At 44.5% G+C, this 119641-nt stretch overlaps 4 protein-coding genes and 1 pseudogene across 6 annotated transcripts; 3 read left to right on the top strand and 2 right to left on the bottom strand.

Annotated features, from left to right (window-relative positions):
* The first annotated feature begins 21185 nt into the window (after window positions 1-21185).
* smyd1a (SET and MYND domain containing 1a) lies at window positions 21186-49285 on the top strand. Of its 2 annotated transcripts, XM_055874425.1 has the most exons (10): window positions 21187-21432; window positions 41709-41885; window positions 42190-42397; window positions 42620-42750; window positions 42834-42872; window positions 45058-45253; window positions 46646-46738; window positions 46880-47043; window positions 48474-48642; window positions 48901-49285. In XM_055874425.1, the coding sequence occupies exons 1-10, from the start codon at window positions 21299-21301 to the stop codon at window positions 49060-49062; spliced, it is 1473 nt and encodes a 490-aa protein (XP_055730400.1). In that variant the 5' UTR covers window positions 21187-21298; the 3' UTR covers window positions 49063-49285. The 2 variants fall into 2 exon arrangements, with proteins under 2 accessions (XP_055730401.1, XP_055730400.1); XM_055874426.1 differs by lacking the exon at window positions 42834-42872 and having other exon boundaries at window positions 21186-21432.
* Window positions 49286-52071: 2786 nt separating this feature from the next.
* On the top strand, window positions 52072-60359 carry thnsl2 (threonine synthase-like 2). Of its 2 annotated transcripts, none has more exons than XM_055874423.1 (9): window positions 52072-52177; window positions 52606-52837; window positions 53201-53395; window positions 53545-53697; window positions 53909-54148; window positions 54382-54530; window positions 54616-54741; window positions 59437-59591; window positions 59747-60359. In XM_055874423.1, exons 2-9 carry the CDS (start codon window positions 52615-52617, stop codon window positions 59985-59987), a joined length of 1482 nt encoding a protein of 493 aa, XP_055730398.1. In that variant the 5' UTR covers window positions 52072-52177; window positions 52606-52614; the 3' UTR covers window positions 59988-60359. The 2 variants fall into 2 exon arrangements, with proteins under 2 accessions (XP_055730398.1, XP_055730399.1); XM_055874424.1 differs by having other exon boundaries at window positions 52096-52181.
* A 4800-nt stretch (window positions 60360-65159) lies between these two features.
* LOC129818254 (isotocin-neurophysin IT 1-like) lies at window positions 65160-73746 on the bottom strand (annotated as a pseudogene).
* On the top strand, window positions 70613-87243 carry LOC129818481 (ATP-dependent RNA helicase DQX1-like). Its single transcript, XM_055874421.1, has 12 exons — window positions 70613-71222; window positions 75974-76373; window positions 76520-76713; window positions 77976-78396; window positions 82892-83191; window positions 83377-83476; window positions 83621-83779; window positions 83993-84184; window positions 84374-84499; window positions 84753-84943; window positions 85236-85426; window positions 85782-87243. The coding sequence occupies exons 2-12, from the start codon at window positions 76047-76049 to the stop codon at window positions 85996-85998; spliced, it is 2418 nt and encodes an 805-aa protein (XP_055730396.1). The 5' UTR covers window positions 70613-71222; window positions 75974-76046; the 3' UTR covers window positions 85999-87243.
* Window positions 87244-97042: 9799 nt separating this feature from the next.
* On the bottom strand, window positions 97043-115785 carry LOC129818482 (endothelial differentiation-related factor 1 homolog). Its single transcript, XM_055874422.1, has 5 exons — window positions 115517-115785; window positions 98836-98887; window positions 98537-98697; window positions 97755-97848; window positions 97043-97597 (listed from the first exon to the last, which is right to left on the bottom strand). Exons 1-5 carry the CDS (start codon window positions 115592-115594, stop codon window positions 97536-97538), a joined length of 447 nt encoding a protein of 148 aa, XP_055730397.1. The 5' UTR covers window positions 115595-115785; the 3' UTR covers window positions 97043-97535.
* Between the last annotated feature and the right edge of the window lie 3856 nt (window positions 115786-119641).

The raw sequence follows: 119641 nt of genomic DNA, 5'->3' as shown, positions 1-119641 counted from the left end.
GGGAACCATATTAAGGTAGGCTGTTTTCAATGTTTGTTTGTGGGTGATTGTTGCTGTGTCTGTGTTTGTTCGCCACACGGTACTGTTTCGTTAGTTTGTTCCTGTTCGTGCGTTCATGTTTTATATGTTCTCAAGTTCAGGTCTGTTCACGTCGTTTATTGTTTTGTAGTTTGTTTAAGTGTTTTTTCGTCTTCGTTTAATAAACGATAGTATGTATTCAAACCACGCTGCGCTTTGGTCCGATCCTTGCTCCTCCTCAGACGAGGATTACTACGTTAGCGTTACACATAAGTGACTTGATGATGTTGAAATAGTAGATGGAGCTCCTGTTAATTAATATATTCCATTTAGTGGACGTTTTTATCCTAAGCGACTTACAGTTATGCGTGCATACATTTTACGTATATATGGCCCCAGGAATTGAACCCACAACCCTGGCGGTGCAAGCGCCATGCTCTACCAACTGAGCAATACAGGTTTTCTTTGCAATGTGTAATAACTCTCTATGGTTCTAAATCATTAGTTGTTTAGTGGTCCGAAAATGTCTGAAATATTAACTTGCTTGATCATGTTGTAGGTCATGTAACTGTTTTTTGCATGCGATATGCTTTGTGGACTTCTGGATAAAGGTTGCTCTCCGGTTCTGTGATGAAACGAAGGTGTGGTTGAATTTATTCTGCCACTGTGTCTTCTTATTGTCTCTGCCTTTAGGCATATATCACAGTCACAAAGCATATGAATTTAGAGGTTATAGAGCAAACAGCTCAATTATCACAACACATAGGCTGTAATATGGTTTATTTTTCTGGCTTATCCTGTGATTTTACTCACGCACCGCTACTACAAAAGGCCCACATTTTTTTCAAAGACTCCAGCCTCCCAAGCCATAGACTTTTCTCTCTGCTACCACATGGCAAGCGGTACCAGTGCATAAAGTCTGGAACCAACAGGACCCTGAACAGCTTCTACCCCCAAGCCATAAGTCTGCTAAACAAGACAGTTAAATAGCTAATCAAATGGCTTCCCGCACTGACTCTCTTGCACTGACTCTGTGCACACACACATACTGTACTTACAATGACACTCCAACACACGCATACACACACACATACACACTACATACACCCACACAAACATAACATGCGCACACGTGCATATTGATGCCACACACACACACTTTCACACTCACCTATAGGCTGCTGCTATTGCCTATTCTCTATCCTGTTGTTCAGTCACCACTTTACCCCTACAATATGTACGGCTACCTCAATTACTTCGTAGCCCTGCACATTGGCTCGGTACTGGTACTCCCTGTATATAGTCATGTGTTCTTTTTTTACTGATTATTGTTATTTGTTATTCACTGTGTATTTATTCCTATTTCATGTTAACTCTGCATTGTTGGAAAATAACCCATAAGTAAGCATTTCATTGTTTAGAAATAATAATAATGAGTGGGTAGATCAGCTTTAATGTTGCAGATAGATTGTGGCTTCCATCATTTCCAATCCCCCATAAATGTTTTGTAAATATACACTACCAGTCAACATTTTTAGAACACCTACTCATTCAAGGGTTTTCCTTTATTTTTAATATTTTCTACATTGTAGAATAATAGTGAAGACATCAAAACTATGAAATAACACATATGGAATCATGTAGTAACCAAAAAAGTGTTAAACAGATCAAAATATATTTTATATTTCAGATTATTCAAATAGCTACCCTTTGCCTTGATAACAGCTTTGCGCACTCTTTTTTTCTTTTTTCGATTGACTATGACTTTTCAAATCACCCAGTATTGCTATCTGCAGTGTTAGTTCTTGGTAAATGTTGCAATTCTTCAGGCATTCCAAAATAAATGATCTAATGACTCTGCCTCCTCGCAGCAAAATCTGCAGAGCTGGGAAGATTGAATACCCGTATACAGTTGAAGTCGGAAGTTTACATACACTTTAGCACATGACATCATGCCTGGAGTTTGCAAAAAGGCATGGGAAAGCCTCAGAGCATTAGGCAAAGGATTATATAGACCAATAATGCAAATCAAACTCTTTGGCCTGAATGCAAAGTGCTGTGTGTGGAGAAAGATGGGTGTGAAGATGGGTGTGAGCTGTACCTCGGTAACACCATCCCTACCATGTTGGTGGCAGCATCATGCAATGGGATAGTTTTCAGCAGCAGGGACTGGGAGACTGATAAATATACAGGGAACACTGAATGAAGCCAAATACAGGCAAATTCGTAATGGGAACCTCCTTCAGTGTGCAAACAACCTTAGACTGGGGCGAAGGTTTCCATTCCAACAGGACAATGACCCCAAGCATACAGCCAAAGCAACACTGGAATGGCTTCAGAACAAGAATGTGAAATGTCCTTGAGTGGCCCAGGCAAAGCCCAGTCTTGAATCTCATTTAAAATCTGTGGAAAGTCTTGAAGATTGCTATTCATCGCCACTCCCCATCTAACTTGACAGAGCTTGAAAAAATCTGCGAGGAAAAATGGGAGAAAATCACCAAATCCAGATGTGCAAAGCTGATACATGCGCACCAAAGATGACTCAAAGCTGTAATCGGCGCCAAAGGTGCTTCTACAAAGTATTGACTCAGGGGTGTGAATACTTATATAAATGAGATATTTCTGTATTTTATGTTCTATAAATTTCTAAAAACATTGCATTTTTTATTTAACTAGTCAAGTCAATTAAGAACAAATTCTTATTTAGCAAGAGTCAAAAGGCCTCCTGCGGGGACCTGGGCTGGGATTAAAAATGTAGGACCAAACACACATCACAAGAGACACCACAAACCTACATAAAGAGAGACCTAAGACGTCAACTCAGCATGGTTGCAATACATGACATGTCACGATCGTCGTATAAGTGAGACCAAGGCGCAGAGTGCATAGAGTTCCACATAATTTTAATAAAGAGAAACTCACTAAACAAAACAATAAAGAGCAAATGAAACGTGAAGCTACTAGAGTGCACAAAGGCAACTTACTGTAGACAAGATCCCACAAACACAAAAGGGAAATGGCTGCCTAAATCTGATCCCCAATCAGAGACAACGATAAACAGCTGCCTCTGATTGGGAACCATATCAGGCCACCATAGACATACAAATACACCTAGATGACCCACCCAAGTCACCATTTTTTTAATTTTTTTTATTTAACCTTTATTTAACCAGGTAGGCAAATTGAGAACACGTTCTCATTTACAATTGCGACCTGGCCAAGACAAAGCAAAGCAGTTCGACACATACAACAACACATAGTTACACATGGAGTAAAAACAAACATATAGTCAATAATACAGTGAAAAAAAAAAATAAGTCTATATACAATGTGAGCAAGTGAGGTGAGATAAGGGAGGTGAAGGCAAACAGATATATTTTTTTAAATAAATAAAAATATAAAAAGGCCATGGAGGCGAAGTGAGTACAACACAGCAAGTAAAATAAAAACTAAAAAAACACTGGAATGGTTGGTTTGCATTGGAAGAAAGTGCAAAGTAGAGACAGAAATAATGGGGTGCAAAGGAGCAAAATAAATTAATAAATAAATACAGTAGGTAAAGAGGTAGTTGTTTGGGCTAAATTGTAGATGGGTTATGTACAGGTGCAGTAATCTATGAGCTGCTCTGACAGCTGGTGCTTAAAGCTAGTGAGGGAGATAGGTGTTTCCAGTTTCAGAGATTTTTGTAGTTCGTTCCAGTCATTGGCAGCAGAGAACTGGAAGGAGAGGCGTCCAAAGGAAGAATTGGTTTTGGGGGTGACTAGAGAGATATACCTGCTGGAGCGCGTGCTACAGGTAGGTGCTGCTATGGTGACCAGCGAGCTGAGATAAGGGGGGACTTTACCTAGCAGGGTCTTGTAGATGACCTGGAGCCAGTGGGTTTGGCGACGAGTATGAAGCGAGGGCCAGCCAACGAGAGTGTACAGGTCGCAGTGGTGGGTAGTATATGGGGCTTTGGTGACAAAACGGATGGCACTGTGATAGACTGCATCCAATTTATTGAGTAGGGTTTTGGAGGCTATTTTGTAAATGACATCACCGAAGTCGAGGATTGGTAGGATGGTCAGTTTTACAAGGGTATGTTTGGCAGCATGAGTAAAGGATGCTTTGTTGCGGAATAGGAAGCCAATTCTAGATTTGACTTTGGATTGGAGATGTTTGATGTGGGTCTGGAAGGAGAGTTTACAGTCTAACCAGACACCTAGGTATTTGTAGTTGTCCACATATTCTAAGTCAGAGCCGTCCAAAGTAGTGATGTTGGACAGGCGGGCAGGAGCAGGCAGCGATCGGTTGAAGAGCATGCATTTGGTTTTACTTGTATTTAAGAGCAGTTGGAGGCCACGGAAGGAGAGTTGTATGGCATTGAAGCTCGCCTGGAGGGTTGTTAACACAGTGTCAAAAGAAGGGCCAGAAGTATACAGAATAGTGTCGTCTGCGTAGAGGTGGATCAGAGAATCACCAGCAGCAAGAGCGACATCATTGATGTAAACAGAGAAGAGAGTCGGTCCAAGAATTGAACCCTGTGGCACCCCCATAGAGACTGCCAGGGGCCCGGACAACAGACCCTCCGATTTGACACACTGAACTCTATCAGAGAAGTAGTTGGTGAACCAGGCGAGGCAATCATTAGAGAAACCAAGGCTGTCGAGTCTGCCAATGAGGATGTGGTGATTGACAGAGTCAAAAGCCTTGGCCAGGTCAATGAATACGGCTGCACAGTATTGTTTCCTATCGATGGCGGTTACGATATCGTTTATGACCTTGAGCGTGGCTGAGGTGCACCCATGACCAGCTCTGAAACCAGATTGCATAGCGGAGAAGGTGTGGTGTGATTCGAAATGGTCTGTAATCTGTTTGTTGACTTGGCTTTCGAAGACCTTAGAAAGGCAGGGTAGGATAGATATAGGTCTGTAGCAGTTAGGGTCAAGGGTGTCCCCCCCTTTGAAGAGGGGGATAACCGCAGCTGCTTTCCAATCTTTGGGGATCTCAGACGACACGAAAGAGAGGTTGAAGAGGCTAGTAATAGGGGTGGCAACAATTTCAGCAGATAGTTTTAGAAAGAAAGGGTCCAGATTATCTAGCCCGGCTGATTTGTAAGGGTCCAGATTTTGCAGCTCATTAAGAACATCAGCTGACTGTATTTGGGAGAAAGAGAAATGGGGAAGGCTTGGGCGAGTAGCAGAGGGGAGGGCAGTGCTGTTGTCCGGGGTAGGGGTAGCCAGGTGGAAAGCATGGCCAGCCGTAGAAAAATGCTTATTGAAATTCTCAATTATAGTGGATTTGTCGGTGGTGACAGTGTTTCCTATCTTCAGAGCGGTTGGAAGCTGGGAGGAGGTGTTCTTATTCTCCATGGACTTTACGGTGTCCCAGAACTTTTTTGAATTTGTGTTGCAGGAAGCAAATTTCTGCTTGAAAAAGCTAGCCTTGGCTGTTCTAACTGCCTGTGTATATTGGTTTCTGGCTTCCCTGAAAAGTTGCATATCACGGGGGCTGTTCGATGCTAATGCAGAACGCCATAGGATGTTTTTCTGTTGGTTAAGGGCAGTCAGGTCAGGAGAGAACCAAGGGCTATATCTGTTCCTGGTTCTAAATTTCTTGAATGGGGCATGCTTATTCAAGATGGTGAGGAAGGCATTTTAAAAAAATGACCAGGCATCCTCTACTGACGGGATGAGATCAATATCCTTCCAGGATACCCCGGCCAGGTCGATTAGGAAGGCCTGCTCGCTGAAGTGTTTCAGGGAGCGTTTGACAGTGATGAGTGGAGGTCGTTTGACCGCTGACCCATTACGGATGCAGGCAATGAGGCAGTGATCGCTGAGATCTTGGTTGAAAACAGCAGAGGTGTATTTGGAGGGCAAGTTTGTTAGGATGATATCTATGAGGGTACCCGTGTTTACGGAATTGGGGTGGTACCTGGTAGGTTCATTGATAATTTGTGTGAGATTGAGGGCATCAAGCTTAGATTGTAGGGTGGCTGGGGTGTTGAGCATGTTCAAATTTAGGTCGCCTAGCAGCACGAGCTCTGAAGATAGATGGGGGGCAATCAGTTCACATATAGTGTCCAGAGCACAGCTGGGGGCAGAGGGTGGTCTATAGCAGGCGGCAACGGTGAGAGACTTGTTTTTAGAGAGGTGGATTTTTAAAAGTAGAAGTTCAAATTGTTTGGGAACAGACCTGGATAGTATAACAGAACTCTGCAGGCAGTCTTTGCAGTAGATTGCAACACCGCCCCCTTTGGCCGTTCTATCTTGTCTGAAAATATTGTAATTGGGGATAAAAATGTCTGAATTTTTGGTGGTCTTTCTAAGCCAGGATTCAGACACGGCTAAAACATCCGGGTTGGTAGAGTGTGCTAAAGCAGTGAACAAAACAAACTTAGGGAGGAGGCTTCTAATGTTAACATGCATGAAGCCAAGGCTATTACGGTTACAGAAGTCATCAAAAGAGAGCGCCTGGGGAATAGGAGTGGAGCCAGGTACTGCAGGGCCTGGATTCACCTCTACATCACCAGAGGAACAGAGGAGAAGTAGGATAATGGTACGGCTAAAAGCTATGAGAATTGGTCACCTAGAGCTACTCGAGCAGAGAGTAAAAGGAAGTTTCTGGGGGCGATAAAATAGTTTAAAGGAATAATGTACAGACAAAGGTATGGTAGGATGTGAGTACAGTGGAGGTAAACCTAGGTATTGAGTGATGATGAGAGAGATCTTGTCTCTAGAAACATCATTGAAACCAGGTGATGTCATCGCATATGTGGGTGGTGGAACTGAGAGGTTGGATATGGTATAGAGAGCAGGGCTAGAATCTCTACAGTGAAATAAGCCAATAAACACTAACCAGAACAGCAATGGACAAGGCATTATTACATTAAGGAGAGGCATGCTTAATCGAGTGATCAATAAGGGTCCAGTGAGTAGAGGTTGGTTGGGGTCGTGGCGATCCAGACAGCTGGCCGGGTATATGGCTATCGGTAGCAGCATAGGATGGAGGTCTGTTTGTAGATACCTCGTGCGTTTCCGTCGGTAGGTTCCGTGTAGTGGGGTTTTGTTCAGATAGCAGCCGATAAGACAGCTAACGATTAGCGGGCCTCAGATGAGCGTTCAGGTAACGTTGGGACGGAGGTGCCGGTTGGATAAATCCCTCGGGCAGATAACGTCGGCAGTCAGTCGTGAAGGCCCGGTGGGGTTCCGTATCTGCAGCAGCAACAAAAGAAACGGGTCCAGATGGTGATGGAACTCCTCAGCTGGCTAGCTCCAGCATGATTTGAGTTTGCTCCGGGGTCGACGTAAGCCAATAGTCACACGGTATGCAGCTAGCTAGCTGCGAAATCAAGGTGCAAGTGTCCAGAGCCTGCGGTTGGAATCCGGGGAAACTGAGAGAAAAAAAGTCCCGGAATGCTCCGGTCCGAGTCGCGTTGCACAAAAGTGCCGGTAGATTATCGAGCTAAAGGAATAGCTGATGACCGCAAAACGTGGGCAGCTGAAACACCAACGCTAGCCAGCAAACCGGCTAATTTCGGGGCAGCTACAGATTAGCTTCTTGCTAGCTATCGGAGTAGCTTCTGGTTAGCTTTCAGGCTAGCTTCTGAATTAGCCCCTGGGTATCTTCCACGATGGATTTTCAGATTGAGGTAAATAATACTTATTGTATTTGGTGATTGTAATTGGTGAAGCGGGTTGCAGGAAAGCTTTTGCAGGAAAGCTTTTGTAGTTGAGTTCTTGGATAATAAAATGAATAAAAGATATGTGAAGAAAAGGTGTAAATATATATATATACAGGACACGACACGACAATAGGGAAAAGACGTCTGAACTGCTAAGCAACCAACACAGAGAAAAAACAGCTGTCAGGAAGTGACAGTACTCCCCCCCCACGTCGGGGAGGGCGATCTCCGTTGCAGGGCGCATTGCCGGAGGCACCGGAACGTGGATCGTCGCCGGAGGCTACGGACCATAGACCGCCTCAGGAGGAACCGGACCGTAGATCATCGCAGGAGGCTCTGGACTGAGGACCCTGCTGAAGGTTCCGGACCGCGGACCATCTCCGAAGGCTCCGGAATGCGGACCGTCGCCGGAGGTTCCGGACCGCAGACCGTCTCCGAAGGTTCCGGACCGCGGACCGTCTCAGGAGGTTCCGAACCGTAGACCGCCTCAGGAGGTTCCGGACCGCGGACCGTCTCAGGAGGTTCCGGACCGCAGACCGTCTCCGAAGGTTCCGGACCGCGGACCGTCTCAGGAGGTTCCGGACCGTAGACCGCCTCAGGAGGTTCCGGACCGTGGACCGTCGTTGGACCGTGGCCCGTGAAACGTCGCCGGAAGCTCTGGACTGGGAACTGTCGCCGGAAGCTCTGGACTGGGAACTGTCGCCGGCAGCTCTGGACTGGGAACTGTCGCCGGCAGCTCTGAATGGGAACTGTCGCCGGAAGCTCTGGACTGGGAACTGTCGCCGGCAGCTCTGGACTGGGAACTGTCGCCGGCAGCTCTGAATGGGAACTGTCGCCGGAAGCTCTGGACTGTGGAGGCGCACTGGAGGCCTGATGCGTGGGACCGGTACAGGGGGCACCGGGCTGATGACACGCACCTCAGGGCGAGTGCGAGGAAGAGGCACAGGACGCATTGGACTGTGGAGGCGCACTGGAGACCTGATGCGTGGTACCGGTATAGGTGGCACCGGGCTGATGACACGCACCTCAGGGCGAGTGCGGAGAGGAGGCACAGGACGTACTGGGTTGTGAAGACGCACTGGAGACCTAATGCGTGGCACCGGGCTGATGACACGCATCTCAGCACGCCCGCTCTGTAGCACTCTCAATGCCAGCACCTCTCTCCGGAATCTTGCGTCGAGCTCCTCACTCGACTCCCTGACTGGCTCCATGTGCCCCCTCCCAAAAATGTCTTGGCCGTTCCGCTTTCGCTGCCTCTATCTCCTCCTTACGACAGCGATACTCCCTGGCCTGCGTCCAGGGTCCTTTTCCATCCAGGATCTCCTCCCAAGTCCACCTCTCCTATACATGCTGCTTGATCCATTTTTGGTGGGATCTTCTGTCACGATCGTCGTATGAGTGAGACCAAGGCGCAGCGTGCATAGAGTTCCACATAATTTTAATAAAGAGAAACTCACTAAACAAAACAATAAAGAACAAACGAAACGTGACCCTACTGGAGTGCACAAAGGCAACTTACTGTAGACAAGATCCCACAAACACAAAAGGGAAATGGCTGCCTAAATATGATCCCCAATCAGAGACAACGATAAACAGCTGCCTCTGATTGGGAACCATATCAGGCCACCATAGACATACAAATACACCTAGATGACCCACCCAAGTCACCATCACGCCCCAACCAACACAGAGAAAAAACAGCTGTCAGGAAGTGACAGTACTCCCCCCCCACGTCGGGGAGGGCGATCTCCGTTGCAGGGCGCATTGCCGGAGGCACCGGAACGTGGATCGTCGCCGGAGGCTACGGACCATAGACCGCCTCAGGAGGAACCGGACCGTAGATCATCGCAGGAGGCTCTGGACTGAGGACCCTGCTGAAGGTTCCGCACTGCGGACCGTCTCCGAAGGCTCCGGACCGCGGACCGTCTCAGGAGGTTCCGGACCGCAGACCGTCTCCGAAGGTTCCGGACCGCGGACCGTCTCAGGAGGTTCCGGACCGCGGACCGTCTCAGGAGGTTCCGGACCGCGGACCGTCTCAGGAGGTTCCGGACCGTAGACCGCCTCAGGAGGTTCCGGACCGTGGACCGTCGTTGGACCGTGGCCCGTGAAACGTAGCCGGAAGCTCTGGACTGGGAACTGTCGCCGGAAGCTCTGGACTGGGAACTGTCGCCGGCAGCTCTGGACTGGGAACTGTCGCCGGCAGCTCTGAATGGGAACTGTCGCCGGAAGCTCTGGACTGTGGAGGCGCACTGGAGGCCTGATGCGTGGGACCGGTACAGGGGGCACCGGGCTGATGACACGCACCTCAGGGCGAGTGCGGGGAAGAGGCACAGGACGCATTGGACTGTGGAGGCGCACTGGAGACCTGATGCGTGGTACCGGTATAGGTGGCACCGGGCTGATGACACGCACCTCAGGGCGAATGCGGAGAGGAGGCACAGGACGTACTGGGTTGTGAAGACGCACTGGAGACCTAATGCGTGGCACCGGGCTGATGACACGCACCTCAGCACGCCCGCTCTGTAGCACTCTCAATGCCAGCACCTCTCTCCGGAATCTTGCGTCGAGCTCCTCACTCGACTCCCTGACTGGCTCCATGTGCCTCCTCCCAAAAATGTCTTGGCCGTTCCGCTTTCGCTGCCTCTATCTCCTCCTTACGACAGCGATACTCCCTGGCCTGCGTCCAGGGTCCTTTTCCATCCAGGATCTCCTCCCAAGTCCACCTCTCCTGTACATGCTGCTTGATCCATTTTTGGTGGGATCTTCTGTCACGATCGTCGTATGAGTGAGACCAAGGCGCAGCGTGCATAGAGTTCCACATAATTTTAATAAAGAGAAACTCACTAAACAAAACAATAAAGAACAAACGAAACGTGACGCTACTGGAGTGCACAAAGGCAACTTACTGTAGACAAGATCCCACAAACACAAAAGGGAAATGGCTGCCTAAATATGATCCCCAATCAGAGACAACGATAAACAGCTGCCTCTGATTGGGAACCATATCAGGCCACCATAGACATACAAATACATCTAGATAACCCACCCAAGTCACCAACACGCCCCAACCAACACAGAGAAAAAACAGCTTACTATGTTCAGGGCGTGACATGACAACACAGCAGGGTAGGAACACAATATGAGTAAACATGATCAGCTAACAGTATATTGGCAGTTGTGCCCTTCTTGACATGCAGAGTCCACAAAGTATGGGAAATGATCCTAAACCATTCACACTATCAGGTATAGTTAACTTCACTTGTATTTTAGATCACCCAAATGTCAACTTAATGGTAGCCAATATTAAGAAAGATCGTGAGGCTATTGTCATGTACAGTTGAAGTCAGAAGTTTACATACATCTTAGCCAAATACATTTAAACTCAGTTTTTCAAAATTCCTGACATTTAATCCTAGTACAAATTCCCTGTCTTAGGTCAGTTAGGATCACCACTTTATTTGAACTTCTTATGGCTGAAGGGGCAGTATTGAGTAGCTTGGATGAAAGGTGCCCATATCAAACGGCATGCTCCTCAGTCATAGTTCCTAATACTTGCATATTATTATTAGTATTGGATAGAAAACACTCTAAAGTTTCTAAAACGGTTTGAATTATGTCTGTGAGATTAACAGAACTCATATTGGCAGGCAAAATCCTGAGTTGAAATCAAAACAGGAAGTGAGAAATCTGAGCCTGTGTGTATTCACCAGAGTCCCTAAAGAAATCCACTTGAGCTATTAATGATGTTGCACCGCCTAGGGGTTCTACTAGATGTCAACCATCAATAGAAATTTCAATGAGACTTCTATGATGTTGTGGGAGAGAATGAGAGCAGAATCAGTCAGGTGTCCATCAAGCACCCATTTCCTGATCATGCTTTTTCTTCATGTAAGCCACTGACGTTCCATTGCTCACGCAGACAAGAACGAATACTCCGGATGGAACTTTATTGAAGCTATATGTTAAAAACATCCTAATGATTGAGTCAGTACTTAGTTTGAAATGTTTCTTTGACCGGTAATATCACATTTTGACGTTTTTGTCCGATATAACGCTGACCAGAATTAGCGCTTGGATATGTAAACCAGACGCGCTAACAAAAGAAGGTATTTAGACATAAATAACGGATTTTTTCGAACAAAACAAACATTTATTGTGGACCTGGGATTCCTGGTGTGCTTTCTGATCTAGATCATCAAAGGTGGAATGGAATATTTATCATGATAATATTTATCATATATTTTTGTGTTTATGGTGACGCCATCTTTGCAGCTGTGGTATGCTACTTTTGAGCACCGTCTCAGATTATAGCGTGCATTTCTTTTTCCGTAAAGTTTTTTTTAAATCTGACATAGCGGTTGCATTAAGGAGAGGTATATCTATAATTCAATGTGTATAACTTGTATTATCATCTATATTTATGATGAGTATTTCTGTTGAAACGATGGGCTATGCAAAGTCACTTGTTGTTTTTGCATTTAGTGAATCTTGTCGCCTCAATGTAAACTCAGATTTTTTTATATAAATATGAATTTAATCAAACAAACATGCATGTATTGTGTAACATGAAGTCCTATGAGTGTCATCTGATGAAAATAATCGAAGGTTAGTGATTCATTTTATCTCTATTCTGGTTTTTGTGAAGCTATATTTAGCTGGGAAAAATGGCTATGCTTATTGTGGTTTTGTGGTGACCTAACATAATCGTTTGTAGTGCTTTCGCTGAAAAGCCTATTTGAAATCGGACACTTTGGTGGGATTAACAACAAGATTACCTTTAAAATGATATAAGACACATGAATGTCTGAGGAATTTTAATTATGAGATTTCTGGTTTTTGAATTTGGCGCCCTGCACTTGGACTGGCTGTTGTCATATCGGTCCCGTTACCGGGACTGCAGCCATTTAAGAATGTGAAATGTCAGAATAATAGTAGAGTGATTTATTTCAGCTTTTTTCTTTCATCACATTCCCAGTGGGTCAGAAGTTTACATACACTCAATTAGTATTTGGTAGCATTGCCTTGAAATTGCTTAACTTGGGGCAAACGTTTCGGGTAGCATTCCACAAGCTTCCCACAATAAGTTGGTTGAATTGTGGGCAATTCCTTCTGACAGAGCTTGTGTAACTGAGTCAGGTTTTGTAGGCCTTCTTGCTCGCACATGCTTTTTCAGTTCTGCCCACACATTTTCTATGGGATTGAGGTCAGGGCTTTGTGATGGCCACTCCAATACCTTGACTTTGTTGTCCTTAAGCCATTTTGCCACAACTTTGGAAGTATGCTTGGGGTCATTGTCCATTTGGAAGACCCATTTGCGACCAAGCTTAAACTTCCTGACTGATGTCTTGAGATGTTGCTTCAATATATACACACAATTTTATTCCTCATGATGCCATCTATTTTGTAAAGTGCACCAGTCCCTCCTGCAGCAAAGCACCCCCACAACATGATGCTGCCAGCCCTGTGCTTCACGGTTGGGATGTAGTTTGTCGGCTTGCAAGCCTCCCCCTTTTCCCTCCAAACATAATGGTCATTATAGCCAAACAGTTCTATTTTTGTTTCATCAGACCAGAGGACATTTCTCCAAAAAGTACAATCTTTGTCCCCAAGTGCAGTTGCAAACCGTAGTCTGGCTTTTTTATGGCGGTTTTGGAGCAGTGGCTTCTTCATGGCTGAGCGGCCTTTCAGGGTATGTCGATTTAGGACTCGTTTTACTGTGAATATAGATACTTTTGTACCTGTTTCCTCCAGCATCTTCACAAGGTCCTTTGCTGTTGTTCTGGGATTGATTTGCACTTTTCGCACCAAAGTACGTTCATCTCTAGGAGACAGAACGCGTCTCCTTCCTGAGCGGTATGACGGCTGCGTGGCCTCATGGTGTTTATACTTGCGTACTATTGTTTGTACAGATGAACGTGGTACCTTCAGGCGTTTCGAAATTGCTCCCAAGGATGAACCAGACTTTTGGAGGTCTACAATTTTTTTTCGGGGGTCTTGGATGATTTCTTTTGATTTCCCCATGATGTCAAGCAAAGAGGCACTGAGTTTGAAGGTAGGCCTTGAAATAAATCCACAGGTACACCTCCAATTGGCTCAAATGATGTCAATTCGCCTATCAGAAGCTTCTAAAGCCATGACATAATTTTCTGGAATTTTCCAAGCTGTTTAAAGGCACAGTCAACTTAGTGTATGTAAACTTCTGACCCACTGGAATTGTGATACAGTGATTTATAAGTGAAATAATAAATCTGTAAATTGTTGGAAAAATTACTTGTGTCATGCACAAATTAGATGTCCTACCGACTTGCCAAAACTGCAGTTTGTTAACAAGAAATTTGTGGAGTGGTTGAAAAATGAGTTTTAATGACTCCAACCTAAGTGTATGTAAACTTCTGACTTCAACTGTATATAACATTCTATTGGTTGCAAGAATTTTGCATAATAATTTAAATAGAAAAATCCATTGTTGTTTTGTGTATCAGTTCATAAACCATGTGCCATGGAATTGGTACATCGAAAATCTCTTCCCAACTATTTTGCAATCTACATGGCGCAGCTATCAATTTCTTGGTACTTAAATGGAACTGGTATAGTTTTTTATTTATCACAATTGTCTTTTGCCAATTTTGGTCTTTAATGCAAGTTCTTTACTTTCTCACCCTTCCACTTGCCTCTTCCATTTTTGCAGTAATGCTGAAATTAGTTGGTTGTAATTTTGAGTAGAGCAGACATTTCCATATATTTTTGTTAGCTGCATGCGTGACATAGCTCCACCAGTCCTATTAATGATATAATTTACAAAGATTAGACCATTTATTTTATTGGTATATATACTTCATATAATTTTTTTTAATCAATTAGTATATTTGTTTGGTCTTTTCTGGTGGATTAAACTGAAATTGCAACCAACTTTACATGGCTTGTTTTAAAAATAGTGATATTTTGGAGATTATTTCATTTTCAAATAACCGAAAGTGAGAGGTTGTAATCTGAATAAAGGGAAAAATACCATTCTTGAACATGGGGTGAGACATTCTCACTAATCTGCTAGAGAACCACTTCGGATTTAAGTGTAACTTTTATATGACTGAAGCCTTTAGTGAGAGGTAATGGTTTAATATTTAATAATTTCTGCCCTTCAAATTCATATTCATTATATAAATAGGCCCATTTAATTTTGTCTGGCTTGCCATTCCAAATATAATAGAATTATTTTTGCTCATATAATTTAAAAAACTAGTCGCTAGGTGTAGGCAAGGCCATAAGCTAAGAGGTAAACTGGGATATGACTAAAGAGTTAATCAGGGTGATTTCTTCACAAATAGACAGGTATTTTCCTTTCCAAGGTAGCAAGATATTATCTTTTTTTGTTCACTTTCTATTAAAATTGATTGTAGTGAGATCATTTCTTTCTTTTGGGATATGAATACCGAGTATGTCCACTTCCCCGTCAGACAGTTTTCTTGGTAAACTACACAGTAATGTAAAAGTTGTATTTTTTTGTGATCCAAAATGTAATATAGTACATTTATCATAATTTGGTTGTAATCCAGAGAGATTTGAAAGATTATCTAGATCCTCTATGAGGCTGTAGAGGGATCCAAATTGTGCATTTAAAAGAAAACATGAATCATCAGCGTACAATGACACCTTTGTTTTTAAGCCCTGGATTTCTAGGCCCTTGATATTATTGTTGGATCTGATTTTAATAGATAACATTTTGATGCCATAATAAATAGATATGCCAATTTTAGACAACCTTGTTGTACTCCTCTTAATAGTTTCATAACTTTCTGAGAAGTAACCATTATTTATTATTTTACACCTAGGGTTACTATACATAACTTTAACCCATTGTATAAGAGATTCTCCAAAATTGAAATATTCCAGGCATATATAAATTCCAGTTGTTCCAAAAGCCTTTTCAAAGTCAGCTTTGAATTCGAGGCCCGGTAAAAAAATTATATTTTATTTGATTAGTCATATAAGAGAGAACTATTCAAACATACCAAACAATTAAAACAAGATCATACGTTATACTGAGTCAAGTCATTGGATTTAATAAAAAATGTGTTATCTTTTCACTTTTCATGTGCTTGAATAAAATATATGAATCGATGTTGTTGCCTGGGAGATCTGTTTGAAGTCTCTATTAAAATTGTGGATGCGTTGGATGAGGTGGTGTCAATGAACAGAAGGAGTGTGCTCTGCTCCTCAAGATGTCAGATTGGAATGTGTCATGTGGATCTTCGAAACAGGGAGCATATCAAGGGTGTTATCTCTGGGGTGGCACTAGAAGTAAATGCAAAGGACTGGTTAAAAAGAAAATGTTTTATAAAATAAGCTACTTCTATGAAAAGGTTGTTTATCAGTACAATAAAATAATTCCCAAATGGAAGGGAAACATATTGTTTGTCATCTGTAGACCCATGAAATAAGCCAAAACAAGCTCAATAACTCAATACATGCACAGACTCCTGTTAAATATGCATTTACCTGTTTTGTGGATAGGCCTAGGCTACATCTTGATTTACCAAGTTTATTAATAGAGATTTAGCATTCAAATAAATGATTACCAATATGTAGTTGGATTGGTAAAAACAAAGTCAAATTGATTGTATGATTGTATAATTGATCCATTAATGCATACATGGGTGTCTCTGTAAAATGTTGATGTAAAAAAAATCGAATGTAGTGATATTGAACTCAAAAGATGCCCACTGATTGAACAGAGCAGTTGCTCATTTTATCTGGCTGCATCAAGTGCCATTCTGTGTCTGGCTAATATGCCTTCTTTTTTTGCAGTGGTATTGTTTTGGTATCGTTTTGTTATAGAGCATAGGTCACCAACCTTTTCTGAGTCAAGATCACTTCCTGAGTCAAAATGCAAGCCGAGGTCTACCGCTCAGATTTTTTTTTAAATATTACTTAAAAAACACAAGCCTATGCAAAATTAACCAATTAAAAACAGTTCTGTAGCATACCATGCGATTATCTGAGGACAGCGCCCCGCATACAAAAGCATTAAAAACATTTTCCAAACCAGCAGAGGCGTCACAAAATAGCCAGAAATAGCGATAAAATAAATCACTTACCTTTGAAGATCTTCCTCTGTTTGCAATCCCAAGGGTCCCAGCTACACAACAAATTGTCGTTTTGCTCGATAAAGTCCTTCTTTATATCCCAAAAAAGTCAGTTTATTTGGCACGTTTGATTCAGTAATCCACCCGTTCCACTCGTTCAACATGCAGACAAAGGAATCACAAAAGTTACCAATAAACTTCGTCCAAACAAGTGAAAAAACGTTTCTAATCAATCCTCAGGTACCCTAATATGTAAATAAACAATAAAATGTAAGACGTAGAATAGTATGTTCATTCTCGGAGATAAATAACGAAGTGCGCAACCTCATCCACGCACGCCACAAGACTACAGTCCAAAATGAGAGCCACCTTGAAAAACTACAATTACTAAGTAATTTTTCAAAAAACAAGCCTGAAACCCTTTCTTAAGACTATTGACATCTAGTGGAAGCCATAGGAACTGCAATCTGGGAGGATTTCCTTTGAATATCCCATAGACAAGCATTTCAATGGGTGGTGACGTCAATTCTTTTTTTTACAGATGGATTCTCCTCGGGTTTTTGCCTGCCATATCAGTTCTGTTATACTCACAGACATTATTTTAACAGTTTTAGAAACTTCAGAGTGTTTTCTATCCAATGCTCTTCTATCCAATTATGCATATCCTAGCTTCTGAGCCTGAGTAACAGGCAGTTTACTTTGGGCACGTCAGTCAACCGAACTTCCGAATACTGCCCCCTATCCTTGAGAAGTTTTAAGTGGCATTTCATGGAGGCATTCCATATGTTTATCAGTGTTTTATTTGCAAATCTATTCTGTGAGTTTTCCTAAAGACCTCTTTGTACTCGATTTGAAGATATTTTAAAAATTTCTTCAGAAAGTGTATGACTTTTTTTGTAATGTGTGTATCAAAATATTTGTATTTATTATTTTGTATGATTAATCAAAAATAATTGTACAAAGAATTATCAATGCACTATACTGTAACTGTACAGTTGAAAATCATATTAAATAATTGAGTATTATTCCATTCAAATTTCTGCAGTTAATGGAAACTAATATTGTACTTATTTGACTGTATACAGTGGCTTGCGAAAGTATTCACCCCCCTTGGCATTTTTCCTATGTTGTTGCCTTACAACCTGGAATTAAAATAGATTTTTGGGGGGTTTGTATCATTTGATTTACACAGCATGACTACCACTTTGAAGATGCAAAAGATTTTTTATTGTGGAACAAACAAGAAATAAGACAAAAAAACTGAAAACTTGAGCGTGCATAACTATTTACCCCCCTAAAGTCAATACTTGTAGAGCCACCTTTTGCAGCAATTACAGCTGCAAGTCTTTTGTGGTATGTCTCTATAAGCTTGGCAAATCTAGCCACTGGGATTTTTGCCCATTCTTCAAGGCAAAACTGCTCCGGCTCCTTCAAGTTGGATGGGTTCCGCTGGTGTACAGCAATCTTTAAGTCGCACCACAGATTCTCAATTGGATTTTGGTCTGGGCATTGACTGGGCCATTCCAAGACATTTAAATGTTTTCCTGTAAACCACCCGAGTGTTGCTTGAGCAGTATGCTTTGGATCATTGTCCTGCTGGAAGGTGAACCTCCATCCCAGTCTCAAATCTCTGGAAGATTGAAACAGGTTTCCATCAAGAATTTTCCTGTATTTAGCGCCATCCATCATTCCTTCAATTCTGGCAAGTTTCCCAGTCCCTGCCAATGAAAAACATCCCCACAGCATGATGCTGCCACCACCATGCTTCACTGTGGGGATCGTGTTCTCGGGGTGATGAGAGGGGTTGGGCTTGCGCCAGACATAGCGTTTTCCTTGATGGTCAAAAATCTCAATTTTAGTCTCATCTGACCAGAGTACCTTCTTCCATATGTTTAGGGAGTCTCCCACATGCCTTTTGGCGAACACCAAACGTGTTTGCTTATTTCTTTCTTTAAGCAATGGCTTTTTTCTGGCCCCTCTTCCTTAAAGCCCAGCTCTGTGGAGTGTATGGCTTAAAGTAGTCCTATGGACAGATACTCCAATCTCCGCTGTGGAGCTTTGCAGCTCCAGGGTTATCTTTGGTCTCTTTGTTGCCTCTCTAATTAATGCCCTCCTTGCCTCGCCCATTAGTTTTGGTGGGCGGCACTCTCTTGGCAGGTTTGTTGTGGTGCCATATTCTTTCCATTTTTTTAATAATGGATTTAATGGTGCTCTGTGGGATGTCAAAGTTTCTGATATTCTTTTATAACCCAACCCTGATCTGTACTTCTCCACAACTTTGTCCCTGACCTGTTTGGAGAGCTCCTTCGTCTTCATGGTGCCACTTGCTTGGTGGTGCCCCTTGCTTAGTGCTGTTGCAGACTCTGGGGCCTTTCAGAACAGGTGTATATATACTGAGATCATGTGACAGTTCATGTGAAACTTAGATTGCACACAGGTGGACTTTATTTGACTAATTATGTGACTTTTGAAGGTAATTGGTTGCACCAGATCTTATTTAGGGGCTTCATAGCAAAGGGGATGAATGCATATGCACGCACCACTTTTCCATTTTTTTGTGTTTCTGTCACGGCTGTTGGAAGGAGAGGACCAAGGTGCAGCGTGGTACGTGTCCATATGTATTAAATGAACACTGAAATAACAAAAATAACAAAGATAACGACCAAAACAGTTCTGGCTGGTGCAGACACACAACAGAAAACAACAACCCACCAACACAGGTGGGAAAAGGCTACCTAAGTATGGTTCTCAATCAGAGACAAAGATTGAGAACCATTCTCTCTGATTGAGAAGCACACCCGGCCAAACACATAGAACTAGACAACATAGAACACAACATAAAATGCCCACCCCAACACACGCCCTGACCAACCAAAATAGAGACATAAAAAGGATCTCTAAGGTCAGGGCGGGACAGTTTCAAATTTTTTGAAACAAGTAATTTTTCATTTCACTTCACCAATTTGGAATATTTTGTGTATGTCCATTACATGAAATCCAAATATAAATCTATTTAAACTACAGGTTGTAATGCAACAAAATAGGAAAAACACCAAGGGGGGTGAATACTTTTGCAAGGCACTGTACATTACCAAGTAATTCAAAGTAATTCTGCTGTTATGAAGTCAAATATTTTGTGGTCGGTTCTTCAATTCACAGATGGTATTGCATAGTTTCTTACTCAGCTGAACAGTGTTTAGTTTCTGCAGCACCATACCACAGTCAGACCTTTGATTAGAACAGGACAAATAGGGTAAATTCTCTGAGCCTCTGTCTCTGCAATCTCTCCCATCTTCATCTTCCAAAGAACATCTGCCAAGTACTACATGACACACACACACACACACACACACACACACACACACACACACACACACACACACACACACACACACACACACACACACACACACACACACACACACACACACACACACAAATCTTATCCTCCTCCCTTCATCCTCTCCTCCCACCCCTTCTTTTTTCCCTTATCCTTCTCCTCTTCCACCTCACCCCTTACTTCTCTCCCACACTCCCTACTGTAAACAGTTTGTCTCCACAAGGGTGTGTAATTCCAGAAGCATCCTCACGTGTTTTGGTGGTGTTTTTTCCAAGTATTAATTACCCTGTGAAGTGAAAGGGAAAATGTGACCCATCCAGCCCTGTTTCCTATAATAAAAATGGAGTTATGTATCTGTCAACTCCTGTTTTTTTACAGGATATTACAGCATTCTATAACTCATGACATTCAATGAGGTTTTATTGCTTGGTATTAAATGGGGCTATCCTATATAACTACAAATAACAACACAACAATGTCTTCTAATTGAACGCGACCATTCTTCAGAGACAGTATGTGACAGTCTTGCTGTCCTTTAGATTTATATATTTTGACAAAAGATAGGAAGGAACACTGGATGAGAGGAACGTGTGAACAGCCAATGTGAATGAGCCAGATACAGGAAGCAGAAAGGAGAAAAAGAGAACTGGTGACTTGTGCAGAATGTGGTAATGATATAATGACTGTGGTATTGATATAATGACTGTGGTAATGACAGATACAGTAGCTAGAGTGATAGCAAAATCAACAGAGATAACTGTTTGAACAGGCCTCCTCCCAGTCAGCTGCTTCCTACTCCCTTCCTCAAACAGACTGACAGACAGACAGACACAGCTGCCAGACCAAAATACCCCTGCCTGGCCTGAACCAACCCCAAAGATGGGAGGACACCCAGGCAGACCTGGGCAAGTCCCCCCTATGGAGCATGCCTCCCCAGTACTTCCACTCCCAAACCCCTTGGCTCCCCCTCCCACCCAATCCACACACCCCTGCCCCGTCATGGTACAGTCCCACAGTCCCAGGAAGGCCAGTCTATTTATGGAGGGCGGGGTCTGGCTGAGGAGAGGGGCAGGTGCTAAAAGTTTTGGGAGACTGTGAGAGTCAGTGAATGCACTTCAGCCAGCACTTTCTCCCTCTCCCACTCTTTTTACCTCTGTCTGTGAGGTGTTCCAGTCTTCTATCCACTTGGTAATGACCCTGGATATGGACAATGTGGAGGTGTTTGATACTGGGGTAAAGGGCAGAGGCCTCAGGACCACCAAGAACCTCTGTGCTGGGGAGGTTGTACTCGCTGAGCCCAGCTTCGCTGCAGTGGTCTTCGACAGGTAGGGACCAATGCATGGAGATTTTGGTCATAATGACAAAATCTCTCAGTGGCATGCACACACACATAAATTATTTCTTAGTAAGAAAGACAAATTGAATGCAAAAAGGATACCTTCATGGTTCCTGTATCAATGCATATCATTAACCATTTGATATTGTGGTTCTATTTATTAAAAAATACTTACATTCTGCTATGTCTTTGATGGGTAGGGCCTGATTCATGGTTTGTATCGTGGTGGCCAAAAGGCCATGTATAGTATTGGTATTTCACAGTGGAGTGAGCATATCCGTTACTCCTCAGGTGCCAGCCTGGTCTCATAGACCAGGCGTAACATAGTATACGTAAATCTGGGATGTTTCGTATGGTTATACACTGAGTATATAAAACATTAAGAACACGTGCTCTTTCCATGACCTAGACTAACCAGGTGAATCCATGTGAAATATATGATCCCGTATTGATGTCACTTGTTACATTTGAGACATGGATTGTGTATGTGTGCCATTCAGAAGGTGAATGGGCAAGACAAACAATGTAAATGCCTTTGAACGGGGTATGGTAGTAGATGCCAGGCGCACTGGTTTGTGTCAAGAACTGCAACCGGGTTGCTGGGTTTTTCACATTCAACAGTTTCCCGTGTAAATCAAGAATGGCCCACCATCCAAAGGATAACCAAACAACTTGACATGACTGTGGGAAGCATTGGAGTCAACATGGGTCAGCATCCCTGTGGAACCCTTTCGACACCTTGTAGAGTCCATTCCCAACAAATTTTGGCTGTTCTAATGGCAAAAGGGGAGACAACTCAATATTAGGAAGGTGTTCCTAATGTTTGGTATACTCAATGTATAAGACAGAAGGTTATTTAAGGCAAAAACAAAAGGAGGGTGTTTGGTCGGGTGGATGGGCAGGAATATAACGCAAACATATTCGAACCCAAAAGTTCAGTGTTTAAATCTCATCATGGACAACTTTAGCATTTTAGCTAATTAGCAACTTTGTAACTAATTACTACTTTTTAGCTACTGCACAACTACATAGCATGTTAGCCAACCCTTCCCCTAACCTTAACCCTTTAACCTAACTCCTAATCTTAACCCTAACCTTAACACTTAACCATAACCCCAAGCCGAGCTAACGTTAGAGTTAGCCACCTAGCCACCTAGCTAACGTTAGCCACATCAAATTGCAATTCTGTCAGGATTTGGCCAGGATTCTTTTGTTCACTAGATGCCCCCATTGCGCCTTTTTGAACCTTTTGTTTTTCCCTTGTTATAGTTATTAATTGCACCTGTGCCTCATTTTCTTGTGGGTATTTAAACCCTTAGTGTTCCTCAGTTCTTTGCTCTGTGTTTGTATGTTAGCACCCAGCCCCAGCCATGCTGTGAAACTTTATTTCTCTAGTTGGATTTCCTGAGGTACTCTGGTTTTGTTCTTGTTTATTTTTGATTATTCTTTTTAAGGTTTGTTTTTCCCTGCTGTTCTTACCACTTTGTGGATTTTCATTGTATCTTGTAGGATACTCATTTTTTCTCTTGGCATTACTTTTGACGTTGTGGATTTATATTTCTTGCCTGAAGATCTTTTCCCTTTATTAAACCACCATCTCTAGTACTGCTGTGTCTGCCTCATCTTCTGGGTTCTGCCGACTATTAGTGACTGTTTCTCACACCGGGTCCTGACAAATTCGTAACGTGTCATACGAATTGTACTTCGTAACATACAGTATCATACGAAATGGATGATGGACATCCACAAATTAACACATATCATTTTGAAACAACATATTATACTAAATGGAGGGAGACATTTTTACATTTACTATGACGTTATGTCTACCCCTGAGTCCAGATTGCAGGTGCTGGGTAGAAAACGATACCTGCTGTTTATGTATCAATGTAAACATAATCATTGTAATATCTGTTTAATATTACAATCTTACAGATTCTTGAAAGAAATGTCAGTTAAGTTTGTCTAAAATTCATTCAAAATTCAAACATCTTGTTGTTTGAGTGCTTTATAAATTCTATAGAATTCTGTAGTAAACTGTAGTATACTGTAGAATCCAATACTCCAAACTGTTGTATCCCTCGATCGTGTAGTGCATACTATAGACTTTTGTAGTATACTGTAGAATACTATACTACACACTGTAGTATCCCCTTGATCGTGTAGTGCTTACTATGTAATGTTGTAGTATACTGTAGAATATTATACTACACACTGTAGTATCCCTTGATCACGTAGTACTTACTTTAGAATTTTTTTATCGATTGCACCGCTAGCTAGCTTTGTCGATGCTGTTTTTGTGAGGACAGACACTGGGAGACGAAAAGCAAGTACAAGGAGGGAATATTTAATAAATAACAGACATGAAACAAAACAAGGACAGCATAACGACAAGCGGAACAAAAGAACATTAATGCAGACACGGGGATCAAACAGAGGAACAGACAGATATAGGAGGGGCACTCAACAAAATAATGGAGTCCATGTGAGTCCAAAGATGCGCTGGTGCACGTAACGATGGTGACAGGTGTGCGTAAGGATGGGTAGCCTGGCGCCCTCGAGAGCCAGGGAGGGGTAACCCCCGCAGTAACCCCCGATCTTAGGGGTGCCACCCAGCGTCCCACCTGGGCGAGCCTGACAGGCCGGCAGTGACATGGGAGTCGGACAAGCCGGCTGAGGCACGGAAGCCTGATGAGCCGGCTGAGGCACGGAAGCCTGATGAGCCGGCTGAGGCACGGGAGCCCGACGAGTCGGCTGAGGCGTGGGAGCCCGACGAGCCGGCTGAGGCATGACGTGGGATGTGAGCCTGATGAGCCGGCTGAGGCGTGGATGCCCGACGAGCCAGCTGAGGCACCCCCGGTTCCTACGGCAGCGGCACCCTGACCCGATGTCACCAGCAAAAACATAAAACTCCCTGATGCTTAAAATATTGGTGTCTGCATTCCGTAAGGACAGACGCTGGGAGACGAAAAGCAAGTACATGGGGTGAACATTTAATAAATACCGGACATGAAACAGAACACGGACAGCGTCTGGACAGGGGAAACAAAACGTCATTCATGCAGACCCGGGGATCAAACAGAGGAACAGACAGATATAGGAGGGGCAATAAACAAAGTAATGGAGTCCAGGTGAGTTCAAAGATGCGCTGGTGCGCGTAACGATGGTGACAGGTGTGCGTAATGATGGGCAGCCTGGCACCCTCTAGAGCCAGGGAGGGGTAACCCCCGCAGTAACCCCCGATCTTAGGGGTGCCACCCAGCGTCCCACCTGGGCGAGCCTGACAGGCCGGCAGTGACATGGAAGTCGGACAAGCCGGCTGAGGCACGGAAGCCTGATGAGCCGGCTGAGGCACGGAAGCCTGATGAGCCGGCTGAGGCACGGGAGCCCGACGAGTCGGCTGAGGCGTGGGAGCCCGACGAGCCGGCTGAGGCATGACGTGGGATGTGAGCCTGATGAGCCGGCTGAGGCGTGGATGCCCGACGAGCCAGCTGAGGCACCCCCGGTTCCTACGGCAGCGGCACCCTGACCCGATGTCACCAGCAAAAACATAAAACTCCCTGATGCTTAAAATATTGGTGTCTGCATTCCGTAAGGACAGACGCTGGGAGACGAAAAGCAAGTACATGGGGTGAACATTTAATAAATACCGGACATGAAACAGAACATGGACAACGTCTGGACAGGTGAAACAAAACGTCATTCATGCAGACCCGGGGATCAAACCGAGGAACAGACAGATATAGGAGGGGCAATAAACAAAGTAATGGAGTCCAGGTGAGTTCAAAGACGCACTGGTGCGCGTAACGATGGTGACAGGTGTGCGTAATGATGGGCAGCCTGGCACCCTCTAGAGCCAGGGAGGGGGAGCGGGGGCAAGCGTGACAGTTTTAATTTGAACGTGCTGTCTTTGGGGAGCTCATGCCGGAGGATTTCCTCTGAGGTTCCCCCCTCTAACATTTTTGTGGACATAACATTCTATAGTAATCACTGTAGTGTTTTGCAGACTTGACTGTAGTATACTGCAGTATTTACTGTAGTACTTTTTCGGACATGACTGTAGTATACTATAGTAATCACTATAGTGTTTTGCAGACATGACTGTAGTATACTGCAGTATTTACTGTAGGGTCTTTGCGGACATGACTGTAGTATGCTATAGTATTCACTGTAGTGTTTTTGCAGACTTTACTGTAGTATTCACTATAGTGTTTTGCGGATATGACTCTAATATACTGTAGTGTTTTTGCGGACAAGACTGTAGTCATTGATTATTGTCATTGATAATTGCCATTAACAGCCAATTAATTATGTAGGTTCATTGCTGTTGTGGAGCCTACGGAATTGTGTCACGCTGAGGATTATTTCTGTCTGTAATAAAGCCCTTTTGTGGGGAAAATCTCCTTCTGATTGGCTAGGCCTGGCTGCCAAGTGTGTGGGGCTATGCCCTCCAAGGCCCACCCATGGCTGCACCCCTGCCCAGTCATGTGAAGTCCATAGATTAGGGCCTTATTCATTTATTTAATTTGACTGATTTCCTTATATGAACTTTAACTCAGAAAAATCTTTTAAATTGTTACGTGTTGTGTTTATATTTTTGTTCAGTATAGATTGGAATGTACTTTGTATAGTGTAGATAAGCGACACACACACAAACACATATTACAATACAGTGTATCAATCTCTCCATCTACTGTACATGTGGATGGCCCATGAATAAGACCACACTTTCAGTTCTGTGCACTGTACTCTGTTTCTAAATGTGTATGAGTATGTGTTTGAGAGTGTGTGTGCATTGAGGGGTCTCAGTCTCTATATCTGCTGGAATGCTGGTCACAGATATGCCTGCTTACTGCGGAACAGTGTGGAACCATATAAGAGCTAGCATCGGGATGACAGCAGACATAGCAGGTATGCAATGAAAGGATCACACTGTTTGGAAAGAGGGGTGTGTGAGCTTTCCAAAACTATAGAGGAAGAATAGTGCAGGGGCTGTGTGTGTGTGTGTCTTGTCCCCTGGCAGCTATCTGCTTACAGAAGATTTGTTGAAGCTTTACAGCATGCCAACAATCATTGCAGGCATTAAGCTAGTTCCATTTCCTTTTAGACACACTCCCAGACACTCATAGGATAAACTGTTTACACACACAAGCCCATAGCCTGTCTTCAAGGTGTGGCAGTTATTTTATGGCTGTTTAGTATTGTGTTTTTGGCATAGCCATGTCACTTACATACGTTTTTAGTCCTACGCTGAAGCTTTTTGCACAATCAATGCACACCTAGGAAAATATTGTGTTGTAGTCCACTTGGTCGTTCTTTTTTTTATATACAATCAATCAATCAATCAATTTTATTTTATATAGCCCTTCGTACATCAGATAATATCTCGAAGTGCTGTACAGAAACCCAGCCTAAAACCCCAAACAGATAGAATGCAGGTGTAGAAGCACGGTGGCTAGGAAAAACTCCCTAGAAAGGCCAAAACCTAGGAAGAAACCTAGAGAGGAACCAGGCTATGAGGGGTGGCCAGTCCTCTTCTGGCTGTGCCGGGTGGAGATTATAACAGAACTATGCCAAGATGTTCAAAAATGTTCATAAGTGACAAGCATGGTCAAATAATAATCATGAATAATTTTCAGTTGGCTTTTCATAGCTGATCATTAAGAGTTGAAAAACAACAGGTCTGGGACAGGTGGCGGTTCCATAACCGCAGGCAGAACAGCTGAAACTGGAATAGCAGCAAGGCCAGGCGGACTGGGGACAGCAAGGAGTCACCACGGGCGGCAGTCCCGACGCATGGTCCTAGGGCCCATGTCCTCCGAGGGAAAGAAAGAGAGAAGGAGAAAATTAGAGAGAGCCAAGATTTTCAAAATGTTCATAAATGACAAGCATGGTCAAATAATAATCAGGAATAAATCTCAGTTGGCTTTTCATAGCCGATCAATAAGAGTTGAAAACAGCAGGTCTGGGACAGGTAGGGGTTCCATAACCGCAGGCAGAAGAGTTGAAACTGGAATAGCAGCAAGGCCAGGCGGACTGGGGGCAGCAAGGAGTCACCACGGCCGGTAGTCCCGACGTATGGTCCTAGGGCTCAGGTCCTCCGAGAGAAAGAGAGAAGGAGAAAATTAGATTTTCAAAATGTTCATAAATGACAAGCATGGTCAAATAATAATCAGGAATAAATCTCAGTTGGCTTTTCATAGCCGATCATTAAGAGTTGAAAACAGCAGGTCTGGGACAGGTAGGGGTTTCGTAACCGCAGGCAGAAACAGTTGAAACTGGAATAGCAGCAAGGCCGGGCGGACTGGGGACAGCAAGGTGTCAGCATGCCCGGTAGTCCTGACGTATGGTCCTAGGGCTCAGGTTCTCAGAGAGAAAGAGAGAACGAGAGAATTAGAGAGAGCATACTTAAATTCACACAGGACACTGGATAAGACAGGAGAAGTACTCCAGGTATAACCAACTGACCATAGCCCCCCGACACATAAACTACTGCAGCATAAATACTGGAGGCTGAGACAGGAGCGGTCAGGAGACACTGTGGCCCCATCCGAAGAAACCCCCGGACAGGGCCAAACAGGAAGGACATAACCCCACCCACTCTGCCAAAGCACAGCCCCCACACCACTAGAGGGAAATCCTCAACCACCAACTTACAATCCTGAGACAAGGCCGAGTATAGCCCACAAAGGTCTCCACCACAGCACAACCAAGGGGGGGCGCCAACCCAGACAGGAAGTTCACGTCAGTAACTCAACCCACTCAAGTGACGCACCCCTCCTAGGGACGGCATGAAAGAGCACCAGCAAGCCAGTGACTCAGCCCCAGTAACAGGGTTAGAGGCAGAGAATCCCAGTGGAGAGAGGGGAACCGGCCCTGGAGAGACAGCAAGGGCGGTTCGTTGCTCCAGAGCCTTTCCGTTCACCTTCACACTCCTGGGCCAGACTACACTCAATCATATGACCTACTGAAGAGATAAGTCTTCAGTAAAGACTTAAAGGTTGAGACCGAGTCTGCGTCTCTCACATGGGTAGGCAGACTGTTCCATAAAAATGGAGATCTATAGGAGAAAGCCCTGCCTCCAGCTGTTTGCTTAGAAATTTTAGGGACAATTAGGAGGCCTGCGTCTTGTGACCGTAGCGTACGTGTAGGTATGTACGGCAGGACCAACTCGGAAAGATAGGTAGGAGCAAGCCCATGTAACGCTTTATAGGTTAACAGTAAAACCTTGAAATCAGCCCTTGCCTTAACGGGAAGCCAGTGTAGGGAAGCTAGCACTGGAGTAATATGATCAAATTTCTTGGTTCTAGTCAGGATTCTAGCAGCCGTATTTAGCACTAACTGAAGTTTATTTAGTGCTTTATCCGGGTAGCCGGAAAGTAGAGCATTGCAGTAGTCTAACCTAGAAGTAACAAATGCATGGATTAATTTTTCTGCATCATTTTTGGACAGAAAATTTCTGATTTTTGCAATGTTACGTAGATGGAAAAAAGCTGTCCTTGAAACAGTCTTAATATGTTCGTCAAAAGAGAGATCAGGGTCAAGAGTAACGCCGAGGTCCTTCACAGTTTTATTTGAGACGACTTTACAACCATCAAGATGAATTGTCAGATTTAACAGAAGATCTCTTTGTTTCTTGGGACCTAGAACAAGCATCTCTGTTTTGTCCGAGTTTAAAAGTAGAAAGTTTTCAGCCATCCACTTCCTTATGTCTGAAACACAGGCTTCTAGCGAGGGCAATTTTGGGGCTTCACCATGTTTCATTGAAATGTACAGCTGTGTGTCATCCGCATAGCAGTGAAAGTTAACATTATGTTTTCGAATAACATCCCCAAGAGGTAAAATATATAGTGAAAACAATAGTGGTCCTAAAACGGAACCTTGAGGAACACTGAAATGTACAGTTGATTTGTCAGAGGACAGACCATTCACAGAGACAAACTGATATCTTTCCGACAGGTAAGATCTAAACCAGGCCAGAACTTGTCCGTGTAGACCAATTTGGGTTTCCAGTCTCTCCAAAAGAATGTGGTGATCGATGGTGTCAAAGGCAGCACTAAGATCTAGTAGCACGAGGACAGATGCAGAGCCTCGGTCTGACGCCATTAAAAGGTCATTTACCACCTTCACAAGTGCAGTCTCAGTGCTATGATGGGGTCTAAAACCAGACTGAAGCATTTCGTATACATTGTTTGTCTTCAGAAAGGCAGTGAGTTGCTGCGCAACAGCTTTTTCTAAAATTTTTGAGAGGAATGGAAGATTCGATATAGGCCGATAGTTTTTTATATTTTCCTGGTCAAGGTTTGGCTTTTTCAAGAGAGGCTTTATCACTGCCACTTTTAGTGAGTTTGGTACACATCCGGTGGATAGAGAGCTGTTTATTATGTTCAACATAGGAGGGCCAAGCACAGGAAGCAGCTCCTTCAGCAGTTTAGTAGGAATAGGATCCAGTATGCAGCTTGAAGGTTTAGAGGCCATGATTATTTTCATCATTGTGTCAAGAGATATAGTACTAAAACACTTAAGTGTCTCTCCCGATCCCAGGCCCTCGCAGAGCTGTGCAGATCCAGGACAGCTAAGCCCTGGAGGAATACGCAGATTCAAAGAGGAGTCCGTAATTTGCTTTCTAATGGTCATGATCTTTTCCTCAAAGAAGTTCATGAATTTATTACTGCTGAAGTGAAAGCCATCCTCTCTTGGGGAATGCTGCTTTTTAGTTAGCTTTGCAACAGTATCAAAAAGAAATTTTGGATTGTTCTTATTTTCCTCGATTAAGTTGGAAAAGTAGGATGATCGAGCAGCAGTGAGGGCTCTTCGGTACTGCACGGTACTGTCTTTCCAAGCTAGTCGGAAGACTTCCAGTTTTGTGTGGCGCCATTTCCGTTCCAATTTCCTGGAAGCTTGCTTCAAAGCTCGGGTATTTTCTGTATACCAGGGAGCTAGTTTCTTATGACAATTGTTTTTCGTTTTTAGGGGTGCAACTGCATCTAGGGTATTGCGCAAGGTTAAATTGAGTTCCTCAGTTAAGTGGTTAACTGATTTTTGTCCTCTGACGTCCTTGGGTAGGCAGAAGGAGTCTGGAAGGGCATCAAGGAATTTTTGTGTTGTCTGAGAATTTATAGCACGACTTTTGATGCTCCTTGGTTGGGGTCTGAGCAGATTATTTGTTGCGATTGCAAACGTAATAAAATGGTGGTCCGATAGTCCAGGATTATGTGGAAAAACATTAAGATCTACAACATTTATTCCATGGGACAAAACTAGGTCCAGAGTATGACTGTGGCAGTGAGTAGGTCCAGAGACATGTTGGACAAAACCCACTGAGTCGATGATGGCTCCGAAAGACTTTTGGAGTGGGTCTGTGGACTTCTCCATGTGAATATTAAAATCACCAAAAATTAGAATATGATCTGCTATGACTACAAGGTCTGATAGGAATTCAGGAAACCCAGAGAGGAACGCTGTATATGGCCCAGGAGGCCTGTAAACAGTAGCTATAAAAAGTGATTGAGTAGGCTGCATAGATTTCATGACTAGAAGCTCAAAAGATGAAAACGACATTTTTTTTTTTGTAAATTGAAATTTGCTATCGTAGATGTTAGCAACACCTCCGCCTTTGTGGGATGCACGGGGGATATGGTCACTAGTGTAACCAGGAGGTGAGGCCTCATTTAACACAGTAAATTCATCAGGCTTAAGCCATGTTTCAGTCAGGCCAATCACATCAAGATTATAATCAGTGATTAGTTCATTGACTATGACTGCCTTTGAAGTGAGGGATCTAACATTAAGTAACCCTATTTTGAGATGTGAGGTATCACGATCTCTTTCAATAATGGCAGGAATGGAGGAGGTCTTTATCCTAATAAGATTGCTAAGGCGAACACCGCCCTGTTTAGTTTTGCCCAACCTAGGTCGAGGCACAGACACAGTCTCAATGGGTATGGCTGAGCTGACTACACTGACTGTGCTATTGGCAGACTCCACTAAGCTGGCAGGTTGGCTAACAGCCTGCTGCCTGGCCTGCACCCTATTTCATTGTGGGGCTAAAGGAGTTAGAGCCCTATCTATGTTGGTAGATAAGATGAGAGCACCCCTCCAGGTAGGATGGAGTCCGTCACTCCTTAGCAGGTCAGGCTTGGTCCTGTTTGTGGGTGAGTCCCAGAAAGAGGGCCAATTATCTACAAATTCTATCTTTTGGGAGGGGCAGAAAACAGTTTTCAACCAGCGATTGAGTGCTGAGACTCTGCTGTAGAGCTCGTCACTCCCCCTAACTGGGAGGGGGCCAGAGACAATTACTCGATGCCGACACATCTTTCTAGCTGATTTACACGCTGAAGCTATGTTGCACTTGGTGACCTCTGACTGTTTCATCCTAACATCGTTGGTGCCGACGTGGATAACAATATCTCTATACTCTCTACACTCGCCAGATTTAGCTTTAGCCAGCACCATCTTAAGATTAGCCTTAACGTCGGTAGCCCTGCCCCCTGGTAAACAGTGTATGATCGCTGGGTGATTCGTTTTAAGTCTAATACTGCGGGTAATGGAGTCGCCAATGACTAGGGTTTTCAATTTGTCAGAGCTAACGGTGGGAGCCTTCGGCGTCTCAGACCCCGTAACGGGAGGAGTAGAGACAAGAGAAGACTCAGACTCAGACTCCGACTCGCTACATAATGGGGAAAACCGGTTGAAAGTTTCTGTTGGCTGAATGAGCGACACCGGTTGAGCATTCCAACAGCATTTCCCTCCAGAAGCCATGAGAAAGTTGTCCGGCTGCGGGGACTGTGCGGGGGGATTTATACTAACGTTACTATCTGTACTTACTGGTGGCACAGACGCTGTTTCTTCCTTTCCTACACTGAAATTACCCTTGCCTAACGATTGCGTCTGAAGCTGGGCTTGCAGCACAGCTATTTTCGCCGTAAGGCGATCGTTCTCCTGTATATTATGAGTACAGCGACTGCAATTAGAAGACATCATGTTAATGTTACTACTTAGCTTCGGCTGTTGAAGGTGTTGACGAACCATGTCCAGATAAAGCGTCCGGAGTGAAAAAGTTGAATGAGGGAAAAAAGTTGCGATGGAAAAACTAAAAATATAAACGGTAATTAAAAACAGAAACAAAACAAAAAACGTAAAGTTGTCAGCTAGCAAAGTAAAGTAAAGTTGGCAGCAAAACGCACAGCAACAAAACGCACAGCAACACGTCTGCAGAAACACCCCTGGCCTGCATGAATCATTACAAAACCATACTGTAGTCACCAGCCTTCACCTTAAGGCAAAGTTCAGAGATCGGGGAAGTTGTGTACAACATGCATGTCGAGAAAGCAGGTTTGAATGCTGCTAGATGAAAAACGTTTAGAAAGTCTGGCCTCGTGTATTGCGTAATTGTCTATTATAGAAATGGGATCTCAGGTACCTGTTTATTGGCACATCAGGGGAATGATAGCTGGGACCAGTCGGGTGCCTGTCCACCGGGGTGTATTTAGTGATTTGGGGCCCTCCCCTACCTTTCCACAGACATTAATTGCTATGATTATGTTTATCCCACAACTGAATATATTTATTTCAAATGCTTTTTTCATTTCAGGAATTTATTCAATATATAGGCTGCATAAAGTTGTTAACAATCAGTCAGTGGGGACCACCTGGGCAGCTGGGGCTCATTTAAATTGAAAACTATGAAACATAAGGTAGCAAGGTTTGTCTCTGCCTGTCTAAGTCATAAGCATATACATACAAGTGTAACAGTATAACTTTAGACCGTCCCCTCGACACGGGCGCGAACCAGGGACCCTCTGCACACATCAACAACAGTCACCCACAAAGCATCGTTACTCATCACTCCACAAATGCCGCAGCCCTTGCAGAGCAAGGGGAACCACTACTTCAAGGTCTCAAAGCGAGTGACATAACCGATTGAAACGCTATTAGCGCGCACTACCGCTAACTAGCTAGCCATTTCACATCCGTTACACAAGCATACAAGCGCAATCACACAAACATGATTAAACATTGTTTTATGGTAACTTTTTGTTATTTTCCTCATTGTTGAAATGATTGAGATGTTTGCTTCATGTTCAAGTGTCACAGGTAAAGTAAATAATGTCCTTATTTGTTCAGTTTGGGCATTACTTTTTAAATAATAAGCTCACATAAAAGAAATACTACAGTTTACTATAGAATGCAATAGTACTTACTATAGAATTCTATAGTATTCTGCAGAGGTAGGACCAAGTCATTATTTTACAAGTCACAAGTAAGTCTCAAGTCTTAGCACTCAAGTCCCAAGTCAAGTCTCAAGTCAAGATAGGCAAGTCCGAGGCAAGTCTCAAGTCAAGACCGTCAAGTATCAAGTGAAGTCTCAAGTCCTAAACTTTGAGTTTCGAGTCCTAAACAAGTCATAATGTGCTCTTCACCAAATGTAATACCATTTCATATTTTTAACAAGAGTAAGTTAGTATATTACATTTACGCAAATCATGAACGCTTTTAGAAATATCTATATATTTATTACTTTCCAAATAAATGTTATATTTCCATAGAAATACATGGGTAGCCATGAGAAAGACACATCTCCCCAATAGTGATCGACTATCGAGGATTGCTATGGGGCGCAATCGGGCGATGTAGGCTTCTACACAATCGCCCAACCTTAACACACACACACACACACATACACTCTCTCTGTGTGGTTACAGTAGGCTACCGTATGTCAATGGTTTTAGGAACAGCAGTAACATCAGGCAGGATTTAGGCTACCAACTGCCTAGCCAGTTGTAGCTCAATCTTGGGTGCAATGATCACGTTCCCGCACTGACTGACTAATGTGGAGGCTCATTGATTTAACATTATGTTAGCCTACACTAGGAAAGTAATAAAATATATAGCTGTCGGCTATATTAGCCACAACTTACCCTTCTTTGTGCAGCTTCAAATGTCGAACAAAGTTGGAAATTGTTGCGCCTCCGTCTGTAAATTTCTTCCCTCATGTTTTGCAAGTTGCAATCTGTTTTTTATTGATACAATGTCATCTTTATATCCGAAAATAAAAATGTTGGGTATCATCTTTCCAAGGGCTCCATCTGAATTCACCCGCCGACGTTCCTCTGCACTGCCACGTACAACTTTTTTTCAGATGACACAATTTGATTGGCTGCTGTCCGATTCAAACTGTAATCTGTTAAATGAAGAGTTGATGCTCTGCACACTTTTTTAATAGTATCATTTTTAATATTCGGGCTTGGGGAGGGTATCAAGTCAGGTCGAGTCATAAGGCTCAAGTCCAAGTCAAGTCACATCAAGTCACAAGTCATTGGTGTTAAAGTCAAAGTCGAGTTACAATTCATCATATTTGTGACTCGAGTCCAAGTCATGTGACTCGAGTCCACACCTCTGGTATTCTGTAGTAAACTGTAGTACACTGTAGAATACTATATTACACTCTGTAGTATCCCTCAAGCATGTGTAGTGCTTACTATAGAATGTTGTAGTATACTGTAGAATATTATACTACAACACCGTAATATCCCTCAATCGTGTAGCGCTTACCTCATTTTGTATTATGCTGTAGAATATTATACTATACACTGTAGTATCCCTCGATAGTGTAGTGCTTAATATATACAGTAATTTTGTAGTATACTGCCAAATATTATACTACACACTTTAGTATCCCTTGATCATGTAGTGCTTACTATAGAATGCTGTAGTATACTGTAGAATAATATATACTACATACTGTATTGATATGCTAATACTAAATTAGCATATGTCCCTTCCATTCCCCTCCCCCATAACCCAATGTCTGCCACCCATGACTGAAAAACATTCATGCCAAGGAGAGACCATATATTGTTTATTAAACTATTCTCCATACCTAATTAATTCAATGTAAACACAAACGACATTGGAAGAGCAGGAGGAGGCGAGTTCGATAACGACTCACCCCGCTCCTGTACAAAGGACCGAAGACAGCTTTTTAACATATTCCATGTCTTAAAAATGTTTTACTTTTGTTAAATCATTTATACATATTGTAAATGGCTTTTACAGAATTGGAAGTTTTACATAGAAAAGTACTTTTAATTATGGCTTGTTTTTATTGGTTTTAACAACATGTACTTTTTAACAAATTTACATGTAATATCCAAATGCTGTTTTTATGCGTTTATGCCATTTTTACGTGTAAAAAAAATGACGTACAAAAATATATATGAGCTGTTTTAAAGGAAATGCGATAAAACTTTTCCAAAAGAAAAAATCAACAATAAGCACAACCATTCATCACACTATTCAAAAATCACAAAACTCCCCTCCCAGTATCTTGAAGAAGAAATTTCCATCCCCTACGTTACATTTTTAATAAAGTTATTTCCCCTTTCCTCCAACTCAAATCCCCTTCCCGTAAACCGGGTTTATTCCCAACCTTTACCCTAAACCAGCTTCGTATCCTCTCGTATTTTTTACTTTTTTACTTTTTAAAATGTGTTTTAATCAAGTTGAGAAAAAAAGGAGAACTCCTCCATCCCCTCCCCCTTGTACCTTGCCAAACCTGAACTTCACCAGACAGAAGGTCAACCTAACCGGTCAGACCAGTGTCCTACCTACAGTACATACAGGTTATTGTAATGTAGTCTGTGTGTAGCTGGTGTAGAGGAGTCAGGCGCAGGACAGCAGATATGAGTAAATAAATGTATTTTACTCAAAAATAGACAAATACAATACAAAATAAGCGAGCCCACATAAACTGACCGTATTACATAAAAACAATCACTCACAAACAAACATGGGGGAACAGAGGGTTAAATAATGAACAAGTAATTGGGGAATTGAAACCAGGTGTGTAAAGACAAAGACAAAACAAATGGAAAATGAAAAGTGGATCGGCGATGGCAAGAAGGCCGGTGACGTCGACCACCTAACACCGTTGACGTCGACCGTCAAACGCCGCCCAAGGAGAGGGACCGACTTCGGCGGAAGTCGTGACAGTTATGGACAATTTGCTTTTTTTGTTTGTCCAGTAAGTTTCCTCAAGGAGAAAACCCCCTAAAAGTTTTTTTCAAGATGATTAAAAAGATAATCAAACAAAAGACAATTAAACAAAAGCACTATAGTAAATACTACATCTACTACAGTAATGTCTGCAAAAACAGTACAGTAAACACTACATTCATGTCCACAAAAACACTGCAGTAAATACTACAGTATTCACTCTAGTGTCTAGTGTTTTTGCCCAAAAACCCTGCGCAAAAACACTACAGTGAATACTATAGTAAAGTCCGCAAAAAAGGTACTGTGAATACTATAGTATATACTGTACATCAGTTGGGGTCTCTATAAGCTTGAATATGAGTTCCTAAACATAGCATGAAAGTGTATCCTTGTAGCTGTGTGGGCTAATATAGTCAAAATATTTGTCTTCGGGTAAGTTGAGCCAATGGCCATGGGGTAAGTTGAGCCAATGGCCATGGGGTAAGTTGAGCCAATGGCCATGGGGTAAGTTGAGCCAATGTTTGAGCCAAAGGCAAGTTGAGCAAATCTAAGTGTTTTCTTCCTAGGCGTGATGCAAGGCAACAGTGCTGGCCTATCTTAAAGGTATAAAAAATAATGTACAAAGTGTTTGTTAGGTTTAAAGCCTGTTAAAAGACGCTTAAAATTATTAACAGATAAAAAAGCGATTGTATTGAATTTTGATTGGGAAATAAAGATAGACCTGGTTTTAAAAAGGTAGTGGTAATATTTCATTCAGTACAGACATTTGTACACTGCTTAACTTAACCCGGGGGAGGGTCGTGCCAAATGACCACTTTTTTTGGACAAGCTATGTTTTCAAAACTGTAATATTTACATGAATTCTGATTATTTCCAGGTATGCACAACATCCTGAAATATATGCAGATATCTTTGCTATAAAGAAAATTAGATTTCCTTTCACGGAATGATGCTGATTGTAAAAAATGGCTCAACTTACCAACTCTCCCCTACATATAGTAAACCAGAACAGATATAGTGGTGGAGCTCAACAAGTACACGGAATGACAGTGGAAACATTCTCAGATGAAGTGCAAACAGAGTTTTAGAGAGAGAGAGAAGTTTGGAAGGTGTGTGGGGAATACCATCATATTTCTGTAAAGTCATCTCAGAATAGCCCATTACATAAATACAGTGCATTCGGAAAGTATTCAGACCCTTTCACTTTTCCCACATTGTTACTTTACAGCCGTATTGTAAAATTGATTAAATCGTTTTTCCCCCCTCATCAATCTACACACAATACCCCATAATGACAAAGCAAAAACAGGTTTAACATTCTTTTTGCAAATGTATTAAAATAAAAAAACGGAAATATCACATTTACATAAGTATTCAGATCATTTATCCTCAGTACTTTGTTGAAGCACCTTTGGCATCAATTACAGCCTCAAGTCTTCTTGGGTATGATGCTACAAGCTTGGCACACCTGTATTTGGGGAGTTTCTCCCATTCTTCTCTGCTGATCCTCTCAAGCTCTGTCAGGTTGGATGGGGAGCATCGCTGCACAGCTATTTTCAGGTCTCTCCAGAGATGTTCGATTGGGTTCAAGTCCGGGATTTGGCTGGGCCACTCAAGGACATTCAGGGACTTGTCCCGAAGCCACTCCTGCATTGCCTTGGCTGTGTGTTTAGGGTCGTTGTCCTGTTGGAAGGCAAACCTTCACCCCAGGCTGAGGTTCTGAGCGCTCTGGAGCAGGTTTTCATCAAGGATCTCTCTGTACTTTGCTCCGTTCAACTTTCCTTTTGATCCTGAGGTGTCTCCCAGTCCCTGCCACTGAAAAACATCCCCACAACATGATGCTGCCACCACCATGCTTCACAGTAGGGATGGTGACAGGTTTCCTCCAGACGTGACGCTTAGCATTCAGGCCAAAGAGTTCAGTCTTGGTTTCATCAGACCAGAGAATATTGTTTCTCATGGTCTGAGAGTATTCAGGTGCCTTTTGGTAAACTCCAAGCAGGCTGTCATGTGCCTTTTACTGAGGAGTGGCTTCTGTCTGGCCATTGTACCATAAAGGCCTGATTGGTGGAGTGCTGCAGAGCTGGTTGAATTCTGGAAGGTTCTCCCATCTCCACAGAGGAACTCTAGAGCTCTGTCAGAGTGACCATTGGGTTCTTGGTCACCTCCCTATTGCTCAGTTTGGCTGGGCGGCCACCTCTAGGAAAAGTCTTGGTGGTTCCAAACTTATTCCATTTAAGAATGATGGAGGCCACTGTATTCTTGAGGACCTTCAATGCTGCAGACATTTTTTAGTACTCTTCTCTAGATCTGTGCTCTGACACAATCCTGTCTTGGAGCTCTACGGACAATCCCTTCGACCTCATGGCTTGGTTTTTGTTCTGACATGCACTGTCAACTGTGGGACCTAATATAGACAGGTGTGTGTGCCTTTCCAAATCATTTTCCAATTAAGTTGTAGAAACATCTCATGGATGATCAATGGAAACAGGATGCATCTGAGCTCAATTTCGAGTCTCATAGAAAAGGGTCTGAATACTTATGTAAAGAAGATATTTCTGTTTTAATTTTTTATAAATGTATACATTTGCAAAAGAATTACAAACCTGTTTTCGCTTTGTCATTATGGGGTATTGTATAGATTGATGAGGATTTTTTATTTATTTAATCCATCTTAGAATAAGGTTTAATGTAACAAAATGTGGAAAAAGTCAAGGAGTCTGAATACGAGGCAATATTTATTGGGTCTGTATGAAAAAGGGCGAGGGAAAAGGGCGATGCACTGAAAAAAGGGCGAGGGAAAGGGAAGAGGATAGCCAGGAAAGACATAGAAAAAAGGAGAGAGGAAATATGAGGTAAGTAGTTAAGGGACTGAGAGATTTAAATGCTGACACAGAACAGGTCTTTCTCTTCACTGATAAGGTACAGAAATGGCTCCCCACTCAGTTTGCTGTGAGAGCGTATTATCATTCATTCCTGAACCTACACTCTCCAGCACACCAACATATCCCTGTTTTGTCACGTCTGCTCCCGCTCTTCCCTCCCTCCTGGCGCTTGAGGGCGCCAGAATGCCTTGCATCACTCACTCCTGCCATCCGTCACGTACACCTGCCTTTCCTCGTCACGCGCATCAGCGTTATTGGACTCACCTGGACTCTCTTATCACCTGTTCATTTTCTCCCCTATATGTGTCAGTTCCCCAGCTCTGTTCCCCGCTTCTGCATTGATTGTTTTCTGTTTGCTAACGCTGTTTATGTCTCGTTCCATGTCCGTTATTTATGAAATGTTACTCCCCGTACCTGCTTCGTCTCTCCAGTGTCATCATTGTGACAGAATGCAGAAGCCATCACACGAAGCATCGGGGAGTACTGGCGTTCTGGTTGGTTTAGTGGCATCGGCTCTGGGTCACCACCGATGGAACCGGGGGTGCCTAGCCTGCTCGTCGGGCTTCCACGCCCTAGCAGGCTCGAGAGGTTTCCTTGCCCCGGTTGGCTCGGATGGCGGCCATCCCACGTCGGGCCTCAGCTGGATCGTCAGTTCTTGTCTGCTCAACCGGTCCAGGAGTTTTTTGTTTGTTTGTTTTTTGTTTTGTCGGTGACGTCGGGGGTGGATTCTGCCGCCGATGGAACCGGGGGTGCCTAAGCCAGCTCGTCGAGCTTTCATGCCCTGGCTGGCTCGAGAGGTTTCATTGCCTCGGTTGGCTCGGTGGCTTCCCATCCCACGTCACACTTCACCGGATCATCGGGTTTCCTCAGCGGGATCGACAGGCGTCTTGACTCAGCCGGATCGTCAGGCTCCCATGCCTCAGCCGGCTCGCCAGGCTCTCACGCTCCTGCCGGTTCGTCGGGCTTCCACGCCTCAACCGGCTTGCCCAGCGCCCATGTCTCGGCCGGTTCGCCCAGGTGGGACGCCGGGTGGCGCCCCTAGAGGGGGGGTACTGACACGTCTGCGCCCGCTCTTCCCTCTCCCCCTGGCGCTTGAGGGCGCCAGAATGCCTTGCATCACTCACTCCTGCCATCCGTCACGTACACCTGCCTTTCCTCGTCACGCGCATCAGCGTTATTGGACTCACCTGGACTCTCTTATCACCTGTTCATTTTCTCCCCTATATGTGTCAGTCCCCAGCTCTGTTCCCCGCTTCTGCATTGATTGTTTTCTGTTTGCTAACGCTGTTTATGTCTCGTTCCATGTCCGTTATTTATTAAATGTTACTCCCCGTACCTGCTTCGTCTCTCCAGCGTCATCATTGTGACATGTTTTTTTATCTATTTAATGTCTTCTCCAACCTGCTGGCTTCTCACACTACCATGGCCATCGAATCACCCCCAGCTTCAAATAGGCGCAATCACTCGTTTTAAGACCCACCAGAGTGAAAATTGCTAGTGAAATAAATCCACTCCATTATCAGTCCATGATGTCATCCACTGGTCATTGCCTTGCGTTGTTATTCTCTACCCCATATATACTAATTATACTAAACATTAGGAACAACTTCCTAATATTGAGTTGCACCCCCCCATTTTGCCCTCATAACAGCCTCAATTCGTTGGGGCATGGACTCTACAAGGTGTCGAAAGCATTCCACAGGGATGCTGGCCCATGTTGACTCCAATGCTTCCCACAATTGTGTTAAGTTGGCTGGATATCCTTTGGATGGTGGACCATTCTTGATACACACGGGAAATTGTTGAGCGTGAAAAACCCAGCAGCTTTGCAGTTCTTGACACAAACCGGTGTGCCTGGCACTTACTACCATACCCCGTTCAAAGGCACTTCAATCTTTTGTCTTGCACATTCATCCTCTGAATGGCACACATACACAATCCATATCTAAATTGTCTCAAGGCTTAAACATCCTTCTTTAGCCTGCCTCCTCCCCTTCATCTACACTGATGGAAGTGGATTTAAAAAGTGACATCAATAAGGGCTCATAGCTTTCACCTGGATTCACCTGGTCAGTCTGTCATGGAAAGAGCATGTTCTTAATGTTTTGTATACTCCGTGTATAGGCTATGTTCCCAGGACAGTTTGAAACTTCAATTCCCACAGGGCCTATGTAGTAGTTCGGACTGATTTCTCTAGGGCCTGCCATCCCTGCCATTAGGTTTTATGGTAACAGGTTTCCACTAAATCTGATAGTTACCAAGGACAGAAGGGAGGATGAGAGCGCAGCAGGGTTTGATTTTCAATAGTTTCAGGGGGCTGGTAAACCCCTGAACCCCATAAGAAATCCTGACCTCTAACCCTTGACCTCCCCACTTTTCCCAGTCTGTCTCAGCAGGTGTGTCACAGCTGCTTCCGTCGCCAGGCCAACCTCCACCGCTGCGCCCAGTGTAAGTTTGCCCATTACTGTGACCGCACCTGTCAGACTGCATGCTGGGACGAGCACAAGCAGGAGTGTGGTGCCATCAAGAAGAACGGAAAGGCCCCCAATGAGAATGTCCGGTAAGAAGAAGGGAGGAGAGAGAGTGGAGGAGGGAGAAAATAGAGAAGGAGAGAGAGCTAGCGGAGAGAGGTGGTGGAGGAAGGAGAGAGAGGGGAGGAGGGAGAAAAATAGAGGAGAAGGAGAGAGCTAGCGGAGAGAGGTGGTGGAGGAAGGAGAGAGAGGGGAGTAGGAAGAGAATGGATGGACAGGGGAAGGTGAGTGGTTGTCAATGCCTTGCCAAGTTGCATAAAAAAGAAACCAGGCTATGTCAGCCACTCATATAAAACTATAATGCTAATGCTAAATCTCCCTGTCCCTCTCCAGTCTTGCTGCCCGTGTGCTGTGGCGCATACAGAAGGACACAGGCATTGTGTCGGACAGCCAGCTGACCTCAGTGGACCAGCTGGAGGACCACGTGGCCGACATGCCCACCGACAACCTCGAAGAGCTCAAGATCGACGTGCACAACTTCCTGAACTACTGTCCCAACATCAGGCACGGCGTGGAGTACATCTCACACATCTTTGGCATAGTACGTATCAATGAGTTAGTCATCTTACCATCCAGATATCTCAAACTTTGGCACAGTACGTACAAGATCACTGGTTGATCTATTTCGACTATAGTATGTGTTCTTTTACTCTCTATGGACTGTGAGGTACTGTCATTAACCATTCATATCTTTATTCCTCTCTCTCTGTCTTCCTCCACTGTTTTTCTCTCTCCATCCCCCCTTTTCTCCATCCATCTGTAGATAAACTGTAATGGTTTTACTCTGAGTGACCAGAGGGGTCTGCAGGCAGTGGGAGTAGGTCTGTTCCCTAACCTGTGTCTGGTCAACCATGACTGCTGGCCCAACTGTACTGTCATCCTCAACCATGGCAAGTATGTATCCCCCAAGAGAGGGAGAGGGAGAGATAAAACTTTTGTATGTGATTTGTAAACTCTTTGACTGCCATCTCTTCCAGTCAGTCAGCTCTGAATGCAACCTTCCACTCTAAGAGGAGGTGGGTCTCTCTGCCTGCTTCAAACTAACATCTAACCTTTGAACCTTGAGCATCCGATCCTCAAAGATCTCATTAGCACCTGTTATTAACCCTCAACCCTCTATCATTGGACGTTAGTGAGGAAGTCAACAGAACAACAGTACCAAATGACAGTCAGGCATTCTAATCTTGACCCTGACATTGAATAGTGTGATTTCCCATATTTTTCCTTTTTTACCACGGGACCGTTTCCTCATTGAGCATGATCAAATTACTCATTATCATAAAAGTACTATCAAATCTGACCCCTAAAGTTAATAACTGAGGGGAAAACAGAATATTACGAAACTCAACAAATTGTGTCTGTCCGACTATAACTTACTTATAGCATGGTTTGTTTAGCTCTCAGTAGGACTGAGTTGCTATTCTGCTTGAGGCTTTGTTGTGTGAAGTGTGTCTATTGTTAGATTTTGCTCAGTTTTCAGTCAACTACCTGATAAGATTACTTCAAACATCACATCATAACGTGAATGTATTTTTAGACTTTTAGACTGCCTGCACTGTGTTGGTGATGATGGCTGTTTTTGGTTGTCTGTCAGTGCAAAATCCCCAAACTGCTTTGTTAGAATGTTGTTTCAAGTTGAGTGAAATGAAAACCCCCACACTGAGCTTGCAGCTGGGCTATGGATGTTCCTCCAAACCATATTTATTATTCATCAGGAGCCAACAGTCCAAGATGTTGAGCTCTGAACGATCAATATAACTTTCTCTGAACCACGAGCTGCAAGGATTATCCAACCAGTGATGTTTATGTTTGCTGACTGGTCAATGAAGGTTTCCTATCTCCATAAAAAACAAAAATGCTGTCAGCTCCCTGGACAACTATGTCACTGCAATAACTTTCCTGCCCTTTCGCTATTGTAGCAATTGAGAGAGAACATTCGTAGCAGGGCTTGAACTTGCAGACCCGTCCTTGCAGTGGTCTAATGCACTGCATCTTAGTGCAAGATGCCCATGGTTCAAATCCAGGCTGTATCACATCTGGCTGTGATTGGGAATCCCATCAAGTGTTGCACAATTGGCCCAGTGTCGTACAGGTTTGGCCAGGGTAGGCCGTCATTGTAAATAAGAATTTGTTCTTAACTGACTTGCCTAGTTAAATAAATAAAAAAACAGGTAAAGGTCTAGGGGCTACACTACCCCCTTTACCTTCCCTTATGGTTACTACCGTCACACTACACTACCCCCTTTACCCTCCCTTATGGTTACTACCGTCACACTACACTACCCCCTTTACCCTCCCTTATGGTTACTACCATCACACTACACTACCCCCTTTACCTTCCCTTATGGTTACTACCATCACACTACACTACCCCCTTTACCTTCCCTTATGGTTACTACCATCACACTACACTACCCCCTTTACCCTCCCTTATGGTTACTACCATCACACTACACTACCCCCTTTACCCTCCCTTATGGTTACTACCATCACACTACACTACCCCCTTTACCCTCCCTTATGGTTACTACCATCACACTACACTACCCCCTTTACCCTCCCTTATGGTTACTACCATCACACTACACTACCCCCTTTACCCTCCCTTATGGTTACTACCATCACACTACACTACCCCCTTTACCCTCCCTTATGGTTACTACCATCACACTACACTACCCCCTTTACCCTCCCTTATGGTTACTACCATCACACTACACTACCCCCTTTACCCTCCCTTATGGTTACTACCATCACACTACACTACCCCCTTTACCCTCCCTTATGGTTACTACCATCACACTACACTACCCCCTTTACCCTCCCTTATGGTTACTGCCATCACACTACACTACCCCCTTTACCTTCCCTTATGGTTACTACCATCACACTACACTACCCCCTTTACCCTCCCTTATGGTTACTACCATCACACTACACTACCCCCTTTACCCTCCCTTATGGTTACTACCATCACACTACACTACCCCCTTTACCCTCCCTTATGGTTACTACCATCACACTACACTACCCCCTTTACCCTCCCTTATGGTTACTACCATCACATCACACTACATCACCCCCTTATCCCTTATGCTCCAGGGCCTGTTCTTTCAGCATGTGACATGCAGAGCTCACAAGCTGATCCTAGAGCAGCTGTTACTCTGGCACTAGGCTAACCATGCCGCCCTGCTCCCTCAGGATTGAGCTGCGTGCGCTTGGTAAGATTGCTGAGAATGAGGAGCTGACGGTGGGCTACGTGGACTTCCTGAACGTGTCAACGGACCGCCAGAGAGCCCTGAAGCACCAGTACCACTTTGACTGCACCTGCAAAAGCTGCAGCAAGAACCTCAAAGATGACCTAATGATGGCTGCCAAGGAGACCGAAGGCAACAAGGTGGGGGAAGTAGTGACATGTTGAGGGCAGAGTTGGGGTCAATTCATTCCATTCCAAACAGTGGGGTCCTGGGTCCTGGGTCCTTGGCCCCATGCCGTTGATGGCCCCATCACACAGATGGGCATCTCACAGCTGATGCATCAGAATCATGTAGTTAAATGCACAAATTAAACACCTGATCATACCTCTGAGGGCCCAGGGGCCAACAACACATCACCCTAATTACTTTTCAGTTCAATAAAGTTCCATGCTTCCCCTCTCCCTTAATGCATCTCAACTCTCACTGTACTCGTGCCTCACATGAGATCCCAACCTGAAATATCAGCTACCATAGATAGAACAAAATACATGTAGCAGTTGATATGAAATCAAGTTTTTCTGATTTCATCTGAGATATGGTAACCTAATGCTGAATTCCAATTGATTGTCTGAGACATTGCAAAATAATATGACTAACTATCTTAGCACATGACCATATCTTTAGTCAATGCCATGGACCTGGATATGTGTTATATCAGTATCTATGTATGGGAATTGACTTGGCGCAAATTATGATTAATCACAAGGTGTGTAACACAAGTATAAGTCTGTGTCCTACACTAGTCCATTTTTGTAGTTGCTGAACCATTAGTCTCCTCACACAGCTGCTGTGTCTGTGAGAAGAGACTACTGGACCTTTAGTCTCCTCACACAGCTGCTGTGTCTGTGAGAAGAGACTACTGGACCTTTAGTCTCCTCACACAGCTGCTGTGTCTGTGAGAAGAGACTACTGGACCTTTAGTCTCCTCACACAGCTGCTGTGTCTGTGAGAAGAGACTACTGGACCTTTAGTCTCCTCACACAGCTGCTGTGTCTGTGAGAAGAGACTACTGGACCTTTAGTCTCCTCACACAGCTGCTGTGTCTGTGAGAAGAGACTACTGGACCTTTAGTCTCCTCACACAGCTGCTGTGTCTGTGAGAAGAGACTACTGGACCATTAGTCTCCTCACACAGCTGCTGTGTCTGTGAGAAGAGACTACTGGACCATTAGTCTCCTCACACAGCTGCTGTGTCTGTGAGAAGAGACTACTGGACCATTAGTCTCCTCACACAGCTGCTGTGTCTGTGAGAAGAGACTACTGGACCATTAGTCTCCTCACACAGCTGCTGTGTCTGTGAGAAGAGACTACTGGACCATGAACACATTATACAACATTTCCTCCAATGGAACAGTTTTCAGATTTGCTGGATATGTCACTCTCTTGTGGTTGTCGGCAGTAGTGCATTTTGGTCACCAGGCATTTTCCTTTACTGTCAATGATCAGGAGTGAATGATGGTGGGATGTGCAATGTGCATACTCCCAAATGTTAATACACTGACGCTGTTGTGTTTACTGTATTCTCTCTCTCAGCCCTCTGATGAGCTTGTGAAAGAGGTAGAGGAGTTAAGTTTGGAGTGCCTGGCCAAGGTTGAGGCAGCTCGTACTGCAGGTGACTTTCATGAGGTAACAACAACCCCCTCCTATACCTTTAGGGATGGCTTTGGAGTTTGGTAAATACCTCTCTGTCACTGTCCCATATAATTCACTCTGCCTCTTTTGTTAAACCCGCAAATTCCCTCTCCATCCCTCCCTTTCCCTCCACAGGTGGTGAAGCTGTGTCGTGAGTGTCTGGACAAACAGGAGCCCGTGTTGGCTGATACACACCTGTACCAACTGCGTATGCTGAGTGCAGCCAGCGAGGTGCTGTCCTACCTGAAGTTCTTCTCTGAGGCTGCAGAATACTCACGCAGGATGGTGGAGGGATACATGTGAGTGTTTGTAATGGGGACAGAGAGGTGGAGACTAATCTAATGGACCATATGAAGATTTGCATTTCTACAGCTTTAAAATCCCATTTCTACGTTTACATTTTAGTCATTTAGCAGACGCTCTCATCCAGAGCGACTTACAGTTAGTGTATTCATCTTAAGATAGCTAGATAGGACAACAACATACACTACATGCTCGTCGAACATCTCATTCCAAAATCATGGGCATTAATATGCAGTTAGTCTCCCCTTTGCTGCTATAACAGCCTCCACTCTTCTGAGAAGGCTTTCCACTAAATGTTGGAACATTGCTGCGGGGACTTGCTTCCATTCACCCGGACACTGATGTTGGGCAATTAGGTCGGGCTCACAGTCTGTTCCAATTCATCCCAAAGGTGTTCGATGAGGTTGTGGTCAGGGCTCTGTGCAGGCCAGTCAAGTTCTTCCACACCGATCTCGACAAACCATTTCTGTATGGACCTCGCTTTGTGCACGGGGGCATTGTCATGCTGAAACAGGAAAGGGCCTTCCCCAAACTGTTGCCACAAATTTGGAAGCACAGAATAGTCTAGAATGTCATTGTATGCTGTAGCTTTAAGATTTCCCTTCACTGGAACTAAGGGGCCTAGCCCAAACCATGAAAAACAGCCCCAGACCATTATTCCTCCTCCACCAAACTTTACAGTTGGCACTATGCATCTGGGGCAGGTAGCATTCTCCTGGCATACGCAAACCCAGATTTGTCCATCGGACTGCTAAATGGTGAAGCGTGATTCATCACCCTAGAGAACGCGTTTCCACTGCTCCAGAGTCCAATGGCGGCAAGCTTTACACCACTCCAGCCGCGCTTGGCATTGCACATTGGTGATTTTAGGCTTGTGTGCAGCTGCTGGCTCCCAACAAACAGTTATTGTGCTGACGTTGCTTCCAGGGGCAGTTTGGAACTTGGTAGTGAGTGTTGCAACCGAGGACAGATGATCTGTACGCTCTACGCGCTTCAGCCCTCAGCGGTCCCGGTCTGTGAGCTTGTGTGGCCTACCACTTTGCAGCTGAGACGTTGTTGCTCCTAGAAGTTTCCACTTCACAATAACAGCACTTACAGTGGACCGGGGCAACTCTAGCAGGGCAGACATTTGACAAACTAACTTGTTGGGAAGGTGGCATCCTATGACGCTACGACGTTGAAAGTCACTGAGCTCTTCAGTAAGGCCATGCTACTGCCAGTGTTTGTCTATGGAGATTGCATAGCTGTGTGCTCGATTGTACACACCTGTCAGCAACGGTGTGCCTGAAATAGCCGAATCCACTAATTTGAAGGCGTGTCCACATACTTTTGTATATTTAGTGCACGAATTACTTAATCCTAAACATGTTCTCTTTTCCTCCTCTTCCCTTTGCACCAACCCTCTTCTATCCCTTCTCCTGAGCAGGAAGTTGTACCACCCCAATAACGCCCAGTTGGGCATGGCCACCATGCGGGCTGGCGTGACTCACTGGCACGCAGGGCTCATCGAGGTGGGCCATGGCATGATCTGCAAGGCCTACGCCATTCTCATGATCACACATGGACCCAACCACCCAATCACCAAGGACTTGGAGGTACACTAGACTACAGGCTGCCTCATTAGGTTGATTAACCTATGCCATTAGAAAAAGATAGCATGGGGCCAGTTCAGTAGGGTACAATGTTACAAAACATTCAATAGAAATGTGTGGAAGGGAGATATGATTGTCTGGTCGAATAGTGAAGTGTAAGCTCTATTGGTTACATATCTATAATTTCACCTCACTGAATACTAATTTCCCAGATTACACCAGACCAGTCTACCTTTTGACCCCTGACCCCTTGTTTCCTAGTCAATGCGTATGCAGACCGAGATGGAGCAGAGGATTTTCAAGCAGAATGACTGCGTCTACCACAGCATGAGAGAGGCTGCCCTGCAGAACAAGCCCATGGGCATGATGGCTGAGGCAGTCAGTGTTGAGGACAACGTCAAGGCCCTCTTCCACAAGCAATGAGCTTCTGTACACACCACTTTCATACCATTGAAATGCAGTGGTTACCAAATCTGCCCCCTAAAATAATTATTGGCTGGCCCTCAACTACAGCTGTAAGGCTCAAAGTTCCTATGAACGTCTTACCTTTTTTGTGCTAGTAAACATTGCATCAGTATACCCACCATGTGCCATATTACCATGTGAAATATTGAATGTAAAAGGCAATAAAAGCGAACACTGGATAGTCTGGAGTCTGTTTTGCTATACATTGCAGCTCAACTAATCAAAGCTAAGGATCAACTCTTTATAGACAAACCATAGAAGTCAATACATTTTCTTGGTTTATTCAAAAAGGGTTGAGAGATCACTACATGCGCTTACTTATCCTCTTGCAGACGATGGGGTGAAGCGTCATGGTCTGGAAAGATAAAGGGTGCACATAGATTAGGTTTTACAGCCCAGTTACATTTGAAGGAGGGAAATTCCACCCCTTGTTGATAATTCAAACTAATTCTAGTCCCCACCCATAATACTCACAACGATGATGTTCCGTGACTGACTCAATGCCCTTCAGTGAGACGTTTAGCGCGTTCCCAACCAGATTCACCGTAGCCTGGGAAAGGGTAGAGGAGTCAGTGCATGACATACCATGAAAGAGTAACAAACTAGATAGTTCCAAGTTAGCACACTACGGCTTGTTATAAGTAGGTTTAGCACCACTCATAGAATGGGTCATGGAAACATGCTAAAAAAATAACACATTAAAAGTAGGGAGAGCAACTGTTCATTGATCGCTACATGTGTAGACATTTGCTCCAGCTCTAAGGAAACTGATAAACATTTTATCAGGTGTAAAAGCTGAACTGAAACAAATGCCTGCACACTTTGGCCCTCCAGGACTGGAATTCCCCATCTATGTAATTTACAACTTAAGTACAAGTTAGCCAATGTGCAGGTGTGCCCATGAGGCCCCAAGTAAGTGTGGGTGTGTCTGGTTGAGCAACTCACCTTGTTCTTCTCTCCAGTCATCGTCTCCAGCTTAGCCTCCTGGCCAACTGTGAACGAGTTGACCATGACTTTGGTGTCTCAAATCAAATTGTATTGATCACATACACATGGTTAGCAGATGTTCATGCGAGTGTAGCGAAATGCTTGTGCTCGTTCTAGTTCCGACAGTGCAGTAATACCTAACAAGTAATCGAACAATTCCCCAACAGCTACCTACTACACACAAATCTAAAGGGATGGAATAAGAATACATACAAATAAATATTTGGATGAGCAATGGCCGAGCGGCATAGGCAAGATGCAATAGATGGTATAAGATACAGTATATACATATGAGATGAGTAATGTAAGATCTGTAAACATTATTAAAGTGGCATTGTTTAAAGTGACTAGTGAGTCTCTATGTAGGCAGCAGCCTCTCTGAGTTAGTGATTGCTGTTTAGCAGTCTGATGGCCTTGAAGCTGTTTGTAGTTTACCCCCGGTGATGCATTGTGCAGACCTCTGGAGAGCCTTGCGGTTGAGGGCGGTGCAGTTGCCGTACCAGGTGGTAATACAGCCCGACAGGATGCTCCCAATTGTGCATCTGTAAAAGTTTGTCAGGGTTTTAGGTGACAAACCAAATTTCTTCAGCCTCCTGAGGTTGAAGAGGTGCTGTTGCGCCTTCTTCACCACACTGTCTGTGTGGTTGGATCATTTCAGTTTGTCTGTGGTGTGTACTGTACGCCGAGAAACTTAAAACTTTCCACCTTCTCCACTACTGTCCCTTCAATGTGGATAGGGGGGTGCTCCCTCTGCTGTTTCATGAAGTCCACAATCATCTCCTTTGTTTTGTTGACCTTGAGTGAGAGGTTGTTTTCCTGACACCACACTCCGAGTGCCCTCACCTCCTCCCTGTAGGCTGTCTCGTCGTTGTTGGTAATCAAGCCCACTACTGTTGTGTCGTCTGCAAACTTGATGATTGAGATGGAGGCGTGCATGGCCACGCAGTCATGGGTGAACAGGGAGTATAGGAGGGGACTGAGCACGCTCCCTTGTGGGGCCCCTGTGTTGAGGGTCAGCGAAGTGGAGATGTTGTTTCCTACCTTGACCACCTGGGGGCGGCCCGTCAGAAAGTCCAGGACCCAATTGCATAGGGCGGGGTTGAGAACCAGGGACTCCAGCTTAAGGATGAGCTTGGATGGAACTATGGTGTTGAATGCTGAGCTGTAGTCAATGAACAGCATTCTTACATAGGTATTCCTCTTGTCCAGATGGGTTAGGGCTAGTTTGGATTTGTAGTGAAGACATCTTTAGATTTATGAATAACCTTAGCTAAGGAGCACCATAGTTCGATTATGAATAAGACAGAAAAACTCAACTGACCTAGCAGTAATTTTTGGTGCAGGCATTAAGCCATTGGATACAATAACCATGGCTGACTGTTGTATCCAATGTTTAAGACCACAAATAACAATAGCAACCCTGTGTTAATAAACGCATGCTTTTGTGACACAGTCGATGCAACGCAGCGATACCGGCCAGGAAGGTTGAGGGTTCGCCGAATACCATGGACGAGTTCACTCTGTTTCACTAGGCCTACACTACGATCAAACCCGGCTGCAGACAATGATCAGCTCGGGGGAAATCAGATTTTCAACATTTTGATACCATATTAAATATATGCAACGAATTTTCAATTCAATATCATGGTTTGCGTTTTCAACATCACAATAAATAGAATATGTAAATCTCAACAAACAGTAAATACATCCCTTCCTACCTTGTAGGCCTACCCAATAACAAATGCTTGACAATCTCCGAATGTCATTAAACTTTTTGGTGTTTTGTAACAGATGTCTCTTTCCATTCATCAAATGGCCGCTTCATAGTTTGGATTGATTGATTAATTGATTGAATTTATTTGTCAGATAATATCAAAATGTGGTTGTGTCTCTTATTAAACTCCTTTGAATGCAGTTTGCTATAATGACCAGCAGGTAACGCTTTAGAGTAGATATTTTGAAACGTTTGGCACCAGATTGACCTCTTTACTTCGAAATTCGAACTCTGGTGTTGCACCAATACAGTTCCCCAGGTCATCTCGTAGCTACAGTACGCTACTTCGGAGCTATTTTTTTATAGCAAGCGGTCGGTAAATAATCATAATTTTAAATTTTATGGACTAGATGCGATAGTCAGCAGCATTGAATTTACCTAACCACAATTGATTTAAAATAAATAAGCTATAATATGTTTTTTCAACAGTAGCTTACAGTTATGTTTTCTATTATGCTATGTATTAATAATGTAATTTCCCATAATTAAAAAATTAACATGAACACATGTTTTTGAAACTGCAGTGGGCTGACTGTTATGCATTATAATAATGTTATTACATTATAGTCCAATAGTCACTTGTGAACTGTTGATCCGTGTGCCCAGATAGATATGTCTGCCCTTGTATCCTTATTGTAAATTATTCTGTCAAATTGCTACAACAAGGAAGCGAACGTAACCCAAAGGCTTATCATCATACTATTTTTCATCATACTTCTCTCTGTTTTGACTACTGACAGGTGTCAGATATGCAGTACTGCAGCACGCGTGGCGGTGTCCAGGGTTGGAACTTTCAGGATGTTTTGTTATCGGGATATGCGCCAGACGGGGGGATGTTCATGCCTGAGACCCTCCCCACCCTGACCCCTGATACCTTGAGGTCCTGGAGCTCTCTGTCCTACCCCCAGCTAGTGACGGAGGTCTGCTCCCTGTTCATCCCTACAGAGCTGATCCCTCGAGCAGACCTGGACGGTGAGACCTGGAGGGTTTGGGTAGCTGAGTGACACGTTGATGGATTGATTGATGGTTGGAAAATATGGTACAGTTAGGTGTAAAGTGAAGAGGGTTTGGCACTTGTTTTTTTTCACATCTAGGTATATATCAAAATGAAGCAACTCTGTTCATGCCCCTTCCTCACCGCTTTTCCTTCACTCTCTCTCTTTTGCGTGATCCTTCTGCCCATCTCACTCTCTCAATCTCACTCAATCTCACTCTTTTACACCCCTCTCCACTCTCTCTCTCTCTCTCTCTCTCTCTCTCTCTCTCTCTCTCTCTCTCTCTCTCTCTCTCTCTCTCTCTCTCTCTCTCTCTCTCTCTCTCCCTCCCTTGCCCCAGGCCTGGTGAGTGCGGCCCTGTCTGGGTTCGCCGTGCCGGGGGTGGTGAGCTTGGCCAGGCTGAAGGGTGGGCTGTGTGTGCTGGAACTCTTCCACGGTGAGACCCTGGCCTTCAAGGACCTGGCCATGACCTGCACCGTGCGCTTCCTCGACTACTTCCTGCGCAAGGAAAGCCGGCGCGCCATCGTATTAGTGGGTGAGAAGGGGCACTTTGGGCAGCATTTGGAGTGTTTACATGTTTAGTTACATGCTAGGTCTATTATGTTGATGTATATTACATCTTACGTGTCTTAATAGTGTCCTCCTATCCTCTTCCCTCTCCCACGCTGCGGCCTACCTTCCTAGGCACATCTGGGGACACGGGTGGTTCAGCCATCCACAGTGCGAGAGGCCTTGGTGGGGTAGACGTGGTAGTGGTGTACCCCCGGGGCCGCATAACTCTTGTGCAGGAGAAACAGATGATCACCTGCCTGGAGGACAATATCCATGTGTTTGCAGGTTAGAGAGAGGGCCAGATAGTATGAGGGAGCAATATTCTAAAGTGGCTTCCTCTTCTTGCCCCCTTCTTTGATAGTGAGAGATGATGGCCATATCATGGGAAAATATAGGAGTTTTAGCCTTCAGTAATAATGATCTTACCTTATCCTGTGATAAGATGGTATCCTTGGTATGATAACACAACCCTCATTTATCTCCCCTGCACCACTAGCGGATGGCAGTTCTGATGACATCGACGTGCCCATCCGTCGACTGTTTTCAGACCAGGAGCTGGTGAAACAACACAGCCTGATGAGTCTCAACTCAGTCAACTGGTCTCGTGTCATGGTGCAGCTGGCACACTTCCTTTATGCCTACCTGCATGTGAGTGGGCTGGAGCAGGCAGAGACGGGGGCACCCCTACCCGCCTTGGAGATGGTAGTGCCCACAGGGGGGGCGGGGAATATCGCCGGTGAGAAGTTTTACAATTACACAGTGTTTCCACTACTTTTTCCCATTTGTGCCCCTTTTTGGATATATTTTTTGGATTAGAGATATATTTATATTTCTTCCCTACTTTTTTGCTCAAAGAGGAAAGGAAACTAAGCCGTTTGAGAGTATTGGAACATAGCTCATGTTTTTCTCTGGTTTTCCTTAATCTCTCCTCACTTCATTCTTTGTCTGTCTCTCTGTCCCCTCTCTCAGCCGGCTGCATTGTGAAGCAGATGGGGATACCGCTGTGCCTCGTTGCCATGACGAACGCTAATGACATAGTGCACAGGACTGTGCAAAGTGGGGACTTTTCCATGGCAACCAATGTCACGCAGACCATGGCCCCGGCTATAGACATTCAGGTGCTGTGCGTGATGGCTCGTCACTTTGTTTAAGGTTTAAGAAGTGTGTGTGTGTACTGTGGCTAACACTGTGCTCTCACCCCAGGACCCCTATAATATGGAGCGTGTGTTCTGGCTGCTGTCTGGTAGAGATGGAGCCCTGGTAAAGGGCATGATGGAGGAGTTTCAGCACTCTCACAGACACACTCTGCCTGAAGCTCTCCACAAACAGGTCAGATGCATGAATACATAATTTACATGTTCTTGTAGAAAGATAAGTGCCCAGTACCGTTGGTTGTTGAATGTTCTCTCTCAAATCACCACACATACTTATCCCCCCCCCCCCCCCCCTGACATCTCAGTCAACCAGACAGGTTCTACAGGCCTTAGTTTTGTCACACCTGGACTACTGCCCAGTTGTGTGGTAAAGAAGGTGCGGCAAAGAACGACATAGGCAAATTGCAGTTGGTCCAGAACAGAGCAGCACTTATTGTACTTAGATGTACAGTACCTGTCAAAAGTTTGGACACACATACTCATTCAAGGGTTTTTCTTTATTTTTACTATTTTCTACATTGTAGAATAATAGTGAAGACATAAAAACTATAAAATAACACAAATGTTATCATTTAGTAACCAAAAAAGTGTAAATCGAATCAAAATGTATTAAATATTGTAGATTATCAAAGTAGCCACCCTTTGCTTGATGACAGTTTGCAAACACTTGGCATTCTCTCAACCAGCTTCACCTGGAATGCTTTTCCAACAGTCTTGAAGGAGTTCCCACATATTCTGAGCACTTGTTTGCTGCTTTTCCTTCACTCTGAGGTCTAACTCATCCCAAACCTTCTCATTTGGGTTGAGGTTGGGTGATTGTGGAGGCCAGGTGATCTAATGCAGCACTCCATCACTCTCCTTCTTGGTCAAATAGCCCTTACACAACCTGGAGGTGTGTTGGGTCATTGTCTTGTTGAAAAACAAATGATAGTCCCACTAAGCGCAAACCAGATGGGATGGTGTATCGCTGCAGAATGCTGTGGTAGATATGCTGGTTAAGTGTGCCTGGAATTCTAAATAAATCCCTGACAGTGTCACCAGCAAAGCACCCCCACACCATCACACCTTCTCCTCCATGCTTCACGATGGGAACCACACATGCAGAGATCATCCTTTCACCTACTCTGCATCTCAAAAAGACACTGCGGTTAGAACCAAAAATCTCAAATTTGGAACCATCAGACCAAAAGACAGATTTCCACCGGTCTAATGTACATTGCTCGTGTTTCTTGGCCCAATCAAGTCTTTTCTTCTTACTGGTGTCCTTTAGTAGTGGTTTCTTTGCAGCAATTTGACCATGAAGGCCTGATTCATGCAGTCTCCTCTGAACAGTTCATGTTGAGATGTGTCTGTTACTTGAATTCTGTGAAGCATTTATTTGGGCTGCAACTTCTGAGGCTGGTAACTCTAATGAACTTATCCTCTGCTGCAGAGGTAACTCTGGGTCTTGCTTTCCTGTGACGGTCCTCATGAGAGCCGGTTTCATCATAGTGCTTGATGGTTTTTGCGACTGCACTTGAAGAAACTTTCAAAGTTCTTAAAATGTTCTGGAATGACTGACCTTCATGTCTTAAAGTAATGATGGACTGCTGTTTCTCTTTGCTTATTTGAGCTGTTCTTGCCATAACATGGACTTGGTCTTTTACCAAATAGGGCTATCTTCTGTACACTACCCCTACCTTGTCACAACACAACTGATTAGCTCAAACACATTAAGTTAGGTCACCACCAAACCACAATAAGCACAGCCATTTTTCCAGCGAAATATAGCAGTCAGAAAAAGCAGAAATAGAGATAAAATTAATCACTAACCTTTGATGATCTTCATCAGATGACACTCATAGGACTTCATGTTACACAATACATGCATGTTTTGTTTGATAAAGTTCATATTTATATACAAAAAATCGAGTTTACATTGGCGCTTTACATTCACTAGTTCCAAAAACATCAAGTGATTTTGCATAGCCACATCGTTTCAACAGAAATACTCATCATAAATGTAGATGATAATACAAGTTATACACATGTAGTTATAGATATACCTCTCCTTAATGCAACCGCTGTGTCAGATTTAAATAAAAAATTACGGAAAAAGCAAACCATGCAATAATCTGAGACGGCGCTCAGAACAATAGCAAAATTAGCCGCCATGTTGGAGTCAACCAGAAAATACATGATAAATGTTTCCTTACCTTTGATGAACTTCATCAGAATGCAGTCCTAGGAATCCCAGGTCCACAATAAATGCTTGATTTGTTCGATAATGTCCGTTATTTATGTCCAATTAGCTACTTTGGTTAGCGCGTTTGGTAAACAATTCCAAAGTCACAAAGCGTTATATGTCCACTATAACGTGACGAAATGTCCAAAAGTTCCATAACAGTCAGTAGAAACATGTCAAACGATGTACTGAATAAATCTTTAGAATGTTGTTAACATACATCTTGAATAACGTTCCAATCAGAGAATTACATTGACTTCAGTTGAGCGATGGAACGGAGCTGCCTATCACGCGAACGAGCGTGGTCAGCTCGTGGCAGTGGTGACTAATTCCTGTCTCCTTCGGCTCCCCTTCACATTAGAGTCATCAGACAAAGTTCTATTGACTGTTGATATCTAGTGGAAGCCGTAGGAAGTGAAAACTCATCAATATCTTGCTGTAATTTCAATGAGAGCTTAGTTGAAAATCTGCCACCCTCAGAAAAAATCCAAACAGGAAGTGGAACTTCTCAGGTTTTTGCCTGCCATATGAGTTCTGTTATACTCAGAGACATAATTCAAACAGTTCTAGAAACTTCAGAGTGTTTTAAATCCAACACTAATAATAATATGCAAATATTAGCAACTATGACTGAGGAGCAGGCCGTTTACTCTGGGCACCTCTGTGCACCTTTCATCTAAGCTACTCAATACTGCCCCTGCAGCCATAAGAAGTTTTAAGGAAAGAAATTCCACAAATTAACTTTTAAGAAGGCACACCTGTTAATTGAAATGTATTCAATGTGACTACCTCATGAAGCTGGTTGAGAGAATGTCAAGAGTGTGCAAAACTGTCATCAAGGCAAAGGATGGCTACTTTGAAGAATCTCAAATATAAAATATATTTTGATTTGTTTAACACTTTTTTGGTTACAACATGATTCCATATGTGTTATTTCATGGTTTTTATGTCTTCACTATTATTCTACAATGCATAAAATAGTAAAAAATAAATAAAACCCTTGAATGAGTAGGTACGTCCAAACTTTTGACTGCTACTGTACATGGAGGGCGAATGCCAGTAACACACATGTCAATATCTCCTGGCTCAAAGTTGAGGAGAGATTGACTGCATCACTATTGGTCTTTGTACCAGGTGTTGAAGGTACCAAACTGTCTGTTCAAGCGGTTGGCACACAGTTCGGACACTCATTGGTACCACACAAGACATGCAACCAGAGGTCTCTTCACAGTGCCCAGGTCCAAAACAGACACTGGGAAACACACAGTATTAAATAGAGCCATGACTACATAGAACTCTCTGCCACCCTAGGTAACTCAAACTAGCAATAAAATCGGATGTAAAAAAAAATCGGACTGCACGACGGGGACTGGGAAGAGAAAAACAGACATTTTTATGTATTTCTTGTATTGTATTTTTCATTGATATGTGATGAATGGTTGTCTCGCCAGGCTATCTTAAGATAAATGCACTAGCAGTGGGTCGCTCTGGATAGGAACATATGCTCAATGACTAAATTGTGATGTAATTGTAGTGCTATGTACACTGAGTGTACAAAACATTAAGGACACCTGCTCTTTCCATGGCAAAGACTGACCAGGCCAATTCAGGTGAAAGCTATGATCCCTTATTGATGTCACTTGTTAAATCCACTTCAATAAGTGTAGATAAAGGGGAGGAGACAGGTTAAAGAAGGATTTTTAAGCATTGAGACAATTGACACATTGGATTGTGTGCCATTCAGAGGGTGAATGGGCAAGACAAAATATTTAAGTGCCTTTTAACAGGGTATGATAGTAGGTTCCAGGTGCACTGGTGCGTGTCAAGAACTACAATGCTGCTGGGTTTTTCATGCTCAACAGTGTATCAAGAATGGTCCACCATCCAAAGGACATCCAGCCAACTTTTATAATTATGTATTTTTTTTATTTAACCTTTATTTAACTTGACACAACTGTGGAAAGCATTGGAGTCAACATGGGCTAGCATCCCTGTGTACCATAGGCTTTAGCATTCACTTCAGAAGACATAGGACCCTAGGTTTATATGGGTCACATGGGTTTCTATCACAAGCCGTCGGTTTGTATCTTTGGATAAGACCTTTTACAGCCAGAACTCCTGATCTATTGTACTGTTAGGCAGCTGAGAGAGAATTTGGTCTCATAAAGATGATGTCAGAGGTTGTATGACTCAGCTCTGTTCCTGCTCTGTTCATGCATCGTAAGGTAAGACACATATACAGTACACACATAAACACAAAAACTCATCCATAACGTTTATATATTTCAGCAACATCTCATGGTGAGTTTTAGCGTGTGTGTTTTGGTATTGGAAATACTTGAGACCCGAGTTGACTTGAAACATGCAACAATGTGTGTGTGTCTGTGTCTGTGTCTCTTACCTGTTACCTGTGTAGAGTCCATTCCCTGACGAATTGAGGCTGTTCTGAGGGCAAAGGGAGGTGTGGGGGGTGCAACTCAATATTAGGAAGGTGTTTTTAATGTTTTGTACACTTGGTGTATATTATGTATTTTATTTGTTGTTGTGATTTGTGTTTGGACACCAGGAAGAGTAGCCGCTGCCTCGGCAGCAGCTAATTGGGGATCTTAATAAATACTACTCCTCCCCTCCTCTCTCTGTCTCCAGTTGTCTCAGGTCCTCACAGCAGGTGCAGTAAGAGATGAGGGGATAGTGGAGACCATGCAGAGATGCTGGAAGGAGAACCAGTATCTACTATGTCCGCACACTGCAGTGGCTGTGTGGCATCACTACCACTGTCCCCCCACTGCAGGGGTCAACAGGTAAGAGACACAGACACACACACACACACACTTTTAGTATTTTACTAAATAAACACATTTCTTAGTTGCAGGCTCAATCATTTACATAATGCATCATGGCTGCATACCGAATACCGCCGTCTAGCTCACAATTTTAAACCCATTCCCCTGTCTAGGTGTTGCATAGCAACGGCCTCTCCGGCCAAGTTCCAGGAAGCGGTGCAGAAGGCAGGGCTGACCCTTGACCTCCCTGAGGCAGTGCGGGCTCTGGACAAGATGTCCACTCGCTACCTGGCCCTGGAGCGGGGCCAGGACTGGGGCAAGGACTGGGAGGGCAGGCTGAAGCAACACATCCAGGCTATAGGCTCAGCCAGGCAACGTGGAGTGTCCTACTACTCAACTGTGGAGTGTAACTAGTTATATAAGAAATTAGGCTTATGGATGCACACTGATAATTCAGATGGAACTGTTAACAGGCATTTGCCATGGATTATCAGAAATAACGAACACTTATTAACCAATGAGATTGTTTCATAAAGTGGATAATAGACCACTTACTGCTAATACCAGCAATAACTATGTCTACAGTTAGATGTTTTATTTACTGTCTTGAAGAGATCAGTTTTATATGATCAGATATTGTTACAGTATAAGAAGATTGTTTATTGTATACGTTTGATCAGAATTCAGATCAAATGGTGTAATTGTCAAATGGTGTGTTTTGCAATCAAACTTCTGCACAATTTATTCCCTGACCATAAATGCTGACAATAAAAGTTGCAGAGGCAATCATGTGTGCAGGAGTAATTACAGTAAATGATTAGAACGGAGCTCTGATTAGGTTTTTATTCCCATCACTACATGTAAGAGAGACAGTGTGGTGGTGTGCATGATGCCCGTCAATATTGCCTTAAGAAATTTCCTGTGTACCATAGGCTTTAGCATTCACTTCAGAAGACATAGGACCGTGGGTTTATATGGGTCACATGGGTTTCTCTCACAAGCTGTCGGTTTGTATCTTTGGATAAGACCTTTTACAGCCAGAACTCCTGATCTATTGTACTGTCAGGCAGCTGAGTGGGACTTTGGTCTCATAAAGATGATGTCAGAGGTTGTATGACTCAGCTCTGTTCCTGCTCTGTTCATGCATCGTAAGGTAAGACAGAATCACAAAACACGGGACGAGATGTTAAAACTGTCCATTGTGCCAATAGATGGTATGCACTCACATGAGATTTGCCGTGATGTTGACAGAGTGGCATGGGAGGTTTATTTCTTAGACTGGGTTAAGATGTCAATTTTGGGACACATCCTCAGTAGTGTGCCTTCGAATCAGAGGGTGTTTCGGCCTTTAATCACTAAACACCCTCATCAAAGGTGGCCAGCTAAAGGGTGATCAAGCCTTAGCTTGTGTCCCATGCCCAATTAAGATTTCCCACGGGACTATGCAAGGCAGGGGCGTCCTCTTCCCTGAGCCAGCCCTACAGCTGACCGCATACCTCATATGCCCTCCTCAAGTTGGAGGGATCTGAATTGGGTTCTCAGGTGGGGGTGGGGGGGGGGGGGGGGTCATGAAGTTATAGCCCAGCAAGGGTCCTTCCGTTTGATCCAGATCCACTGGCTGCCTCTTTCAGCTGCTTGAGAAACTGCTCTGACGGTCTGCCGCAGAGCCTGTCCATGGATTCCAAGTTCTTTCAGCAACCTGATGGTGGAAAAAGCCACGAATCCTCTGCATCCTACTTCAACTGGCCAGACTTTTGCATTCCAGCCACGCTGAGTTGCGTCTGCTGCCAACTCTGTGTAACGCAGTTTCTTACGCTCGTAGGCATCTTCAACAGAGTTTTCCCACGGGACTGTGAGCTCTATGATGTACACAGCCTTTCGTGAAGGGGACCAGAGTACCATGTCTGGCCTAAGGTTGGTAGAAGCAATCTCAGGGGGAAAAATGAGTTGTTGGCCAATATCGACAAGCATCTTCCAGTCCCGGGCCATGCCTAGGTGTCCAGTTTCTGGCTTTGTAGTAGGATGCTTGGGCCTTTTCTGTCCCTCCCGGATGAATGTTGTTGTTTTGACGGGATTGCTTGTTTTTGGAGGTAATGAATTGGTTGCACTCCTCTTGGTCTCAAGTGCTGCAGCCAGGCTCTTGAGGACCTGATTGTGCCTCCAGGTGTAGCGGCCTTGTGAGAGGCTGGTCTTGCAACCTGTCATTATATGCCTGAGAGTCGCTGGAGCTGGGCAGAGGGGGCAGGTCGGGTCCTCGCCATACCATTGATGTAGGTTTTTTGGTGATGGAAGCACATCATAAACAGCTCTTATGATGAAGCTGATGTTGCTTGCCTCCATTTGCCAAAGCTCACTCCAGTTGATCTTTCTCCTCTCCAGGCCTTCCCATCGCGTCCATTGCCCTTGTTTAGCAAGAGAGACAGCCTTTGCACTTCTTGCAGTCTCCTCCTGTCTGCGCACCTCCTCGACCACCAGCTTCCTGCGTTCAGATGTTGTTGCATTATGGAACGTTGGTTTGCTTGCTGCCAGGCCAAAGCCTCCTCTTCCATGCTGGATATTCCCCACAATGTCTTGGTGTCTCAGGGCGGATGTTGCTTGCTGCACAGCCTTGGATGATGTCCATTTCCGTCCAGTTTGTAGGGGAGGTGCAGCCTTGCTAATGGTCTGGTCTTTGGAGTCCTTCAATGTCATCTGAAGTCTTACTTTAGAGCACTTGTACTCCTCCGTTAGACTTGTAAGAGGTAGTTCAAGGACCCATTTGCCATAGAGGCCGATGTTACTCAGGCATCGTGGGACACCCAGCCATTTCTTCACGTATGAGGTAATGGTTCGCTCCATCTTCTCCACTGTTGTTATTGGGACCTCATAGACGGTGAGTGGCCACATTACCCGGGGGAGAAGTCCAAACTGTAGGCACCAAAGCTTGAGCTTCCCAGGCAGTAGGGTCTTGTTGATGTTCTCAAGACCGTCGGCGATGTCCTGTCTTACTTGCTGCACTTGATCTTTATCCCGGAGGCTTTCGTTGTACCATATACCCAGGCTCTTGACGGGTTGCTCAGACACCGTTGGTATCGGGTCATCTCCAATGCAGAACCTCACATCTTTAAGCTGTCCCTTGACTATGGAGATGCTTCGAGATTTGCTTGGCTTGATTTTCATCCGGGCCCACTTGATGTTATCCTGCAGTTTTGCAAGTAGCCGCCTGGTGCATGCTGCAGTGGTGGTCAGTGTAGTCATGTCATCCATGTATGCTCGGATAGGTGGGAGACGGAGCCCTTCCTTAGTTCTCTCACCGCCGACCACCCATCTCGATGCCCTGATGATGAGTTTCATGGCCATAGTGAAGGCCAGAGGTGCAATTGTACAGCCTGCCATCATGCCCACTTCCAAGCGCTGCCATGTTGTTGTGAAGTCCGGTGTTGTGAAACACAATTGCAGGTCTTGGAAATAGGCCTTTACCAGTGTAGTGATGGGTTCTGGTACAAGGAAAAAGTTGAAGGATTCCCAGAGGAGTTCATGGGGAACTGAGCCAAAGGCATTGGCCAGGTCGAGGAAGATGACATAGAGGTCTCTCTTGTCCTTCTTAGCTGTTTGGATCTGGTGCCAAATCATACTAGTATGTTCCAGGCAACCAGAGAAACCAGGAATGCCTGCTTTCTGTACAGATGTATCAATGTACTTGTTCCTTTCCAGGTAAGTGGACAGCCTCTGTGCTATTATACTGAAAAAGATCTTCCCTTCGACGTTGAGAAGGGAGATTGGTCGGAATTGACTGATGTCTGTCGCATCCTTCTCTTTTGGGATTAGCACACCACCAGCCCTTCGCCATGCCTTTGGTATTATTTCCTTCTGCCACACTATCCTCATGAGCCTCCAAAGAAAGCGTAGAACATCCAGGGCGTTCTTGTAGAGCTTATATGGTACTCCATTAGGCCCAGGAGCCGAGGCCGCTCTTGCTCGTCGGACAACGTTCTCTACTTCCTTCCATTTTGGAGGGTCAGTGTCCAGATTGAATTCTGGTGGTTGAATAGGTGGGATGTCATGTGGGATGATTATCTGCTCATGCCTTTTCGTGTCCTGGTGGACCTTTTCCAAATGTTCTTCCAGTTCTGGCTTTGGAGTTTTTAGGATTCCGCACTTTTCCTTTGCGAAGAGGTCTTTGACAAACTTAAAGGGTTTTTTATAGAACCGTGTTCTTGAGTGTTCCTTCTTCCTACGAAGTTTCCTTATGTTTTCCGCTCTTCGCAAGGTTGCCAGCCGACATTTGATGTCTGCTTGGAGTAGCATGAGACCTTCTCTCTCTGCATCAGAGGCCTTCTTCCACTGCTTTCTCAGCTGCCTTCTCTCTCTGACAAGTATCTCGATCTCTTGCTGCCTCCTAGATTTGGCTGGCGCGGGTGGTGTCTTGCCACTTCTCCTTTCGTTTACTCCAAAGCGCTCTTCTCCGTAGTGGTAGATAATGTCTCCCATCCTTTCAAGCTTTTTCTCTGCTGTTCCTACCTGTTGTTCCAAGATTTTTGTCAGGTCGTTTTTGATTGTTTCCCACTCTCTCTTTTCAACAGCTTTGGGCCACTTCACACTCGGTCTGTGCCCTTTGACCTTTTCCTCTTTTAGAGGTCTCTGTGGTTGAGTGAGTTCATCCACCGGCATTTCTGTGCTTGTGTTATCCTCCTCCGTTACAGGGGTGCTGATGCTCTGCGAACTTTGGTTTGCGTCCCGTCGCTGTGCTTCATTCGACTGATTTGACTGGCTGCTTCGTAAGAAGTACTGGTCAATGCGAAGTCCCTGTCTCTGCTCTCCCAAGCACCTTTTCCTCCCTTGATGGATCCTTAACCCCCTTGCCGATGTTACTCTCTCCCAACCACAGCTGCACACCTGAAGTGTGTGTCCTGCTGCTGTTATGGTTGTCTCATGTGCTGTGGTCCTACTCGTAGTCGTTTCCATTCCTGGGTCCGTAACCGTGTGATCAGTCGTTGAGCCATCTTGCGCCCCAGCTCTCGCAGGCTCTAGGGGTATGTTCCTTTGTTGACTTTCAGTAGCACTTAGCGGGTGTCTCCAACATACTGAAGCAGCGTCGGAGACTGCCAACATGGGTAGCTAGCCCATTACAGCCCCATTGGGGTCTATTCCCTCCGGTCAGCTGTCTCTCCAAGCTGTCACACAGACTTTCCTATGTTGTCAGCTGTCCTTTCACAGCAGTCACTGGACTAGTCCAGATAATCAGAATCATAAAACACGGGACGAGATGTTAAAACTGTCCATTGTGCCAATAGATGGTATGCACTCACATGAGATTTGCCGTGATGTTGACAGAGTGGCATGGGAGGTTTATTTCTTAGACTGGGTTAAGATGTCAATTTTGGGACACATCCTCAGTAGTGTGTCTTCGAATCAGTGGGTGTTTCGGCCTTTAATCACTAAACACCCTCATCAAAGGTGGCCAGCTAAAGGGTGATCAAGCCTTAGCTTGTGTCCCATGCCCAATTAAGATTTCCCACGGGACTATGCAAGGCAGGGGCGTCCTCTTCCCTGAGCCAGAACTCCTGATCTATTGTACTGTCAGGCAGCTGAGAGGGACTTTGGTCTCATAAAGATGATGTCAGAGGTTGTATGACTCAGCTCTGTTCCTGCTCTGTTCATGCATCGTAAGGTAAGACACATATACAGTACACACATAAACACAAAAACTCATCCATAACGTTTATATATTTCAGCAACATCTCATGGTGAGTTTTAGCGTGTGTGTTTTGGTATTGAAATACTTGAGACCCGAGTTGACTTGAAACATGCAACATTGACTAACCAGAAAGTTATGTTTTTGTACAGTAAGCTTTATTTGTCTCATAGAGCACACGCCATTACACAAGCAGTTACAAGCAAAAACTCATATTTTACGTCTATATCTATCTGCTGTAGAAAATGTATGTACATACTGCAGGTATGCCTCTGACATTGAAACATGCAACAGATTTTTTTTACACCGTCCTTCAACTCAGGACTGTCCCTGAAAACACCTAGAGGCTGTTTTATTGGTGGACTCTGTGGGGAGGGGTGTGGCTAATCATGTGCAGTAGCTTCATCAGCAGATCGTGGTCATGGCTACTGCTCTCTGATTGGCTTATGTATTCGGCAGCTTCGTCCTCAAAACAGGATTGGTCAATGCTACAACCCTCTAAAAGAGAAAAGGTACAAATAGACAATCTGTCACACAACTGTAACCTAAAATATCAAACTGAATCCAGGTGAACTCACAAGCAATACATTTCATTAGTACAGTATTACCATTGACTGTGGCCAATGGCTATACGACACTTCATTTCTTCCTGAACTCTTAATAAGTGATCTTGGAACAAATAGCTAGCTAGCTGACAATGAGAATGCATTCAATACCACGAGACCTTGGCACATACTATTAACAATTAAATAGTCTATTGAAATTGCCACAACCAGCTATAAATAGAAAAACAAACCCTACTGCATGCAAGGCTTTTTGCTATTTTGCTAAATCATTCCGTGTGGATAGAAACAGTTTCTATACAGGAACACAGCAGGGTAGTCTTGATCTTACCCACGTCACAACAGATCCCTGGCGCAGCACAACGTCGCTCTTCAGAGCCACACACTCTTCCTCCGGCCTCACAGGGAGAGAGCAGGTAGTTCTCCTCCGCACAACTAGCTGCCTCTGGGGAGCCCACGTAGCAGCCCCTCCCCACAGCAGATACTGGGGCCCAAGCAGCGGCCCCTGTTGCCCGGGCCACAAGACATGCACTGGAAAGATAATAGGAAACAGAAAGTTATAGTTACATTGTTATTATAGATAAAAGTGATATACACTGCTCAAAAAAATAAAGGGAACACTTAAACAACACAATGTAACTCCAAGTCAATCACACTTCTGTGAAATCAAACTGTCCACTTAGGAAGAAACACTGATTAACAATAAATTTCACATGCTGTTTTGCAAAATTAATAGACAACAGGTGGAAAGTATAGGCAATTAGCAAGACACCCCCAATAAAGGAGTGGATCCCGCTACCACCGCCTTTGTGCAAGGAGGAGCAGGAGCCCTGCAAAATGAGCCCTGCAAAATGACCTCCAGCAGGCCAAAAATGTGCATGTGTCTGCTCAAACGGTCAGAAACAGACTCCATGAGGGTGGTATGAGGGCCCAACGTCCACAGGTGGGGGTTGTGCTTACATCCCAACACCGTGCAGGACGTTTGGCATTTGCCAGAGAACACCAAGATTGGCAAATTCGCCACTGGCGCCCTGTGCTCTTCACAGATGAAAGCAGGTTCACACTGAGCACGTGACAGACGTGACAGAGTCTGGAGATGCCGTGGAGAATGTTCTGCTGCCTGCAACATCCTCCAGCATGACCGGTTTGGCGGTGGGTCAGTCATGGTGTGGTGTGGCATTTCTTTGGGGGGCCGCACAGCCCTCCATGTGCTCGCCAGAGGTAGCCTGACTGCCATTAGGTACCGAGATGAGATCCTCAGACTCCTGGTGAGACCATATGCTGATGCGGTTGGCCCTGGGTTCCTCCTAATGCAAGACAATGCTAGACCTCATGTGGCTGGAGTGTGTCAGCAGTTCCTGCAAGAGGAAGGCATTGATGCTATGGACTAGCCCGCCAGTTCCCCAGACCTGAATCCAATTGAGCACATCTGGGACATCATGTCTCGCTCCATCCACCAACGCCACGTTGCACCACAGACTGTCCAGGAGTTGGCGGATGCTTTAGTCCAGGTCTGGGAGGAGATCCCTCAGGAGACCATCCGCCACCTCATCAGGAGCATGCCCAGGCATTGTAGGGAGGTCATACAGGCACGTGGAGGCCACACACTACTGAGCCTAATTTTGACTTGTTTTAAGGACATTACATCAAAGTTGGATCAGCCTGTAGTGTGGTTTTCCACTTTAATTCAAATCAAATTCAAATTGAGATGGACAAGAAAAGGGCATATCAGTCGTGACCATGCATAAGAGGTATGGGTGGTCTGGTTAGTCTTACTTTGCCCTCAAACACTAAAATGAGTTCAGCTTTCCACAGTTCTACGCTACATTCTTAAACATTATTGTATGAACAACAACAGTAGGAGGGAGGGGGGGGGGGGGTGTTAAGGGTAAGACAGGAGCTATGACTTCAGAGTTGCTTGTGTGTGTGTGTGTGTGTGTGTGTGTGTGTGTGTGTGTGTGTGTGTGTGTGTGTGTGTGTGTGTGTGTGTGTGTGTGTGTGTGTGTGTGTGTGTGTGTGTGTGAGGGACATTTTTGAGTGTGTGTGTGTGTGTGTGACACTTAACTCAGCCTGTATAGGCTATGTAACAACTAATAGGAGAAAAGGAGAACTTTAGATAAATAAAGAAATGACTCAAAAGATGATTAAAAGGTTTATTGTCCTCAGAGGGTGTCACGTTCTGACCTTTATTTTCCTTTGTTTTGTCTTTAGTTAGTTGGTCAAGGTGTGAGTTGGGGTGGGCAGTCTATGTTATGTGTTTCTATGTTTAGGTTTGTCAATTGGCCTGATATGGTTCTCAATCAGAGACAGGTGTTTTGCATTGTCTCTGATTGGGAACCATATTTAGGTTGCCTGTTTTCACTGTTGGTTTGTGGGTGTTTGTTTCCTGTGTCTGTGTTCGTGCCACACGGGACTGTTTCGGTTAGGTTACTTTGTTATTTTGTATATTTTGTCGTGTTCAGTTAATTATATTAAAACATGGACACTTACCACTCTGCGTCTTGGTCCGATCCCTGCTATACCTCTTCAGACGAAGAGGAGGAAATCAGCCGTTACAGAGGGTCCTGCATTAATAATAAGAGCACATTTGACCTTGACCTCACTATGTCAATCATGTATTTCTCAATATGTTTTATCCTAGACAGATCCTATACATTTAACTCAAGCCATTATCTGAACACTTATTTCCACCCCAAATTAATTTTTCGAATTACACTCATTATTACTCAGTCCACCTAATGGAAAAACGTCAATTGACGTCATAGGCCTACATGATAATGCTGAAAACTAACATTGAGGAAGGCACATTTGGAAAGTCCTAGTGGCTATCTAATAATAATAAAAATAGCTCATATTATATTTGTGCGAAAATATGCGACGGACTAGGAAGAACAATTCATTTATGAATTTGTAAAATGTTACAATGTATCCGTGTATGAAATTGCTTTGATGAAAGGGTAAATCACAGTTGAGATTTGGCGTGTCAAAAATACATTTCATTTCTGACCGGCGACAGAGCCATGCTCCTCCCCCGTTGACTGTCGACTCCACCTGCCCTCTAGTGATGGGCATTCCGTATTTTCGGCTCATTTAGCTCCGTTCACTTAAAAGAGCCGGCTCATTTCTCTCCCAAACGGATCTTAGTGTAAAATGCTTAAAAATCGACCTAGAACCTACAAATATCAAATCTCAAATGTAAAGCCCAAAAGGTAGGCTACCAGTATATCAGATCGTGAAATGCGCGTTCAAATACATTTTTACCTGGCCAAATTATTACATGGTCTCAATGGTTTCGTGGAGGGTATACGCCGCATACCCACGTATTTCTTAATCCCCATTGATACATAACAATTTAGTGTAGTGGATGTATACGCCACTTCTATTAATAAGGCTGATGGAACAGATCAGAATGTTTAGCTTAAAATGTTGATAAACTATTATTTCTTTACATTTTAGTCGCAGCCATGTACAGATGACGGTAGGGCTTTGGGTGAATGTTCCAAAATGCAATTTGCGGGAAGACGCCGTTCTAAAATGTGCACCGCACTTGCGAGCGGTTTCATGAACAGAGATGGAAATATCCGTTAGAAATGTTGAAAGAATGGGGGTTTAAATATGCAACAACTATCATGGGTTGCTAATATGACTAGGATAATACATTTGGCTGCTAGACAATGAAAGAACGTTTAAAGAAAACGCATACGAGTAGGCCTAAGTCTTTATAAAAAATTATTGCCTCCACGTTTCTATGGTGGGGTTTTGGCTATAGGCTACTTCCAAGTAAGGTAAGACATGCCTCATAATATGAAGTAAAACGTCCAGGTTTCAAACAGTTAAGGAATAGAAAAAAATATAGCGATACTAATGATAGGCCTTTCCCCAAAACCATCTCTATTAAATTGTAACGACCCTGGGTCCCACTTCTGACACCAATGTAATAAATCAGGCAGGGAGCAGGTCTCGAACCCTCGACCTTCTAGCCCGAGGTCCGGTGCCCTATCGACTGTGCATGCAAAAGCATGCTCATGCGGCAGAGTCGATTTCCGCTCTTATAAACCCAGGGTCGTTACAAAATGTTAATCACAGTACCTACAAAGTAGCCTATGCCTACCTGTCAGAATGATATCATGACTATTTGTGTCAATCCAGTAGGCATTTATTTAGCAAACTTCAACTCATGTGCTACAGAAACACTGCTAACCAAACAACAGTGCTAGGTGCCTGCACAGTTGAATTAAACTACACTCAAAAAACAAAATTTCTTATATTTTTCCCAGACCTCAAAAGTGGACTTAGAACAGCGATTCCCAACCCTGGTCCTCGAGTACCCCCAACAGTACACTTTTTGTTGGAGCCCTGAACAACCACACCTCATTCAGCTCATTGAGGGCTTGATGATTAGTTGACAAGTTGAAACAGGTGTGCTTGTCCAGGGTTACAATACAAAATGGCACTGTTGGGGGTACTCCAGAACCAGGGTTGGGAAACACTGATTTAGAACATAAAATGGTGTTGTTTTTCTGTAAAAAAAAAAAAAGGTGTGACTTTGAGAGTGAAACCCTGAAAAATGTAGGGAAAATATGAAACCTGTGATAAAAAAAACTACATGTATCTATTTCAATGGTAGGCCTACTATTAGCATAGTTGTACAGTACAGATTGGGTTGGCCTGACTTTGAAAAAACAATATGGGATTTATCGTTTTAGGTCATTCTGAGTGTAGGCTATGTCACTGTTTTTCATATTTTTCAGACGGGGCGCCATTCCTTCGCCGGGCGCTGCGTCTGGAAAAAAAATGAGTATACCTACTTCTCCAGGCACCACTACACCATTGGATGGCCTGTTGTTTTTGGGGCACTCAAAAGATCAGCTTGGATGGGCTCTCCCCACTATTTGTGGTTTCTGCAGTGAGGATTCACCCTCATTAGTTAATAATTTTGTAACTTATCTGCAGAAAACGTTGTTTTGAGCTCATAAAGCAGTAGTAGCAGTATGCAAATTAGGGAGCCAAATTAACGTCTCTTTCACCAATGCGATTCGGCTCCATACGTTCACCAAAAAGATCCGTTCAAAAAGAGCCGTTCGTTCGCGAACGACCCATCACTACTGTGAGTCGGACAAACATGGCGGCGGTTCGGTAGATCAAGACCGGACGACGAGCTTCATTTTATTAATGTCAACAGTCACGGATAAACCAGAGCCCGAGAAGAACCGAATAGAGACTCCGTGTATAGTGGCAAACGGAAAAATTGTATCAGCATATTATTATTTTTCATCCAAGAAACGTCATACAGGTTTGTGTGACAACAGTGAACAGTAGAACGCTTCACTTACAGCGCAATGGATAATTATTTTGCTGTACATCCTGAACCTTGTTTGGGATTTTAGGAGACTTCAGAGAAATGTGTGGGAGGTAAGATGTCAATGGCTTTTGACTACGTGGTTCTATGGTTGTTTTCGTCCCAGTTGGCTTAATTCTATTTCTTTACTATCGTGCGTGTGTGTCACTGTCAGCTGACACGTAGTTCCAGACAGGTCGATACTCGACTCGGGAGATGGGCAGTAAACTAAGGGAGATAAGGAGAAAAGAGAATGAATACACACAGCAGAGGTTATTGTTGGACGACTGATACAGGTGTTGTCAGCCCTAGTTTCTAATTATCAAAAGCCTTATCAATATCAGTCTATTGTCATGGCCATACAGTTCTCAAATATGGTCTCACATTCACATCATTGTTTTGTGTGATGCATAATGCCAAATTGTTATATACCAATATAACAATGCATTTGTTTGCATGATAGTAAACAATAGATGTACAAATAATACTAGTCATTGTTGACTATAACATAGTTATAACATGTGATGTCCTCCATCCAGTACTATTAGTTATTTTCCACTGTAAGCCCCAGGCTGACACTAGACCCCTCCCACATGTGATTCATATATGATTTTGAACATTACTCTTCAACTCCCCATTCAACCTCCCCTCCTCAACCCATATTTCCCCATGGATGGACTCCCTTCATGCGATGAGCTCTAATGTTTTCCCCATAGCTCATACTAGCCCTCTGTGTATTCTTTGTTTTTGTATGCAGTTATATGTCAGTGTACTCAATAAACATAAGTAAGTGTCAAGCAGGTCAGGCTACTAGTAACCATGGACCATCAGAAGACACTATATATACAAAAGTACAGTTGAAGTCAGACGTTTACATACACCTTAGCCAAATACATTTAAACTCAGTTTTTCACAATTCCTGACATTTAATCCTAGTAAAAATTCCATGTCTTAGGTCAGTTAGCATCACCACTTTATTTTAAGAATGTGAAATGTCAGAATAATAGTAGAGAGAATTATTTATTTCAGCTTTTATTTATTTCATCACATTCCCAGTGGGTCAGAAGTTTACATACACTCAATTAGTATTTGGTAGCATTGCCTTTAAATTGTTTAACTTGGGTCAAACGTTTCAGGTAGCCTTCCACAAGCTTCCCACAATAAATTGGGTGAATTTTGGCCCATTCCTCCTGACAGAAGTTGTGTATCTGAGTCAGGTTTGTTGGTCTCCTTGCTCGCACACACTTTTTCAGTTCTGCCCACAAAATGTTGATAGGTTTGAGGTCAGGGCTTTGTGATGGCCACTCCAATACCTTGACTTTGTTATCCTTAAGCCATTTTGCCACAACTTAGGAAGTATGCTTGGGGTCATTGTCCATTTGGAAGACCCATTTGCGACCAAGCTTAAACTTCCTGACTGATGTCTTGAGATGTTGCTTCAATATATACATATAATTTTATTCCTCATGATGCCATCTATTTTGTGAAGTGCACCAGTCCCTCCTGCAGCAAAGCACCCCCACAACATGATGCTTCCACCCCCGTGCTTCAAGGTTGGGATGGTGTTCTTCGGCTTGCAAGCCTCCCCCTTTTTCCTCCAAACATAACGATGGTCATTATGGCCAAACAGTTATATTTTTGTTTCATCAGACCAGAAGACATCTCTCCAAAAAGTGCCATCTTTGTCCCCATGTGCAGTTGCAAACCGTAGTCTGGCTTTTTTATGGCGGTTTTGGAGCAGTGGCTTCTTCCATGCTGAGCAGCCTTTCAGGGTATGTCGATATAGGACTCGTTTTACTGTGGATATAGATACTTTTGTACCTGTTTCCTCCAGCATCTTCACAAGGTGCTTTGCTGTTGTTCTGTGATTGATTTGCACTTTTCGCACCAAAGTACGTTCATCTCTAGGAAACAGAACAGGTATCCTTCCTGAGTGGTATGACGGCTGTGTGGTCCCATGTTGTTTTTTACTTGCGTACTATTGTTTGTACAGATGAACGTGGTACCTTCAGGAGTTTGGAAATTGCTCCCAAGGATGAACCAGACTTGTGGAGGTCTACAATTTTTTTTCTGAGGTCTTGACTGATTTGTTTTGATTTTCCCATGATGTCAAGCAAAGAGGCACTGAGTTTGAAGGTAGGCCCTGAAATACATCCACGGTACACCTCCAATTGACTCAAATGATGTCAATTAGCCTATCAGAAACTTCTAAATCCATGACATAATTTTCTGGAATTTCCAAGCTGTTTAAAGGCACAGTCAACTAGTATGTAAACTTCTGACCCACTGGAATTGTGATACAGTGAATTATAAGTGAAATAATCTGTCTGTAAACAATTGTTTATTGTTTATTGAAAAATTACTTGTGTCATACGCAAAGTAGATGTCCAAACCGACTTGCCAAAACTATAGTTTGTTAACAAGAAATTTGTGGAGCGGTTGAAAAACGAGTTTTAATGACTCCAACCTAAGTGTATGTAAACCTCCGACTTCAACTATAAATACAGTCGTGGCCAAAAGTTTTGAGAATGACACAAATATTAATTTTCACAAAGTTTGCTGACTTCAACTGTATTTAACCAATCACAACTTACCCATTTTAAAGTCATACATTATTTTATCCAGCCTAGTAGTGAAGTTAATCTAGGTCTTATACTATTTTTATCTGAGGTTTCTAGTGAATGTACAAAGGCAGCTTCAGTCTAGAGTGTAAACTTTGCATTATGGACAAATTTTATGCATTGACTCGGTCCGCATTGTTTGCATATCAGTGTTGCTGATGGTTTTAACAAAGAGAAGTGGGTGTTAACCATGACTGATTACATGTGTAAGTCTGTGTGTGTCTGTGTCTTTCTGTGTTGTGTGTGTGTGAGAGAGAGAGAGTGCTCTTGTGTGGATTGCTCCATGCACATGCAGCAAATGCAGACATTCCTGGAGTGAGTGGAATATCACAGGCCCACAGCTGCTGTACAGAGCTAGAGCTGCTCTGTGCTGTCTGTCACTGAAGCTGTCTGACTTCCTAGGCCTTCAATGACTAGACTAGCAACTATGCACTCAGCATAGCACAACTGTTACTGTATACTTAGCTAGTCAAGGTTGAAAATGGCCTTACCCCTGTGAAAAGTTTGAGGTTTCTTACACAACATCAAACGTTCTCTCTCCGGTTATAAATCATAACATGTGATATACAGTACCAGTCAAAAGTTTGGACACACCTACTCACTCAATGTTTTTTCTTTATTTGTACTATTTTCTACATTGTAGAATAATAGTGAAGACATAAAAACTATGAAATAAGTTGGAATCATGTAGTAACCAAAAAAGGGTTAAACAAATCAAAATATATTTTAGATTAATCAAAGTTGCCACCCTTTGCCTTCATGACAGCTTTGCACACTCTTGGCAGTCTCTCTACCAGCTTCACCTGGAAGGCTTTTCCAACAGTCTTGAAAGAGTTCCCACATATTCTGAGCACTTGTTGGGTGCTTTTCCTTCACGCTGCAGTCCAACTCATCCCAATCCATCTCAATTGGGTTGATGTCGGGTGATTGTGGAGGCCAGGTCATCTGATGCAGCACTCCATCACTCTCCTTCTTGGTCAAATAGCCCTTACACAGCCTGGAGGTGTGTTGGGTCATTGTCCTGTTGAAAAACAAATGATAGCGTAAACCAGATGGGATGGCGTATCGCTGCAGAATGCTGTGGTAGCCATGCTGGTTAAGTGTGCCTAAAATATGGACTTGGTCTTTTACCAAATAGGACTATCTTCTGTATACATTGTCACAACACAACTGATTGGCTCAAATGCATTAAGAAGGAAAGAAATTCCACAAATTTACTTTATTTTTATTTATTTTTTAAATAAATTTTATCCCCTTTTCTCCCCAATTTTCGTGGTATCCAATCGCTAGTAATTACTATCTTGTCTCATCGCTACAACTCCCGTACGGGCTCGGGAGAGACGAAGGTCGAAAGCCATGCGTCCTCCGAGGCACAACCCAACCAAGCCGCACTGCTTCTTTAACACAGCGCGCCTCCAACCCGGAAGCCAGCCGCACCAATGTGTCGGAGGAAACACCGTGCACCTGGCCCCCTTGGCTAGCGCGCACTGCGCCCAGCCCGCCACAGGAGTCGCTGGGGCGCGATGAGACAAGGAAATCCCTACCGGCCAAACCCTCCCTAACCCGGACGACGCTAGCCCAATTGTGCGTCGCCCCACGGACCTCCCGGTCGCGGCCGGCTGCGACAGAGCCTGGGGGCGAACCCAGAGACTCTGGTGGCGCAGTTAGCACTGTGATGCAGTGCCCTAGACCACTGCGCCACCCGGGAGGCCCCTCACAAATTTACTTTTAAGAAGGCACACCTGTTAATTGAAATGCATTCCAGGCGACTACCTCATGAAGCTGGTTGAGAGAATGCCAAGAGTGTGCAAAGCTGTCATCAAGGCAAAGGGTGGCTACTTTGAAGAATGTCAAATATAAAATAGATTTTGATTTGTTTAACAGTTTTTTGGTTGCAACATGATTCCATATGTGTTTTTTCATAGTTGTGACGTCTTCACTATTATTCTACAATGTAGAAAATAGTAAAAATAAAGAAAACTCTGGAATGAGAAGGTGTGTCCAAACTTTTGACTGGTACTGTATATATATTACATTTCCTTCAGTGACTCAAGTTTAACACGAGGTCCCAAGCCTCAAGCAAATGAATCCCTTTGTCTCAAGACAGGGGTCAACTAGGTTGACTTTAAAACTTGCTCTACAAGCTCTAACACAACAGCATCCAGATAACCAATGTCTCTTTTCCTCTTTGGTCCTTTCCCCAGGTAATCTCCAGTCACTCAGTTACCACCCCTTTCCCTTTCTCCCCTTCCGTCTCCCCCCCCCCACCCTGCAATTATGGCGTCATCCCCTCCTGCAGCCCCCTTGACAACGTCCCCCTCCACCCTCCGCCCTCCCTCGGCTCTGGACTCTCTCTCCATGTCCTCTCTCCTGTCTGGGGACCTGGAGGACGAGGCGGGAGACAGAGGGGGCGATGAGGGTGGCCTGGGTGACCTGGAGGTGAACCCATACGACGGCTTGCCCTTCTCGTCACGCTACTACTCCCTGCTGGAGGAGAGGATGAAGCTTCCTGTTTGGAGCCTTAAGTACCGCCTGCTGGAACACCTGGAGACAAACAGCATGGTCGTGGTCAGCGCCCCCAGTGGCACGGGAAAGAGCACACAGGTAAGAGGCATGCATAATACGTACAAACATGCACGCACACACAGAGGCATGGGCACACACATGAGCGCTGGTGGTGAAGAGCACTCTCACTCTGTCTCCCTCCATCTCTTTGTCTCCATATTTGTCCCTCACCTTCTCCCTCCAAGGTGCCCCAGTGGTGTGTGGAGTATGCCCAGTTCCATGAGTTCTCCCATGGCTTGGTGTGCTGTTCCCAACCCTATGCTGTGGCTGCAGCGAGTCTGGCCCTCAGAGTGGCTGATGAGATGGACCTGAGTATGGGCCTGGAGGTCGGCTACTGTGTCCCCCACGATGATGGCTGTACCACCGATACGCTACTCAGGTGAGGAGGGAGGTAGACACACAGGTGTGCATGAAGATTGGGCTATGTGTATGTACACAGACATACACATAGGTACAAGCTTGGGTACACACCCATCACACTATATGACGGCACCGTCCTTACTTCCTCCTTATCTTCTTCTAACTCAAATCAAATGTATTTCTAAAGTGCTTTTTACTTCAGAAACCCAGCCTAAAACCCCAAACAGCAAGCAATGCAAATGTAGAAGCATGGTGGTTTGTCTAACTGGTTTGTCCACCCTCTTTTCTGCTCTTCCCGGCCTGGATTAAAATATTGTTGTCCTTGTATTCTTATCTCTTATCTCTCTTTCTCTCTCTGTCTCCCCCTGAGGTGTATACAAGTGCAATACAATCGGATTAAAAGTGCAATATGCAGAAATCGCTCCCCCATTTCCTGGTTGCTAAAATTCTAATAGTTTCCCCTTTTTCAGTTTATGTGACAAAACAAGTGTAGAGACATTGTACCATCTAAACCGCTGTGAAATATATTTTCCATAACCAAAATATTGTATTTTCAGCTGTTAGAAGCTGGTATACAAAACTGAAGCTAAAAGATGCAGAAAACTAAGCTTAAATCTGAAATATGTAACTTTTTGGGCGAACTGACCAAATTCACATAGAAATATTTGCTATAGATCTGTCACTCATTGAAAGCAGGTCTAAGAAGCGGTATATATGTTCTATAGGATCTGTGCTGGAATTGATTAATATCTAATATCTATTTCTATGCTTCCCATTCTAAAGTTTCATTTTTGCGTCTTTTACTTTCGGTTTTGTACACCAGCTTCAACAGCTGAAAATACAATATTTTTGGTTATGGAAAATATATTTCACAGCGGTTTAGATGGTACAATGATTCTCTGCATGTGAGTTTCCCAAACTCGGTCCTGGTGCTCCCCCCTAGGTGCATGTTTTGGTTTTTGGGCAAAAACCAATATGTGCACTCGGGGGGCAGGACCGATTTTGGGAAACCCTGCTCTACACTATACTTGCTTGTTTTGTCACATAAACTGAAATTAAGCGAACTATTGGAATTTTAGCAACCAGGAAATGATGGGGATTTCTGCATAGTGCATCTTTAAGACCGGGAAGCATAGAAATAGCACACACAGAACAGATCTACCGCTTCTGTGTAAGAATGAGAATGTAATGAGAATGGCAGATCTATAACTACATTTTTTTTTAAAGTTACATATTGCAGCTTTAAGGGGTGAGTTTGTTTCTCTCCATGATCTCTCTCAGGTTTGTCAGTGACTCTCTGCTCCTGGGAGAGATGATGTCGGACCCCCTGCTGCGTCAGTACGGGGTGCTGGTGGTGGACGAGGTGCAGGAGCGCACGGTGCCCACCGACGTCCTCCTGGGCCTGCTGCGGGACGTGTGCAACCAGCGCTCCGACAACCTCCGCGTGGTCCTGCTCACCGACCCCTCCCTCGCCCCCAGCCTTGCCACCTTCCTGGGTGAAAGAGTTCCGCTTCTAACACTGGATGAGCCTGTCGGAGGTACACCCGACACAGAGATGTGGAGGAGACCACTGGTTGTCATGGAAACGGTGTACAGGGATCCTGGCGGGAGGGAGTCGGCGGCGGCAGCGTGTCACATGGTGTTGGATCTTCACCGCAGGGGGGAGGAGGGGGATGTAATGGTCTTTCTCCCCAGCGCCCAGGTAGATGCACGCACACACACAACACAGTATACTAAATATATCCAGCTAATCTCATTAACTACTGGGGCTGTTTTTATCAGATCAGTAGACGGTAGATGCCCAGTAGGCCTACTGCTGTTACAGAGAGATGGCTCAGTGGGTTACGTTTGTTCGGGTTAGTTAGGGTAGTTAGGGCTAGTTGGTGTTAGTTAGTGTAGTTGGGGTTAGTCAGGTGCATGCAACAGTAGAGTTGTGGTATTACTCCCCACACGATGTAAGTCGTTTTGGATCAAAGTGACTGCTAAATCAACTTATTTTGTATCCGATTTTTCTTGTCCGTTTCTGATCGACTTTCTTCCATCTGAAAATCCTTATTGAACTGAGTCTTATTTCTTAATGCTTTGTTGTGCGGTGTTTTGTAATATGCCATCCTCTTTCTTGTCTGTTGTTGTCTCTCACGCTGGGGACAGAGAAATGGGGGCACTGTAACCTTAGACTGCTGAATGGCATCAGTGTGTATCCGGTGTCCTGGTTAATGCATCCAGAACACACACACACAGATTGATTGATAAATAGATACATACACTTCACCCAGATATGCACATATTTTAGGATATTAATCAATTCCAGCACAGATCCCTATCATATTCACATCCACCTCTCACATACACACTCCCACTATGTCAACATCACCACACCCTAGCACCTCGCCGCATTCCCGGCTATGGTTTCAAATCCAGAGGCATACCTGGACTTAAGTACGGTAGTTGACGCCATGGCTGCAAAACACAGGGCTAGCTAGCCAGGAGAACTGATCTGTATTAGAAGAGTCACAGTAAACAGAGTACTGTTTGCCAAGTCTCAACTCAGATCAACCTAAACCATGCGTATAGGGAGAGGGAGGGAGCAAGAGAGGGGGTGAAACATGAGAAAGGAGCAGGAGCAGGAGAATGGGAACAGGGGATATATATATCAAATATATTATTTATTCATTTAGATCATTTTTTACTTTTTAAAACAATAAAAACTCATTGGTTTAGATAGCTTAATGTGAGAACGCCATTAAAAAGTATGAAGACTTTGCCAGGGCAAGGGGTGGGGCAGTGGCAAAGATGAGGAGTTGCTTCCACTCTACCGCTTTAATTGCCCTCAGTCTGTACCCTATGGTCAATACCTTTAACTGGTTAGCATAACTACTCCCACACAGCTGCAGAAAGGAGGGAGAAAATGATAGCCTTCAAATAAAATTTTATTGGTCACATGCACATCTTTAGCAGATGTTATTGCGGGTGTAGTGAAATGCTTGTGTTCCTAGCTCCAACAGTGCAGTAATATCTAACAATTCACAACAATACACAAATCTAAAAGTAAAATAATGGAATTAAGAAATATATACAAATTAGGACGAACAATGTCGGAGTGGCATTGACTAAATATAGTAGATTTATATGAGATGAGTAAAGCAGTATGTAAACATGATTAAAGTGACTAGTGTTCCATTATTTAAAGTGGCCAGTGATTCCATGTCTATGTATATAGGGCAGCAGCCTCTAAGGTACAGGGTTGAGTAGCCGGTTGGTACCCGACTAGTGATGGCTTTTTAACAGTCTGATGGCCATGAGATAGAAGCTTTTTTTCAGTCTCTCAGTCCCAGCTTTGATGCACCTGTATTGACCTTGCCTTCTGCGGGGTGAACAGGCTGTGGCTCAGGTGGTTGATGATCTTTTTGGCCTTCCTGTGACATCAGATGCTGTAGGTGACCTGGAGGGCAGACAGTGTGCCCCCGGGGATGCGTTGGGCAGACCGTACCACCCTCTGGAGAGCCCTGCGGTTGCGGGCGGTGCAGTTGCAGTACCAGGAGGTGCTACAGCCCGACAGAATGCTCTCAATTGTGCATCTGTGGGGCCTCCCGGGTGGCGCAGTGGTCTAGGGCACTGCATCGCAGTGCTAACTGCGCCACCAGAGTCTCTGGGTTCGCGCCCAGGCTCTGTCGCAGCCGGCCGCGACCGGGAGGTCCGTGGGGCGACGCACAATTGGCATAGCGTCGTCCGGGGTAGGGAGGGTTTGGCCGGTAGGGATATCCTTGTCTCATCGCGCTCCAGCGACTCCTGTGGCGGGCCGGGCGCAGTGCGCGCCAACCAAGGGGGCCAGGTACACGGTGTTTCCTCCGACACATTGGTGCGGCTGGCTTCCGGGTTGGAGGCGCGCTGTGTTAAGAAGCAGTACGGCTGGTTGGGTTGTACTTCGGAGGACGCATGGCTTTCGACCTTCGTCTCTCCCGAGCCCGTACGGGAGTTGTAGCGATGAGACAAGGTAGTAATTACTAGCGATTGGATACCACGAAAAATTGGGGAGAAAATGGGATCAAATTTTTAAAAAATAAATAAAAAATTGTGCATCTGTAAAAGTTTGTGTGGGTCTTAGGGGCCAAGACAAATTTCTTCAGCCTCCTGAGGTTGAAGAGGCGCTGTTGTGCCTTCCTCACCACAGTGTCTGTGTGGGTGGACTATTTCAGTGATGTGTACACCGAGAGACTTGAAGCTTTCCACATTATCCACTGCGGTCCCGTCAATGTGGATAAGGGCGTGCTCCCTCTGCTGTTTCCTGAATTCCACGATCAGCTCCTTTGTTTTTTTGATGTTTGAGGGGTAGAGTGGAGGTTGGCGGGGTAGAGTGGAGAGCGGAGGGGTAGAGTGGAGAGCGGAAAGAGTGGATGCATTTGGGACACTAAACTCTACATTGCAGTCATGCACTGCATTTAGGGAGCTTAAATAGCATGTCCTCCTTTCATTGAAATGACAGTGTCTCTACTTGTCCACTCATTCACTTGTCTTTAGAATGTCAGGAAATAAATTTCTCAAGAGCGTGTCAAAGTGCCCAGGATAAAACAGTATACAGTGCATTCGGAAAGTATTCAGAACCCTTGACTTTTTCCAAATGTTGTTACGTTACAGCCTTATTCTAAAATGTATTAAAAATGTTTTATCTACACACAATACCCCATAATGACAAAGCAAAAACAGGTTTTTAGAAATTATTGAAAATGTGTAATATATATATATATATAAATATGGAAATATTACATTTACATAAGTATTCAGACCCTTTACTCAGTAATTTGTTGAAACACCTTTTGCATCGATTACCAGCCTCGAGACACTACAAGCTTGGCACACCTGTATTTGGGGAGTTTCTCCCATTCTTCTCTGCAGATCCTGTCAGGTTGGATGGGGAGCGTCGCTGCACAGCTATTTTCAGGTCTCTCCAAAGAAGTTTGATCGGGTTCAAGTCCAGGCTCTGGCTGGGCCACTCAAGGACATTCAGAGACTTGTCCCGAAGCCACTCCTGTGTTGTCTTGGCTGTGTGCTTAGGGTCGTTGTCCTGTTGGAAGGTGAATCTTCACCCCAGTCTGAGGTCTTGAGCACTCTGGAGCAGGTTGTCATCAAGGATCTCTCTGTACTTTGCTCTGTTCATCTTTCCCTCGTCTCCCAGTCCCTGCTGCTGAAAAACATTCCCACAGCATGATGCTGCCACCACCATGCTTCACTCTAGGAATGGTGCAAGGTTTCCTCCAGACGTGGCGCTTGGCATTCAGGCCAAAGAGTTCAATCTTAGTTTCATCAGACCAGAGAATCTTGTTTCTCATGGGCTGAGAGTCCTTTAGGTGCCTTTTGGCAAACTCTAAGCGGGCTGCCATGCCTTTTACTGAGGAGTGTCTTCCGTCTGGCCACTCTACCATGAAGACCTGATTGGAAAGGAAAGGAAAGGGGGATACCTAGTCAGTTGTACAACTGAATGCCTTCAACTGAAATGTGTCTTCCGGATTTAACACAACCCCTCTAAATCAGAGAGGTGCAGGGAGCTGCCTTAATCGACATCCACGTCTTCGGCGCCCGGGGAACAGTGGGTTAACTTCCTTGCTGAGGGGCAGAACGACATATTTTTACCTTGTCAGCTCGAGGTGGAATGCTGCAGAGATGGTTGTCTTTCTGGAAGCTCTGTCAGTGACCATCGGGTTCTTGGTCACCACCCTGATAAAAGCACTTCTCCCCCGATTGCTCAGTTTGGCCAGACGGCCAGCTCTAGGAAGAGTCTTGGTGGTTCCAAACTTCTTCCATTTAAGAAGGATGGACGCCACTGTGTTCTTGGGGACCTTCAATGCTGCAGACATTTTTTGGAACCCTTCCCCAGATCTGTGCCTCGAAACAATCCTGTCTCGGAGCTCTACAGACAATTGGCTTGGTTTTTGCTCATGCAATGTCAACTGTGGGACCTTATATAGACAGGTGTGTGCCTTTCCAAATCATGTCCAATCAATAGAATTTACCACAGGTGGACTCCAATCAAGTTGTAGAAAAATCTCAAGGATGATCAATGGAAACAAGATGCACCTGAGCTCATAGCATTTAAAAAAAATAAGGCTGTAATATAACAAAATGTGGGGAAAGGGAAGGGGTCTGAATACTTTCCGAATGCACTCTATATTATCAACCATTTCTCTCTCTCTGTTTCTCAGGAGATAGATGAGTGTGGCTTTCTGCTGCAGAAGGAGTCTGTGGCCCTGAGTCCTCAGCTGGGGCCCCTCAGAGTTCTACACCTCCATACGGGCCTCGGGGGGGACATCCAGCGCGTCTACGAACCTGAGCCAGAAAGGCCTTCTGGTGACACGGAGGGGTCTGAAGGACTGGAAGGGCCAGGGATAGGGGTGGGGATGGGAGTGAGGCGCAGGGTTATCCTCACAGACACCCTGGGGGAGGCCTCCTTCTCTCAATCTTCAGTGCGCTACGTCATAGACACAGGCATGCAACTCAAGACAGTGAGTATTCATTTATCAGAGGTGGGAGGGAGAAGGAGTGTGTGTGGTACTATCCTACACAGTGGGCTCATCCCTGTTGTCAAATGTGGCAATGCTACAATGCCGCATAACCTCAACAAACTATTGAGGTGTACCGAGTTGCAGTGCCATGCATAACCTCTCACTCTTCTGCCTCTGTGTCATAGGTTTACAACCCTCAAATCAGAGCAGACTCACAGGTCCTGCGTCCAATCAGCCGGCACCAAGCAGACATGCGGACGCAGAGGGTAAACGGTGACCTACCAGGTAGGTTAGGGTCAATCAATCCGTTTTAAAAAATCAACATGGAATGTGGTGTTTTTCTAATTTAAGAGAAGGGACATAGATAGCTGTTACAGGCCAACTATCCTCTCTATGTGTTCTTCTGACCCCTCTCTCCTGTCCCTCCAGGTCTGTGTTTCCGTCTGTACCCCCAGGCTCTTTATGAGGAGGGCATGGCAGAGGCCCGCAGCCCGGGGGTGATGGAAGAGAACCTCAGCCACCTGGTGCTGCTCCTCAAGAGGCTGGACATCGCTGACATGGGCCAGTGCAAGTTCCTGGACAGGCCTGGTAAGGAGGGCCACGCATCATCTAGCTAGTTGAGCCTTACTCTCTCCTTTGAATGAATAAAGTGCCCTTTTTTTCATGGGAGTTTGTGTTTACTAGGTACCTTCTATTTTGTGATATCAGACAAAATATAAATATAATATCTTCCAATATCCCTCAATTTCTTCAATTCATCCCTTTCTATTTTATTCTCTCTTTTATTCCCCTCCCCCCCAGCTCCCGAGGCTCTGATGCAGGCTCTGGAGGACCTGGACTACCTTGCAGCGTTGGATGATGATGGGAACCTGTCTGAAGTGGGCATCATTATGTCAGAGCTGCCTCTGGAGCCTTCGCTGGCTAAGGCCCTCATCGCTGCCTGTGAGTTTGACTGTGTCAATGAGCTGCTCACCATCGCCGCCATGCTCACAGGTACACACGACAGACACACACACACTACACTCACTACACTGACCAATGGGATTATTACTGGCTATAAAATGTGCCTTTACTCATTGCTCCTCTTTTTTACGTGCAATTCAGAATATTGCTTTGTTTCTATAACGTTGACTTTATGTTTTTTAACATTCATTTAAATTCTCCACCTGTGTGTGTTCCCAGCTCCCCCCTGCTTTGTGACCCCCCCACCCCAGAAAGAGGAGGCAGCAGCCACTCACAGACGTCCACTGTTGCACAATGAGGGAGACCACCTCACACTCATCAACATCTACAACGCCTATATACAGCGTGAGTCTATATAATACCACACACACACACACACACACACACACACACACACACACACACACACACACACACACACACACACACACACACACACACACACACACACACACACACAGCTGCAATGTACAGGAGGTTTGGTTTATGCGCACAAACACACACACACACAAACATCAACTTTCAGATATACACATATGGGCACAACATGCATTTTACACAGTTCTCCTCCTGAATATTAATCTGATTGCTCTTTTAGACAATGAGGATGATGCCTGGTGTACTACCAACTTCCTGAACCCCGCTGCATTAAGATTGGCTGGGATGATTAGGGCGGAGCTGCTGGAGGTGATGCAACGAATAGAGTTGCCCGTCTCGCCTCCTGCGTTTGGTTGCCAAGACAACTGCACTAATATCAAGCGTGCGCTCATCTCAGGGTTCTTCCTCAAGGTAAAAATACTCATCAGTTCACTTCTCCATTGAAAATTAGTTTGTTAGTTTATGTTGTGTGTCTGAAATTTGATGGGGAAATATATAGACCCTAACGGTTAGGGCCTAACCTCTCTCTCTCTCTATCCTCCCCCCTATTTGTCTTTACCTTACTGTCTTTCTCAATTTTCATATTTTCTTCTTTCTTTCCATTCTGGTGTCTCTCTGCCTTTTGCCCCCTCCCCCTCGGTCTCTCCTGCTCTTTCTGTATTTGTTTCTTTTTCTCTTCTCCCTTCCCCTGTCTCTCTCTCAGGTGGCTCATGATGTGGACGGTTCAGGTAACTACCTCCTGTTGACTCACCGTCACGTGGCTCACCTCCACCCCTTCTCTTCCTATCTGTGTCGCCGGCCGCGCCCCAACCCCCCCTCCTGGGTGCTCTACCACGAATTTACCATCTCCCACGACAACTGTGTCCGCACCGCCTCCGAGGTGCATCCCCACATGTGAGTAACCCCAACATTTTTTGTGAACTTTTGTTGTAGTTAGTATGTATGTAATGCACACAGTAACCCTGAACTTCTTTATGCCATCCACATAGTGGCGACTTTGCTTCCTTTTGGAATACTAGTCCTTTGATAGACAGTTCAGTAAACTGTACTATCTGTCAGAAGATAGTGGGTGCATTCCAGGTTATCATGCAGCGCAGATGATCAGATCGAACAACAACAAGCGTTACACTTCTACGGAACCATGTTAATATGATATAGAAGTCTTCTGACATGTGCACATGTCATTACATTGAGGTAAACTAGGCATTTAAGTGCATTACTTTTATGTAACCTTGTTTTCTGTGGGAAGGTTGGTGGAGCTGGCCCCTCAGTACTACCTGGGCAACCTGCCGTCCAGCGAGGGACGGGACCAGCTGATGGAGCTGAGACAGAGTCTGCTGCCCCCAGAGGAGGAACAGGAGAGGGGGCCGGAGGGGACCTACGACACATCCCACATTGAGGAACACTTAGACAGGACCGCAGATCCACGTAATCAGGACAGCACTGAGCTGTGTGTCATACAGTGACGGGAACGACCTGGCCGACCAAAAGCAGAACCAAGGGAGGAGAACCTGAGATGGAGGACATTGATGCACTACGCACACTCAAAGTGCTACTGGGAACACACTACAGAACTGTACTGTTGCACGGACAGCTGATGAGGGAGAGAATGTACAGTACACTCTCCGGCCATACACAGCTGTATGGAAGCAGTTGTTTCCATCTGAGTGAATAGGGCTCACTTACAGGTGTTAGTGAAATATTTTTCAAATGAGATTACATGCATTTTTGGCACATGAAAATGTTTGAGACTGAACCTGCAGAGTTCCTATAAAATAAACCGTATACTGGTACCCAAAGTAATATACAGTGTATTTGGAAAGTATTTAGACCCCTTGACTTTTGGCTTGATTTTTGCCAACTATGGGACCTTATATAGACAGGTGTGTGCCTTTCCAAATCATGTCCAATCAATTTAATTTACCACAGGTGGACTCCAATCAAGTTGTAGAAACATCTCAAGGAGTTCAATATCGAGTCCCATAGCAAAGGGTCTGAAAGGTCCCCTGTTTTTATTTTTTATAATGTGCAAATGTTTCTAAAAACCTGTTTTTCACTTTGTCATTATAGGGCATTGTATGTAGATTGATGGCCAAAGAGTTCAATCTTGGTAGAATAAGGCTGTAACGTAACGAAATGTAAAAAAAAAAGGAAGGGGTTTGAATACTTTCCGAATGCACTGTTGAGAATTATATATTGTCAGAAGAGTTGACTATTCTACGAGGGTACCTGATACTTCACTGAAGATATCAGTCAGCTGTCAGGTGGACATGAATCCTTTCAATGATGACAGTTGAGGTATATTATTGATGCTGTCACTTCCAGGGAATATGTGTTTTTTTGTTTGTTGTGGCACCAGCACCTATCTCTTCAGTGGAAACTTTGATCCCTTTGTAGAAGTACCCAATCACAGAAGTTTGATGTGGACTGGACATGTGATTCTCAGGGCTCAGTTGGGTTTATAGAGGGCGATCTACCATTGTACAGAGCTTCCATGTTGAGGGATTTAGAATCCAGTTTTTGCTACCGTTGTTCTTTGTATTCTATTGGGTTTAGTGTTTGTATCTGGACCCCTCTTCCCCCACTCCAATGTGTTTAAATAATCAAATATTTGTGTGTGCAAATCAAGGGTGTCAGGTCAGCCTCCCCTATCTAAAAAAACTTTTTAGTATATGATATTGAACATCAAAATAAAAGGTTAATTTGTTGAATATCGACTTGAAATAGTTAACTACTTAATTTGAAAGGATTCCTCCGGCCTTTGATGTTAGCCGAGACCAACCTGTCAAATATGGAGCGTTTGTGCTTCTCCTATGGTTGAGTGGTAGAGGGAAGACTCCTCAAGCGTAGATGAGACATCTTTTGTCACTATGCAGGGAGCTAGAGATAAGGTTGCAAATTACTCTTTGAATCTTACCTGGCAACTGCCAGCCCAGTCCTTTGTCTCCTTTGGCTGAGCCACTGGCTCATCCTTCACCTCCATCACTTTCCTTTCTCAGCCTTCAAGTCCTGAATGATACAAAAAGGTATATTTTTCACTTGCACTATTTCCCAATTTTTTCATGAAATTGTTTTGAATGATTATCACCAATGTTATATGCTAATAGTTTCCAGTAGAGATCAGCAACGTTGTGTTACATAGGATTGTCAGAGCTACTAGGAGTACTGGGTGGATGGAGTCAAGCGCAGAGAGCAGGTTTAAGGAACGTGGATTTATTTTCCAATGCACAGGGAAAACGATCATGCCCTAAAACATACGGGCGCATGAAATAAGGAGTCCAAAAACACCGGACTAAACTGTTCCGAGAAAATAAAGAAATCCACTTCACAATCCAACACCAACATAACAGAAAACAAGCCCGCACAACAGCCAGCGGGCTACCTACCCGTAAATAGCCTACCCCCCAAACTAAACTCAAAACAGGTGCACCCAATCAGCCCAAACTAACAGAAACAAAAAGAAAAGAATCGATGGCAGCTAGTAGGCCGGTGACGACGACCGCCGAGCGCCGCCCAAACAGGAAGAGGCACCATCCTCGGCGGGATTCGTGACAGTACCCCCCCTCTGACGCGCGGCTCCCGCAGCGCGACGACCCGGAGGACAAGGCGCAGGACAATCCGGGTGGCGACGGTGGAAATCAGCCAAGAGGGAAGGATCTAAAATGTCTCTCCCCGGTACCCAGCACCTCTCCTCCGGACCGTACCCCTCCCAGTCAACGAGGTACTGCAGGCCCCTCACCCGGCGTCTCGAGTCCAGAATAGCTCGTACAGCGTACGCCGGGGACCCCTCGATCTCCAGAGGGGGCGGAGGGACCTCCGGTACCTCACCTTCCTGAAGGGGACCAGCTACCACCGGCCTGAGGAGAGACACATGAAACGAGGGGTTAATACGATAGTAAGAAGGGAGTTGTAATCTATAACACACCTCGTTTATCCTCCTCAGGACTTTAAATGGCCCCACACACTGCGGCCCCAGCTTCCGGCAGGGCAGGCGGAGGGGCAGGTTTCGGGTCGAGAGCCAGACCCTGTCCCCTGGTGCGAACACAGGGGCCTCACTGCGGTGGCGGTCAGCGCTCCTCTTCTGCCGCTCACTGGCCTGCCTGAGAGAGGCCTGGACTGCCCGCCCGGTCTCTCTAGAGCGCTGTACCCACTCCTCCACCGCAGGAGCTTCGGTCTGGCTCTGATGCCACGGAGCCAGGACCGGCTGGTACCCCAATACGCATTCAAATGGCGACATGTTAGTTGAGGAGTGGCGGAGTGAGTTCTGGGCCAACTCTGCCCACGGGACGTACCTTGCCCATTCTCCAGGCCGGTCCTGGCAATACGACCTCAGAAACCTACCCACTTCCTGGTTCACTCTCTCCACCTGCCCATTACTTTCGGGGTGATACCCAGAGGTAAGGCTGACCGAGACCCCCAGACGCTCCATAAACGCCCTCCATACCCGGGACGTGAACTGGGGACCTCGATCAGATACGATGTCCTCCGGCACCCCGTAATGACGGAAGACGTGGGTAAATAGAGCCTCCGCAGTCTGTAGGGCCGTAGGGAGACCAGGCAATGGAAGGAGACGACAGGACTTAGAAAACCGATCCACAACGACCAAAACAGTAGTGTTCCCCTGAGACGGGGGAAGATCAGTCAGGAAATCTACCGATAAATGAGACCATTTCCGTTGTGGAAGCGGGAGGGGTTGTAACTTCCCTCTCGGCAGGTGCCTAGGAGCCTTACTCTGTGCGCATACCGAGCAGGAAGAGACATAGAGTCTCACGTCCTTAGCCAAGGTGGGCCACCAGTATTTCCTCCTAAGACCCCGCACTGTCCTCTCAATCCCCGGATGACCCGAAGAAGGTCATGTATGAGCCCACCGAATCAACCGATCACGAACACCAAGCGGTACGTACCTATGGCCAGTAGGACACTGGGATGGCACAGGTTCTACCCTTAACGCCCGCTCGATGTCCGCGTCCACCTCCCATACCACCGGGGCCACCAGACACGAGGCTGGAAGGATGGGAGTCGGATCGATGGGCCGGTCATCCGTGTCATAGAGACGAGACAGCGCGTCGGCCTTAGTGTTGAGGGAACCTGGTCGGTAAGAGATCGTAAATCTAAAACGAGTAAAAAACATGGCCCACCTAGCTTGACGCGGATTCAGTCTCTTCGCCTCTCGGATATACTCCAGATTGCGGTGGTCAGTCCAGATGAGAAAAGGGTATTTTGCCCCCTCAAGCCAGTGTCTCCACACCTTCAGGGCTTTGACCATAGCTAGTAACTCCCGGTCCCCCACATCATAGTTCCGCTCTGCCGGCTCCAGCTTCTTAGAAAAGAAAGCACAGGGACGGAGCTTCGGTGGAGTGCCCGAGCGCTGTGATAGCACGGCTCCAACACCAGCCTCGGACGCATCCACCTCCACTATGAACGCTAACGAAGGGTCCGGATGCGCCAACACGGGAGCCTCAGTAAACCTTGCCTTCAACTGGTTGAAGGCTCCATCTGCCTCGGCCAACCACCGTAGACGCACCGGCCCCCCCTTCAGCAGTGAGGTAATGGGTGCCGCCACTTGACCAAAACCCCGGATAAACCTCCGGTAGTAATTGGCAAACCCTAAAAACCGCTGCACCTCCTTTACCGTGGTTGGAGTCGGCCAATTACGCACGGCGTTAACGAGGTCACACTCCATCATCACCCCCGAGGTGGAAATGCGATAACCCAGGAAGAAAACGGCTGGTTTGGAGAACACATATTTCTCAGCCTCGACGTACAGGTCATGCTCCAGCAGTCGCCTAAGCACCCTGCGCACCAGGGAGACATGCGCGGCGCGTGTGGCAGAATAGATCAAGATGTCATCAATATATACTACCACACCCTGCCCCTGCAAGTCCCTGAGAATCTCATCTACAAAGGATTGGAAGACGGCTGGAGCATTCTTCAACCCATACGGCATGACGAGGTACTCATAGTGGCCTGATGTGGTACTAAACGCTGTTTTCCACTCGTCTCCTCCCCGAATACGCACCAGATTATACGCGCTCCTGAGATCCAGTTTTGTGAAAAAACGCGCTCCGTGGAATGATTCCATCGCCGTAGCGATGAGAGGTAGTGGATAACTAAATCCCACTGTGATTGAATTTAGACCTCGATAATCAATGCACGGACGCAGTCCTCCCTCCTTTTTTCTCACAAAAAAGAAACTCGAGGAGGCGGGTGACATGGAGGGCCGAATGAACCCTTGTCCCAGAGCTTCCGTGACATATGTCTCCATAGCCAACGTCTCCTCCTGTGACAATGGGTACACGTGACTCCTGGGAAGTGCAGCGTTCTCCTGGAGGTTTATCACGCAATCCCACCGTCGATGAGGTGGTAATTTAGTCGCTTCCTTCTTACTAAAAGCGATAGCCAAATCGGCATATTCTGGGGGAATGCGCACAGTGGAAACCTGGTCTGGACTCTCCACCGATGTGGCACCAATGGAAACTCCCACACACCTACCTGAACACTCATCTGACCACCCCTGAAGAGCTCCCTGTCGCCAGGAAATGAGGGGATTGTGAATTGCTAACCAGGAAACCCCCAACACCACTGGAAACCCAGGTGAGTCAATAAGGAAAAAACTGATCTGCTCCCTATGATCCCCCTGGATTACCATGTCCAGCGGAATCGTGGCCTCCCTGACCAGCCCTGACCCTAACGGTCTGCTATCTAGGGAGTGCACGGGAAAAGGTGGGTCTATCTGCACCAGCGGAATACCCAACCTACGGGCGAGTCCGCGATCCATAAAACTCCCTGCTGCGCCTGAATCGACTAGCGCCTTATGCTGAAGAGAGGGGAAAAACGCAGGGGAAAAAAATAACCAAAAACATGTGACCAACAGGGAGCTCTGGGTGAGTTTTGTGCCTACTCACCTGGGGTGGCCGAGGAGTATTCCGCCTGCCATCCCGACTCCCAGATGGACTCCTCCAGCACCGGTCCGAAGTGTGTCCTCTCCGGCCACAGTAGGTGCAAGAAGAGCCACCTCCTCCGGTCCCCCTAGATGCAGCTCCTCCCAACTCCATCGGAGTTGGAGCGGGAGGGCTGGGAGGTGGAATGAACAGGACCCCCTCTGAACACCCGCGGGCAGCTAGCAAGTTATCTAATCGGATCGACATGTCGATCAGTTCATCTAAAGAGAGTGTGGTGTCCCGACAAGCTAGCTCCCGACGAACGTCCTCCCGGAGGCTACAACGGTAATGGTCTATTAAGGCCCTGTCATTCCACCCCGCACCAGCAGCCAAGGTCCGGAACTCTAATGCGAACTCCTGGGCGCTCCTCGTCTCCTGTCGAAGGTGGAACAGACGCTCACCCGCCGCTCGGCCCTCTGGTGGGTGGTCGAATACAGCCCGAAACCGGCGGGTGAACTCTGCGTAATGGTCCCGAGCCGAGTCTGGGCTGTTCCAGACGGCGTTTGCCCAGTCCAGGGCCCTCCCCGACAAACAGGAGACAAGGAGGCTTACACTCTCCTCCCCCGAGGGAGTCGGACGCACGGTAGCCAGGTAAAGCTCAAGCTGGAGCAAAAATCCCTGGCAACCAGCCGCTGCTCCATCGTACACCCTCGGGGGGGTGAGACGCAATGAGCTGGTCCCAGCCGATGACCCTGTGGGAGTGGGTTGTGTCGTCTGCAGGGGAGCTGTAGGGGGCGTCGGAAGACCACTCCTCTCCCCTCGTTCCATCCTCTCCATCATCTGGTCCATCGCTGACCCGATACGATGAAGTACAGCTGTATGATGATGGACACGCTCCTCCATAGTTGGGAGAGGGGTGGTCGCTGCTCCTGCTGACTCCATAGATTGGTGCGGGCTTCTGTCAGAGCTACTAGGAGTACTGGGTGGATGGAGTCAAGCGCAGAGAGCAGATTTAAGGAACGTGGATTTATTTTCCAATGCACAGGGAAAACGATCATGCCCTAAAACATACGGGCGCATGAAATAAGGAGTCCAAAAACACCGGACTAAACTGTTCCGAGAAAATAAAGAAATCCACTTCACAATCCAACACCAACATAACAGAAAACAAGCCCGCACAACAGCCAGCGGGCTACCTACCCTTAAATAGCCTACCCCCCAAACTAAACTCAAAACAGGTGCACCCAATCAGCCCAAACTAACAGAAACAAAAATAAAAGAATCGATGGCAGCTAGTAGGCCGGTGACGACGACCGCCGAGCGCCGCCCGAACAGGAAGAGGCACCATCCTCGGCGGGATTCGTGACAAGGATGGTGCATGTTTAATTAATTTATTAATTAGGTCATGTAAAACATATATAAATTGCAGAAAGGTTCCCTAGTTTTAGGCCATCTGAACACAGAAGAGTTTATCACAGAATTACAACAAAAATATGGATAAACTAGATGGTCTGTAAATCTGACCTTGACGTCATAATGGACAAAGTGTCATGTTTTGCGGCCTAATCTCTCGTGGACAGATTATCTACGTCAACATAATTGGTACCGTAGAATCTGTATGGACTGTAGGATAAAGGGACGCGTAGTATAACGGTGGTTGGGTTTTTCGTCACTGGTTGTCTGGTTATTTGGACAAATCACACGATTTCGCAGGTGCTAGCATCTTTCGAATTTCGGAAGGGGAGGGGACATTCGGCCCGTATTTTGTAAAGCGAGAGGGTGGAGCTCCTGGTTCCGGTTCCACTCCTCGTTGTAGCATTCCTTGATCCCTTCTCTTAATTAAAGAGAAAATCCACTCAGAACTACAGTACCAGTCAGAAGTTTGGACACACCTACTCATTCAAGGGGTTTTCTTTATTTAATTTTTTTCTACATTGTAGAACAATAGTGAAGACATCAAAACTATTAAATAACCCATATGGAATCATGTAGTAACCAATTTTTTTTTAAACAAATCACGATATATTTTATATTTGAGATTTTTCAAAGTAGCCATCCTTTGAGGACAGCTTTGCACACTCTTGGCATTCTCTCGACCAGCTTCACGAGGTAGTCACCTGGAATACATTTCAATTAACAGGTGTGCCTTAATTTGTGGAATTTCTTTCCTTAATGCATTTGAGCCAATCAGTTGTGTTGTGACAAGGTAGGGGTGGTATACAGAAGATAGCCCTATTTGGTAAAAGACCAAGTCCATAGTATAGCAATAACAGCTCAAATAAGCAAAGAGAAAAAACAGTCCATCATTACTTTGAGACATGAAGGTCAGTCAATTTGGAAAATTTCAGAACTTCTTCAAGTGCAGTCACAAAAACCATCAAGGGCTATGATGAAACTGGCTCTCATGAGGACCACCACAGGAAAGGAAGACCCAGAGTTACCTCTGCTGCAGAGGATAAGTTCATTAGAGTTAACTACACCTCAGATTGCAGCCCAAATAAATGCTTCACAGAGTAAGTAACAGACACATCTCAACATCAACTGTTCAGAGGAGACTGCATGAATCAGGCCTTCATGGTCGAATTGCTGCAAAGAAACCACTACTAAAGGACACCAATAAGAAGAAGAGACTTGCTTGGGCCAAGAAACCCGAGCAATGGACATTAGACCAGTGTAAATCTGTCCTTTGGTCTGAGGAATACAAATTTGAGATTTTTGGTTCCAACCGCCGTGTCTTTGTGAGATGCAGAGTATGTGAACGGATGATCTCCTCATGTGTGGTTCCCACCGTGAAGCATGGAGGAGGAGGTGTGGAGGTGCTTTGCTGGTGACACTGATTTATTTAGAATTCAAGGCACACTTAACCAGCATGGCTACCACAGCGTTCTGCAGCGATACGCCATCCCATCTGGTTTGCACTTAGAGGGACTATCATTTGTTTTTCAACAGGACAATGACCCAACACACCTCCAGGCTGTGTAAGGGCTATTTGACCAATAAGTGATGGAGTGCTGCATCTGATGAGCTGGCATCCACGATCACCCGATATCAACCCAATTGAGATGGTTTAGAATGAGTTGGACCGCAGAGTGAAGGAAAAGCAGCCAACAAGTGCTCAGCATATGTGAGAACTCCTTCAAGACTGTTGGAAAAGCATTCCAGGTGAATCTGCTTGAGAGAATGCCAAGAGTGTCTCATGGGCATAGCCTGTCTAGGGCCCCATCCTTCTACTTTATAGAGTGGCGGGGCTGTCAATTGGTTATAAACAAATCAAGGAATGTGGCTTTATAAGGCACCTAAAGCCAATTTGACGCCTGCTCAATATTATATGAGCAGACAGGCTAAGTCACCAGGTCACAGAGCATGATACAATATCAACATTGTCTTTGCTTTAGGCACAACAGTAAATCGAACAATGTGAAATTAAACTCATTAAATGTAGGCTAATCCTTACGACTCACCATACTGTCATAGATTCAATATTGTAGCGACCTTAAACCAACACCTAGCAACCTCACCAAGAAGTTTGGACCTATTGGTGTAACGGTAAGGTGTTGGCTTGACAGTTGCTGGACCCAAGTTCAAGTCCCGGTTGGGGCTACCCCCTGGATTTGCTACATTGGTGTCAGAATAGGGATGGTGCCTGTGGGGACATTGGAGATCCAAGTACACATGAGGGTCTTGGTATAGAGAAGCATGGGGGGGGACACACTCTCCCGAAGGAAGAGAGTAATGTAGGTTGCTGGACACGTGTTCAAGTCCTGGTCAGGACTACCTCCCATTGGCTATAATATTACTTTAAAATTCACTTACCTTTTTTTCATACATTTTGTGTCGGATTGCTCATCCAACTTGCAGAGGTGAGATATGTTAGTTATGATTGAAGATAGAAGAGTTGTCCCAAGACATTACGGTAATATGTCATCTAGTCGTACGTGACATCACAAAGAAATCAAGTTTCAAGAGCGTGGGAGGCAGGTAGGGGGATTCAGAGCTTGGTGTTAGGATCATCACAACCATTATTCACTGAAAAGCCTATTTATGAATCCAAAACCAATTGTATGCCTTACGGGGGAAAACAATTCTAAACATTCAGAATGAGTATTTGGTATTTCATTAGGATCCACATTAGCTGTTGCGAAAGCAGCAGCTACTCTTCCTGGGGTCCACACAGAACATGAAACATAATATAGAACATTAACAGACAACAGTTCAAGGACAAAGCTACATACATTTAAAAACGCCACACATAGCCAACATATCAATACATACATGAAAATATCTAGGTCAAATAGGGGAGAGGCGTTATGCTGTGAGGTTTGCTTTATGTTGTTTTAAACCAGGTTTGCTGTTGATTTGAGCAATATGAGATGGGAGTTCCATGCAATAATGGCTCTATATAATACTGTACGCTTTCTTGAATTTGGGGACTATGAAAAGACCCCTGGTGGCATGTCTGGTGGGGAAATTGTGTGTGAGCTATTTGTTAATTGACTTTGCAAACAATTTAGAATTTAACACGTTTCTTATAAAAATAAGTGATGCAGTCAGTCAGTCAAAACATTATTACGGACAGACCTCTTCCCCATCTTTACAACCATTGAATCTATATTTCTTGCCATGACAGTTTACAATCTACGGTAACACGGAGTAAACTCATATCTTGGAACAGCATCTTCAATGGGAAGTATTGAACAAGTATTGAGAACCTTTGATGTTGGATGTGTTGAACACTGGTTGACCCCAACCCACACAACTCATGGTTACAAGAGAAACATATGGCCCTACTCATAATTCACCCACAGAACCTACATTTAGGGCTGGATTAAATCCGTAACGCTAAATTTCAGCGCTCTTGCGCAATTCACATTTAAAGGTCATTTCCAATTGAGCCAACATATACAGCGTTTACCATGAATGCGGCTCCGCAAACACAGGAAAATTGCCTTTAAAATCAGCGCTGCGGATTGAATCCAGCCCTTTGTTTCATTTCCCTTTACTTGGCATAATGCTTTCTTTGCAGAAAATAATCATAGAAAATCATGGTTGTTTTAAATACATTGTACATCAGGGGTAGGCAACTAGATAGGACCTTTCAAACAAGTCCGTTTGTAAAATTTCTGCCCTGCTATATCTGCCCCGGTCAACTGTAAGTGCTGTTATTGTGACGTGGAAACATCTAGGATCAACAACGGCTCAGCTGCGAAGTGGTAGGCCACACAAGCAACATAAGCACAAGAAATGTAGAGGCTGTTATAGCAAAGGGAGGACCAAGTCCATATTAATGGCCATCATTTCCGAATGAGATGTTCGACGAGCAGGTGTCCACATACACTACATGACCAAAAGCATATTTTTCTTCCCATTTGTGGGAATATTTGGAACAAATTTCCTAAATTAAACTAATCTTTAGTTGAATTCCTGGTGATTTTCATCTTTAAAAAAAAAAACAGAAAATCACCTCAATTATTTTTCGACCTTCGTCTCTCCCGAGCCCGTACGGGAGTTGTAGCGATGAGACAAGACAGTAACTACTAACAATTGGATACAACGAAATTGGGGAGAAAAGGGGGGTAAAAAAAAGAATGTGTTATGTTTTCTTCAAAATTACCAACAGATGACACACAAGTAAACTGTCAAACTTTATTTGAAGATCAAAACCAAGCTACAGCAGTAGGACATGTCCATATCATAGTGACGCAAAGTGTGTGAAAAGGCTGCAATCAAGCACTTTGAAAATGGATAAAAAGAACATGTTCCGAAAAAAATGTATGTTAGAGTCAATGCACATGGCCACGGTAAAATTCACCTTGTCTTTCAACCAAGATTTTTTTCCATTTCTGAGCACTTATGGTTAGCAAGTTTTGCAATGCATTCAGTCGTTTATTCATTGATTATAAGAAGTAATTTGTGATGATTTGTCAGTATATGCAGCTTGCAACGTGGTGGATCACCAGGTCCTGTAGCAGGACACAGGTGGAGATCAGCCCAGGTAGAGGAGGGTGATAGGGGAGAGAGGGGGGTTTGGAGAGTTAAGGGAGGCAGGGTCATAGCGGGAGTAGGAAGGTGGGGATAGAGATGGGGGACAGGGGGAAGGGGGGGCTGATTTCGAGGCTTTGTCCTCATTTCTTCTTGGGTTTTGCCTCCAGAGGCAGTCCAATATCTTTCCCGCGCAGCTTCAAACCTGAGAACAAAAATGTTTGAGGTCAGACAAACAAGGACCAATGATAAAATGAAAAGTACCGATGAATAAGGTGGCATTATGCTACTCGGAAACATGATAAAACATAGGGGTTGATTATTAACAATGTCAGTGACAGTCTGTCCCAGATTCCACTCACCGATTGCCCTCTCAATTTTGCCCATGACCTGATTGTTGGGAATTGCTTTTCCACACTCATAGTCTGCAATGACCTGAGGCTTCTCATTAATTTTCTGAAAGTCAAAGCCAAGAGACATCAGAAGAAATCAGTAACCTAAAAACATAATATTTAGACCTACAGTCAAAAACTGTTGAAGTGTCAGTCATCAGAGGCAATCTAATTTAAGCTACATATACACATGATTAGATACATCTCGAAAGTGTCCTCCTCTCCTCATCTACAGCTGTACAGATGTGAATGTATTGGACATTGTTTTCACCTACCCTGTGTTTTCAGATAAGTACAGATGTAGAGTAGACGAGGAGAGTAAGCCACAGAAATTCTGACTACAGAAATGCAATGTCCTTATGCTGTGGTATTCAAAGTCGAGGGGAACTGCAGTGGGGCCCCCCAAAATAAAACATGAATACATATGAATAGTACGGATTATTGTATGGGGTAATATACAAAAGTTTTTGAGAAAGATCATAAAAAATATGAGCAAATATATTTATTGGTTTCTTTTCACTTTGATAAGGGATTAAAATGTAATGAATTGAGGGTTATTTGTTAATGAAAAAATCTAAAATGTACCAATTTTAAGGTTGTGTCATAATATTTGGGGTGGGGTGGTCACAAAACGTTATTGCGAAAAACATTGGGTCCCCAGAATTTCTGGCCAAAAAATTGAGATCCTCACTGAAAAAAGTTTAATACCACTGTCCTAATGAGTCATGTGGGTCTGCAGCAGCTTTACTCACAGTGGCCAGATCTTTCTGGGTGAGGCCGCTGTTCTGGCGGCCCTGCTGGATAACCTTTCCCACCTCCAGGGAGACCCTCAGGTGCTGCAGCTCCTCTGTCTCCCGGTCCAGCTTGGCGGTGTTCTTGGTCACCAGGTGCTGCTTGTTCTGCCCTGCAGACCCTGTGGACACAGATGAATTGGCAGGGTTAGTAAACAAGCCATAGCATAATTTCATTCAGAAATCAATGCATCATGTTCCAGACCAAGTAGGGGAGATGGTGGATTGCACTTGAATTGCTATTTATAATAAAGGCTTACATTTCTTGGTAGTATCGAGGTCTTCTCCACGTCTCTGTGCAGCTGTGATAGCCTAGAGATAACATAGTACATTATTCAACACTTTACTATACCATTCCATAACAAAGGGATACATTTAGCTAGTATAGATGATGAGTAGTCCAGGCCAGGAGGCAGATACAACACAGAATCCAAACACAGGCCAGCTACAAAAACAAACGTTTTTAAATGGTGTTAATTAACAAAAATTCAGGAGAGAACTTTGAGGATCTGGGGACACATGCCAAATCTTTTCAGTCTCGTGAGGGGGAAAAGGTGTTGCGGTGCCCTCTTCACAACTGTCTTGGTGTGTTTGGACCATGATGGTGTCCACATTACCAAGGAACTTGAAACTCTCGATCCACTCCACTACAGCCTCGTCGATGTTAATGGGGGCCTGTTTGGCCCGCCTTTTCCTGTAGTCCACGATCATCTCCAATGTCTTGCTCACGTTGAGGGAGAGGTTGTTATCCTGGCACCACACTGCCAGGTCTCTGACCTCCTCCCTATAGGCTCTCTCATCATTGTCAGTGATCAGTGACACTGTTGTGTCGTCCGCAAACTTAATGATGGTGCTGGGGTCGTGCTTGGCCACGCAGTTGTTGGTGAACAGGGAGTACAGGAGGGGACTAAGCATGCACCTCCGAGGTGCCCCTGTGTTGAGGATCAGTGTGGCGGATGTGTTGTTACCTACCCTTACCACCTGGGGGTGGCCGTCAGGAAGTACAGGATCCAGTTTCAGACAGAGGTGTTTAGTCCCAGGGTCCTTAGCTTAGTGATGAGCTTTGTGGGCACTATGATGTTGAACGCTGAGCTGTAGTCAATGAACAGCATTCTCACATACAGTTGAAGTCGGAAGTTTACGTACACTTAGGTTGGAGTCATTAAAACTCGTTTTTCAATCACTCCACAAATTTCTTGTTAACAAACTACAGTTTTGGTAAGTCGGTTAGGACATCTACTTTGTGCATGACACACGTAATTCTTCCAACAATCGTTTACAGACAGATTATTTCACTGTTTCACAAATCCAGTGGATCAGAAGTTTACATACACTAAGTTGACTGTGCCTTTAAACAGCTTGGAAATTCCAGAAAATGATGTCATGGCTTTAGAAGCTTCTCATAGGCTAATTGACATCATTTGAGTCAATTGGAGGTGTACCTGTGGATGTATTTCAAGGTCTACCTTCAAACTCAGCGCTTCTTTGCCTGACATCATGGGAAATTTGAAAGAAATCAGCCAAGACCTCAGAAAAACATTTGTAGACCTCCACAAGTCTGGTTCATCCTTGGGAGCAATTTCCAAATGCCTGAAGGTACCACGTTCATCTGTACAAACAATAGTACGTACGTATGAACACCATGGGACCACGCAGCCATTATACCGCTCAGGAAGGAGATGTGTTCTGTCTCCTAGAGATGAACGTACTTTGGTGCGAAAAGTGCAAATCAATCCCGGAACAGCAGCAAAGGACCTTATGAAGATGCTGGAGGAAACGGTTACAAAAGTATCTATATCCACAGTAAAACGAGTCCTATAACGATATAACCTGAAAGGCCGCTTAGCAAGGAAGAAGCCACTGCTCCAAAACCGCCATAAAAAAGCCAGACTACGGTTTGCAACTGCACATTGGGACAAAGATCGTACTTTTTGGAGAAACGTCTTCTGGTCTGATGAAACAAAAAAAGAACTGTTTGGCCATAATGACCATCGTTATGTTTGGAGGAAAAAGGGGGAGGCTTGCAAGCCGATGAACACCGTCCCAACCGTGAAGCATGGGGGTGGCAGCATCATGTTGTGGGGGTGCTTTGCTGCAGGAGGGACTGATGCACTTCACAAAATAGATGAGGCAACATGAGGAAAATTATGTGGATATATTGAAGCAACATCTCAAGACATCAGTCAGGAAGTTTAAGCTTGGTCGCAAATGGGTCTTCCAAATGGACAATGACCCCAAGCATACTTCCAAAGTTGTGGCAAAATAGCTTAAGGACAACAAAGTCAAGGTATTGGAGTGGCCATCACAAAGTCCTGACCTCAATCCTATAGAACATTAGTGGGCAGAACTGAAGAAGCGTGTGCGGGCAAGGAGGCCCACAAACCTGACTCAGTTACACCAGCTCTGTCAGGAGGAATGGGCCAAAATTCACCCAGCTGATTGTGGGAAGCTTGTGGAAGGCTACCCAAAATGTTAGACCCAAGTTTAAATTGTTTAAGGCAATGCTACCAAATACTAATTGAGTGTATGTAAACGTCTGACCCACTGGGAATGTGATGAAAGAAATAGAAGCTGAAATAAATCACTCTACTATCACTCTACTGCATATTATTATTACTATTGGATAGAAAACACTCTCTAGTTTCTAAAACCGTTTGAATTATTTCTCTGAGTGAAACAGAACTCATTCTGCAGCACATTTCCTGACCCGGAAGTGGAAAGTCTGAAATCGATGCTCTGCTTTTCTTCCTGCCTATACATGGGCATGAAACGTAAGAGTCTACGTTCACTTCATAGACCTTCCCCTGGGAGTCAAGAGGCTGTGAGAGAAGAAATTTCGTGTTTATCTTGGTCTGACGTTGAATACAGGCTCTTTGTATGACGTGTCCCTCATTTCCGGTACTCTGAGGAGCGCGCGCAGGACAGTGGGATTGCCTTCTGTTTAGCTGCCGTTATGGACGACCAATATCTCCGGCTTTGATTTTATTTGATACATGTGACCATATCATCGTAAAGTATGTTTTTTCAATATAGTTTAATCAGATTATTTAAATGTTTTCGGGAGTTTTGCCGTGTTCCGTTCTCTTCCGTTTGTTGACATGGAGAGATCCGTGCCACCCGGCTAGCGCGCGTGCTAATTCAAGAGGGAAAGTGTCCGTTCTGAATCCAAACAACAACTGTTCTGGACAAATGACACCTTGTCCAACATTCTGATGAAAGATCAGCAAAAGTAAGACCCAATTTATGATGTTATTTCATATATCTGTCGTAGTCGCCGGCGCCCAAGTGTTTCTGGCTATTGTGCTAAGCTAATATAACGCTGTATTGTGTTTTCGCTGTAAAACACTTGATAAATCGGAAATATTGTCTGGAATCACAAGATGCCCGTCTTTCAATTGCTGTACACTATGTATTTTTCAGAAATGTTTTATAATGAGTATTTAGTTATTTGGCGTTGGTGTCTAATTTTTCTGTCTGCTTTCGGTGCAATTTCTGACTGTAGCTGCAATGTAAACTATGATTTATACCTGAAATATGCACATTTTTCTAACAAAACATATGCTGTACAATAAATATGTTATCAGACTGTCATGTGATGAAGTTGTTTCTTGGTTAGTGGCTATTTATATCTTTATTTGGTCGAATTTGTGATAGCTACTGATGCAGTAAAAAAATCGTGGAGTAAGAAAAGTGGTGTCTTTTGCTAACGTGGTTAGCTAATAGATTTACATATCTTGTCTTCCCTGTAAAACATTTTAAAAATCGGACATGTTGGATGGATTCACAAGAATTATACCTTTCATATGCTGTATTGGACTTGTTAATGTGTGAAAGTTAAATATAAAAAAATAAAAAATGTTTTGAATTTCGCGCCCTCCACTTGAGCTGGCTGTTGTCATAAGTGTACCGACGTCGGGCTGCAGCCATAAGAAGTTTTAAAGCACTTCATGGCTACTGACATGAGTGCTACGGGGCAATAGTCATTTAGGCAGGTTACCTTTACCTTCTTGGGCACACGCGTTACAACTATATCAGTACGCTCGTAACAACCTAAGCATTACGAAACTTCTCTTCAAATCAATAAACCTCACGTCATCAATAACCATTATTCTTTGTTGACCAAATTAGTCATTGACCTCCATCCAAAAGCCCTTGCTTTGTGGGCAAAAAAAAACAGCACCTGCTGTAGGGAGACAGATGGGCCTCTCTTACCTCTTCCTGTCAGCTTGAATGCAACCACTAACTAGTTGTCTTGAACACAGCTCCCTAGCAACCCAACACGCACCAGCTGCTACTAATTCAGCCTCCACACCTGTTTGCAACACTTACACTAGCTGCCTTGAACGCAGGTCCTCAACAAGTATCAGCTGCAACTCATTGCTATTCAGCCTCCACACACCTGTCACTTTCCTTAAATCGCCACTGCCATCCTACTTAAAATATGACCGAACTAACATTCCTCTTTGTTCTGCAGTGCATGTTGCGTGACACTGTGCAATGCTAGCCTTATAAAGTTTTGCTGAGAAATGAATTGTAATGATGGGGAAACTAAGCTTCCTGACGCATTGAGCATTTCCAGCCAATTGTCACAAATAGGTTCATTACTTGAGGCTTTGATCCACAGTGTACAGTGCCAACTTATAGATGTTGCACAGGCCATAGTGCGTGCGCTGGGTAACCTATCTTCTACTGAAACCAATACCAAACCAGTCAGGTGGAAGTTGGACAAAATAAAGCTGCTTCTGATAGTGATACAAGCATCGGCACACTGCTTCAAAGTAAACTGCTTAGGAATTTCGACGCATGCCTTGGCTTGCCGGTATCAAAGGTAACATCACTAATCTTTTGTTGAATCTCTCACCTGCTCCCATCAAGTCTCATTCACTAACCTCTACTCAGTGGTAAAGTACTTAAGTAAAAATACTTGAAAGTACTACATCTGTACTTTACTATTTATATTTGACAAATTGTACTAAAGAAAATGTAACTTTACTTATTCTGAATGCTTAGCAGGACAATAAAATGGTACCATCCCTACAGCCTTATCTGGTGGACTCACTAAATGCATGCTTTGTTTGTAAATTATGTCCGAGTGTTGGAGCATGCCCCTGGCTATCTGTAAATGTAAAAAAAAAGAAAGTTTTTTGCTTTAATACTTCAAAATTATTTACATTTTTGATACTATAGTATGGAATCAATTACTTTGATGCTTAAGTCTATTTAAAAATAGACCTCCCAAGTGGTGCAGCGGTCTAAGGCAATGCATCACAGTGCTAGCGGCATCACTACAGATCTGGGTTTGATACCGGGCTGTGTCGCAGCCGGCCGCGACCGGGAGACCCATGAGGCGGCGCACAATTGGCCCAGCATACTGCTTCCTCTCCCCCATCCTCTCACCAGCGGTGCAACTGATTTTTTTTTTGCCTGCTCTGGTCTCCAGGCTACCTTGCCTGTGCTCGCTCCCCGCCTCAGGTTTCACTGGCCCCGTGACCACTGCTCCAACAGCAGCTCACCCGCTATCTGCCAGTGTTGACCTCTTTTCCCTCAGATTTCGCTAACCTCCCATCTCACGGACCTTGCCTGCGATATTGTCAGACTCTGGTTCCCCTTCCCAGCTGCGACCCTGTCCCAGTTCAGTGAACCGACTGCCTCTGTTCAGTATTCAATGCTGGCCACTCTTACTCTGGCCTCCTAGCCTGCGCTTCCTCCCCTTCAGGTCCAGCTTGCCCCATGTCCGCTGCTATTGCAGCGGCTCACCCCCTCTACCAGTGACGTCCCCCTCCTCCCCTTAGGTCTCACTGGCCCTGTGACCACTGCAGCGGCTCACCTCTCTGCCAGTGACGACCTCGCTCCTCACCTCGGGCCGAGTGCAGCGGCTCACCCTCTACCACTGCCATCCTCTCACCCCACCTCAGGCCCCGCTGGCCTGTGACCACTGCTCTCATGGTGACACACCCACCCTCTCCACCAGTGACAACCTCCATCTTCGCCACTGGTCCTGTGACAGTCATCCCTGCAGTGCCTCACATTCTATTGTCGGCATCATCCGCTCAGCCAGCTATATGTGCCTGCTGCGGATCGGCCTGTTACTCACAGCTGTGACCTTCGCTCAAATCAGTGAGCCGATTGCCTGTCTCAGTTTCTTCCTCTACCCAACTGTGACGTAGAAGTCCGTCACTGGCCGCGGGCAGCATTTGGTACTTTAACGCACGCACACATTCATCACTCCTCCCTGCTCCGTTATCAGATAAGTTAACAATGTGGGTCGACACACAAGTTAACTTCTGTCTTACGACATACATTTCACACTTATGTCAGTGTTCATAGTTAATATAAGCAATATTTATTATACTTATCGATGTTGTGGATGAGCGCGTTTGTTTGTTCTGTTCCTCTCTCTCTCTCCATCTCTGTAGCTTCCGGGTATGCTGGATAAGGACCCGAACTAAGGGAATTGGGCTGACTTTGTAGTGCCTGTCCCAAATGGCTCATTAAATGTAAAATGGGCATATTGAAAGACAGTCAGTAGTGATGTAATTTTGTAAATGTTATATTGTGATATTGTTTCATAAAACATGTTGCAATGTATATACTTTAGTATGTTTAGTTAAATGGAAAATGTAGGTTTGTATAGGTAATTGCTCAATTAATTAGGGTTAATTGTTCTCAGGGGAGGGGCTAGCCTACAAAAGGAGCCTCTCTTTCAGTTCATGGGAAGGCATTTTGGATTGAGCTGTGGATGGGGTAGCATTGTTTTTAGCTGGCCCATAAGGTATATGTTTGGCAGTACTGTTGTTTTTGTTCCGGAATCACTTTGTAAATAAACACCCTTGCACAGAATAACTTTTGCGGCTCCGCCATCTTTTTATTTTGATAGAGGTTAGGTTTTCCAGTTTAGCCTTCTGGCCTACTCTACGTGACATATGGTGGCAGTGGTGGGATGGCGCACCGCAAATCAGTGAATTCCAACGAGAGAGTTAAAGGAATGCATACAGGATTACTTCTCAGCAGCAGCATCAACTGCCAGAAAAAGTACCTGAAGTTGAAACGGGGTGGAATACCATGGAATCGTCTGGTGAAGAAGAGGTCAAGTATGAGAAACTAGGAGCCCGACCAAGGGGCCAAACACAACCAGAACCATTTGAGCTACCGGTTGAACCAGCAGATACAGCCATAAAAGACCAGCTGACTGAAGGAGCAGTTCGGGGACCAGAACCACACCCAACCATGGTAGCCCTTTTCCAGCAACTTTTCACCTGCCTTGAGAGGGACGAAGACCTCAAGCAGGAGTTACGGGGCCTACGCCAATCTATCCTCACAGCTCCTCACCAAGCGGAACTCGTCAGTGAGAGCCCAAGATTGGGTCTGCCAACACCAGGACGACAAAGGCTCGACGCAGCAGGGACTTCAACTCCACAGCAGGCTCCCCAAGCAGTAATGAGGCCAGCACCAGGAGACCAGTCCAGCAGTGTGAACATCCATCTTCCAGCATTCCTGAGGAAGGAGCCAAAGATGCCCTCATACCAGTAGGGGGAGGACATTGAAAACTACCTGCTGAGGTTTGAGCGCATGGCCAAGACGTGGCAGTGGCCGGAGGTAGAGTGGGCCTGCAGGCTTGTCCCATTGCTAACGGGCAAGGCCTTAGAGGCTTACACAGCAATGGATGAGGGTCTGTCCAACGTCTACAAGGCCTTGAAGGAGGCGCTGCTGGTGAAGTTCGACATCTCCCCAGAGACCTACCGTCAACGCTTCAGAGCTGCATCGACGCCACCGGGTGAGTCGCCGACAGAGACGTACCACCGCCTCAAGGGTCTCTACCGACGATGCGTTCGACCGGAGAAGACACAGGACGAAATCGGTGAGGTCATCATCCGAGCAACTTCTACAAGTTCTACCACACGATATTCGAACCTGGGTCCGAGAGCACGAGCCCAAGGATGGGCTTATGGCGGCCAAGCTTGCACTGTAGTACCTTAAATGCACGTAAAGGGGGCCCACCACGACCTGCAGCACCCGCTCCAAGGAGTCTGAGACACAAGGGACATCAGACGCCAGAGATGGAGGTAACTCTGGGGGTTGTGTCTGGGAGGAGGGAGACATTTTACATTTTTACATTTTACATTTTAAGTCATTTAGCAGACGCTCTTATCCAGAGCGACTTACAAATTGGAAAGTACATACATATTCATCCTGGTCCCCCCATGGGAATTGAACCCTGGTCCCCCCGTGGGAATTGAACCCACAACCCTGGCGTTGCAAGCGCCATGCTCTACCAACTGAGCCACACGGGACCGTAAGGGATCATGCAGTTCGCTCTGATGGGAGGGGTCTGACCTGTTTTTACTGCCGACAGCAGGGGCACATAGCTTCAATGTGTCCGCTACGTAAATCCAAGCTCTCAGGTTACTGTTATGTACCCAGAGAGGGGGATGGTGTTCAGAATAGACAGAGTGGGGAAGGATCAGGCTTGGTACCTGTAAAAGTGAATGGTAAAAGTCTTACTGCAATGATTGACACCGGCAGTTCCCTGTCGTTGATCAAAAAAGGTAATGTACCTGTTAATGACATTGATTATGGTCACCAGACACTGATCCAATGTGTCCATGGTGACCAGTCACAGCAGCCCACAGCTGAGCTCACGGTTGAGATTCAGGGTCAGAAATACCTTCTCAAAGTTGGGGTAATGGAGAAGCTACCTTTTGAGATGATTTTGGGGAGGGATGTGCCTGTACTCTCTGATCTGTTGGGAAGTATGGGGGGGGTCAGCTATATGAGCAGTCAGTTTGCCAGTCTGATGTTCAGGTGTCATGTTCAATTGTCACTCGTGCCCAGGCGAAAGCTGGTTTACAACCTCTGCCTGACTTGTGTGATAGTCTGTGCGAGGGGGGAACCAAAGGGCCCAGAAAGTCACGCCGCTAGCGGCGTCTGGAGAAGTATGTGGGAACCCCTGTACCTGTTGCTTATGTGTCTGGGTTAGAGGTGCAATGGGATGTTCCACAAAATTTTGCTACACTGCAGAAGTCTGATGCAACATTGAAAGGTTTATTTGACAAGGCCTTAGCTGGGGACAGTCAATCTTCATGTGGGGGGATTTACACAGTAGACAACCACATACTCTACCTTGGGTCAGGGGCAGATAGATGGCACCACCAATTTCCTGCTATCTGTAGACCACTTGTTCTCAACCTTGCACATACAGTTTCATGGGCAGGTCATCTAGGGCAACATAAGACCCATCTTAGGCTAGGCTCCCGTTTCTTTTGGCCCTCCATGTATACTGATGTACAAACATACTGCAAATCATGCTCCACGTGCCAGAAAACCAGTGCTGTCCGTAGGTCTGACCGGGCTCTATGTTCACTGCCAGTTATCTCTACCCCATTCAAGAGAATTGCAATGGACATTTTTGGACCCTTGGAGAAGAGTAGCGCAGGTTACAAGTATATATTGGTGATCTGTGACTATGCCACCCGGTTCCCAGAAGCCTTCCCACTCCGTTCCATAACCACTCCAAAAATAATCTGTGCTCTTGTTCAGCTCTTCTCTCGTGTAGGAATCCCAGATGAAATCCTGACGGACCAAGGGACAAACTTCACCTCGCGACTGATGGTTCAACTCCACCAACAGCTGGGCATTAAAGGCTTGAGGACCACTCCCTAACATCCCCAAACGGATGGGCTCGTAGAGAGATTCAATCAAACACTCAAGAACATGCTGAGGAAGTTTGTGGCAGACACTGGTAAAGACTGGGATAAGTGGTTACCCTTCCTGCTTTTTGCTTACAGGGAGGTGCCTCAGGCATTGACAGGTTTCTCGCCATTCAAACTCCTCTATGGATGGCCTGTGCAGGGACCACTGGACCTGCTGAAGAAGTGCTGGGAAGGTTCCCCAGTAGCTACCTCAGGACAGGGAATTGTCCAGTATGTCCTCCAGATGCGAGACAGGTTGGAGCGGTACCGAGAGGAAGCTAGGGCAAACTTTCAGCAAGCCCAGAAGAGAGAGTATGACCAGCACACGCGCCACAAAGAGTTTGAGCCAGAACAGAAAGTCCTGCTCGTCCTTCGCTCTACCAGCAAGCTCCTGGCGCAGTGGCAAGGGCCGTACCTAATCGGGAGGAAGATGGGCCCGGTGACCTACGAGGTGAAAAAACGATCAGCTTGGCAGAACCACACCAGTCTACCTGTTCCAGCTACGTTCTACCCCGAGCCCTTACGAATCACTCGCCTACATCCCAGACAATCTTAACATGCCGCTCCTTCCGAGCCATTATTAATCAGGTTCCATCGCCTCGGCAATAGTTCCAATCTGAGACGAACCATCCCTGTATGGCTATCCTGCTGACCAATTCATTGGACACTCCTAATGCATCGGAGCTGCATCCATGGCATCTCAACACCATACAACTCCCTGGACGCTGGTCCTCTCAAGCCTATCATTCCTACATCTGCTGACCTCAACAGCCCACAACATGCTCATCTCTCAGAACCTGCATTAACTCAAGTCTTACTGCCTCATTTCACAGACAGTCTACCTCACACACAGAATCCTACCCAACCAGCCAAAAGCAGATTGGCTCGTCAACTAAGCCTGAATCACCAAGGTCTTTTTTCTCCTTGTGACCGTCGCTTCTGCTTGCTCCCATGATGTTCAAGGTTGGGTCCCTGTAGGCATCTCATCCATACGCATATACTACCTCAACGATAAATCGCCAAGTGACACGGCACCTGCGGTCCAGAAAAGCTCATTTCCTCTCAATGGTCTGACTACCTTGGAGTTATTTTGGGGGATTGCCATCACCACAGCAGCCTAACTACCATGGCTTGATGATGACGTCTGAGACTCCAAGCAAAACTCTACATAGTAGGGTTGGGCTGATGAGATTCATTCGAATATCATGATATTTGACATTGACGATATTGTGAAGTGAAAGACTACTTTCAAATCAAAATCGCAGTTATTAGGCTGCATCTACAATGAATTTATAAATTATTCAGACCCCTTGACCTTTTCCACATTTTGTTACAGCCCTATTGTGGATTTTTTTTATTTAATCAATTTACAATCTACACATCTTATCAAATATTAAACAACTTATTTACATATCTATTCAGACCCTTTGCCGTGAGACTCAATTGAGCTCAGGTGCATCCTGTTTCCATTGATCATCCTTGATGTTTCTACAACTTGTCAATTGAATGGGACATAATTTGGAAAGGCACACTTGTCTATATAAATCACATTTATTTTTAAAGCCCTTCTTACATCAGCTGATAACTCAAAGAGCTGTACAGAAACCCAGCCTAAAACCCCAAACAGCAAGCAATGCTGGTGTAGAAGCATGGTGGCTAGGAAAAACTCCCTAGGAAGGCCAGAACCTAGGAAGAAACCTAGAGGAACCTGGCTATGAGGGGTGGCCAGTCCTCTTCTGGCTGTGCCATATATAAGGTCCCACATTTGAAATTGTTCTTTTGAATTCTGTAAAGTGAGAGTGGAAGAAGTGAAAATATTGTCTATCAACAATGACAAGCCACCGGGGTCTGACAACTTGAATGGAAAATTACTGAGGATAATAGGAATGGTAATATTGTCTGCTATTTGCCACATCTTCAATTTAAGCCTACTAGAAAGTGTGTGCCCTCAGGCCTGGAGGGAATTCGTCATTCCACTTCCTAAGAATAGTAAAGCCCACTTTACTGGCTCAAATAGCCGACCACTGAGCCTGTTACAACCCTTAGTAAACTTCTGGGGGGGGGGGGAAAGTGTTTGACCAGATACAATGCTATTTTACAGTAAACAAATTGACAGACTTTCAGCACACTTATAGGGAAGGACATTCAACAAGCACAGCACTTACACAAATGACTGATTGGCTAAGAGAAAATGATTAAAAAGATTGAAGTCTAAAACATCTGCTGCTGGAAAGTATTACACCCCCTGCTATGTTGTGGATAGAGTTACCTGTAATAGAACAGGGTGTTCTTTAATGGAAGCCTCCAACATAATCCAGGTAGAATTAGGAATTCCCCAGGGCAGCTGTCCAGGTCCCTTTTTCAATCTGATGACATGCCACTGGCTTTGAGAAAACACTATACATGTCAGCTACTACAGAGACCGAAATGACTGCAACACTTAACTTCTTTGATATAGGGGGCAGCATTTTCACTTTTGGATGAATTGCGTGCCCATAGTGAACTGCCTCCTACTCTGTCCCAGATGCTAATACATGCATATTATTATTGGATAGAAAACACTCTGAAGTTTCTAAAAGTGTTTGAATGATGTCTGTGAGTATAACAGAACTCATATGGCAGGCCTGAGAAAAAAACCTGAGAAAAAATCCAAACAGGAAGTGAGAATTCTGTGGCTGGTCGATGTTAAACTCATCGCATATTCAATTCCCTGTAATATATGGATCTGTTTGCACTTCCTACGCCTTCCACTAGAAGTCAACAGTCGGTAGAACGTTGAATGTAGTTTATACTGTGTTGTGGGACCGGATGAGAGGGGAATGAGTCAGTGGTCTGGCAGATTGCCCTTTCCTGGTCACGCGCTTTCCTCATGATATCGCCTTGCGTTCCATAACTTCTACAGACATGAAGGAATGCTCCGGTTGGAACGTTATTGGATATATGATAACAACATCCTGAAGATTGATTCTCTACTTACTTTGACCAGTTTATTCGACTTGTAATATACATTTTAAGTTTTCGTCCGTTTGCCTGCATCTGCGCGAGCGTTTGGACACGTGTACTACACATGCTAGCAAAAGTAGCTACTTGGACATAAGTATCGAACAAAATAAATGTATTGTGGAACAAGGATTCCTTGGAGTGCATTCTGAGGAAGATGATCAAAAGTAAGGGAATATTTATGATGTAATTTCGTATTTCTGTTGACTCCAACATGGTGGAGAAATGTTGTTAAATCTGAGCGCCGTCTCAGATTATTGCATGGTGTGCTTTTTACGTCAAGTTTTTTTGAAATCTGACACAGCGGTTGCATTAATGTGTGAAAGTTAAATATTTCTCAAATATTTTTTGAATTTCGCGCTCTGCCTTTCAGTGGAATGTGGGAGGAGTTCCGCTAGCGGAACCCCGGGGCTAGACAGGTTAAGGTTTAAATATGCACATTTTTGTGAAAGTTATTTAATTTATAATAATGTCTTCATATCTCAATCATTGCCATGTGGTTAATCAATTCTATCCAAATGAAAAATAAACCTAAAAAGTAACTTTAATTGCCAACCATGTAAAAACAGCCTACATAGCTGCAAGTAGAAAATATAAATATTCTATAAATCACATTGTTGCAGACAGGCCACGTGTAGTCAAACTTCAAACATTGTATCAACTATTATCTTGGGTCCGGCTGAAGCTTGTGCTAGCGAATTTGCAGCATTGCATAAAATATTCTGGGCCCTCAGTTTCCATCGTGACACACCCAGCTGTAGGTTATTTGCGCAAGGTATAAGAAGCAGTCCTTGACTAGGTCAGGAGTTCACAGTAGCTGAGTACCGGCACCTCAAAATGTTCTAATGCTTCAGCTCAAGAGTATTGTGGAGCACCTGCACCTAAATATAAACAGCACCAGCACCCAAAATGAGTACCGGAACCTATTTCAGTTAAGCATTGATAAGTAATCAGGTTGGCCGATTATGACGTTTCCACTGGATCAGAGCATGACATTTTTCCCTTTCACGCTGAGTGCTTGTCAAAAGGGAGAGAGCTGGAAAGACTTTTCTAATACATTGAAGAACTATTGTAATCCTCAATGGATGTAACAAATTCTTATTTACAATGACAACCTACACCGGCCAAAGCTGGACGACGCTGGGCTATTTGTGAGCCGCCATATGGGACTCCCAGTCACGGCCGGTTGTGATACAGCCTGGAATCAAACCAGGGTGTCTGTAGTGACGACTCAAGCACTGAGATGCAGTGCCTTAGAATGCTGCGCCACTCGGGAGTCCAAACCAGAGTTCAAGTAACAGACACATCTCAACATCAACTGTTCAGAGGAGACTGCATGAATCAGGCCTTCATGGTCAAATTGCTGCAAAGGAACCACTACTAAAGGACACCAATAAGAAGAGACTTGCTTGGGCCAAGAAACACACGCAATGGACAGACCGGTGGAAATCTGTCCTATGGTCTGATGAGTCCAAATTAGAGATATTTGGTTTCAACCGCCATGTCTTTGTGAGATGCAGATTAGGTGAACGGATGATCTCAGCATGTGTGGTTCCCACCGTGAAGCATGGAGGTGGTGGTATGGTGCTTTGCTGATTTATTTAGAATTTGACCAAGGAGATATGGAGTGCTGCATCAGATGACCTGGCCTCCACAAGCACCTGACCTCAGCCCAGTTAAGATGGTTTGGGATGAGTTGGACCACAGAGTGAAGGAAAAGCAGCCACAAGTGCTCAGCATGTGTGGGAACTCCTTCAAGACTGTTGGAAAAGCATTCCTCAAAGCTGGTTGAGAGAATGCTTAGTGTGCAAAGCTGTCAAAGGCAAAGGGTGGCTACTTTGAAGAATCTCAAATATATTTTGATTTGTTTAACACTTTGGTTACTACAAGATTCCATATCAGTTATTTAATTGTTGATGTCTTCTATTATTCTACAATGTAGAAAATTGTACAAATAAAGAAATACCCTTGAATGAGTAGGTGTCCAAACTTTGACTGGTACTGTGTGTGCGCGAGCGTTACTGCTCGACTCAAAACAACCTCCGTCAATTTTTAAAGTGAAAGAAATAACAAATTCAGAAGACGACTAGTCTTGAATGCATCCGCTAACTAATTGCCTTGAAAGCAGCACCCTAATGTAGCAACTCAACAAACACCAGCTGTTTCTAATTGCCAATTAGCTTCCATGCCCATTTTTAACACTAACTCAATTATGTTGTTAACTAGTTGCCTTGAATGCAACACCTCAACGGGGGGGGGGGGGGGGGGGAATTGCCAACACCACAGCAGCCAAACCCATGCTAACATTCCATCCATTAAACTCTCAGATGTAAAGTCCCCTTTTTAGAGGACCTGCGTGGTTCTGGCTGACCTTTTTGCTTATAAAATCGATCTGTGGACGCCGTAGATTGTAATGGCTTGCAGTGAGAAATAGCTCTGGTTGCCACCAAGACAGTATATTTTCAGAGCCTGTGTGACTTAGGATGTAAAATCTGAAACCACATTATGCTGGAATGTTACTCCCATTTCATTTGCTTTCCCGACTGACTGTCCATAAACTCCTGGCTGAACCCTACATCACAGCCACTGACAAAGCACATGCCTGCAATCATTACATCATAGCGCAGCAGGAGAGAGTGGTTTCCTCACGGTTACACATTCAGAGATCGATTAATAGCCATTCACCTAAAATATTTTGCATTTTATAACAGAAAACACTCAGACGGACAAGATTAATATGAGATGAAGGGCGAGTTCCTAACGACTTCAGGAAGCCAAGCTAGAGTAATTAGACATTCACAGCAATGTGGGCAGACGTTTTGATCAAGAGTGACCTTCGGAAAAGATGCACCTTTTCTCTAACACCAAACATACAACTGTATTTTACAACTGTATTTTACAGTTGTGGAATCTTAGTTTTTATAAATTTGATTATACTACACTGAACAAAAATATAAACGCTACATGCAACAATTTCAAAGATTGTACTGAGTTACAGTTCATATAAGGAAATGTTTTAATTAGGCCCTAATCTATGGATTTCACATGGATGGGCGGGCCTGGGAGGGTATAGGGCTACCCACTTGGGACCCAGACCCACCCACTGCGGAGCCAGGCCCATCCAATCAGAATGAGTTTTCCCCCACAAAAGGACTTTATTGCAGACATAAATACACCCCCCCCCCCCCCCAGCCGATTCTGCAGGTGACGCCGGATGGAGGTCCTGGTGTGGTTCTGCGTGGTTTGTGACTGAGGCAAGTTGGAGGTAGTGCCAATTCTCTAAAATGACATTGAGATGAATTATGGTAGAGAAATTAACCTTCAATTCTCTGGCAACAGCTCTGGTAGACATTCCTGCAGTCAGCATGCCAATTGCACACTCCCTCAATTTGAGACATCGTGTTGTGTGACAACTACATATTTGAGTGGCCTTTTATTGTCCCCAGCACAAGCTGCACTTGTGTAATGATCATGCTGTTTAATCAGTTCCTTGATATGCCATACCTGTCAAGTGGATGGATTATTTTAGCAAAGGAGGAATGCTCACTAACAGGGATGTAAAAAAATGTGCACAAAATCTGAGAGAAATGTGTGGGATCTTATTTCAGCTCATTAAAACATGAGAATTCTTCATGTTGCATTTATATTTTTGTTTAGTATATATTTAAAAGCATATTTCAAGCCTTATTCATACAGTTTTGTTGTAGGAAATACACAAGATATTACATTTATCAAAGTTGTACTGTGTAACGTTACTTGGTTGTGTGCGCAAGTGAGTACACCTCGGCAATAACCTTTTTTTTTTTACCAGAAAGGTGAGGTTACCCTTTGAGTATGCAGCATTACTAGTTATGACCCTGAGTGTAGCTAAATCATTATTTTGGGGGATTATGCAGATTCACATTTCGATTGCATTTAGTTACATTTAACTGGTTAACTCAAAATTAAACCGATTTCAATGTTTGGTCCTTAACTAAAGTGAATAAAAATATAATTAATCGACGTTAGACAAATGATTAGCTAGATGAAAACAGTCGTTTTCTGCCTACGGCAATCGTTTTACCGACCAGGAAATTCCAAAGATTAGCGAGAAGGTTGTCCCCCGAGATGTATAATATTAGTAAGGTTTCCTGCAAGCAGTGACCGTGTGTAGCCAACATGGGCTCGCTCAGAGGTTGGATTCAACCGCATGTTCACATGTTGGCTAATGTTAGCTGCTATAGCTAACGCTAGCTGACTAACCGTACTGTACCTGCTTAGATTTGGCCTGGGAAGCAGTTGGACCCTTCTTCCTCAACACAGTTACAGTGTCCCAGTCGCTTTCTGCCATTTTTCCCAGGGATTATTACCTTAACGTTACGACAATAACTGTATATACAAATATAACCCTATCAGCCGGGGATATTGAAACGATAGCTAACAATGTAGGGCGACGTAAGGCTTACTTTGCTACGCTTGCGCTGACAAACGACGGAGTCATTTAGAGGGTTCGTTTATGGTTTTACTCCGGTGGGAGGAGTTTAACTGGGTGAAAGTAGTTTGCATTCGTTTTGGAACCGGACTGCCCCGGGCGTGAGCCGAGTGCCGTTCAAAGCCCACGACGAAGTCTGTTCAAAAAATAAGTGACGTAATTAATCACTTGGAGTAATGACTAGTATTCTGCGTTTTCACATGCAAAATTGATTGCTTTTGATAACTATCTGCCTTTCCAATGAAAACTAGTTTGACAATTCAAATATATATTTGATGGAAAAAATATGTGTTTCTGAACGATGCACCTTGTTGACAACATTAACAAGCGGCGCAGACTACGGTTCGATTTGAGAAGGGCGCTCTTCCCTTACAGCTTTTGACCGTCCACGTCATGGGTCATAGACCGGTGCCCCGCGTCTCAGCATAATCGAATACGCCCACTATAGTAAAGACTCACCCGTCAGTGACCCACCGACGCGTCTTCCAATTCCAAAACTTTATTGAAAACAACCTCGTTAACAGGCAAATACCATAGAGCTACAGCGACCTCTTCTGTTGGAAAGAAAGTGCCTGAGAACCAAGGAAATGTCCATGTTCCAGTTAATGATGTGTGTGTATATGTACAGTAACTCATTGCATATAGCTTGATACTACAAAATATCCCTCATTCATAATGTATAGGGGTTGATGTTACTAAATTTCCATACAATGTCATATAAACAGGGGTTGAAGTGGGAATTCAGAGATGGAGTGGAGGAGCCCCTATTTGCAACATTGTCTCAGAGCATTTCGTATTATTATGTATGTAAACCCGAGACATCGCATTAGTGTCATATGTTACGTTTTGTTTGGAATGTCAAATTTTTGAATGTCCATCATCCATTTCGTGTGATATGTTACGAATTGTAATTCGTACAATATGTTATGAATTGCAAAATGTACAATATGTTACAAATTTGCTAAATGTATATATTAGTAAATCCTATTTGTTGTGGCTATTATTAGCTAGGTGGCTAATGCTAACGTTAGCTAGCTCTAGGGATTAGGGTTGAGGTTAGGAGTTAGGTTGAAAAAAAACTAAAGTCTTTGTCCACGCAGAAATCAAATTAGCACAGCTGGATTGTACAATATTTACCCATTTATTATTTAAAAAATTATTCTACTCTGTCAAATTTGTTGTTGATCATTGCTAGACGACCATTTTCAAGTCTTGCCATAGATTTTCAAGCAGATTTAAGTCAAAACTGCAACTCATGAACATTCACTGTCTTCTTGGTAAGCAACTCCAGTGTAGATTTTGCCTTATGTTTTAGGTTATTCTACTGCTGTAGGAAAAATCACCAAGGAAGCCAAGCCAATAAAAAAGCCATATTACAACCTATGTTGTGATAATTGTGTGGTTTGCTCTTTAACCCATTTGTTCATATACCACAGTGATATACAATAAAGCTGTGACAACAAAAAGACAACAGTCACACAATGCCGGAATGAATTCAAGTACAAATACAGTGCATTCGGAAAGCATTCAGACCCCTTGACTTTTTCTACATTTTGTTGTTATTTCTATTCTAAAATTGATTAAATTTGTTTATTTCCATCAGCAATTTACACACAATACCCCATAATTACGAAGCAAAAACAGGATTTTAGAAAATTCTGCACTAAAAATAATCCCTGAAATATCACATTTACATACAGTTGAAGTTGGAAGTTTACATACACTTAGGTTGGAGTCATTAAAACAAATTTTTCAACCACACAACCAACAAACTATAGTTTTGACAAGTCGGTTAGGACATCTACTTTGTGCATGACACAAGGAATTTTTCCAACAATTGTTTACAGATTATTTCATTTATAATTCACTGTATCACAATTCCAGTGCGTCAGAAGTTTACATACACTAAGTTGACTGTGCCTTTAAACAGCTTGGAAATTTTCAGAAAATTATGTCATGGCTTTAGAAGCTTCTGATAGGCTAATTTACATTATTTGAGTCAATTGGAGGTGTAGCTATGGATGTGTTTCAAGGCCTACCTTCAAACTCAGTGCCTCTTGGCTTGACATCATGGGAAAATCAAAAGAAATCAGCCAAGACCTCGGGAAAAAATTGCAGACCTCCATAATCACTTGGAGTAATGAGTAGTATTCTGCATTTTCACATGCAAAATTGATTGCTTTTGATAACTATCTGCCTTTCCAATGAAAACTAGTTTGACAATTCAAATATATATTTGATGGAAAAAATATGTGTTTCTGAACGATGCACCTTGTTGACAACATTAACAAGCGGCGCAGACTACGGTTCGATTTGAGAAGGGCGCTCTTCCCTTACAGCTTTTGACCGTCCACGTCATGGGTCATAGACCGGTGCCCCGCGTCTCAGCATAATCGAATACGCTCACTATAGTAAAGACTATTTGAGACATTATTTGAGTCAATTGGAGGTGTACCTATGGATGTGTTTCAAGGCCTACCTTCAAACTCAGTGCCTCTTGGCTTGACATCATGGGAAAATCAAAAGAAATCAGCTAAGACCACGGGAAAAGAATTGCAGACCTCCACAAGTCTGGTTCATCCTTGGGAGCAATTTCGAAACGCCTGAAGGTACCACGTTCATCTGTACAAACAATAGTACGCAAGTATAAACACCATGGGACAACGCAGCCGTCATAACGCTCAGGAAAACCGGTCCACTGCTCCAAAACCGCCATAAAAAAAGACAGACTACGGTTTGCAACTTTTTGGAGAAATGTCTGGTCTGATGAAACAAAAATAGAACCTCTGGTCTGATGAAACAAAAATAGAAAATAGAACATCCAGGATGGCATCAAAAGTGACCAAAACATCAGCCAGGAAGCATAGGAAATACACACACACATTCTACTGGTCAAAAATTTTAGAACACCATTTTTCCAGTTATTGAAATTCACAGTTTAATGTCTAATTGTACTCTGAAATTAAAGCATAGAACAAACAATTGGAGACAAAAACAAAACGATTCCATGATTTCTTAACACAATTTGACTTTTGACTCACCAAAGTAGCCATCTTTTGCAGACATAACAACCAAGCACACTCGTGGCATTCTTTCTACAATGTAAATCAAATATTGTTCGGAAAATTCTTCCCAACACTGTAGCAGAAGTTCCCACAAATGTGTTGTACTTGTAGGTTGCTTTGCTTCCACACTTCTGCCCAGTTCATCCTAAACCAGCTCAATGGTGTTTAAGTCAGGAGATTGCTGGTCATGCCATGATTTGAAGCCTACTGTCTTCTAGGTAGTTCTGACATAGTCTGCAGGTATGTTCTGGGTCATTATCTTGCTATAGGATAAACCCCATAGCCTGGAGGTATGTTCTGGGTCATTATCTTGCTGTAGGATGAACCCCTGACCAAGTAGGCGTACACCAGAGGGTATTGCATGGCGCTGCAAAATGCTGTGGTAGCTGTTGTGGTTCAGGGTGCCACTCACTCTGCAAGTCGCCGACTCTGGATCCAGCAAGAGAGCCCCAGACCATCACGCTTCCTCCTACATGTTTGACAGTTGATATCACACACTGAGGAATCATCCTTTCGCTTAATCGACGACGTACAAAAACTGCGCGATGAACCAAAGATTTCTCCTTTTCTGTGAAGTCAATATATATAAATCTAGTGCCTTTGGAAAGTATTCAGACCCCTTGACTTTTTCCACATTTTGTTACGTTACAGCCTTATTCTAAAATGGATTAAATAAATACAAATCCTCAGCAATCTACACACAATACCCCATAATTGTCATGGATCCCCCTGGTACTGCCGTCCTCAAGCAAATGGGAAGGAGGAGAGGGTCAATCAGGAAGTGGGCAGGTTCCTGAGGTGTTACTGTCAGGCCCGTTCGGGGGAGTGGGTGGATTTTCTA

The sequence above is a fragment of the Salvelinus fontinalis genome, chromosome 21 (assembly GCF_029448725.1).
Source record: "Salvelinus fontinalis isolate EN_2023a chromosome 21, ASM2944872v1, whole genome shotgun sequence".
NCBI lineage: Eukaryota > Metazoa > Chordata > Actinopteri > Salmoniformes > Salmonidae > Salvelinus > Salvelinus fontinalis.
Note: the sequence above shows the minus strand (reverse complement) of the source record. Positions and strands in the feature narration are given on the sequence as shown.

Excerpts from the sequence above, each read along its gene's own strand:
- LOC129818482 (XM_055874422.1), bottom strand. The coding sequence starts at position 115,594 with ATGGCAGAAAGCGACTGGGACACTGTAACTGTGTTGAGGAAGAAGGGT. Across the intron at positions 98,888-115,516 it reads CCCAGGCCAAATCTAAGCAG|GCTATCACAGCTGCACAGAG; the intron begins GTACAGTACGGT and ends TGTTATCTCTAG. Across the intron at positions 97,598-97,754 it reads CAAAATTGAGAGGGCAATCG|GTTTGAAGCTGCGCGGGAAA; the intron begins GTGAGTGGAATC and ends TTTTGTTCTCAG.
- smyd1a (XM_055874425.1), top strand. The coding sequence starts at position 21,299 with ATGACCCTGGATATGGACAATGTGGAGGTGTTTGATACTGGGGTAAAG. Across the intron at positions 42,873-45,057 it reads ACCTTCCACTCTAAGAGGAG|GATTGAGCTGCGTGCGCTTG; the intron begins GTGGGTCTCTCT and ends CTGCTCCCTCAG. Across the intron at positions 48,643-48,900 it reads CAATCACCAAGGACTTGGAG|TCAATGCGTATGCAGACCGA; the intron begins GTACACTAGACT and ends CTTGTTTCCTAG.
- thnsl2 (XM_055874423.1), top strand. The coding sequence starts at position 52,615 with ATGCAGTACTGCAGCACGCGTGGCGGTGTCCAGGGTTGGAACTTTCAG. Across the intron at positions 54,531-54,615 it reads CCCCGGCTATAGACATTCAG|GACCCCTATAATATGGAGCG; the intron begins GTGCTGTGCGTG and ends CTCTCACCCCAG. Across the intron at positions 59,592-59,746 it reads CCCACTGCAGGGGTCAACAG|GTGTTGCATAGCAACGGCCT; the intron begins GTAAGAGACACA and ends TCCCCTGTCTAG.
- LOC129818481 (XM_055874421.1), top strand. The coding sequence starts at position 76,047 with ATGGCGTCATCCCCTCCTGCAGCCCCCTTGACAACGTCCCCCTCCACC. Across the intron at positions 76,374-76,519 it reads GCACGGGAAAGAGCACACAG|GTGCCCCAGTGGTGTGTGGA; the intron begins GTAAGAGGCATG and ends TCTCCCTCCAAG. Across the intron at positions 84,185-84,373 it reads CATCGCCGCCATGCTCACAG|CTCCCCCCTGCTTTGTGACC; the intron begins GTACACACGACA and ends GTGTGTTCCCAG.